Genomic DNA, 121,896 nt, shown 5'->3' with positions numbered 1-121,896 from the left:
TGGAGCACCAAAGGCTGCTGGGAGATTTTACAAAGCACTGAGGGAGCAGTGTTGCTTAAATAGAAGTATTTTGTTGCATTGACAACAGGGGTGGGGTAGGACCCCTCTTATCCTTCAGACTAGACTGTATAGTTTAAAACGCAGCAATTCTTTAATCAGTATAAAAAAACAAACAAAAAAAAAACATCATGCTGACCAGTGGGGAACTCTGCTGGACAAATGGTGAAAGTGTGCACAAAGGGAGACAATGTGTCTACTTAAATTAAAAATATTTATTTATAAAGTGATGCTGTTGAAGCAAATACAGTTTACACCATAACACCCATGAGATTGACATGACGGTTGTTATACCGTTTTGAGATGTCTGCTTCAATCTGTGAGAAAAAGAGAGAGACAAAAATGTTCACATGCACTTGTCACATTGTTTCTTGAAAAGTTGTGTTTACTTTGTCTTCATCATCCTGTCAAATAAGACGGTAGAATCTACTTGACTCAAACTAAATGACTCAGACTTCACTCAGCAGTGTCCTCCCTGCAAAACTCTTAGCAGTAAGGTATGGTACCTGTTTCTGTAATTCTTTAGTGCGAGTAGCCAGCAGGTCAATGCGTGGCTCTAGCTTGGCTTGTTCCTCCAGAGCTTTTTGCCTCTGCTCAGCCACAGAGGCACGTTTCAGCACCAAGATATCAGCCTGCTTCAGCTTCTGCCTCAGCATGTCAGATACACGCTCCACATAGCTGAAACAGAGCCAATTTAATCATCTGTGAGGAAGACTTATTGCTGACAATCCAAATTCCAGTTGCAGGGATGCACCACTCTGCACGGTCTTCTCTGCTCTAGCACACCTGATTCCATTCATACGGGGATGGTAATTAGCAAATGAGTTGCCTCAGATGTGTCAGAACTGGGAAAACACTGAACTGTTTAACCACTTGCAGTGGTTCCCCAGGACTGAGCATGGGAACTGATCCCATTTTCCCAGGACTGATATGGGGAAACCACATACTGGATGTCATTATGAGTACTGACATTCAATACATTAATTCAATATGTTATCATCCAAGATCTAACACAGACAAACATGCAGATCTACCAAGATGAGAGAGATGAGTAAATGCATGTATGAGCAGTCACCGTGGCGATGCCTGGATCATGAACAGATGCTGCATGCGAAGCGAGGTCAGCCCTTCCAGGAGGCGGCGCACATCTGCCAGCATGGCCTGCACACGCTGGGTTGTCTGCGCCTGGATGACAGAGGGAGCCAGCTGGAACTGGCTCATGGCCACCATATCCCCCTCCTCACTCATCTCACTCAGCCTCTGGCACAGGAAGAGCTCCAACTAGCCAGCCAAACACAGACAGGAGAGGAGTCAGACTCCAAGACAGACACTAGCATACACAACAGTCTCTACATTTCCAGCAGAGATTAGCCATCATAACAGCTGGGAAACCGATTTAAGGGATTCACAAGAAATATTTTTAACTTCGACCAAGCAATACATCAAAAAAAGCGCCCCCAGTATGACTACTTTGCTCAACACATCAATCCACAGCAAAACAAACAAAAGAGGGTTTATGGGGAAAAAGTGCATAGGAACTATCTTGTTGACGTGGGGGTCTCAAATTTGTTCAAGGGATGATTGTGGTCTTTAACATTATTACACTCCATTAACCACAAATACTTTTCATATATTATTTAACAGCTAGAGCTGAATTACCTCCATCAATTCATCGACAAACTGGCTACGTGTCTTTGGGTACTCGAGCACAGACAGTGCATCCTCACCTCTGGCAACACCTTCAGGGCCTGCAAACCCAAGCTGGGTCATTAGTGGGTCATTAGAGCAGGAAAATGGTGAAGAAAAAAAATCAGCACTATTATGCAAATGTTACGCAGCTACAAAATGAGAATTTTATTACAGATTAAAAAAAAAAAAAAAACATATTTACAGTTGGTGCCTGCATCTACAACTTTTATTTCCACTGCACCAGGTTCAGATTCACCCCAATCAATACCACCAGCACTTGCTTCCTATAGTTCATGAGAAAAAGAAATTTTGAAAAACACCATACATTATCATAAGACTGCTTCAATGACAAAAACACATCTTTGGAAGTTAAGCTGCAGGGGATAAAATATTACTGTTTGTGCACTTACCTCTTTGCCAGACTCAAGAGTGATGCCCCAGTCCACACTGTCCTCAACTGTGATCCCAAAATTCACCTCTTCTGCACCCACCCCAATGCTCAGATCACCCCAGTCAATCTTATGGGACGTAATACACACAAACACATCCAAGCACCCTTACATTTCACATACACAAACAATAATTGAAATAATAGAGCTTTATACTTTTCACACAGTTCACAGGCAAAAAAACAACTGCCAACATTCTTTTTTTACGTCTTTTGATAAAAGCCTATATTAGTCAAATTAGACTAATTATTTTTTAACTGAATGGCAAATATGAAATATTTTTCATATATATATATATATATATATATATATATATATATATATATATATATATATATATATGTTTTTAAATTTTACAAATTTGTGTAACTAACAGTGCAGGCCACTAGTTTTAATTAACCAGCTAAAATTAGAAAGCTAGCTTAACAGCTGTGGTCATTCTGCCAAACAATGTTACAAATCATTAGTTAGCTAACAGTTACTATAAAACCACAGCTATACCTTTGTTGTATAGCCTGTCTGACACTTGTGTTTGGACAAGTTATTGTTTCAGTCAGCCAGCAAACAGGCTAACGAGTTCCTCCAATAATGTTCAGATGCAGACTTACAGTAAAACTGAAACATACAAAGTAAAGAATGCAACTTGTATGGCAGTTACAAGCTTGTCTGTTCTTTAGCTGGGCCTGCTGTAAGTAGCATTATTTACAGTGTGGAAAAGTAATCAGTGCTAGCTGGGAGCCAACATAATGAAAACTGTATAGGGGCCCTAATGCTAAATTAGCATTACTGTCATGATGTTTACCAACTGAGCTTTCTGGCAATGACAGACATGACTATGGACGCCATGCATGTCTGTGATTAGATTTCTCATGTTCATCATCAATAATGTGAACTGAAATCCCTTTTAATACCATTATGGAACAGATGTTTTGTCTTCTTGTCTTCTTAATAAATATTTTAATCACTAATTTTGCTGGCAAGATTAACACTGACCATGGCCTCTAATGCCTAACTCACTGTTTCCTCTGTGACAGTGTCGGGTGGTGCTTCCTCTACCACAGGTCTGTCTATAACCGTTGGGGTGCTTCCTGTCCTCCACTCGTACACTGTTATGTTTCCTTTCCGTTGAACAAATGAGAGCATAGGTAGAACTGGCTCAGACCTGAAGAGACATAACATATAATAATGTATTTAGATGATACTTTATCACAATATAAAACTTTGACTGGTCACTAGGTCCAATATTATTACACTACCCTAGATTAAAATTCATTGTGACAACAAACTTTAAAACCAAGCATTTCATGTATAACAGAAAACACTGAATAACAGGGAGTAACAGTAGATTTTCCTGAAAACAAGTATTAATTTGAGTATTAATCCCCCAAGAGTCTTCAATATGGTACTCACCAATCAGAGACAAAGTTTGTGAAAGCTGTATATAGCTGTATGGCTTGTTCCAGACAGGCAGCCTGTTTGCCTGTATCGTTCAGGACTGCAGGTAAATCCTTAACAAGTGCCTGCAACTCCCTTGCCACATTCTCTCCCTGAAAAAGTCAGTACAGCACAGTACAGTATGGTGATTTGCTTGCTGCAAAACAGATAACTAGAATCAGGTGTATTATGGGCAATCACCAAACTATGCTGTACACTGGCCTCCAAAACCTGAATGTTGTATGACTTCTAATTTTGAAAATAATTTCTGTAAAGATGGGATAGTAAAGTTCTCGGTGACAAATATGACAGAAGAAAATCTGTAAGTATGTATGTCAATTTTGCTTGGTTTCATTATCAGTCCCTTTAAAACCCACTATCTCACAAGCCACAGTGTGCTATCAAGGGTCAACGATCTTAACCTCAAACCGTCAGTGTGGCTGCAGTTTTTTTTTTTTTTTTTTATTCCAATCAAGCAGAAATATAACTGATTCCATTTACTTCACAAATTAATCTGAATCTTCAAAAAACTAGTAAGTTATATGAGGTAAGCTTATGTCTGGTTGTTATGAAAACCTGAAGCCACACCAGCCCCTAGGATAAAACTGGCAACTGCAGTACATGGTGCATCATTTTCACACTGCCTGTGCACCACCATTATAGAAACTGCACTGCTCAGGACAGAAAGGCTCTCCAGCATGAGATCAAAACTACACAGCCCATCTCAGGAGCAGCCTTCCCCTCGCTACAGGACATTTATCACACCAGGTTCAACAAGACAGCCCACAACATAATCAGGGACAATACACACTCCCAGCACAGACTCTTCACACGCCTACCTTCAGGCAGACGAGGACTACAAGACTGATGAACAGTTTCTATTCACAGGCCATCAGACTTATGAACACCTCAATCACTACCTCTTCCTCCCTCCCATTCAGAACCGGTTTAACTTTGGCCAACCTTGCACTGAATAACTTCACCTTACATACACTGTTCTGCTGTTGTCAGAACACTCTGTTACTGGGCAGAACACTACTGTTTACATCTATTACTTACAAAGAACACTACTGTTTACATCTATTACTTACAAAAAACACTACGGTTTACATCTGTTACTTACAAAGAACACTACTGTTTACATCTGTTACTGAGCAGAACACTACGGTTTACATCTGTTACTTACAAAGAACACTACAGTTTACATCTATTACTTACAAAAAACACTACTGTTTACATCTGTTACTTACAAAAAACACTACTGTTTACATCTATTACTTACAAAAAACACTACTGTTTACATCTATTACTTACAAAAAACACTACTGTTTACATCTGTTACTGAGCAGAACACTACGGTTTACGTCCGTTCCTTACAAAGAACACTACTGTTTACGTCCGTTCCTTACAAAGAACACTACTGTTTACGTCCGTTCCTTACAAAGAACACTACTGTTTACATCTGTTACTGAGCAGAACACTACGGTTTACATCTGTTACTTACAAAAAAACACTACTGTTTACATCTATTACTTACAAAAAACACTACTGTTTACATCTGTTACTGAGCAGAACACTACGGTTTACGTCCGTTCCTTACAACGAACACTACTGTTTACATCCGTTCCTTACAACGAACACTACTGTTTACATCCGTTCCTTACAACGAACACTACTGTTTACATCCGTTCCTTACAACGAACACTACTGTTTACATCTATTACTTACAAAAAACACTACTGTTTACATCTGTTACTGAGCAGAACACTACGGTTTACATCTGTTACTTACAAAGAACACTACAGTTTACATCTATTACTTACAAAAAACACTACTGTTTACATCTTTTACTGAGCAGAACACTACGGTTTACATCTGTTACTTACAAAAAACACTACTGTTTACATCTATTACTTACAAAAAACACTACTGTTTACATCTGTTACTGAGCAGAACACTACGGTTTACGTCCGTTCCTTACAAAGAACACTACTGTTTACGTCCGTTCCTTACAAAGAACACTACTGTTTACGTCCGTTCCTTACAAAGAACACTACTGTTTACATCTGTTACTGAGCAGAACACTACGGTTTACATCTGTTACTTACAAAAAAACACTACTGTTTACATCTATTACTTACAAAAAACACTACTGTTTACATCTGTTACTGAGCAGAACACTACGGTTTACATCCGTTACTTACAAAAAACACTACTGTTTACATCTATTACTTACAAAAAACACTACTGTTTACATCTGTTACTGAGCAGAACACTACGGTTTACGTCCGTTCCTTACAACGAACACTACTGTTTACATCCGTTCCTTACAACGAACACTACTGTTTACATCCGTTCCTTACAACGAACACTACTGTTTACATCCGTTCCTTACAACGAACACTACTGTTTACATCCGTTCCTTACAACGAACACTACTGTTTACGTCCGTTCCTTACAACGAACACTACTGTTTACGTCCGTTCCTTACAACGAACACTACTGTTTACGTCCGTTCCTTACAACGAACACTACTGTTTACATCTATTACTTACAAAGAACACTACTGTTTACATCCGTTCCTTACAAAGAACACTACTGTTTACATCTATTACTTACAAAGAACACTACTGTTTACATCTGTTCCTTACAAAGAACACTACTGTTTACATCTATTACTTACAAAGAACACTACTGTTTACATCTATTACTTACAAAGAACACTACTGTTTACATCTATTACTTACAAAGAACACTACTGTTTACATCTATTACTTACAAAGAACACTACTGTTTACATCTTTTACTTACAAAGAACACTACTGTTTACATCCGTTCCTTACAAAGAACACTACTGTTTACATCTATTACTTACAAAGAACACTACTGTTTACATCTATTACTTACAAAGAACACTACTGTTTACATCTATTACTTACAAAGAACACTACTGTTTACATCTATTACTTACAAAGAACACTACTGTTTACATCTTTTACTTACAAAGAACACTACTGTTTACATCTATTACTTACAACGAACACTACTGTTTACATCTATTACTTACAACGAACACTACTGTTTACATCTGTTCCTTACAAAGAACACTACTGTTTACATCTGTTCCTTACAAAGAACACTACTGTTTACATCTATTACTTACAAAGAACACTACTGTTTACATCTGTTCCTTACAAAGAACACTACTGTTTACATCTGTTCCTGGGCAGAACACTACTGTTTACATCTGTTCCTGGGCAGAACACTACTGTTTACATCTGATACTGGGCAGAACACTACTGTTTACATCTGATACTTGCAACATGCACTTTATGAACAGCTGCTCTACATGCACACATAAGTTTAATTTTTCTTTCAACTTTGCACATAAAACAATTGTTTTTAGTGTTATTCTTATATTTTCTATTTTTTTTCTATTTTCCAAGATTATACTAAGATTATATTTGGTGAATGGAGGAACAGCAAAGTAAGAATTTCATTGGACAGTGTAACTGCCTGTTCTGCTGTGCATACGACAATAAAACTCTTGAATCTTGAATTAACAAAATGTTTGCTAGTAATGGTAGAGAGATGCTTGCTACTTTAAGTTTATATGCTTTGTAGCTAGGCCTGGGTGATACGGTTACTTACTACTGATCACTGATTCCCTGTGTCGGGCAAGAAAACTGTCAGAGAATTCATTTTGAGTAGACTTGTTTAATTTTAAACAGCATGCGAAATAACATTTGCGTTCAACGTTTTTCTCTTAATTTTATTACTGGTAAAGTTATTGATTGCTGTAAGGTATTAATAAGTGGTTATGCAAAGCACATGGACATGTTGCTTTCTACTGTTGCTCTAACAGGAGAGCGCTATTAACATGCAAAAGGCCACAAACCCTCACAAGAAGGATCTCATAAATGCATGTGCCCATTTCAATACTTTTTTAACGTGCTCTTGCCCAATTTTACTCACCACTCAGACTTAGCCATGCAAACTTTGCAATGCACTTTTTGAGAAGTTTGAACATAACATTCTTGAAATTGTTTTTTGAAATTTGTGAATAATTGCTTTGTCTGGCTTCACAAACTTTGATGTGGAGCAGTGTTTTAATGCCTTTATTTTTGCTGTTAGCTGTGTAGCCTTTAGCATGCTAGCAGTCATATACAAGAGAGACAGTTTGCAACTTAAAGCCTAGCAAATTGCATGTTTTGCATTTGAAATATTATGCAAGTTTATTGCTACTGCTTATTAACAGCTTTACCATTATTTGCAATAATTTCTGGGTAAATTCTGCTGCTAAACATGCGTCATTTGAGCTAATTAATTAATGGGGCAGCTAATGGGATTTTTTTTAAAACAAGAAAATATTGGGTAATATTTATTTATTTCTTTTCTTCAGATTGCCCAGACCTATTCACGGACACAAACTGCAAATAAAAAACACTGCAAGTACAAACTTAAGCAGGATAATGACTAGGAATAAGTGGATGGAAAGAAAATGAACCTTGTTTGCTTGTAACACATTATGACACAAAAACTATTTAAAAAGCTACATGCTATACAAGATGGCCAATATATACTGTACTATACACTGTGAATCAGAAAACAGACTCTTCTGGTCATTTCATTGCAAAACCAGCAAGTATAAACCACATGGTGTAAATACACAAAAGATCAATTTTCTGATAGTCACTGATTGACTATTGGAAGGAAGCCTCTGCAGCCAGAAGGCTAAAGACAAGCTGAAACTGAAAAAGCTGAAAAAATACTTGCAGTAATGACTATAAAAGCCATTACTCTCCTCTACTCAGCCTCTTAAACTGCATGAGTGGTGAAGCCAATTAGCTCACCATCATTCACGAAACAGATTGCTGATGCAACCTTACATTTTATTTCAAGATGGTGCAATTAAACTGAAAATCCACAAAAGAAATCTGTACTTTTCTGTACTAAATTTACATTTTCTGTTCTGAACAGACATTCACCAACTGTGATAGAAGAAAACTGTTACTGTACATATTTCACAGGCTGTATGGCAAAATGTCAAATAAAAAAAAATATGTACAAATACAGCAGAAAGTCTGTACTGTTTTTGTGCTTACTTGCTGATTTCAGAGAAAAGACAAACCAGTGAAAGCTCACCACGATGCCATACTGCTTGCAGGAAACATAATAACGCTCCCTCATGTCTGCAGCTCCACTCTGGCACTCCAGCTCTTTTCTGCTAAGCTCCTGCTGCAGCTGCTGCACTTTAGCCACTTGCTTCCTCAGAGCAGGACCCTCATAACTCACATTGCGGCTCAACAGACTGGCTAGTTCCGCTGGACACACAGAGCAGCATATCACATCACACGAAAAAGACGGTACATGTCAGTGTTCAGTATGCTTAGAGAGTAGGTCTGTCCTGATCATGAAATTTTAGCCGATGATTAAGTGACATTTAAATATTTGTGACTGACAATCTTTTTTGTTTATTGTACATAACTATAAAAGTATAAGCCTAAAGTGGACAAACTGGATCATGAGCTGTCATGCTTATCTGACACATGCATGTTTATTTTAGCTCAAGGCACAACTTGAACTGGACATTTCACTATTTTTTTGTAAGATCTTTGACATGTTTCAACAATTGTGTTTTCTGCTATTCATTATTTGCATGTTTTTGCCTCAAACCAACAGATGACACACCCAATTCATCCATTCATATTCTATTTATTATGATATAATCACATGAATGTGGAAGTTAACAAATGGGGAAAAACATCTGCAATCAGGCAAATTGCGTAATGACTGCGACAAGCCTAACACAGAGGGTGATTACTTTGATCATCACTTACCTAGGTAAACATTGTCTTTCTCATACAATGATACTATTTCCTGCCAGTCCTGTTGACAATAAACAAAATAAAAATGAGCATACTTTACAAACTAGTTCATGTGTATAGACACATACACTGACAGAGCCATAGAATCACCTTCATCCTTTGTGATGAATATCTGCCAAATATATTTTTAGAAGAGGCTTCTGTTCCTTTCAGTATTTCAACTATCCTTAGACAATGAAAATAGTGGATGTCTGCAATGACAAAAAAACCTTGTCATCATCTGTTATTTCATGAAAACTGATTAAAAATGAAGGTGTTATGCAACAGCAAAAGTGTTTAAGAAGTTACTATAACAGGGATCTATAACTCATGTCCAGGAGGGCTGGACACCAGCACAGTTTGATGGATTTCATTGGTTAATCATCAGGTCAGGTAGTAGCGTTTGCACAGTGAAACTGCCTAATTGTGCTGGACACTGGCTCTCCTGGACTGAAAGTCAAGACCCGTGGGCTAAAGCATAAAAACACAAACTACATGGTGTACCTTTTCTGATTGGCGCAACACACATATGAACCCAGGCATTTCTTAACACTTAGTTCATGGCCTACACACAGGTTGTCCGAAATAACAGATTAAACCATGAAGTTTAACCTGACCTGAGAATTACTCACATGAGCCAGAGAGCAGCTGTTTGATCTCGTCATTCTCAGGCATATCCTGGATAGCAGCATTAATCTTCTCTCTGATGGCCATCACTGCACTCTGCCATTTCAGAGAACAGTGCCTTCTATCCACCAACCAGTCTGAAAGGTTGAAGAGAGAAACACAGTGGAAGCAATTTAAACGCTACGGTTGTGAAAAATACAGTTATTTGACATTTGCTGTACATGACTTACTAAATGACTTACTCACATATTCACTACAAGTTTTTTCACACCTTTAATATAAAAAGAAAGGACGTCTCACCCAAGAGTTTACTGGTCTGAATGTCGATGGGGAGATTCTGAATGTTCTGAAAAGAACAAGAAAGGTGTTTTTCCAAAAATCATGCAAGTTATGTAGCACTGCAGCTTTATGGTGTTTTATAAGGCTCAGTTTACTGAATAAACACAGCCAGTCTCAATAGTTAACTGGCCAGCTGACGCTACCAAACTACCACTCTTGCAAATAAGATTATAACATTTATGGCATTTGGCTGACGCTCTTGTCCAGAGCGACTTACAATTTGATCATTTTACACAGGTAGGCCAAGGCGGTGTTAGGAGTCTTGCCCAAGGACTCTTATTGGTATAGTGTAGGGTGTTTACCCAGGTGGGGATTGAACCCCAGTCTATAGTGTAGAAGGCAGAGGTGTTAACCACTACACTACACCAACCTGGGAACAGCTGGTGTGCATAAACAAAGCTGGAAGGTATGAACCCTAATTACAAATAAAACGTATCTCACCTAGTTTTACTTAGTCAGTCATGCAACGGCCTTTTATCTAGTTTAAACCGAACTAACCGCTACTCAATCCGCTACCTGTGAGCTAAAGTCCTGCATTTACTCCGAAACCAAGTTGGTAACCTAGTAGCTGGTGAAGCTAGCTTGCAAACACAGCTAATGTAGTCTAATAAAGCTAGAGAACATTAAACGTACATACTTGTAGACGTAAATGAACTAAAGTGTGCTATTAGTTTCACTTTACCTCCATGGTATCTCGTTTTTTGTGTTCTATTTTTCATAAACCCGCTGTAAAGTAAGCTACATCTCCACCTCGCTCGGAGACTTCTCCTGCAGTTCTCGCTTACTTTGACACGTAACGCTGACCAGTAACTCAGCTAACCAATCACACCGCCCCAAACACACACAGCACTCTGAAAGCACCAATGAGCAACAGCGATAGTGACGCGGTCTCCGCAGTGAGCAAATCAGAACTCTGGTTTGTTCAGCGAGGGGATCCGCAGACTTGTCAACATAAAAGACGGAAGCTCCTTAGACTTGTCAAAATAAAAGATGCTAGCTTTACGTTAAAAAACGTTACAAAAAAGAACAGGTGTCATTTCCAAATTAAGTCGATCTCACAGTGCATGTTTCTCAAATAAACCTGCGTATTTAGTTTTCCATTGAAACTGTGGAGTTATTCTCACCAACCTTTTTCTGGACAATGCAAACCACGCTAGACTGAAACACATTAATTTGAGTTGAAAACACACTCAAAGTGTAAAGGCTAGTTCAATTTTCTATCCCGCACTCTGATTGGCTATAACTTCCTGTCCAGTAATCTGATTCGCTAGTTCAGTTTTCTTTTTGAGCTCTAATTGGCTAGTTGAATATTCCATTCTTAGCTTTTTAAAAAAAATTGTGCACATTTCTCACTGTGATCTGATTACCTTAGTTCAATTTTCTGTCCTACAATCTCGATGCCCAGTTTAATTTTCCCTGGGTTGTTGAAAATTCCCCTCTCACAATCCACTGACTAGCTTACTGCTAGTTGCATTTGCAATCATGCAATCTTTAGTTCACTCCCTTTCACCTCTTGATTCACAGATGCACAGAGTACACACCAACTATCCAGGCCAAACCCAGGCAAATGTAGCTAACCAATTAGATCACATAAGAGAAAATAATTACCTGCCATTCAGCAAGCAGGTGGAGAAATTCAATTATCCAATGAAATCACAGGACAGAAAATTCAGCTAACCAAAGGGGCTGAAATATGAATATATCTTTCAAAACATATTTAAATTTGGAGGGAAAATTCAACAAGCTGCTCGGGTTGTAGGATGGGAAATAGTGTACTGCTGAGTGCTGATGGAAAAAAATTCAACTAATCAGTCACACTACAGGCCTGCATCTAAAAACAGCCCATCTGATTGCAGGAGGGAAAATTGCATGAGCTAGTCAGAGTACTGCTGGGACCAAATTCAACAGCCCAATCAGATTTATCAAACTGCATACTTAAACTTTCCACAAGGTGGCATTGTCCTCTAAGCATTTACCACAGTGTTACAAGACACAAGGCCGGTTATCATTACAGACTACAGACAGTTCAACAGCGAACTGAGCATTTCCTGAGTATTTCACTGTAGCTCAATAGACCAGTTTTATTTTGTGTTCTGTTTGTACAGTTAATAATGTGTTTCCTCCATGTACCATGTTTATTCTTTCTTTCTTTCTTTCTTTCTTTCTTTCTTTCTTTCTTTCTTTCTTTCTTTCTTTCTTTGGGAGGATCCCATTTGCCAAATATATTTCATTACAAACATTTTCTTCTGTGGAAAATATTTTTGTCAGTACTCCATATTTTGGGCATGTCTGTGCTTGAACATTGCATTGTCTGTATGAATTATAGCTCTGTGCAAGGCTAATGAGCTTAGCGTGGTCAAGAATTCCACCAGGCTTTTAAGTTTGCCGTGCACAGTAGTATCCAATTCCCCCTTTCTTGTTTCCTTATTGTTTTGCTGGACTGAATCTATTTAAATGATGCAGACACACTTACGCTCATGGGAGAGTGTGTAAACTTACATTGCGTCTTTATTATATCAAGTTCACAAAGAGACATTTGGTCTGCTGTATTAGAGCTGCCAGCTTCTTTGTCTGGGTGGTTTTACCAGTACACTATACAACATTCAACATACTGCTTGTATGTAGCTGGAGCTACTGTCAGTAGAGGTCCATTTGGTGGCTTGTCTGAATCTGAACTTGTCGGAATCTCTGAAGAGGTGTTCAGAGTGTCACAACGCCTTTACGGTCATTTCTAGCACATTATGTAGCACATAAATCACGATTTTAATCCTGAAATAATTGAAGTCTTGCTGACTCTTGTGAAGCACAAGGGTTGTAACAGTTAAGAGGAACAACTCCACACATTTCCACACATTTGAACAGGAGGCAAACATTCCCTTCTCAGAGCTGGAGATCTATTATCTGCCTGTGATTTCTCCACATCACGCAAAACACTATGAGTGCCAGCACTACGGTGGCCTTACATAACAAGCGATGGAAGAGACTGAATTATGCATAGGCTAAGACAGAATGGAATGGTGTTTATTATTATCTTTACATCTTAAAAGGGAATTGAATTTCCCAAATATGTCTATATTTCAATGATGTGGATGTAAACAAAGTCATTCAGATTGGTTTGATTCGAAATGATACATAGCAGGGAACTGTATTGACTTATTTTCTTTACAGCAGTGATAGGAACCATGAGCCTTAATATCACAAATGTAGCCTTTTTATTTACTACTGAAAATCACCAGTTAACTGACTGGTATCTTCAGAATTTTGATAATGGTAATATTGTGATAAATCTTTTTAAAAATGTTTATTTTGGGTTATTTTGCCTTATAACACATCACTTGTACCTGGCATGAGTTATGGAAAAAAAAAATTCTGGACAAAAGATTTCTCAAAACTGTCATAAATAATGTATCATATTCATTACCATTTCGTGTGATGACATATGAAGTGTGATGGAGCTTTTAGAGGCATTATCTACTTCAGACCACCACTGTGAACGATCTGATTGGGTAGGTTTATCTAGAACAGAACATTTCACATTAAACCACTCTGAATGACTTTTGTTCACATCGTAACAAGTGAATTATGCAGAATTTTTTCGAAATCAGTCAAATTCCTCTTCAAGTGGTTAGTTGGCATTTTCTTTTCCCCCTTTCTTTCTTCTGTTCTTTCTTTCTCTCAAAGAGGTATGCTTAGTTATAAGATTTACCTTTTAAACGTACAAATTAACCTCATTTGCATAAAAAATATTGAAATATTCTATGATCTTGCTTACAGAATAAGATGGAATGGACAGCATTTGGTCTTCTGTGCCCAGTAAAGGATCACAAATGTTGCTGCATGGTTCTGTAGGAAAAGTCACAGGAAGATCAAGTCATGTGTTTGCAAACATATGCTTTGAAGATTCTTTAACATCTGCGTTACTTTGTGCTTTTCAGAAACAGAGATTTGCACACTGCCACTACCACCAACAAACAGACTAAAGTGGAAAATCATGTTCAAAGAAACTGCTTTTTGTCTTCTGGGCTAAAAGAAAATAATTCTTGAGTGCAAATCCTTAATATGACTTCCAAAGCAGAGTGTAGCTGATGAGAGAGAAATAAATTTTTTTTTTTTTTAGTTATGTCAGGAAAAAACTTAAAAGTGCGTCGTCTTAGTTGAGTACCGTTTTCATTTACTATGCAAATTTTAAATCAACATCACACTCCCACAGGATTGGTTCAGTCTGATGGATGCAGCCCTCCCCCTTTCACTCACATGGCTGTAACATTTACTCAGGTTGCAAAGGGCTGCCCCTAATGTTCAGCTCAGACTGCAGGACATGTGCGAGGCTGCATAGGCAGATCTTGACAACACTTTGACACCAAATGAAAGCATCCAATCCCACTGAGATTTCTTAAGGAAGAAGCAGGGAAAAGTGACAAAGCTTCGAAGTTCTTGACAGAGAAACTTTCACAGGAGAAGGAAAGACATGACAGGAAACAGCTGGTAGGGAATCAGTGCAACTTCCAACTTCTTGTGGACCTTCATCCATCTGAAACAGGATCACCAGTGAATCAGGTAAATCTTAAAATAACTCAAATGACTCTAAGTGACTGCCTAGTGAATTGTAGGCCACTAAAATATCTTCAACAAAAGTGCCAAAAAGACTTCTTTGGACTACTGCCAGAGAAGAGCCACTTTCAATGGATCTTTGTAAAGGACTTTGTAAAAGTGTGAAGAAACCTGTCAAAGTTTTGGAGCTCCATATAATCTAAAGGTTCTGTACTGTTTTCCTAGAACTATATGTTGAAGCCAAGAACCTTTTAGGAAGCTTTAAATGTACATATGTTAATTCCATCTGAAATAAGCTGATGCATGTATGTGTTTATAAGCATTTGTTTGCCCAGTTAAACATACGACTAGAACATCCTATTTTTTTTTTATAAGGAACTCTATTTTAGATCGTATACCTGGTTTTGTATTTTACTTTTTCTGCCTATTGCACTATACCATTTCATTAGAAGTTATGTTGACTAGATGCTCTATTCCTCAGTGGCAGAGAACAATCTTGAACTCAACTTGAAGCCAAAGCATTTATTAAAAGCTTCATTTAAGGAGATTATATTGTTCAAGAGGAGTCAGATGCTATCATCAAATGAAAAGGAGAGGAATGGGACAACAGCCATTGCGGCAAAGTGGTCATGGAAGATCACTTTCCTTCTAAAGTAATGAAACAGCTTAGTCGGAGAAATAGAAACGGAATAGGCCTCTTGTATGAAAGCTCACTGTAACCATGCTACTCTCCGCGCAATTCCCAGGTGAGAGAGAAGTTATGTGGTATGAAAGCCCTGCCCAGCGGGTGAATGGAACACCACCGTAACTGTGCTGCACAGTGCTGCGCCTGGCTGCCCTTGGGCTAACCTTTCCCTTGTTCAAACATTGTTTCACCCAAAGGCTTTGAACTTGGTTATTGATTGTCAAAGTTTACAGAGGCCACGGCGTACCTTCTCTGTGCTCTTTGAGGCTGTTCAGACAAAATAAAATAATTTTGATTCATTACAGGTGGCTAGTGTAGTCATGCCGATGTCCAGCAGAAGTATTATAGGTGAATTAGACAGAACATGGTGTTGTATTACCACATTATATTAATAGTTGTATAACATTATGGTGTTAAAATGACAAATTTGCATGAGGCGATCACTGACCAAAGTCCCTGATTTGTTCTTAAACTGTAATCTACACTGCGTCTTTCTCACGCATTAGTCACTGTTCTTTAGCTGGCTTATGGCACTCTTGCCAAAGTCAGGGACTTACTGCCCTTCTCAGGAATACAAAACCAGTGACTTCTCTATGTGAAAGAAGACTCTCTCCAAGAGATCTGAAGATTAGTGGGTCAGAAATAAGTTCAATTAAGGACAGACAATGGCTGGAAGGTGTTGATTCTAACAGAAACATTGCTTTAGGTAAATGAGCCCAGCCATTATGTAAGTGCAGGAGATCAGTGACATCTATTGTTGTGCGTGTCTTTTACGTAATTTGATTGTCTAATTACAGGGCAATTGGACCTAGCCAGCGTTCAACGGGCAAAATTAAACACTTTGGAAAAGTCTTTAGGTCTTGATGCATTGCCTCAAAACTGAAAATGTATCTCATGTTTATGCATACTCCTGAAGATGCTGTCCAACCTAATGTGAAGCAGAAGCTCTTGTCACACGTTGGTGTATTTTATCATAAAAATATAAAGCATTGTGCAAACCTCAGAGGCCACCTTCCAGGCATTTGATTTCCAATCAAAGTGGCCATTATGTATAAGTTATACATTTTTCATCAGGAAATAAGCATATTTAAGATATTTAAGAGAAAATAACGCAGATGCATTAACACCTAAATCTAATGTCTTTTTTCAGTATTCATTGTTCACCTGTCACCTTTAATACATCTTCCATTGTTTTGAAGAGACTTGCTTTCAGTTTTTCAGAAATCTGCAGGATATTTTTTTTCAAAGTTCAGTCTTAGAAGTTGGTTGCAATTTTTGCTTGTCACAATCCAAGTAATCCCAAACACATTCAATGTTTCTGGAGTCCATTCTGAGATCACCAACAGCTTCTTAGTTTGGTTTGCAGATTTTTTTTCCTTTGCTCAGTAATTTTTTCTTTCAGCTTCACTTTATTTTAGACTATTTTAGAATAGTGTTGAGTTGTCTTCTCACAGTGGAGGGATAAACAAAGGGACCTTTGGATTTGTTCAGATCTGAAGATAAAATAGAGCTCAATTTGAAGCCTCGCTCTCAATGTTGAAAGTTTCAAGTACTGTTTTTGTGACAGTGACAGTTTTTGTGGTCTACCAGGCGTTGCATGGTTGTTGCATAGAGTCCACTTTCTCATTGTCTTTTTAGATTTTTTGGACTCCAGTTTTAGAAACTTATTTTCATTTGACTTTCTTCTTCGTTATCCTTAGAAATTTCTCTTGAAAAATGAAAAACTTAAAATATGAATGGTTGTCTACATTTGGCAACACCATGTGAGATAAGCTGTTGCATGTGTCCATTCATAGGTATTAATTTGCCAAATTGAACATTCTGTAAAAACATGCTGGGATTTTCATTAGGAACCCTTTTTCACTTGGCATACATGGCAATGCAATTTTTCTTTCTATGGCTTTCTTTTTGTTTTATCAGATGTCAGTATTTTGAAGATACTCTGTTCCTCAAAGCCATAAATTTGTATTGAACCCAACTTGCTGTCAAAGCATTGTCACATGTTGCTGCATCATGCAATAAAACAAGCTCACATGGCAGTTCACTCCTTACTGCATAGTAAAAACAGTCTAAACTCCCATATAATAAACCATGCTGACAAACCATGAGGCTGATAATGAATCTATTACTATCCAGTGTATTATGTTATCAGAGAGAAAGTAGTTTAGTGACTCAGGGACACACCCTGATGGCCAGCATTGAGGGAGAAGCAAAACCCTCTCTTTATCAGTCCTCTGCTATTGTTACCATCCAGCGCTTGCGCTTGTGGGTCTGCCATGTTTACACTGGCTATTATTGCACAGATGCATGCATGGAGTCTTGACAATGACGTGACAATGTAATGACCTGCCACACATTTTTAAGATGCATCACTATGACAATGAAGGCTGTGTGTATGTATTTTTGGTACATCTCACATCTCAAAGGAGAGACAGAAGATCCATTGGCGCTGTTCATTAATTCAACAGTCAAGCGGGAGAATCAGGTGTCCTCCTCATGTTCTCTTTTAATCACTGAAAGGAGGATAGAGACAATTGTACCACCTCATACACCTCACATAGGGTGGTCTATTTGAGTCAGGTGGCCATAACAACAGTGTGACCTACTTAAAACTAGTCCACTTCAATGATGTGTTGATTAATTAGCCCCCAAGAACACAGCACATCTCTACATTAGACATGATAACACACTGATTGTATGAAGGTAGCACAAAATGTGTTCTCCTTGAAAGGAAATTTGACTGATTATTCAAAACTTCTCCATAATTATATATCTGAGATCCTTCAGAGTGGCTTGATGTGAAATGGTGCATTGTAGGGATACTTGCTGACTTGGTGGTAGGAAACCAGTTGTGATGTCCACAGTGAAAATAGAGCAATTTGATTAAAAATCCAAAATGATCAGTGAACATACAAGGGTCTTCTGAGTTTTTTAAGTAATATTGATAATGGTAAAACAGTGGAATGTAGTAAATGTGAAAAAAAAAATTTGCGATTATTTTGCCTCACGATGCTCTGCATGTACTACCATGCATGTACACTACATGGCCAAAAGTATGTGAACCACTACTTATTAATTTTGAGTTCAGGTGTTTTAACCATCTACCAACATGTGTATAAAATTAAACAAATTGCCATGCAATCTCTGAAAACAAACACTGGAAATGGAATGGATCATGCTGAGTCAGTTCATAAAATTTATTCCCTGCTAGGTCTGCCCTGGTCAATTGTAAGTGCAATTACTGTGAAATGGAAATGGAAAATAAGAGTTTGAATTGGTAAACCAGACTCACAGAACGAGATAGCTGAATGCTGAAAAAAATGCTTATCCTCTGTCTTATCATTTTAGTATAACTGCTAAACTGCAACATCAACACTTGAACTGTTCATTGAGAGCTTAATGAAATGGGTTTCCACGGCTCAGCTGCTGCTCACAAGACTAAGATCACTGTGGATGTTGTTATAGCCAAAGGGGGAGGGGGCAACTCCATATTAAAGTTCATGGGTTTGGGATGGGAGGTACAACTAGCTCCTATAGGTGCAAGCTCAAAGCTATTTTAAAACAATGTCTCAGGCATCAGAACCATTTAGTGTGGGGATGCCCAATCTTATCCATAAAGGGCTGATGTGGCTACAGGTTTTCATTCCAAACAAACAGATCTGATTCCACTTCTTCAATCAACTCATTTCAGTCATATAAGTATACGATTGGACACCCCTGATTTAAAGTAATAGCTTTACATAAGGTGGATTTTGTTGGACTTTTGGTTCCCATCACTACCACTTTGAAACAGTCTGACCCTAGAAAGGCCCACTTCTAAACCCATAGATGTGTTAACATCATATTTGACACATTTTAAGAAAGTACACTGTATAGGAACACTATCCAATGTGGGTTCAAGAATATGCTGTACTGGATTAAAGGAACAGTTTAACTTATCAGCCAAGGCATGTTTAATATGCAAAGTTTGCTTTTTTAGTTTTACGCTGGAGCTAAAACGCTTGTATAACAAAAGTCTATGCCATCAGATAAAAAATATGGATGATAGACATCTGTTACTTTTTAGCTACATGAATCTCATAGGTCCAGAGGAAACACTAAGTAAGCAAAGTTCTTGGCTGATTTAATTGTTTGGGGTGAGGGGGAAATTTCAGTTCACAGATTTTTCACCTTTAAAGAACACTGATGATGGCATTTCAGCAATCAATGCTCATAGTAAAGCTCAGTTTTATTCAAACCTAAGCCATAAATCATCTCTGTATTGCAGGCCCACGCTGCTCATCTTGCACAGTTGCATGTGTCATGGCTGAACCTGCCTGGTGGAAACTGACCTTCTTGAGGAAGAAGTCTTCCGAGTCCAAGGTCCTGTATGAGATCCCACCTGAATATGGCAGTAACAACGGCAATAAAGAACTGTCCAGCCCTTCTATCTGCACAGATAACATTGACCGTCAGCTAGATTCTAAGCTGGAGAAGATTGTGGACAAGTCTGCCACCAAAGGCCGTCATGTCAAAGTCTCACACTCTGGTCGTTTCAAAGAGAAAAAGCGGATTCGAGCCACTCTTGCTGAAAATCCCACTATTTTCCCTGAGTACAACAGGACTGATGAGAACCATGTGGTAGAGAAGTAGCATACACTCTTATCTTTTAGATACAAACACTCCTATTTGTTAATTAGCATTAAGAGAGAAAGACACACAGGGTTAAATAATGCCTGATATGTTGCTGCAAAGCTTCCCTTTATTTTATGGGGACTAATTTTGATTAAAACATTAGATGATTTCTCAATCTTAAGAATATTTGAAAAGTAATATCTTACTAAATATGGTATTTTTGGTACTTTTAAAGGGGAATTCCACAGAATACTTTTTTTTTAGTTATTATGGTGTAAACAAAGTGGTTAGATGTGAAATGGTGTATTGTAGGGAAACTAATCAAACTAGGGGTTGTGATGTCCACAATGCAAATACAGCCATTTTATTTACTATCCAAAACAACCAGGGAACTTACGTGCCTTGTGACTTTTTATATGTAATGTTGATTATGGTAAAATAGTAGTCAAATATGGAAAAATGCCTTATAATACACTATATGTACAGTGCTGTGCAAAAGTCTTAGGCACCCAAGACACATTTTCAAAATCTATTTATTTGTGTATTATGTGTTTATTTCCTGATTAAAAGTGTTAATATTTGAATAAACAAAATGTATAGAATATTAATTAATAATTATATAAATAATAAACAGTGGTTTTCTGTTAGTGTGTGTTTGTTTAACCATTTTCAAACCTCTCCTCGAGGAAACCCAGTATAATATGTAGTTAAAAAGCTCATGATGTAATTGATGATATTAACAAGTCTGTGGTGGCTGTGAAGGTGTCAAGGAAAAATATGCACCCAAGAAATTCTTATTACTTTTTATTGTTTCTATGTTTATTTGAATTATGAATATGACTTTATTCTAATGTATATTGTGATAAACTCACTGAGGTAAATTGTTAAAAAATTGCTTAGATGCCTAAAACGTTCGCACAGTACTGTACTTCTCTGCCAAGAATGCATTTTAAAATATGCTTAATGCCAAAACTTCAAAACTATCATAAAATAATGTCTCACACAAATTCATAATCATTACGTGAAACAGGTTAAAACGAGGCAGCTTGTAGGGGCAATGAACCTTTTGGATGTCATCACCACTGTGAACCACTGATTGAGTAAGTTTCTCTAGAACACAGCATTTCACATCAAATTGCTCTGGATGACTTTGTTTACATTTTAATGATGCAATTATGCAGAATTTTTGAAAAACCCTCTTTAACTTTAGTTAATGTAGTTGCTTCAGTGTCTAACTGACAATGTCATATGAGTCACCACAGATGATGTGGGAAGGAAAATGCAATAAAGGATAAATATTTTTTTATTAAAAATCAGATAATAGACATGTTTAATGTTTTAATATATAACAAGCAAAATATTGAGTGCAAGTGAAGATAAAAATGTACTTTGTCATTGCCTGTCTTATGTCTAGGACAACCATAAGTGACAAAACCACCACAAAGACAAACAGTACGTACTGATATGTATATATTATCTGACATATCTAACTTCTCTCCTGTTTGCTGAACTGTGAAATTGTAATGTCAATTGGTACAACACTGCCATCTGCTGGCAAGCCCTGAAGAAACACCAAATAAAAATGACACTGGATCGTATGGCGTTGTTTAATGAAATATATTTACTGTGCCATTTGTTTGCATTATATTTCTCTTAAATTCACAAAATGACAGCTTGATACAATTTTAAAGTGCATTTCAACATTAACTGCATCGAAAGGCAATACAACACATATTCTCACTGCCCAAAGCCATTCTGAACACAACAGATAACATATTCCAGTAAGAATAAAGTAAGACAATTAAAAGGCACGCAAATGTGAGAAAGACACAATTTACCAGGATGCAAAAGAGCCACAATGGAAAATACCTTGTTAATCTATAAAGCTACAGCAATAATCATGTGCTTTCACTTTGCTGACACAGCTCAGAATGTCTATGAGGCAGCAATGAAATCTTTCTAATTATTATCCTATGTGAAAACAGACTTTATACTAAAACCAGTTTTAATGGACCATACAGATATCCTCAATTCGGGTAAAACAGGTAAAACTACTTATTTCCCAAAATTTTCACACAGATAAAACTACTACAATGGCTTATCAGAGGTATTTTCTACACAATTTACATCCTTATCAGTTCCATTTAACATCCAAATGACTGACAATTTATGTGTAAGTGATGTCTATATCACCAGTGGTGATTTCTAAGGGTCAGGGTGCTAGTCGGTAGTACACCCAGTCCCCCTTTGCTCGATGCTGCATTTCCTCAAGTTCAGATTCTCCTTCTTTGATCCTTTTGAACACAATGCGATCATGTAACCTATTGGTCTGGCCCTGCCAGAACTCAATCAGGACAGGCTTGACAATGTAGCCTCCCCTACAGAAAGAAACACTAATCAAAACCAATGCAACTGTATCAGACAGCAATAGAAACATTCTCAGCATAACCACTATTCAAGGAATTCCAAACATTCTGTATTCCCAAATTCATCTTGTGAAATGAAAAAGTGCTGGCTCTAAAATGTGATTGGCTGAATCATGTTTGAAGTCATTGTAAAAATTCAATATATGCAAACATACCCAGACGAGTTCTGTATTAATGCACAAATTATTAAAACCATTTTACTGTCCATGGAATAATCTTTGACCCTTACTTGTGCTAATGAACCATGACACTTGGCCAGAGAGTTATTTATTGCAATTAATATGTTTTAACTAAAATATTAGCTGAATAATTATATTCATAATGCCTTTTGTCATCATGTTATAAAAACAATAAGCCACTTAGGGCTGCACGTTACAGTGAAATTCTCATCATAGTTTTAGGAACTTCGCTTCATGGTGTGATGAACAACACCCTTTCCTTGTGGTATGGGCCTGTTGTGGCTTATTGCTTTATCTGATCATTAACAAATGTACAGTTTCGGCCACTCCTTAATAAACTATGCCATTTACCAAAACAATTTTAAGATACTAATCTATTTAACACGTACCAGTAATCTGGCATGGGAACCTCCGAGTCCTTATATTTCTCCTCCAGCTCTGCATTCCTCTGTCTTATGTACTGAACATGGAAAATATTAACAGCCATCAACAGGAGTTATTTTTTTTTCCTCAACAAAACTTCCTCGACAATAATGTAACAAATATTCCAATTTGTTTTTTCAAATTTGCAGTGTGAAAGCTAAAGGTGGTTCACTCACCTCTCTGTCGGGTATCACAGTGCTCTGTCTGCTCACCACTGCCCCAACCTGACTGCTCTTGGGTCTTGAGTGAAAGTACTCACAGGAACTCTGATATGGAATTCTCTCTACAGTGCCTTCAATGCGAACCTGTGGGGACCCAATTTTGAGATTCTCTCATAAGTTCACTTTTGAAAGGGAACAGGCTGCCCCGGAACTTCAGACACTATATGCAGGGATTAAATAGGATTTAGGAGGTGGGAGAGCCCTTCCTCTGTCACGGATGACAACAATGTGGGAGGAATATTGTGCAAAGTATTTTTATTACACTCATTACATGGAGTTCTCAGCACTGATATCACTGAAATGTGATTAAAACTACTTTTCAATATATCTGCGTATCTCTATATACCTATTAAAATGAACCTTTCTGGGTCCAATTGTACATTCTGTGTTTGGCAATTTGGCAATTGCCAGCAGACAATATATTCAACCATCTACCATAATTACCATCTCATTTAATAATAATTAATTCACGTGAAGTAGGCCTACTATATTAAGACATGATTTAGCTCCTTCAGTAGTACAATTGTACCAGGTTATGCAAACTAGGTTTGCTACCTATGTGATAGAATGTTGATCACAAGACCTTTGAGGCAAAAATAAATAAATAAATAAATAAAAAAATTAAAATAATTGCAGCAAATCGAAACACCATAAAACAGGAAGGCTTGAAAACATACACCTACTTTCATGATTGCTAATATTGTCAATATGAAAAAGAGAAGGAAGAGCCACTTTACAAAGTGCAACCCCTCCCCAAAAAACAGGAACACATGATCATATGATCCATGTTACAAATGGAGGGGGGCAGTTGAAGTGTAGCTGTCTAGAGGTCAGTCAGCATGGTTCATCACATCAAATATTCTCAGCTAAATGTTCACAAGAAATTAAGGACATCAGCTCTGCATGCTGTTCGCATAAAACAACAGGTGCGCTCTGGGACAGTTGAGCCCCTGCTTATGTGTTTCATAGCTTCGGGTAAGTGTTCTGAGAGTATCTAACAGAGCAAACCTCACCTGCTTATTCAGTGGTTCCCAGTAAAAGACAAGGCAGGCATGTGGGTTGCTCTCCTACAGAAATGGGTTGGAGATGGCCATGAAAGTCAACATCTGAAAAACCCTCTAGGTAGATTAACAGACATTTAAAAGAGGCTAAAGGCACTGTTTATGACCACTTACCAGATCTTTACCTTTACGGCTTTCATAGTTAGAGAAGAAGCGGAATCCCTCATTGCTGAAGCCTTTCAGCAGCACCATACGAGCTGAAGGCCTTCCATCCCTTATAATAAGTCAAGGTCAATGTTAGGGCAAAAAAAGCTTTGTCAGACACAAAAAAGCATAGTTTGTGAATCTATGATCTTGCCTGTCTGTAAATGATGCCTCATGCATTGTCTGTCAATGTCTTTTCTTTTGATGTGCCTGGCTGCACTCAAATCCCCCTCCCACAACTGGGACAGTCAAGTTTGACACTGACATTGTTTTTTGGCTTCTAAAAGTAAAGGATGAGGCTCTTCCTCTTCTTAATGACTGTAGTTAGAAAGTAAAGGCACTGATAAAGAACAGTACATAACATTCTTACTTGGTTGCTGTTGCAATGCACATGGCATTGGGCTCCCCGATTTCAGGACACTTTGCAGCTTGCTCAAACCACTCGCCAAACTGCTTTATAGGGTCAAGGGAAACAAGCTGATTCTCTTCAAAGCACTACAAGATAAGTTAAATGTGATTAATATCACATTTTAGCCTAAACAGAGTAATACTTTAATTCTACTGCTGATATCTGATATTGCCCGTTTTCATTTCACTTCTAATTTGTCATTATTACATTAGTTCCTGTTTGGGATCATTTCAATCACCTGTATGATGATTCTTGATCATGTTTACTTACAACTATGACCATATCATTTTGATTAAAAAAACGCTTTATTAACCGAGGGTCACATGCACAACAAATTATTGGGATGTAGGGGTGCCAAAACAGCATCTAGGTTACATAATTAAATAATTACATAAATAAAAATCGGTTATTCAATTTAATACAATTGATTGCTTTAAAAATGCTCTGTTATTGAGCAAAGCAGGAAAGTCTACTGAATAACAACAGTGGGAAAGTCACCTCTACCCATATAACATTCAATCATGGTAAACACTAAAACCACACTAAATAACCCACAGCAGAACACAATAAAACACAGCCAATGCATGAACACATCCTAAACTAACAAACAACAACGTTAACATCAAGTACAAAAACAACTGTCCCTTCTGAACAGAGGGGGAGGCGCATATAGGCACAACTTTGCATGCCGCCTGAGCTTGAAACGCGGTGCAAGTGATAGATGCCACAGTATGTTCTCTATGAATTGGCTTAGTAACTGGTCTGCAATTTGAATGACAACCAGAGAATCTGGGATTCACAAGCTGTAGAATCTCTGCAAGGGAGCACTTTTGATTGCATTGTCAAAGAAGAGAAAACCTGCAACAACAGGAACTCACCAATCCACACATTTTGTGGATATAAATGTGTGTGAAATGAATTAAATGTTTGTTACAAAGTGTGTATGTATGCAATAAAAGTGTAGATGAAGTAAAAGGTTTTGTTTGAATAGGTCTAGGCTGAACAGCTTGGCAAACGTTCTAACAGGCTCCTCCAATAACATTCAGAATTTAGGCTTTTAGAGTCACTGCAAAACCGCACACAAATTAAATAATATGCTATATAAATGCTACAAACTTTAAATGTTTAAACAATACTGGTATTAAACCCTGTGTTCAAAGTTTCCACCACTAGCTTGGTGCTAGCAACACATTGAAGCTAGCAGAAATTAGCACTGTCGTAATGTCTGTAATCAGGCTGTGTAAGAAGTTGTGATTTCTGCACTCAACACTTCTTCTTCTTCTTTCGGCTGCTCCCTTTAGGGGTCACCACAGCGGATCATCTGCCTCCATCTTGTCCTATCCATTACCTCCTCTACTTTCACACCAACCATCTCCATGTCCACCTTCACTACATCCATAAACCTTCTCTGAGGTCTACCTCTTCTCCTTCTACCCGGCAGCTCCATCTCCAACATTCTTTGCCCAATATACCCACTATTCCTCCTCAACACATGTCCAAACCATCTCAACCTGGCATCTCTGGCTTTATCTCCAAACTGCTCCACCTTCACTGTCCCTCTGATCTGCTCATTTCTAATCTTGTCCATCCTTGTCACTCCCAACGAAAATCTCAGCATCTTCATCTCCGCCACCTCCAGCTCAGCCTCCTGTCTTTTAGACAGAGCCACAGTCTCCAAACCATACATCATAGCAGGACGCACTACTGTCTTGTAAACCTTCCCTTTCACTCTTGCTGCTATCCTTCTGTCACACATCAGCCCTGACACCCGTCTCCATCCTGCCTGCACCCTCTTCTTCACCTCTTTTTTGCACTGTCCATTGGTTGACCCAAGATATTTGAAGTCATCCACCTTTACGACCTCTACTCCTTGCATCTTCACCTTTCCACCTGCCTCCCTCTCATTCACACACATGTATTCCGTCTTGTCTCTACTGACCTTCATTCCTCTCCTCTCCAGTGCAAAGCTCCACCTCTCCAGATTCTCTTCCACCTGCTCTCTACTCTCTCCACAGATTACAATGTCATCTGCAAACATCATGGTCCATGGAGCCTCCTGCCTGACCTCATCTGTCAACCTGTCCATCACCATTGCAAACGAGAAGGGGCTCAAAGCTGATCCCTGATGTAACCCTACCTTCACCTTGAAACCATTTGTCACTCCAACTGCACACCTCACCACTGTCTCACTATCCTCATACATGTCCTGCACCACCCTAACATACTTTTCAGCTACAACTGACTTCCTCATAGAGTACCACAGTTCCTCTCTTGGCACCCTATCATATGCCTTCTCTAGATCCACAAAGACACAATGTAGCTCCTTCTGACCTTCTCTGTGCTTCTCTACCAACACTCTCAATGCAAAAATTGCATCTGTGGTACTCTTTCTAGGCATGAAACCAAACTGCTGCTCTTTCCCATACCTTCATGGTGTGGCTCATCAACTTTATACCTCTATTTCTGCACTCAACACTGCTATATAATAATATGTCTGGGCATTAATTCATGAAATGACTAATAGCAGCATTAAAGACTTTTCAAAATTACATTAAAAATGATTAAAACGCATTAAGCAGAATAGATTGATACCAGTGAAGTACTGAAACCTTTGAAAGGATCTGCATAATGTCAGTATGTTAACTTCTGTGCACTCAAGCCCATTTTTATGAAGGCCAACGTACAATGCAAAGTTTTGACCTTCAACTTCTGAATCATATTTGCTACTTTAGTAACAGGAACATCAAGCTGCTTTGAGATGGTCTTACAGCCTTTACCTTTAACATGTTTGTCTATAATTTTCTTTCTAATCTAAGACACCGCTCTCCACAGCTTTCTGTGGTCCATGTTCAGTGTAGTACACACCATGATACCAAACAGCACAGTGACTACTTCTCACCCTTTAGATAGGCAGACTGACTGATTACAAGCTTGAAGACACCTGTGGTGCTAATTACAGGACACACCTTAGTTTAACATGTCCCTATAGTCAAATTATTTCAATCTTTTCTAGGAGACCATCATTTTTGTCCAGGCCAGTTTCATTTGTTTGCTTTTTTAAAATTATTCTGTTGAACCACAATTCAAAAGCAAAATGTCTGATTTTCATTATTTAATTTTCAGTAAATTTTTATTTATTATTACTTTGGTCAGTTTCAAGTTATTTCAGTGACCACTGTGGGTTTTTCTTTCTTTAACTGAAGGGTACCAACAATTTTGTGCACGTGTCTATTTGGGTGGTGGATCATTCTCAGCACTGCAGTGACACTGATGTGGTAGTAGTGTGTTAATGTGTGTTTTGATGGTATGAGTAGATCAAACTGCACAGTGCTGTTGGACTTTTTAAAGACCTCAGTGTCACTGTTCTACTGAGAATAGTTCACCAAACAAAAATTTCCAGCCAGCAGCATCCTGTGGCCACTGATGAAGGACGAGAGCACAACTTCAGTCCTGAAGCACAGTTTGATGTTTTACCTATTTGCCAGATTTAATGTGTGTGTTTGAGTAGGGAACCTCTAAACTGTGCTGGACAGGACCAGAGTTGTGCATCCCCCCATCCCCCCAGAGGATGACCACACATCTACAAGGTGGACCAACCATCTTATAGAGAGGACAGTGAGTGGACAGTGTTTAGAAACTCCAGCAGCACTACTCGGTCTAATCCACTCGTATCAGCACAACACACACTAAAACACAAAAACCACCTTAGTGTCACTGCAGTGCTGAGAATGATCCACCACCCAAATAATACCTGCTATGTGGTGGTCCTGTAGGGGATCGGACCATTGTAGAACAGGGTAAAAAGAGTTAGTACACAGAGAAACAGATGGACTACAGTCTGTAATAACAGAGCTACAAAGTGCAGCTATATGGTAAGTGGAGCTCATAAAATGGACAAGGAGTGAAGAAAGGAGGTGGTCTTAATATTGTGGCTGATCGGTGTATGTGCGCTGTGATGTCTGAGAATGAGTGGGAGACTAAAGGGGTCTATCAAAACCTCAATGTTACCTCATCGTCGCCTTTGTATTTCTTTCTCATGTCACTCAGGTCCATAGCTTTGAGGTCACTCGACGACTTCAGGCAAGAAGAAGAGAAAAATACCGCCCGGGAGCAAAGTGACAGTGAAGTTCTAGACGGGAGGTTTTGTTTAATATTGCTGATGCACCTCAACGTGCTGAAGCTCACCACACGTTTCATGCTCACCAAACAACGCAAAGTCCAGCTCCTGACGTCACCACGTCGATACATCATTACGCAATACATCGGAAACAAAATCGGTGAGTTTGTTATGTGGTGCTTTGAATTGGCACACGCGAAACTATATCTCTAACACAGTGGAGTCTGTGGAGCTTTAATGGAGCACATTTAATTAAAAGCATTATACCTGAGTCATTTTCTGTAGACGACCGTTAAATAGAAAGCGATGATTTTAACAACACAGCGCCTTCGTTTCTGATGGCTCATCAGCGGTGCTGCGACAATCCGCAGATTTCCACATCATGCGGTGCAGCAAGTGCTGGAGGAGATGAGTTAAAGATCAGAGAGTCAGTGCAGAAACACAGTCACACCAAACGTCACCTCCGGCAGAAGATGGCAGCGACCTTGTGCGGCAGGATTCTTCCAAGAACTGGTATTACTCTGTTACTTGGTTGAATAAGTTTCATAAACGACCACTGTGTCCGTTTAGTGCTTCTTCTAGCTTACTTTAAAAAAAGGCCTAATATATGGGTGTATTTTGTAGGTTACAGCGGTTGCCTGTGTGGATTTCAGTCCCAGTCCTCCGAAGAGCAGTTTTGTATTTTTTAGCTGTACCGAGCCTGTTTATGTCCTTCTGTTGTATCACACACAGACAGACATATAGCTGTGCAGTGCACGACTGGAGCTGTGAAACACTAAATGAAATATTCTCACATAGAACCCAGTGGTTCCCAGTCCTGGACCTGGAGTAACGTTACCTTGATCTCCATATTTTGATGTTTCACCTGCTTCCAACTCACCTTTCACAACTAGTTAGTTAATCTCTATCCCGTGTTTTAGAAGGAAAACACGAAATAATGCAGGACAAGGTGAACTCGAGAACAAGTGTTGAAAACCTGTGACTGTGTTATCCTGGAACGACATTCATTTAGTGTGGCAGTCGTTTCAGTAACATTCCTAAATCTAGAAAAAGCCTAAGTACAGGTGCAGAAATAAGGCTGAACGGATTGCTTAATGAAGTGGCTTTCAACTCCGGCCCTGTGGACCCACTGCCCAGCGCACTTTCCCTACACACCTTATCTAGCTCATCAGCTAATTCTAAAGCCCCTTATGAGCTGGATCAGGTGTGTTGGGGGCTGAGACTACCTTAAAACGTGCAAGGCTCTGGATTCAGGGACTGCAGTTAAAACTGCAGCAGTTCCCAATCCCAGTCTTGGTGACCCCACACTATGCTTAGTTTTGTGGTTTGTCTCATGTAGCATCACAGTTTCATCCCAGTAACAAGTTAAAAAGCTCCTGCTTGGTTTGCTGAAGTGTGAGTAGGGAAGACACAAAAATATGCAGAGCGTGGGGTCATTATGACCGAGATTGGGAACTCCTGTCGTAGTGTTTCATCCAAATCATACACAAACAAAAAATTCAGGAGTCATTGCTAAGTTTTACATATTCTGTCCTCTATGCAGCACAGATTTTTACACCCTTTGTATGTTTTAGTTTTTGGATTGTATTTGTCTTAAAATGTGTAAAGCTATTCTTTGCTGATGTACATATGTAAAACCTACAGGTTGGGTCCCTTTGGCTCAGAGTGTTCGTCATGGCTCCAAGGCAGTCACTCGGCACAGAAAGCCCATGCACATTCTCAAGCAGAAGTTGATGGCTGTTACTGAGTACATTCCACCTAAACCTACTGCACCTCCTGGTGCTCTTGCTCCACACACCAGGAAGATAGATCAGGTAGGAACTCCGCTAAGGTTAAACTATTGTATAGGCTCTTACACTGATATATAGAGCCAACATAGTACTATCACTATGGATTTTCACTGTTGATTACCAACTCTACAGTTACGCTGCTGGTTAGTTGGATCAAGTAATTGTGACCAACCTACATCACAAAAGTGTCTCTCACCAACAGTTGTTGTTGTAGTGTTATGTGATACACCTAACATTACATTGAAAACTAAACATTATGCAGTAATTATCACTACGTTTCAAAGCTTTTTCAATACAACATCCTATAATAATAGTAAAAGTGCGCTATGTAACTAGGTAATGGAATGTGCATTGCCTGCTGTAATGTACCGCGACCCTATCTGGATTAAGCGGTTAACGACGATGATGATGATGATGTATGTTAACACTTCTTTGGGTATTTAATTGGATGATTCCAACATCATTATAAACAGTCCGTATTCACAAAGTGCTTTGCGATTAGGAGTGCTGATCTAAGATCTTTTTCCAGTCAGTAAGGTCATCATAAATAATGATCCACACTCCTTCTCTAACATGATCTTACTGACTGGAAAAAGATCTTAGATCAGCACTCCTAATCGCACTTTCTGAATACGGACTGTGTTCTTATACACAATGAATAGCAGTGGTAATTTAGGTAATTAGGTAATAATCCTGTAGTAATTATTAGGTGAAAATCCATGATGTGTGAAGAATAGGTTTTATTACCCCTGCTGTACTGAATTTAATGGATATTCATCAATTTGTTTAATTTTGTTACATTTCTTTTCCAATAGGAAAGTGGCTTGGTGAAGCTGTTGAAGAAGAAGGTAGAAACTGTGTTCAGGGAGTGTAAGATGATTGCTGTGGTCCAGAACAACGCCACAAGTGCTGAAGACATGCTGTTGCTGAAGCACAGACTTCATAGATATGATATCACTATCAAATTTTTCCCCAACCAGGTAATGAATAATATACCTTCTTCAGAATAGACCTAGAGCTTTGAAATTATGCAGGATTTTTCCAAATGACTTCTTTGCTTTGCTTTGCAGGTAATAAGATCCTTTCTGCCCAGTAGCCAGTATTGTAACATGCAGCCTCTGTTCATTGGACAGACTGCTATGCTTGTTAGTAAAGAGCCAAAAGTCAAAGAAATGTTACGAGTGTTGAAGAGTAGCCCTCAGATGATACTCCTAGGTAAGTTTTCAATGCTTATTAAAGGAATATTCCAGCGGTTTTCAATCTATTCTGTATCCGTCATATATATTTCATATCACTCGTTACCATAGACAGTAGTTTTGACACTTTTTCCTGTACTTAGTAAAGAGCAAAAAATCTATTAAAGCGGAACTCACTTAGAAAAAATATTTGTAATTGGTTGTAGATAGTTGTAGTTTTTGAATTCCATGAATTAATGTTTTAAATACAAGTATCAAACATTTAAACTACAGCTGATACAGTCAAACAAAATAGGTTTGAAAATGGAGAAGGCAGACAATTAAAAAAATCATGCTTTTATTGCATTTGTTGATTGTCAATGAGAAGCATATGAGCACATTTACACCCTCTGCATATCCTTCAGCATGTACATATCGTCACTGCTGGAACAAACCTTCACATCTTCATTTTTGTCTTGTTGTTTTTTTTTTTCTCCATAGTTTCCAAAACACAAGTTGATCTTTACATTGGGAAAATGTCTTGACGAATGAACCAATATGACCCAGAATTATTTGGGGGACATGAGCATAACAGTAAAGTTGTTAAAACCTAAAACAAACTTCCATGTATCCCAGCATAATAATACTAGTAGGTTACAGTAACAGGAACAAGCACAATAAGCTGTGGTGATTTCATTTTTTTTTTAAAAACAAGAAACTGTTTATAGACTGTAAAATGTGATTTTGCCAAACCAAACCAAAGAAAGTTAGAAGAAAGTTAGCTTAGGAAGTTGTCAAGTTTCTGACCAGAAACATGAGCATGTTTGTTTTCTCTGGTTTAAATAGGCATCTCTTTGGGGGATACCATGTTACTTGCAGTATTGAAACAGGAGAAAAGGTGCCACAAATCCAAGAGGCTCCTCAGTTAACAGTTGCTTCTCAAGCAGAATTTGCACTTTTCTCCTATGCACGGTTTTGTTTAGTTGTATTTTGTTGTCTTGTTTGCCTGACACCACATGCCTCCCATGATACCATCATCAATTGGTGATGGTTAGTGGGTGCAAACAGTCAGTGGTATATTTCACACAATCTCACAAGCCTAGATCTGATCACTGAAAATACATGCTGATGCAAGGCGTGAACAGCCTATATGAAACCCCCACCCATGTCACTATGCTAATAACATGTTACCACAATTTTTTTCTCTGTAAAACTAATCGAATCTTTGAATGAATGAATTATACAGCTTAATTTAAAAATACCTTTGACTGAGGATTTCATGAAAGCATTGTACAAAAATATTTTTATTGTTATGTTTACTGACTTAGCTCAGGAACTACCCAAAGGCTCCTATTATAAGTGACCTTTAAAGATTTTTTTGTTTCTTTTCTAAGTAACTAACTGAAATTATTTACAGTGATAATGAAGTGCAGGAGATTAGGTTGAAAACAGCTTCAGTATTTCTTTAATTGACTATACCTAGTACTACCATATCAACGTAAAGATATTTAGGCTCTTTGTTTCTTCTTTGTTCACTCAGGGGGATGTATAGAGAACACTCTATTATCACGTGAAGGAATACTGAACTACTCCAGGCTGCCCTCTATGACCACTGTCCACGGTGAGCTGGTTGGAGGCTTGACCATGATGACTTCACAGACTGTTTCAGTGCTGCAGAGGCACCCTGCCCACCTCTCAGCTCTCCTTCAGCAGTATATCAAACAGCAGCAGTCTGCAGATGCCCCTGAGTCTGCTGTGCAGAGCTCCCCTAAGACAGAAGAGGCAGCCGTCTAAACTTGTTCATGTCACTGTTTACCGCTGTGATGGACATGAGTTGGTCATCTGTGAAGCTGAAGGAGTTTTATGTCCCTTAGCCTGAATTCCAGGGTTTGGGCTCTGATAAGGACATTGATGCTTTGTCGACATTGCTTATGTCCTGTATTTATGGACTGATTAGTGAAACGTTATGTTTGATATTGCTGTAATTGGCAGGCTCAGTTTATGGCCCTAGTAAAATTCATCCAGCCCTCATTCTCTCATATATTTTACTGACCACATAGACATCAGCAATTTAATGTAATGAGAATACCAAACATCAAATAAAGTCATATCTCTTTCTACTTTGTTTAGTGTTTAGTTTAAAAAAATATGCAGATTTTTTGGAAGAGAAATTGAGGGAGACATTTTGCTCCCATAGAGGTAAATACTAGTTGTATCATGGATGCAGATTAATGTTAATATGTGCATTTGTTCAAGATAAGATGGGTTTCTTAGTCCATCAATGGTAGTTCATGTGTTATTGTAACTTTGAGTTAATTTATTATTTAGACAGAATTGTATGTAATTATTAAACTTAGAATTACAAGTTAATGATTATGATCTTAAACAGAACTCCAGGCCAGATATTGCACTTTTAAGACCAGTGATTAAAATTGAGTTATCAAAGTGCATTTAAAGAGTGAGGACAGAAGCAGAATAGCTGAATAGCTGCATGTGTCTTTCCTTTAGTACATATCAGTCTCTTCAGAGCCATTCCTCCTGCACCTCTAATTCCTATAGCTCCTTAGTCACTAATGCGGATAATGACCTGAACTGTGGTGAGAACTTCAGGTTCAGAGGATGCTAATTCCACTTGCTCTTGCTGGTAGAGGACACTTGTGTAGGAGCTCACAATAATTGTGTTTTCTTTGGAAGCTGTTGATTGGAGATTCTTTTTCAAAAATGGGGAAGCGTAGTGATCGCTTGTGTGGAAATTTGAGTTGTGAAATGTCTCAAAAGGCAGTTATTGATGGGAGTCTCAGGTAAGATACATGGACACGTAGCATAAATGCTCTTGATGAGTACAGTGTGTACGTAGTCATTCTCAATGTGATGTGTAGAAATGTATAGCTATGAAATCTACCTTCTCAGTTCTTGTCAACATTAAGACTCTAAGGTTAATGTCATCTTCAGAACAATGCCATTGGTCAAGTTCTTATACACAGGCTATAATGTTTGTTGACTATTTTTTTAATAAACCCAAATGCAGTGATATAAGTATGAAGAAAGCTCAGAAAACATATACCATACCAGAAAGCGTGACATTTAATTAGTATCTACTTAGGAGTGTTTTGTTTCTGTCGTATCAAAATGTTTAGACTTAAGCGTGTTCCATTCATGGACATATTTCAATCATTGTGACAAAGACGTAAAATTGAAGGAACATTTTTAGAGTGTTACACATTTGGGGGTCCATAAACCGCTAATAACAAAGCTTGGAGATGTTTCACCAATTTGTGGGTCCTATTAATGGTTTCCTCCATATTTCACTAAAATTGACTATTATTACAAAGTCCTCTGGATACATGATATAAGTTACAATGCGTTAATCTGAAAATTCTTGTCACAGCAAAACCTCTCCATTGATTGAGATCACTAGATATCATTGTATCAATGTTTCATGGTAAGTGGACCATCATCAGTTATGACTTCTCATTAACTTGTCATAAAGTTTTGTTAGGACGGTGATGATATGCTATTAATTGTTTGTTATTTATGTACCTGTAGTAAAGTACGCTTCAGTTTGTTGTGCTGCCTAGTCAAGCCTGGAACAGCTTGGTTGTCCTGTGATGACCTCTCTTGCAATCAGTCAAATGCTGGCTGGTGGACAGAACATTATGTAAAACTGTGGGAATGTGGACAAAAATGGGTGGGCCTGGGCATTGTGTGTTTCAAATAAAATGACAGGTCATCTTTCCTCTGTTTCCATGTATTGCACTGATGTCATCTGAAATGATGGCCCAGTATTCTTTATTTTTCAGTGTTGAATAAGCAAAGCCTTGGCTAGTGGTAAAATCTCTTTATCTTGTTTCCACCACGTGCTTCTACAGCTAAGGTCAGTCCCGCCTCAATGATCAAGGTTTATGTAACCCTAACTTGGCACAAAGAGAAGACATAGCTAGACAAGAAGTAAACACCCACAATTTAACACAATTTAGTAGAGTTCTCATCTCTTTATGGATCTTTATTAGTTTGATGTAGCTGTGCGGAATGGTGTGTATAGTCTTGGGTCTTATAGTCAGACATCATGTTTTCTTTGGCTTGTGATCTTGTTAGTCCATGTTCTAGGCCTATCCATGCAACAGGCTGCTAAAAAAAGACTGCTCAAAGCCAATTACCATGATGGCGTTAATCCTCTCACCCAGAACCTGTTCCTGATGCTATAGTAATATCACCATGTGTTATCTTGCTGTAGCTCCCATATTTACATGACAAAGCCTAGAGGACACAATGTGAGTTTTTCTTTGGCAATGAACTAAATCAGAACTTTGTTTTTCTTAGCCATTATTATTATGTCTATTAGTATTACTGGTATTTAGTGCCTTTAAAAAGAGTGTAACCTCCCATGTGTAAATTTATGTGCTATATGGCCATTTAGCACGTATGTCACAAAAGGTCAGGCATATATTTTTAAAAAATGTACATATGTTATGAATGCATATCCTCACTGTCCAAAGAAAAACAAGTATCTCAAAATAGTAACTTTACAGGAGATCGCAAAATGTTCTTAACTTTTAATGTATGTCAATGTAAAGACATTTTCTAAGCACTTTTCTATTGGTCCAGTCATCATGAAATTTTCACACAATATAAAGGACAGCTGCCATGCTCAATGATGCAGAAAAGTAAAAATCAAAAATAATATGTATTTATATGTATATACAAGCACACAAATGTGTCTGTACACACACACATATATACATGGAAACATACATGCTTACAGATAGCGATATATAGCGACTAAAATGACAAAAATAGACTTATAAATATTTAATGCTTAAAATATTTATAAATGGCCAGTTTCAAGGAAGTTGGCATATAAGTCTTATGTCCATATGTGACTAACATAAGTTGACTATATGAGGAAAATCTGTACATGTCAATATACATCTAATGAAATTCATATGGTGCCATATATCAGATTTCTATATGGGTTGACTTGACAAATACAAATACAGCTTTTTATATCATCAAATGGATCATTTCTTAACTGCAAATTGTCCAACTATTCTAGAGACTGAGAGGTATTTTCAGAGGGATGCAGAATGATGTAATAATATCAGTATTGGAGATATTTTGTTAAGCATTTGCCTTCCTATCAAAATAATTGCTATATTTCCCTTCATATTATGTGCTAATATAAATGGGTTGTGTCAAAATGTTGACATTTTATTGATGTTTATTTATCAGCTTTGGCAACTGTTCACATGAAAAACATTGAATATCTCTGCATCAGCCCACATAGTTCCCATATTGTTGGGTCTTTTTTTATTTTATTTTTAATTGACTGTGCATGTTTGGTGTCCAACACATCCACCTTTGTACACTTTGTTTTTGGTGTATCTATGTTATAATGGTGTAATGGTGGACTAGAGGCAGATATTGTCATATATTTTGAAATATATTTTATGCAGACTAACTACTTCTCACACATGATTGCTATGAATCTATTGTGTTTGAGATTAATTCTTGTTTGATCTTGACAATATTTATCACGTTTAATGTCAAAGTCAGTGTATGGTTTTAGTCAAATTTAGTGTATTTTTCTGCTTGCAGTTACATTCAAGAAACAGCTAGATAGGACAAGTGCTTGTTGTCTTTCTCACTAAGCTGTTTGGCTAGAGGACATAAGGTGAAGAGCCAGTGAGATGCAAAAAAGAGTGGCAAGGTAAGTTGCTGCCCAGGCCATGCTGGCTGTAGAAGCTTTCTTGTTAGGTAACAAGATTATATGTTTCTTTTGGGCTCTGCACTGTGTCCATGCACACTTGCTTTCGCTTTTACTGTGAATGTAATCAAAAATGTGCCTTAATGTTGTGGCCAAATATTTGAAAAGATACTATGTCTAAATTATTGTTACAGCTTGTCAATAATACTGTATGGATTAATAGAATGGGTCATTCTTGAACCTGTTTTTTTGAAAATATGTGCTATTTGTCACATCAGTGGAATCTACTAAGCCTGTATAACCAAAAGGTAACCATGTAGCATTGATGCTTTTCAGACCTATAGTGCTATCATCCTGAACATCTAGAAGAGCATACATTTACTCAAAGCTCGACCAAGGCAATTAGAAGAAGAGCGCAGCTTCAACATGGAGCCCTATGGACCCATGCTAGACCACAGCCAATCACAAATGAGTGGACTAGACAGGTCACCTGCTGGATGGCATAAACCTACACACTCCAGGAGCAGCAGCACTGCATCTTCTCGCCACTCTCGACAGGTGCGTTCATTCAGCATCTTTACTTACATCTATGCGTGATTATCAACTGTTTTTTCACTGCGTTTCAGCTACTTTGTAAGAGCAGAAGAGTAAACATGCCTTTACGTTCTGTTTCATGGAGCATAATAAACCTGCTAGACAACTTCTAAATCTCCAATTAAAAAGTCAACAAGTTCCACAAATGCACTTTGCTCTTCATTACCACCCACACATGCTCTAGGGGGGGTTTATCTGTATGATATACAGAACTGATCAACAGAGCTGTACCAAACTGTGAATTAGATTAGATAATAATGTTATGCAGCACACTCCACCTCCTGCTGTGGAAATCCTACAAGGCATACAATAGTTACAAGTGCTTCTTTCTTATGGTCTAACCTTCAGAACATAAAGGACTGGGAGATAATGGATGATCTGCAGGCAGATATGGGTCCCAGTGGAGAGACCATGCAGGATATGAGTCCTCCAGGCATTTGTGAAGGCTACCTAATGAAGAGGAGAAAATGGCCCCTGAAAGGCTGGCACAAGGTTTGTAAAGCTCATGACTTGTATTAGTTAGTCAGTCACTGTAGTTGATGTTTCTAAAACTGTGCTTTCTTTTCCAGAGGTTCTTTGTGCTGGACAAAGGCATCCTTCGATATTCAAGAAATCAATATGATGTAAGTAGAACACTGACAGAACATTATAACAACTGGAACCCTGACACAATGTTGACAACAATTGATATTAAGTTGTGGTAAAATTAACTTCACTTTGCCTAGGGCCCTCAGAAATAGCTCATTTTTTTCTAACGTTGATTTCGTTCAGCTCACCTTATTCTTTGTACTTACTTTATATTATATTCATGCTTGCTTTACAACTCTAGAATTCTAAGGGGAAGTTAAGTGGGTCGATGGATGTCAGTCTTGCAGTGATGTCAGTAAACAGAAAAGCAAGACGTATAGACTTAGATACAGGAGACAATCTCTATCACATCAAGGTAAGTTGTTTGTTTGAATGAAATATGTGCTACAATGCTATTCTAAGCACTGTAAGAAAACTACTCTAATCATGAATGTTTTTTTTTCCCCTGATTCTTATCAAGACAAAGAGCCATGACTTGTTCTACATTTGGGTGACCAAACTGAGTGCCCATCGTATATTTAAGAAGAACGAGGCAGCACATGTTCACAATGGCTTTCTGCATGCTCTGTCTCATGGCAGCAGCGTAGTTCAGAGGAATGGTGCCATGCAAGATGTGGTAAGCCAGTTTGAGACTTATTAACGGCTTTATCTCTCTTGTAAAGACGTGTAGTGCAGTGTTGCTTTTAGTGGTTAGACCTGTAAGCAAGTTTGTGATCTTGAATAGGCACTATGGAAAATTAACTTTGCAGCATCACCTCTCGAACAAAATTTCACATCAAGTCTGTTATAGTAGTAGTATCTGTTACAGTAGATGCTCTGAAAGCAAAGCTAATCACATGGGACCTGAGGTCATAGAGCTTAAAATTGTATTTTTATTTTAAATTGTTAATGAATTACAGTGTTTGTTACCATGTTTGAGTCCAACTGACCCCCCCCCCCCCCCCCCCCCCCCCCCCCCCACACACACACACACACACACACACACATACACATTATCTAAGCTGGGGGTGCTGGAGCCTATCTCAGTGCTCTCTGGGCAGAAGGCCGAAGAAAACACCCTGGACAGGCTGCCAGTCCATCACAGGGCACAACTGGACAATAGTTAATCCAAATGCATACGTACAGTGTGTTTAAACTCAACATTACAATCAATATTCTGAAATATATTATTTTGTGAATACTGAGATAAAATGCTAAATACTGAACTACATAGTAGAAACACTAATGCTTGAGCACTTCTATTTTGTCACATGCTAATTCCATCAAATATGGAAACTTAGCTGCAAATGAGCCGTTTTGAGTTCACTGCTTTTGTAATGTCAAAAAATAAAACCAGTGCATTTACATATATCCAATATATCCACTTATTCAGCCTCAAGCAGTTTAGCTTCACCCAATTTTTATTGACGTTTTAAGGAGTGTTCAGTTAATTACTGGGATCATTGTACATTTCATTTAATAATTTGGTAATCATTGTTGGTTGTTGAAACTTGATGATAGATACAAATGAATAAATGACAATGTTAGCTTGGAAAGTAATAAATGAACAAGCATGAATTGTATTCAGAGAGTGTCCCAAGACAGCACTATGTCTAGTCCTGTAAAACATGAACACTTGAATGAAGTGTCTGTGTAAAATCTGATTTTTCACAGTATCAAAGCATATCTGGCTCGTGCCTGGCTGATATAGCTGCTCAGAGTACAGATCCACCCTCTGCTAATCCTGGTGTCAATGGGAAAGTGTCTGCCTGGCTGCAGCATGCTCAGGACCCAGATAGCTGCACTCAAGGTATTTTTCTCTCAGTAAAAGTTCACAAATGTTTATGTATAGTTTCTGGAACTGTAAATCATTTTGTATTGAAAATACTACAGTTATGCAGTTTAGAGACTGGACAGACAAGGCCATTAGTTTCAGCTGTCTTTTGTTTTCCTTCTTCATCAGACAGAGATGACAGAACTTGAAGATGTATTTCAGTTTAATAACCTGTTGAAAAATGAAGGAGTGTCCAACTGGTTGTACTCCTGGCAGAATGACATGCCTAGAACCTGCTTAAAATCATCTCTGTCACCAGAAAAGCTACAGTCAATGTTACTGCTTTCTTCATGCTACACTTTGGGAAACACATGTGCAGAACTTGGATGAACCCAATATTTTAGTTTTTGATCCCATAAGATTCATAACGCTCACATTAGACCATTGTCCAGTGTCTGTGGTTTGCTCTGACGTTAATGTAGTTACTTTAACACTCTTGAGTGCCATTTCCTTCAAATTACTTGAAGGTTTTTGTCCAATTAGAGAGTGGTAAGTGATCTCACTATAAACTAGCCTTCATTTCTTAAAACCATTACAATGTTGATTATTTTCTTAAATGAGTGGATTGTCCAATTTCTTTTCAGTAATTCACAGAAATTGACAAAACCTGTCTCATACCTTTATGTATAAGCCTACTCTGTGTATTTATTACAAACATGATCTGTCACCTGTTTAGTTCAAAGCATTGATTGGGTTGAGGTCTCGGTTTCAGTTTATCTAAATCTTAGCAGTCACATCATAAATAAACACCTGTAACCCAGTTTCATTGGCAGCCAGGCATGCCAGTGTCATAAAACTACCTCCACCATGTTTGACAGATGATGTGGTTCCAACTATCCAAAGACTCTTGTTCCAGAACTGAGCACACTTTTTAGATTTTTTAGATGTTGTCTAGTAAAGTCTAATCTGGCCTTTTTGTTCTTGAGTTTTGTTGCCAGTGGTTTCCATTTTGAGGTAAATCCTCTGTATTTGCATTCATGAAGGTGTATCGTGGTTGTAGACTTTGACAAGGATATGCCAAATTTTATGATCTATTTGTCTTCTGTGGCCTTACAGGCCTTTTGGTGTTACTGAGCTCACCAGTGCATTCCGTCTTTTTAAGAATGTACCAAATTGTTGATTTGGCCACTCCTAAAGTTTCTGCTATCTTATAGGTTTTGTTTTTTCAGCCTAATGATTTTCTTTGCATATGGCATGTAAAATTGTTGATATGTGGTGGTTCTCCATATTTATTTAATTGGAATCCAAAGTATTGCCAAATTGGTGCACTGGCGCTCTTCATCTGGACAAGCTTGTCTATTTTGCTGTCTGCTGAAGAGGAGATCCCATTTTTTTTGTTGCATTTGCATTGGACAGACTGAAGATCTATTTTATAATCTTTCTGAGTAACTTAGAACATGAGGGTAAAGCTCACTTTGCTGTATTCTCTCTGTTGCTGTCCAGAACTGAACCGCTGTCAGATAGATTTGAATGATCTGAACCGACTAGTGCAGAAGCTGCACTGCCTTGAATCAGGCCAGGCTTTTAGCAATGGAGAACTTCAGAGGATCATCAGCATGCAGGTGAGTGGTGGAAGCACAATTGTCATAGTATTCACAGGCCTGTGGTTTGGTTTTAAATGACAGTGACTATATATGAGTCCTCTGATTGTGTGCTTTATCCACAGAACCTTTCACTTGAAAAGCCTAAGAAGAAATGTGGCAAAATTTGGGGCCACTCTCGTACACTTTCTCGGGTTGAGGCTCTAGGAATGGTGAGCCAGCTCTACGATTGTCTTTTGTTTCTGAATTAATATTAACATTTGCCCAATGGGACACCAATACCATTGGGTTTATGCTGTCATCTCCCTTCATGACATTTGGTTTCAGGTATCTTTGTCTGCCACTTTGTGTTAATTGCTGTAGAAACCATTTTTGTGCTGTTTCAGTTGAGTGTAGAGAAGTAGAACTCTCAGTAATGTAGTGAATTCCTTTTTTACATTAAGCCACTGCGTAGGATTACTAAATCGGTGAGTCAATACATGACACCACTTTGATTCCAACAGCTCAACCTAGACAAATGTTTGTCATTTTTACAGAAATGAATTAGGTATCAACTTGTCCCTTACAATCTAATTTTCTGGATGAATGAAATTCCCTAATCACAAAATCAGCTCCACTGGTTTATGGCCCCTTTTCTCAATTAGTAGGCACATGCTTTTAGAGATCTAGTTTAGCATCTGGTTGCTGCATGGCTTTCTCCATGTACCCCACTTGGAATTGCTCTATATGATGTTTTTTGGGAAGTTAAAGAAAGAAATATTGGTAAAAGTAATTCAGCCTAAAATACAACCTTGCCCCAGATCTATGCTTTATGCTTTACCAATATTTTCCATGTTGTCTTTTCCCCTCCAGTTATCATCCAGCCACTTGAGTGTTTCATCCCACCTGGGCACCTCTGTGCCCTCCATCCCTGATTATGTCTATTCCCAGCTTGCTCCCCCAGCCTACAGCTCTTCTGAGAGCAGGAAGCTCCACCAGGACATCTGTGCTGTGTCCCAAAGAGGTGAGGAACAATAGTACATCAACGAACATACAAAGGACCAGAAATGGCAAAAAATGGCAAAATGTCACTCAGCAGGACCTTATCAATGGTTAGGTCTGTTGTATCCCACTGTTGAAAAGTGAGACAGTACTGTATTTAATTACAGATTGATCTTTATCATGTCTCCTGCAAAAGTTTCTATAAAGCTATCACACGCCCTGACTAATGCAATACATTTAGCCCATAAAAAGACTGCAGGTAATCCCTAAACTAAAGGGGTAATAATTAGTTTGTCCTCTTCCTCACAGTGCACGCTTCTCTGAGGTCAGTGCATGAAGCTCTGTCTCAGGAGCGCCAACGGCTTCAAGAATCATGGACCAGTGGAGAGCTTCGCCAGAAAACTTCCACTCAGATCGACAGCCTGTGTTCCACCCTAACTGAGGTGAGACTGCCAGAAGATATCCATAGTCCAAAGCTTTCCAAAGACAAGTTGAGGAATATATTGTTTACAGTGAATGAAGTAAAGGTAATTACCTATACTACTATGTTTTTCAAAGAATAGTAGAGGAAACACTTTCTCAGCATTCTGATTCCAGAAAAGAAAGATACTGCTTTTCTATAATGACTCCATATTTGCAAGTGTCCGAGGAGGATACTTCATTCCATTTTAAATTCGCCATGCCTCATCACCTCCTTTAGGAATAACATTTTCAGACAGTTTTGTTTTAGTTATTTAATATACGTCCAGTGCAAATATTCAGTTAAATTTGTTTTGACTTATAATAAGTTTGGTTGCATGTTTAAGGTCAATGTCTTGTTGAAACCTCATCTTTTGACAAATTTGCCCCAGATTTCTTGACTAATGAGACTAAAATGTCATCAGTGGTACATCATTCCCATTATTTTTCCTTTAATGATGTGTAATAATCCAATACTTTTTGCAGCCCCATATAATGATGCCCCCACCTCCATACTTCACTGTGTGGATGGTGTTCTTGGGATCATACACACAATTCTTTTTTTTCCAATTGTGATGAGCTAAATTATTGCCAAAGAGTTCTGTTTTTGTTTGATCTGATCATAAGTATTGTTCCATAATTATTTGACGTATTAGAGTATTGTTCTTCTATTTTGTGTAAATGCTTGTGTGCAAATTGCAAAATGGAAATGAAAAATGTGATGATATTATCACCCCCTGTAGCTTTTCCATTTGAGTGTTGTTTAATGACGTCTTTAGCATGTAAAGTTATCATTTTGGAGATGCAGGGTTTTGTCCCGTTACATAAAAATAAGTTCTTGACGTTAGTGCTCTAAAAATTTCTATACATGCATATAATGGGAAAATGGGATAATGTAAATCGGGCAACATGCTGTTTATGCAAGGAGTACACTTTTTGTCATTCCTTACCGTGTGGACTATATGTGTATATGTTCAGTTGGATGTGCAGTCCCGTCAAACACAAATCCACACGAGGTCAGAGTGCTCTGGCGCCTCTGAGGAATCCTACCACACTGTGAGACAGAGAAAGGTGTGTTTATAATGAAGCTAATTGTAAGTTTTTGTTTGTGCTTCCCCTCTTGTTCCTGTAACATCTTACAGCTCTTTACAGGTGGCTGGCTTTCATCTGCTTGGGCAGTTAAAATGAACTTCCACATTCAACACTAACTCTTCACTAGCCTTTTTCAAAGTATTTGAGTGACACTCTCACTGACCATGTGTATTTTTGTCCCTGTTCCTCAGTCTGAATCTGGACGGCGTTCCTCTGACCGACCACCCTCAGTAGCAGACTCAATGGCAGAGTATTTTGATGCATGTGATGACATCTGTGCAAGCTCCACTGAGGCATCAGATGAGTCAGGTCTGAGTGATGCCTCTAGTAACTCAGAGCCTGATGAGGGTCATGGTTAGTAATTAGACTTAATGTGATGACTAATTAATGATAATGCTTTCATTTTGTGTCTTGGTCAGGCATGTATTGTTATGTTGTAATTTATGTAACCTGCAGCAACATCAACACGGAAGTACCGGGCCAGCCTTTCCAAGGCGCCTTCAAAGTCCAAACGAGTCCTGCAGAACACAGGCCGCCGCACAACCCTGGCTGCAGTCTGTCCCGATAACAGCCATGTAGGTCTCATGGCCATCCTTTATAACAACATTGGCAAGGACCTGTCACGCGTGTCCATGCCTGCAGCCCTGAATGAGCCTGTCAATCTGCTCCAGAGGCTTTGTGAGGAGCTGGAGTACTCAGAACTACTGGACATAGCAAATCGGACAGATGATCCCTACCAGAGAATGGTAATATTTACTTAAAACTCAGTTATATGACTTATTGTTTTAGGGAAGTTCATGCCATATGGTTTGACATACATGATCAAATCCTGGTCCTATGTGTTCATGGTAGTTTTTAAACAAAATGTTCTGTCTCTGTATAGGTTTACATTGCTGCCTTTGCTATTTCTGGCTATGCCACAGCTCAATACCGTAACCGTTATAAGCCCTTTAACCCAGTTTTGGGGGAGACGTTTGAGTGTGTAAGGGAGGACAGAGGCTTCCGCTACATCAGTGAACAAGTAGGTGATCATTTTAACTGTTCCTGGGGCATAAATCTGTTACTGAGCTGTTTCTTATTCATTTAAATTCTCTTCACAGGTTTGCCACCACCCACCCATATCTGCTTGCCATGCTACCTCTGGTAACTTCTGTTTCTGGCAAGGTAGGTTATGTAACTGACCTGCATGGTTTACACAATAAAATATAGACTACTGAGTAAGAGTCAGAGACCATTCTTTCATTCTTGAACAAGTGATCAGTTCAAGTCACCAACTATGGATGTTATTATACATCCCCAAAGATGTAGACATGGGATAAAGAGTCTTACTTTGCTTCAGTAGCTTATATACCTCCTTGTGCTACTTCTAAAGGTCTCACTTTTAGACTCATCAGTCCATGAAACCTTTCCCCACATCTCAGAGAACCAGTTCCAGTGTTCTAGTGCAAACCTTCCTTTCTTTTTTTTGTCTATTATCTTTTTTTTCTTTTTTCTTTGTGGTGAATTGATCTTTATACTGTACACAGACCAGAGGTGGAAGAATAAATTCTGGGGAAAGTCTTTGGAGATAATGCCAGCTGGAATGATCAATGTTACTCTTTCAAGGTAAGAGGATCCACCTCCCTTAAACATGGACTAAAAGCATCATTTTTCTTAGACTCCTGGAGGAAAGACTCTAATTCTTGATGTACTCTTAGGTATGGCGATCACTACGAGTGGAATAAAGTGGTGACGTGCATTCACAATGTTCTCAGTCAGCAGCGCTATCTAGAGCATTATGGAGAGGTCACCATCCACAACCTCAACAGCTCAGTCTGCACCTGTAAGATCACATTTGTCAAGGTGAGAGCTATTTTTAAATATGATATTTTGTTCTCAAGTAGCTTTGAGAATTTGAGTTTTGATAATTTGGTAGGTAAGTGTAATTTGCATATATTTTGCATATAAATTGTTTACTTTGTGGGTTGATTCATATTTTAGAAAGAAAATCCACCATGTACTCAATTATCACATCACTCTCTCTCTGTCTCTCTCTCTCTCTCTTCAGTCCCGCTACTGGGGCTCAGATGCAAATAAAAATGAGGTTCGAGGTCAAGTACTTGACCAGGGCGGTAATGTTGTGCATCGATTTGGAGGATTTTGGCATGAAGGGATCTTCTGTGATACGCTGCCCAACCCACAGTGTATCTGGAAGCCAAGTAAGTACAGAATGGTTGTGTGATTGTAATAGAGTAATTTCATAATCAGAACAGGCATGAGCTCTGGGGCAGTTTTTTTGTTAAATTGGCACACACATGGGAAATGACATATGATTGGTTGATTCCACTGTCATTTACTAATTATGTTGGTGTCTTTCACTTTAGCACTACTGTTCAGCTCCTGTATTAACCAATGGGAGAGCTCACTTGTCTATATCTGCCTAGACACCGTGGAGAAAAATATCCCAATTGAATAATTTTCCTTTTGGCTGCTAAAAGAATTTTTGAATTTTATGGGTACATTGGTCATAATGATTTATTACTGTGCCTGCTGTCTTGCAGACCCTCAGCCGAAGGACTATATCCTCTACTATGGCTTTTCCAACTTTGCTATGGAAATGAATGAGCTGACCCCTGACCTCAAACCTCTGCTGCCCCCCACAGACTCACGCTTGCGTCCAGATCAGAGGTGAGGCTGTCAAACTATGGTCACTCTAAAGGCCAAAGTATGATGTTAAAACTTTTCTATCTACCTTGACAGACTTCTTTTAGCACGTAGGCACTCTTAGTTGTGGAGGGCACTGCTGTTTATTCTGCTCACATTTGAACTCCATGCTTTATCTTTGTGGTTAGGATGCTGGAGGAAGGCAGAGTGGAAGAAGCAGACAAGAAGAAAGATGAAGTGGAAGAAAAACAAAGAGAGAGGCGGAAAATTCTTTCCAAGAGAGGGGAGGAGCATATCCCCCGCTTCTTCAGGTTAGGCAACTGCTTGCGTTACTTAATTTTTTGATAAAAAGTCAAAACTGAAATGCCAAAGAGTGTTCTCTCTCTTTTGTCCGATGCAGAAAATCTATTGATGCTGCTGGTAGAGACGTATGGGTGACAAATGGAACTTACTGGAATCTCAGAGAGAATCCTGGATTCGCCAACATCAAAAACTTGGAATTGTGGTGAAGTGCAAAGACAGACAGACAGACAGAGAAAGACAAAGAGAGAGACAGAGAGACAGAGAGACTCTTTGGACAATAAAAGAGGCATCATTTCCTTTATTCTAGTAAAACAGACATGGACCCTGGAGCATGGATGAACTGCCCAGAAGTTGCTGAGCAAGGATAGTGCTCATATTTACCAAACTCAGACCAAGCTTTCCCTGTTCTCACTGCTAAAGCACTAAAGCTTTGTCTTCTCTATTCTTAACTGCCCATCTGGTATTGAAGAGTGTGATTTGTATCTCTATCTGCCTTCTCCCTTCAAATATGTGGGTGCCTGTAGCACAAACTGGACACATGAAGCCGTGGAAAGTTCTCTACATCAGGGCCATACCAGGTGGCTGGGGAGAAATTATGATATTATGATACTATTATAATACTACTGCTATGATGCATGTTATGAAATAACTGATGTTTGAGAGGAAAACCGTGCTTGAAACTCCTCCTGCTTCTTATGTAAAGGTATCTTTCTAAAGTTATTTAGGAGGGACGAGTTACCCCACAAAGTTTTGACCTCCCCATCTCCTCCATGTATAAAGCAGTGTAAAGCAGAAGCCCTAAGAACTCCAGCCCAAGTACTCATATTCTTCTCATACTACAACCAGATGTCGATGATGTGGTCTGAACTAGCTGAAGCCTTAACTTTTCTTTCTGATACAGATCAGAAACCATTTGTGTCATATAGGTCAACTGAGTCTCAATAAAGAAGAGACTTAGAGTAGAAGTCTGATATTATGGGACTCCTAAATGGCCCAGTTACTTATGAGAGTTTGAATCCTGTGGCCAGGAGTCCAAGCAAGTACAGAAGGCCCCGCTGCTCTGCAGGGGAGGATGGCTTAGCCTTCCTTTTCTGCCCATCTACAGCACTACAGGCCAATTGTGGCCATCTGAGATTACACTTTGCATTTATTATCCTATAGGCAAAGAAAAACATGGTCTTTGTGCTCACTCTAGCTTGTATGTAGCACTGTGACAGTGATTAAAAATGAATACATAAGGATTATGTGATAGGATCATAACTTTGTTGTCAATATGAAATGCATGCATTTTGTACATGTTTTTTTCTGTTCTCAAAGATAATATCATAGGTTTTCATTAGTTGAACAAGTATTTGCTCACAACAAGAGAGGGGAGTAATATGGAACTATCTGTAGCTTTAATTTTCTCACATGGCTTTATACAGAAATACTTTCATGGTAGATTGTCTTGCATGTGTAAGGACTTTGTTTCTTTTTCAAAGTCATAGCTCACCCAGAGAGACTTCCTCTAATAGGATTAAGTCTAATCTGGTCCCTCACACAGGAACCACACAGTCTGCTCAGAGAGGAACTTCTTTTGTATGTATATATTTCTGTAATCCAAACATCTTACCATGTTAATGTATACTATTGTATTAAATCAAATGTAAAACTGTCATTACAAATAAGCTGCAAATATCAGCACAATGCAGTGTTAGATTGTGTGTGAAGTGTCAAATCGCACTTGAATTGTTTGATTAAAAAAAAAACAGTCCTCCCAGGCTTAGCAGAAACATGTACAAAGCAAGTTTACAATGAATAATCTTAATCAGTGACAAATAACAAATATAATAAACTTAACAAATAAAAGACTTACCATTTTTTGATATTTAAGCGTTTATTACATTTAGAACAAAACAATACAGTCTGTACATTTATTTGCATTATTTTGGAGCTCATTTTTTGCAATGCACAAGCCTCAGTATACTTGGCTTTAACCAGACAGTGGAAAGAATTTATCCTCATCTTGATTTCAGAGTAGATAGTTCCAGTGGAACAGCATATAAATATAACCTAAAAACAGCCTGATTCTGGCTTATGTCCTTGAAAAAGCTTCTAAGAGGCAAGTCATTTTGTTGATGTAAGGGATGGCTTAAGGGAAGATCTCCTCACACATTATGTCTAAATAGGGACTTAAATGTCCACTAGGGGTCACCTAAAACATAGATTGTCATATCCTCACAATATTGTACACCTCTTCTTGGAGTGCAATGTGCGCCAAATATTCGAACAAATATTCAAAAGCTAGAATAATAAAAAAGAAGAATGTTAATGACAAATCTCTTAAATTAATATCACTCTTTTTAATTGCACTTGAAATTAGAAATGGCTCACCAACAGTAACTGTCAGTTAAGATCAAAGCCATCCACTGTTTGCATTTTAACAATTAAAATTCCAAGTGAATCGACTTGAAAGAATAAACAAATCCAAGTTACTTCAAATCATGATTAATTGTCAACATGTTCATCACTTTTCTCATCACTTAACAAGGAGCTGAATAGTCACTGGCACACATTTGTCCTGAGCAGAAGATCTGACACACCTGGTGTATAACCCTGTGTAATTAGCTCATCTTGATTGTCCGTTTGATTATATTGCTAAGATTTCATTTGGTTTAGCACAAACTGCTCTCACGTTAAGATAAGCAAAGCCGAAGTCACTGTTTTGGAGGTCAGTGACGGCAGATTGAAGCTTTTCCATCAGCTGTGTTTCAACACATTACAATTCCTTGGAAAGCTCTATAAAAACACACAGAAGGTTCAGAAGAAAATCCATAAAAAGTAATATTTTAAGCATTTCAATTTTTTTTACAATTGATATACAAACAACAGGTGCAGTCTTATCATGGGGGTAGCTGCAGTTTTCAGTTGTTGATAAAGACTTTGTTCAAAGGAATCTAAAGACACAATTTTTGAAGTCCTTTGTGTGTTTGTGATTATGTATGTGTGTATTTATGCCCAGCTGAACATCATCTGTCCTGCTCTTTGTAAATCCTATCAATTGAATGTACCGAACTAAAGGACATGAAAGACAAATAATATGTCTTTCATATGGCTGCATTGTACTGTTTGCCTTGGCAGTCAGTGTACTAGCATTCTCAGTGCTGTCTCCGGTCTTGCACTGGCACCCTGTCGCCCACTGAGCTGTCGAAGGTCATTCTCACCTTCAGCGCTCTGCAGGCCCTGATAGGCTCAGACTGAGGGCCTATTCTTCCTCTTTGTCATTGAGGTCTGGGTGTGGGGGCAGTGCGTTTGTGTGCTGCTCTGTTGTCTGACTAAAGATGATGTCCAGTCACCATGATGCCCCTGCCAGGTGTCCGTTTTTCCACCCTGTCTGTCTGCATGTTGTCTTTCTCCTCCTACTGTAAGAAGCCCCCAGACTTTGCTGCTGTGGGGTTAAAATGTTCTCTTAAGGCTTAGTAGACTGACATTGCTGTGTTGTGGCCTTGTCTCTACTTAAGTACTATAGTACCTGACCTACACTATAATACGTCTTACATAAAAAGAATTACTTGTTCATTTTTGCCTTTGTAAAGTCCACTGAAATGATGAACAGAGCTTCCACACAGCAGAAATGCATCTAACAGGAACAGAGAAATGTTACATGGCTATGCACACTACTACTGCTGACCTTTATGCCCTCTCTGTCTCGCTCTCTTTGCATAGTACGTCTGAGTGCACATTAAAATGACAGATCAAATGAGGTCAAACTAATGTAAGTTTTATATCAAAAAACTGCTGAACTTGGACTAGATTGCCCAATCAATTTCATCACCCCTGCTCAAAGATAGAATCGCTCTATGAAACAGACAGATTTATGAAATGTTTGAGTAGAAGAGCAGAAAGAGGATCAGTTTTGAGGTTTAGGTCACATTAAAAGGCTCATATCCAACATTGTGTTATATTTTTGGCTAGCGCTTAACTGAAGGCTACATAAGACCTACATAAGTCTTTCATGACAACTGATAAAACCAAGCATCATTTGTCATAAAGGCTGCGTTTCAATGTAATTTCACCCTAGAAGTGTTATGAAACCTGATGCTTGCTAAAACAAACCTTTATAAATATCTTTATAAATTCATGTCAGCTGTCATGAAAGGCCATGTCATGTAACCTTTTGTTTTCTGTACCAGAAACAGTTAGAATTATTTAGCACATAACCAGTAACCTCTTGAAACAGGCTGTTCTTGTTGCTAAACGAACTATGCAAACAATCTGTGATTGGCCGCTCTGTATTGTGCCTCAGTCAAAAAGCAGTCCAGGCTGAAAACTTCAACTTTTGTACACTGAACAGCTGGATATACGGTCATATGCAAAAGTTTGAGCACCCCTGGTCAAAGGATGTGTTTTGTTGATTTTTTCAAGTGAAAATAAGTGAACACATCTCCTACACAAAACTCACTTCTGCACAGTTTAATACACAGTTACTGCTAAAAACAAAACAAAACTGTGGCCAGTGCGAATGTTATGGCACATTTTACATTTATCTTTCATTGCTTTCCCCAATATACTGTGCAGTAAACGTTTACAAAAAAATGCTATATTTCTGTTTGTTCCCTGTAGAGGATGTGTTAACCTATTTCAGTTAGAATATCAAAAGTGTAACTTGTGTGATTTGATGTGTAATTTGACCTGGGGTGTTCCAAACTTTTACATACACATGTAAATACTTTGGTTTTTGTGATGTCAGTTTTCAGTTTCCATATACATGGACTGTATACACTGGGGAGTGAATGGCTGGCTCATCTAGAAACTTTATGAATGGTTACACGTTACAAAGACTTATTTTTTTAAATACATGCAGAGAAATGTGGTTTTCAGTTATATGAGCCCTTTGATATAATTTTAAAAAAAGGCTGATCTTTTTTTTCTTAGTATAAAATGCTTTATACACATAAGCCCAAGACTCCAAATTCTCCTCACTGGTTACTGCCATTCTCTGCAATACCTAATGATTTGTAGTGTGTTGTCTGAGTGGCCAGGGTTTCGATGTGCTTATTGATCGTGGTCTTTAGCTATGTGGGATGCAGGCATTTTAGGATTGATTTGGAACTCAAATTTAGGCCTCTGTTTTAGACAATTTCAAGTGATGTATTTATCAGTTGAGGCCTTTAAATGATGTTCTAGATCATAACATAAGTGAATTCGTCTTCTGAATGTATTATAAAATATTTACTGTATGGTGGTAGAAATCTAATGAGGTATGTTCAAAAACATAAAATTACAGTAACATGATTTAGTACAGAGGGAGAGTGAAAGGTCAATGGGAAGTGAGGAGACAGGCTGAGTGAAACAAGTGCTGACATCTCAGGGCAGATACTGGCAAATCTATTGTTTCCCCTAATAGCTCTTACAGCATATGACTTTATGTGCCCCCTATACCTCATTTACACTAATGAAGATATGAATGAAGTGCAATTGAAAAGCACTCTATAATGAGCTGTGAATTTGAAAATGTGGTGTAGTTTTGTGCATGTAAGTGTGTATATGTGTTTGCATATGTGATGTGGAGGACTGGACAGGTCCTTTGGGGAAGTGTCAGCAGGTGTATGTGGACTTCAAATCATAAACTGCTGCAGCTTTTGAATTCAGTCTCTAGGCCAGTGTTTCAGTACAGTCACATTGTCTTAACTCCTGAGCTTCTCACCGTTTGACAACGACCTTCAGAGCACCTGCAGCTGACCTTAACATCCATATAGCTACCACAAGGAAGGAACACAACAAAGAACATGAGAAGGCCAGCCAGAACATATGAATGAAGAGCAAAGGACACCAGTGCTACAGGAGAGTCATGTGTCAGTTCTTACTGGCCTTTTATATCACCCCTCCTCAGCCTACCTTCAGCCACCCATGGTCAGGTAGTCCCATACAAAAAAGCAATACTGAAAATATATTACAATATTCTCTATTTATGTTCTGGAATATATTTATAACTTATAACAATCGTTATAACCCTAGTTAAGCTTATTGTATAACAACATTGTCGCTGTAGTGAAAAAAAACTCATAACTCCATTTTCTTTTACTTTTTATTATTACTTTTTTTTAAATGCTCGCTGCCCTTTATTTTGCATGAACATTTTGCAACAATAAAAATGGTCCAAAAATTACTTGGAAAAACAGTACATTGGTAGATAAAAGATATTCTTTACTTTTCTTTTTCAGAAAATGAGATTTGTCCAGGACAATTGAGATATTCTCCATATATTAATCTGCAGTACCAGTCAAAATGTTTGAGTACACCCGAAACTTCAGCATATTTATCCTTACTATAAACTAGCATTCTGCATTTTAAGCTTTTGTCAGCAATTTTCATCTAAATTATCAGGCAGCAGTTCATGCTTAGAATAAATATAGGTAGTATAGGTGAGGTACAAGTTTTCTTCTACTACAAAGTTGCCATTTCAGAGATATGAGGTTTTGTTACCACAGCGACTGCAACCATATAATTCGTTTTCACTGGGGACACTGCATCTCAGTGGGTGGGAAACAGACAGCCCAAGTTGGGTGGTGACCAATGGTTCTCAGTGACCATAGAAACCATAGTAGCCTGCATCGCTGCTGCTGTCCTTCTCACAAGCATCGTTTCCACGGTTGGGAGGGGAATTCTCAGTGCTGGAGGCATAGGGTGACACTCGTCTTTTCTTATTCTCTCCGCTCTCAAATAAGCCAGAGTCGGCCGAGTCCACTGATTTGACAGATGGCGTCTCCATCCAGGGGTCGTCCCCGGTCTCCTTGGGCTTGTCCTGGAGTAGTGGAAGCCTCAGGGACTCCAAGAGTGAGGGAGGAGGGTGCAGGCGGGAATTGACGGCTGAAGGTGAGGAGGATGTAGCAGGGGAAGACACAGGGTGGAACCAGCTGAGGCCAGAGGTGGGCTTTGCAGGGTGGGGGTGGTTGAGGTACTGTGGTGATGGCCTCCCTGTGCTCCATGTCCCAGGGCTGCCACTGGACACAGACCCAGAGGTGAAGGGGTTATCGGAGTAATAGCTGAGCGGGTGGTGGGGTGATGTCTGCAGTGGGAAGGGCTTGTACAGGCTATTGGACGAATAGTCCCCCTCATACGTATTGAAGTCCAGGCGATTGGAAGGTACACCTTGCTGGCCGGGGAGGTACCAGCGGCTGTGAGGGCCTGCAGGTGGGTCTTTGGGGCCCTGGTGAGCCATGCTGACGGGCTCATGGCTGTAGAAGCGGCTGTGTTGAAGCGGGCTCACATACTGCTCAGGCAGGTAAGGCTGGTGGGGGTAGCAGCTGCTCGACATGAGCTGCTGGCCCTCTGTGGGGGAGGGTGTGAGACGGTCCGAGTCAGGCGGCGCATAGAGGCTGTGTGGTAACATAAAAGGTCAGATGTCAAATTCAACTGACAAAAGCCCCACAGAGGTGTTAACTGCAAATATTTCAGCGGCAATGTGTGAACCATGTTAATGCTTAAAGAAATAGCATTTGGACCTCTGCTTTATTTCTGAAAAGAGATAATTGAAATTGAAAAACTCAAAACTCTGAAATTGCCAAACTGCCTTTTACACTGTATAAACATATCATGATGACTAACAGAAATGGTCCAAAATTACTTATTTAGCTTTTTTTTTGCCATTTTGGAGATGTGAGGTCTTGGTACAACAGTGAAGATATGTTTCTTGTTTACATGAATGACTGCAAAAATTGAAATATTCTTTTTAAGGATTAAGGGTGTCACGCCTATGGAGAAAACAAACTCTATTTCCCAGAATTCCCAGGGTAATCATGTGTCCACGGCCCTGCTTGCTTCTTCTCAGAACACTCAGGACTCGATCTCCCAGAACACAATGGGAGATCAGCTGACTTTGGATTCTCCTCCTCGCTCCTATCAGCGTTCGCGTTCACCTGACTACTGAGTATTTTCACCTGTGTGTGAATCATGTGATGTTTTTATTCAGTCTAAAAACCTGGGCTTTAGATTCAGTCTTTACGAGGTATTGTTTGTCTATGGCAACTACTGAGTGTTTTTCTGATTGTTTCCCTGTGTATGATCTGTGTTCCTGCTATGTACAATTTTGAGTTTGGTTTTCCCTTTTAGTTTTGTTTGCTTGGACATTTCTGCCCGTGTTACGAACCTCCTGCTTGTACGTCAACTTTGGACTGCCCTTTTGGTTAGTTTGCCCCTGCTCTATTGGGGTATTGACCCGGATGCTGGTTCTGGGATTATAACTTTGGAGGATAACATTAAAACACATGCTTCTTTTCAAGTCTGCGAGTGTCTGAGTACTGTGACTGTGTAACAAATGGCTTCCCTTGGAGCAGTTTTGTTTTCACAAACTTTAGGTTCACACTTCAATTCCTTGCTGTTTTACAGGGAAATTCCACCAAATGTTCCAATTTTCTGCATAATTAAACAAAAGATATGTTCAAAGTAATTCAGAATGGTTTAATGTGGAATTCAGCATTCTAGAGAAACTCAGTTACAAGAGTCCACCAGACATCTGTTTAAAAGCTACATTACAGCTTTTACATTAAATGGTAACAAATCATGTCCAATATGGAAAATAGAAAACTTTCTATTTTACCATTATCATTATTACAAATGGAAACTCAGAAGACATAAATTAGACCGCTGGGATAGGCTCCAGCACCCCCTGTGATCCTGAGGGAGAAGCGCCTTAGAAGATGGATGGATGGAAGACATAAATAAATTTACTGGTCATTTCTGATAGCAAGTAATTTGTATTGGTTCACAGGTATCACATAGCATTGTAAAGAAACTGAAGTCTTGGAGATAACTTTCTCTGAATTATGCAGAAATTGTGAAAAATCAGTGGAATTCCACATAACTACATAACTTTCATACTTGCTTCATAGTAGCTACTGAATATAAACTGGATAATAAGCCTAATATCTAAATACTGAATATTGTAAATTGTCATTTAAAGTATTAGTCAATTAATTCAATCATTTATTCTGATATACTTACGCGTCATAATTGTCCCGGAAACCTTTTGCAAAGGGGTTATGGTCTATTTTCAGCTGAGTGATCTGAAAATGCAGGAGACAGGACATAGAGAGAGAAGGATGAATTATGTCCATTCTAAATAGCTGATAAATTTTATACCTTAAAAACTATGACAATTTTTGCAAACATGGTGCAAAAATAATGCCATTATCATCAACATCCAGTCTGGTCAGACTGTTTCATTCTATGCTTTGTAGAAGTACCTCATTCCAGGTCTCATCAGTGGTTTGTGTCGTAGGTACAAAGTAATTTAGAGAGAGAACAAAACCCACAGCATGTGTAGGATGGAGGGGTGGGGTGGATGGGGTGACTCATACTCACATCTGCATTCTGGTAGGCCGTGACTGCGATGAACTGCGTCTCAGGGAAGATGAAGGTTTGCGCTTTAGAGCTGAGGAAGGGATCTTCCGTTCCATCTTCCTTCACCTCCACTATGTGCAAGCGTGGCTGGTACTTGTGGAGAGACTGCAGCACTATCATCTGTGTGGGGGACAAAGCAATACACAATGAGATAGAACCGGGAAAAAAGGCATACAGAATCATTCACTTCCAAAGAAATAATATCTCGGCAAGTGCAATCATCTTAAATGTAGTGAATGTATATCAACTATTTCTCATAATGAGATTGTTCTGAGAATATTAAAAGAGTATTGATCTTATTTCTGCATATTTTCTACTTGTTTTAAGGAAATGTATCTAATAAAATTACCTTATTCTAATGGAGGAATGTCAACTACAAAGGTTATTATTTAATTAAAGGCCACAAAGGCTGCTAATAAACGGCCCCAACAAACTTGGCATGAGTGATGTTTGGCAAGAGATACCTGTGCCATGTTGTTGGAGCTGCCTTTGTTGTTGGTGAGTTTTAGCTTGCCAAATGAGACTTCCTGCCTCATCCAGTGATTGCCAGTGTTGGGGGAATCAGGGTGCATGTACATCCTGTTGCCTATGTAAAAGAAACAGAAATTTTTTCTCATTTTCACAAAGCAACTGTTTCTCATTTTCATAATTTCACAGTTTCTAAATGTTTCTTGGCTTGGATGAACAGCTCTAGGAAAACCATTAATTTGTATAGAACTTTTACATCATTTGGAGGCTTTTATTCCCTTAAATTCTAAGTCTGTGTCAATTATTGTTATTAACTGACATTAAATGTACAGTACCAAAGTATTGTATTATGTTCTACAACAAGGCAAGTAGGTTGAAAAAGCTCACTGTTTATCTAACTTTCTGGTGTATTAAGGGATATCTGGAGAGTGCTCTTATGATGATCTACATCACAAAGGGCCAATAAGGTTCCAGAGGATGTTTAATGTGGTGTTTAATGTGGCAGCCTATTATACTGTAATTACATGGAAAACAATACAAAGTGCCAGAGTTATATTTAAATTGCAGATTGTTCTTTAAAAGACCACTTATTGAAAGATGGCATTTTGGTATTTTTATTTTCAGGCTCCATGATGAGGCATTACTTTATCTGCATAGTTCACATATTATTTACGTCAAAAATAATTAAGACCTTTTCTTTCTTGATGAAATTTGAAAATTTGAGCTCGGCCTTGAGCAGTGATTGGAATAAGCATGCCTCAAATGCAATGCATCATTACTCTTCAGTCATTCATGGCACACTGTTGCAGCTCGCAGCCACAGCGGCAGATCTCATGCACAAGTTTCTCTGATTGTGGTGTACAGTGACACCAGATATATTCTTCTCACAGCCACAAAAAGACACAGCACTGAGAACTGGGGCTTTTCTTCCTGCAATGCACACTGACACTCACAATGCAAAAACCACGATACAGATAAAAAAGCAACTTTAAGAGCAGAAGCAAGTCGTGTGATCACTGAATACCTGGCATGTTGCCTTCTGCTTTGCCACACTGCACCCACTTGCCACCCTGGTACCTCCAGTGGTGCTGATCAGCTAGAACCACATCCACGTACACGTTGTAGTGAGCAGACGGGTCCAGAGAAGTGATATTAAAGCTGAGAAATGGGAACATCCTCCTGCTCAGAGAAAAGAGCACAGAAGCCAAGCACAGAAGATGTCAGGAGAGCAATATGTTTTTCTATATTCCTGAATTTCAGGAAACATCATTGATAGCAGGACTAAAATTACATGCGATATTATCAGTACCACATCAAAATCTCCATTTTACCCGCCCCCCCCCCTTTTTTTACATGAAACCAGCTGCCATTTACATTGTACAAACTATATACAACAATAGCAGACTGGAATAAATGACAATTACTAGTGCATGCTCTACAATATTTATATTGACATGACTCATTGTATAATGTCTAAGCATAACCTTAATTTGTTTTTTTGTACATGTCCAGGGATGCCAGAATGTGTTGGGTCAACACACTTTCAGAGCACATATTCCCAGAATCTAGGGGTGCTACTGGCCCCCCAGCATCCCCACGTACTGTCTCACAGTGTGTTGGGTGGATGTAGTGTAGAGGCCCTGAGAGATGGAGGTGCGGGCTACGTGTGAATTTTTAATAAGTCAGTTAATAAAAGATGTGTGGAGAAAAGCCCACTGATTGCTGCAGCTTTACTAGTAGACAAGATTTTGATGGTAGAGGATGTCACTGAGAGGAGGTAACAGAGAGGTCAGTGTGTCCCCAGGCAATACAGTGACGGAATGATGGATAAAGTTCATCACACATCACACATACACAGAAACACCCTTAATCTCAACCAATCCAACACACAGCTGTACCTACTTGTCAGGCTTAGTGTGGTTTCCCATCCCTAGTTAAACTTATATATTGTTGCTATCATATCAAAATCTTGCATTTTTTTCAAGCATTTCTGTAGATCAGGAAAAGTTGTTTAAGATCTGAAGCAAGAATGAGCTTGTGTCACTATTAATATTTGATATCACTGTCATATCAAAACTTTATACATTTATTTATTTGTTTATTTATTTATTTACACCATTTGAGCTCATCAGCATCCTTTACATTGTAGGAACATTTCATGATGAATGGACCAACAAAAGCATTCCTTTTTACATTGACTTACATTCAGCTTAAAAACATATCGCTGTTGGAACAAAATGTATCTTGTATTTCCAAAATTATAACTTTACAGGAGAAGGAAAAAACCCACTTTACTTTTAATGTAAGTCAATGATACGAGACTTTTTTCTAGGTAATTTTGGGCCATTTCTGTTGGTCAGTTCAGCTTGAAATTTAGAAATAATGTAAAGGGTAACAGGTATTATAAAATGAAGTCAAAACCTGAAAACATAAAAAATAGACATGCAAGATTTTGTTCCAACAACAGCAATATTTTTTATTCTGTTAAAAGTGACCATTTTGAAAATGCAAGATTTTGTGACAGCACCAATAAGCCAGTTTGAAAGCATTTCCTCGCTGCAAAAAAAATTTCCATTACTTTTTTATGCTTTTGTATCATTGAAGTACAGCTGTTTCCTTTACACTGTGTCAACAGTTCATGATGAGTGGGCCAATAGAAAAACTTGGAATATAACCGTTTTATATTAACTTGCTGTAAAAGTTAAGAACATCTTGCCCTCTCCTGTAAAGTTACCATTTTGGAGATGAGTTGCATTTACTGTTATTCTATGGCTTGCTCATTAGACAGAGAAGCATTATGGCATGTTTAGTGCAAGAATACTATGTGCGATAAACACACAGATAATAAGATAAGATAAGATAAGATAAGATAAGATAAGATAAGATAAGATAAGATAAGATAAGATAAGATAAGATAAGATATGGCTTTATTGTTTTATTGTCGCATCACATGTGGTACATGGGGTTGAATAAAATAGTGTACTCAGGGTCCCAGTTAACTCCCAAAAGTAACAATAAAAAATAAATAGTAAGGTGCAAATAACAGCAGCATGAATTGCTTCAACAATAAGACAACAGTGCAGTTGACATTTGGCATGTTATCTTTCACCCAACTCCGCTCAAGGCTACAGCACTTTCAGTCTAGCAAAAGCATTTCAGAGACATTTCTGTACAAGAGCAGTCTCTATATCACTAGTGCCATGTGGCCACGACTCATTCATTAAGTTGTACTGTAGTAGGCTCTGCTGCCCAAGCACAAACCTCCACTTCATTCTGACACTGCTGCCAGGTGTGAAAATCAGACGGGTCTGGTTAAATTTGTATTTTATTCCATGAAATTACAAGCTCTTTTTTTCACAGAAATTTAAAATTGAAATATTAAAAAGTTTAGGTTTTGAATGTGTTCTAAATGTGGAATGGGAGCTGTGCTCCTCTCTTAAAAATAAAGATTCTTGCCTTAGACATACAGTTCTAGGAGTGACTTCAGTTAGTATAGAACTTTCACATTATGCGGAGGTACCTTAAAGTAAAAACTTACAAATGTAATTTGCCATCAAACCAAAGGTGGTTCTTTTATTGCACCAAAGAACCCTTTTTGACACCTTTATGTATGTTCTAAAATCCTATTTTGTTTATTACAATTGTAGAAAAAAAATGTGATTACTGTAGAACTTTTACATTATGTGGAAGATTGTCAATGCTCTCTTTAAACAACCAGAAATTAATGCAAAAAATGCATATTGATTAAAAAAAAGGCTAAATAGTTAAAGCCATTGCGTTTCATGCACAAAACCAGAAAAACCTACACATCGGGACAGCTTTTTATTAGGTACAGTGAGTTTGCTCTGGACTGCTCTCGAAAGAACCACTGAAAGTGCTTCTTTTATGTCACTGCTGCAAAAAAAACCTTTTTTTATTTTTAAGAGAACACATGATGGTCATTTAAGTTCTCTCTGCTTTATATTTCCTTCATTTAGCAAAATAAATAAAGTAGATGGAGAATTGAGATATTAGAGATGTTTGTTTGGACTAAATATGAGTGAATTGACCTTTAATTTGCTCCTCAATCCATGAGAGTGGAACAGATGTAGGTAAAGTCCTCTCAGGCTTGTTTCTTTGACATTCACCACATCACTGCTGCAGGGTTCTAATCGCCATTCTATATGCAACTGTCATAAGCACTGCCTCCCTGACAATCAAACATCTAATGGGAGACTGCTAACAGGTCAAGAGGCTTTTATTGTCATTCCATCTGTGTACAAGTACACAGTGGAGTGAAATTACGTTCCTCCAGGAACATCACAGTGCAACAAGGAACAAAAAGTACAAAGTGCAAACGTACAAACATAGTGTGCAAACAAAAAAAAAAGCTAGAAACAATATAGTAAATACGATAAATTAAACAGACATTAGACACAGTAAACAGACAGGACAGTACAGCACCGACACAACACACATTTCTGGATATAAACATGTGTTTATACATCCCGAACGTGCAGTTCCAGTCTCTCATATGGCTCGAGAGCGACTAAGCGACAGCGTTGTTTCAGAGGAAGCTATCAATGATCCTGTGTTTGAGCAATAGGACCGGAAGACTGAGATGTTGGGGTGATTTTTTTCTAGGGCTTGAATAAGTTGGAATAAGGTGCTCAAATTCTTGGTCAACTGAGATTTTGCATTTATGTCTTTGTTTATGTATTTACTTGTATTTTATTTTTACAAGAAATTTGGTCCATGTAGTTGCCGCATCTCAAGAACCAATGTTCTATTATATTGCGTATTTTATTCGTGTGGGTATCAGGAGGTATAAGAGGAAGACAAACGCAAATGCAAAAAATTCCCTTTGAACACTTTGAAATTCACAAAGATGATTCCACAGTCTAAATGTCTAAATACACACTTTTTAGTCCAATGTTTTCTGTGTTATTTATTAATTTATGAGCTTTTGTGGTGGGGGATTAGGGGTGTTAATCAACATTTTCTTAACTAATAAGACCATTAGGCAGGGACATCCCTAATATTTTCACTTTTGGATCTAGTGAGCACCAAGTCCTTGGTTTGCTGATGTGCTATTTGTCAGCAGGTGTTAACCTGTCTGATTGCCCACATGCAAGCCACTAATAATCAGTCACTGTTGTCAGGCAGATGCTCGCATTGTAAAGCCAACATTTGAAGGGTTTATTCATCCATATCAGTGATCAATATAAGTGAAAACGGAAACTAAAACAAGGCTTGTCTCTGAACCATTTTACTCTCTCTGCCTCTTCAAGCTGACTGATAACCAGAGAGCATGCTTCTGCCTCTTTCTTCCTCTGACTGAGCTCCATAGGTTGTCATACTTATCTAAAAGAGTCGATTTATAAGAAATCAGTACTTGGCAAGGGGGAAACCTAAGGGTTTACCACAGAGAAATGAGTTTTGCATGAGTAGGAGGCACAGGTTTACTATGACAAAAAATGGTTAACCTATGGAAACTTCTCTATGACTCCTTCACTTAATGATAGAGTAAAGACTCTGCCTGTAGGTGGTTGCCAAACACAGACGTCCCTCCTCTGCTGTCTAGGACTCTTATTTGCGCTCAGAAAAGTAAAGGAGTTTCCATTAGTTTTATCTGATAACTCTCTTCCTCATTCTGTCTTGAAGATGAGGCACGCCTTGAGCAGCACACATCTCTTCAGGGCATGTAAGCATGAAATGAAACTAAAGAGAGATTAAAAAACAACAGAGGAGCATGGTCTGCTAAGAAACTGACCACTTCCTTTAAAAAGCGAGAAAGCGCATGGTGAGTCAGAAGGATGGCAGAGGCAAATAGATAAATAGATAGAGGAGAGAGAATAAAACAAGAGTAAATATAGAGTGAAGTTTACTTCACTTACAGAGAGAGAGAGAGAGAGAGAGAGAGAGAGAGAGAGCGTGAAAAATAGAGAGACAGAAAGGATGAAAAGGAGAGAGAGTGGGAGAGAGACACACAGACAGACAGAGACAAAGAGAGGCAGACACAGAAAGAGAAAGACAGACAGATAAAGAGAGAGAGAGAGAGAGAAAGAGAGAGAGAGAGAGAGAAAGAGAGATAGGCAGAGATGTGAAGCAGAAGATAGCCAAGTGACTGGATATTCAGTGGGGAGAAGACTTTTCTCCTTGAGTGCACTCACTGATTCACCAGGACAGGAGTTCAGGTCCAGTTTATGTCACCGCACGTACGCTTGGTCATCTGTGATGAAAACATGCCAGTCTGCAGCTGCTGGTGGACATGCCCAGGCTTCTCTGAAGAAAGCCCTCTAGTTTGCACTCTGTGTTTTTAATTTGTATTGTTTTTATGGGATAATTAGAATTGATGGGTGCTGCTCTGGTGTGGAATTTATTGTGCAATAGACACACCTTTAAAAAAAAGGTCTTGGTCTTGGACATACAGTTCTGGGAAAAACCTTCAAAATCTCATTTACGCAATGGTTCTTCCATTGAAAGGTTCTTAAGGGAACCAAAAGTGGTTCTTCTATGGCATGGCTCCAAATCACCCTTTCTGTCACCTTTATTTTTAAGAAGTGTTGAATGTTTGTCAGGGATTATACCGATGTGGTGAGTTTAGAAACCACTTAACAAACGCTGATGGTGGAGTGGCGTCACTGTACATGACTCCGGCGGAGCTTTTTCTGTTGAAAAACAGAGAGAGCTCAGCAACCACAGTCACATCCCTCATAACAGACAATCCCTTTGATCTTGATGTTGTTTTACTGAACTGCATCTATCTCATGTAATCTGCATCTATCAATGCCATGCTTCTGGATTCTCCTAGAGCTTGCACCTAGCAGCTCGGTAGTGAGCAAGTGCCACAAGTCCACCAGCTACTGGGTACTTTACTGCTGAGGCCTGGCTGCTTGCAGCAACACTCTGCTATACTCTATGCTACCATCAACAGCTGAACAGGAAATGACATGTTCGATGAAAAAAAAAGAGAGAGAGAGAGCAAATGCAAACATCTAAAATAGACAGAAATATCCTCTCGCCCTTGCAGCACAAGACATAAAAAGGGCGTACAAGTGGTATGAGGAAAAAGAAGTCTTGGTAGTGTTCTGCACTATCTAATACACAAATATACAATATGATATAAAGTATAAATAACAGATGAAATGGGGAAAGCATGAGGCCAACGAGCTGCCTTGACATTTAGTCATGACTACTAAAGATTAATGCTATATATTCAAGCTTCGGAAATGTGGTGTTTCATTTCATGCAATATCAAGACAAGTAATCTTTGAACAGACATGCAATTAATACATGCAACGGCCTACAATATTTTCACTTACAGCATCAACACTGCACATAAACTCTATAATTATATTTCGGATCAAGGTACACCACTCTCATCTGGGGAATTTGACTATTTGCATTATTAAAGTAATCATGCCATAAACAACTGCCTGGAAATTTTCAACAGCGCTACATGCTCCTTTAGACGCTGAATTTCCAGATGTGAATTCGCTGAAGCAGAAAAGGTGTTTTATTTTCACTTTGAGCAGAGACCCATGATTCCTCTGAGTGTGGACTTCGCAGAAGACAGAATGGTAAGATCTACAAAGAAGCTGCTGAATCACATCTCCATGAAGAGTGCTCAGAACTGGACCTGAACCAAACTCTCATTTGAACGCTTATACAAAGAACACCATTTCTCTGGCCACAAACATCATATCATCACTGTAGTAGACGCACTGTAGTAAATCTACAGTAGACGGTAAAAATGGTCTTAACTTAAAATGTAGAGATACGGCAGGTTACTTTGGAGTGAATTTGTTCATCATGAGGGTTTTACACAATGCAGGTGCTGCTCATGGGCAGCTGCTATTCTCAAATGATAATAAAAACTAATATTTAAAAAATGAAGATACATGGTTTGATATGATATGAGATATAACTGTGATAATATGATACATAACATATACATGTATATGAAAGTATATGCTACATATACACTACATATCACTGTTGTCAGAAGAAAACCTTATATCTCCAAAAAGATAACGTTACAGGAGAAGGAAAAAAACGACTTTACTTTTAAAGAGACATAAGTAATTTTGGGTCATTTCTTTTGGTCCATTCAGCAAGAAATTTACAGGAGATGTAGAGGGTAACACATTTTCAAATTATGTCAAAAATTGAAAAACATCAAAAATGGAGATCTGAGGTTTTCTGACAACAGCAATATATTACTATATATTTATTTATATAATATATTAGAGATTCTCAGAGATTCCATGTCATGAAGTGCATAATTAATGAAATTCTTTAATGTTGTATACTGATACAGTAAATAACCTCAAAAGCTTGACTCTGGATTTTTAGTATTTCTTTATTCATTTGGTATTTTACTGTCTATTACATTTCTATTTAAAACTGTTAATGATGTCACACAAACTCATGGTCATTTAACTGGTCATTTGATTTTTTGATGAATTTGTATCAATGCACACATGCTTCCTTCAGCATTTTTGGAAAGTGACTGATGTGAGTCGGTTACTCTTGAGCCCACACAGAGCATGTTTAATGGAATACGCAAGGGCTAGTGGCGGAGCCGATACTGGAGAAACTGGAGGCAGTTTTAGAGGAGAACTTGAAAAGGGTTGAGGACCTCTGCTCTTGTCTCAGACTCTGGGCCTTACAGCGAATTTCAAAGCCTCAGCTCGGACTGCATCTCACCACACTTCTGAGGAAACTTGCCTCGCTGCACAGACTACCAGACCAGAGGAGAGAGAGTGAAGAAAGAGCAAGACAGAGCGCGAGAAAGAGGAAAAAAAATCACCTTCCTTCATTTCCTGCACTTCAAAGCTACCTCCACTGATGTGTATGGCCATCCGAGTTTCAGCCCCCACCTGCACACGAACCCCCCTTCACCCAAAGCCTTGCCACCCCCTCCCTACTCTTCCTGCTCCTAGGGCTGAATGAACTGAGCTGGGCCACTTGTTGGTACAGAGACCCACCACTTCAAAACCCCATTATATAAAGCTCTCACCTACAGAATACACTGTTGACTTCATTTGTATTTGGCTGAATATTTGGCTGAAAAAATATTGCAGGCAATGCAGAATTTTGTTTTGGAGTGTGATATAGGCTCAATTAATTTTGTAATGTAATTCAAATGTAGATTTAACTAGCCTATAAAAGTATAAAACAAGTGTGCGCTGTATTGTGCTGGCTGTTCTGAAATGAAACAGGCTTTCCTTGAGCTCCCCCAAAGAAGAATTTACTTAGTGTTTCAGAAAAATGGTACTATCACCCTTCATGGCACTGGGGTGGCACTCTAACTGGGAAGTCTTCAGAACCCTAATGATTGTGCCATACTTCATTAGTTAGATTTTTGAAGTTCCATGCATCCTGTCTTGACAATCAAGCTTTTCAATTTATTTATTTATTTTTATTTCATAGAAATTATGAAAAGCTACAAACATGCACCTTTCCACTGGGAAAGTGAACTAATTTAAGGTACATGTCTGGATCTTTGAATATACATTTATATTGTTTGTACCTTGCAGGACAAAAAAATACCATTACGGTACTAATAAATAAATATAAATGACAAAAATCCATTGAAAGAATGTGAGAAGAAAACCCTGCTACTCTCGGTTACGCTGCAACTGAAAGTCTATTTTGCTTTTTTACCTGAGAGTAAAAAAAGAGTGCTGAGAAGTCCAAAAGATGTAGTCTGCTACACACAACATGTGGGTGTCTCAAGGTCTTTTTTTATATAGAATTGTCCTTGTAGAGCTCTAGTGAAGCTTTGTTGCGTGCCTTATGTTAAAGTTGCAGTCAACATTGTGCTACATGCTTGACTTATGAGTGGCTATCGCTGTAACAGAACTGTTTGTCGTAACATCTCTGTGCACAAATTCATTTTTCCCAAGGCGCTGTCTGACCAACAGATTTAGAATGTGTGTGTGTGTGTGTGTGTGTGTGTGTGTGTGTGTGTGTGTGTGTGTGTTGTAGGCGAGATGTATTAATTACTTCAATTATACGAGCAGGGCAACCGTGGCTACAATGTCATTTTCCACAAGGTCTCAAGGCATCTGCCACTACGAGTTACATCAAAAAGTGTGTATTCTCACATACCCCTGCTGCATACGACCACCCTGAACATACACTCTCACACATGCAAGCTTTCACACATACACACATGCAAAAACACATAAAAGCTCTGCTTTTAAATTGGAATCAAATTTGCATCATTATGCTTATAGTAAAGTCACATGAAAATAATCGAATCAAAGCAATTAAATAATAAACTGCTCCTTAAAGGTGGCACAACTCGAATTTTCTAAATGCTAGCAGGCAACACTGCTAAAAACTTCAGCTCTTACATCAATATAGTTTAGTTTATATGAAAAATCCTGTATGTCGATTTACTTGGCGTGATATGACAAACAGACATTCAGAGAGAGATTAAACATCTGCATGATTTGCTTTGTCATCTTTGTCATACAGCAAACGTAGAAGATGTTAAAAGGCCAAAGCCTACATGGAAGATTAAGTTCTTGCTCACTAATGATTTGATTACATGGCATTGATGTCGGTCACCAGAATCTTGGCAGCGCACGACATGCGGCCTACTCAGCAAGACAACTCATCAAAATATCTAGGCCAACTTTCTGTACTTGTTATTAATCTCAGAAAGAAACTTTCAGGTAGGGGGTTGTCTATTCATCTGCCCCACCTGGCACAGTTTCATAACTAGAATATTTTCATACGCAGAAATACCTACATGCAATTTACACAACCGGCTCAAAGTAAAGTAGCTACGGCTATAAATTTATCTAACCTTACCATAAAAAAACAAACAAACAACAACATAAAAAAACACTTGTGATAGGAAGAAAAACTGTACAAAATAAAATTGACTTTGAATTGTAATTGAAGTTATTAGTATGATATTTGTTAGCATGTAAATAATTTAATATATATGACAAAATCAGGTTCATCATGAATCTTATCAACATCAGATGTGAGCATTCAGCAGATTAATCGTCATGTCTGTAGTAGGATGTAATCTGCGGCTCACTGACCTGGTGAGCACATTCTTTCCAAATTATGTAGATCTATAGCTATTTTTCCCACCTACAGCTGTTTGACATCAACTTCTCACCCACAGTACACTACTGTCCTTCCTCGCCCTCTTTCCTCAGACTTCTCTCCTTCTCAAACTCTTCTTCTCAAGCACTGCAGTTGCCTCATCTAACACATTTTATCAGTGTCATTGCCTTTATTTACTATCTTAATACAGGTTCAGACACCAACACAAGAGGTGTTCCAAATCCTGTACAAATTAAGACTAATATTAGCATCTAAACACCTGTTTACCTTCACACGAAAACTCAGAGCAGGTCTTAGTGAAGGAACTCTTGGCCTAAATGACCTCTCTCGCTCCCTCTATATTCATAACTCTCCTAATTAGCCTTCTAAATTTAAGAGGCAGCTCGATTTCATGTCCACCTGCTTCAGCTGGCACTGTGTGCTCTATTCACTGGGCATTTCTTGCTTGCCCCCCTGCATCTCTTACATTACCCTGAATGCGTTGCACTAAGTATAGGCTCTGTAGCCCAGTTCATTAAACTCTTATTCCATCCTCTAGACCAACTTCACTGCTGTCATCCCCTCCTCCCAGGTGCATTCACGCCCTGTAACCCCCCCGAAAAAAAACCAAAAAGCACCCAGTCAGGATGCTCTTTAACCCCCAGATTACCCCCCCCCCAACCTCCCCCGCGCGCGCGCACACACACACACACACACGCACACACTCACCTGCCCTGCTTGGTGATGATCATCTCGGTCTGGTACTTGTGGAACTTGGCCCATAGTGGGAAATTGTTGAGGAGGACCTGCGTCTTGCCGCACACCTGCAGGCCGGGGAGCGCGCACAGCGGCGGCGCGCGCGGGTATCCGTGCTGCAGGTGCGCGGGATGGTGAGGGTGAGGAGCAGGGGGAGGGGGGTGATGATGGTGGTGGGGGTGCTCTGGGTAAGCCGGGTAGCCGTCCGGCGCCGTCCCGTACCCCTGTCCCGTCCCGCCGCGGCCGAAGTGGCAGCTGGCGAGCGGCGCGCCCGCGTAAAAGCGGCTCTGCTCTGGGTGGAAGGTCAGCGGCACGCTCTCGTGCGCGTCAGCCAGCGGCTCGGGCCGGTGGTGCAGCCCCGGCTTCTCGCGGTGCGCCGCGTCCACGTCCTTGGGGAAGCCATGCGCGTCCGCTCCATTCAGCATGTTGGGCTGGAAGTTGCCGCCTATGCCGCCCATGCGCAGCGCCGCTCGGAGCTGAACGCGTGCGGGAGCATAGGCTTTCTCCAGCCGGAGAGAGAACTAGAGCGCGAAAGAATGCACAACAACAAAAACTTTCATGTAAATCTCTCCAAAACCGAAAAAAAAAACTCTTCGGCACAGACTCTGCTGCGTGAAAGAGAGAGAGAGAGAGAGAGAGAGAGAGAGAGGGTTCTGAGAGAATTACGCACACACCGCGAGCAGTCCCATAGCTAAAATGGCTTATCTGCGTTTCTCGGTTTTATTTCACCACGCTGGATGTGTTGCTGCTATAAAACTTTTTTAAAGCTCAGAATGACAGACCCACCGAGTCAAACGCGTGCAGTCTGTGATATATCCATTTGGTGGCTGCTGAGTGGGAGGAGGTGGAGCCGAGGACAGAGCAGGACGCGGATAGGACGCGTGCAGTTTCTTTTCCCACCTGTATTCAGACAAGGCCCGCCCATCTGCACTCGGATTGGCCTGTAGTAACCCGCCTCCTGTAGCGGACTGCGTGTGAGTATGAACTACTAGCCAATGCGAGTGAAAGAGGCGGGAAATGGAACCACGTCCAGCCACTCGAAGAGCACTAGGTCGAAGCTCGTAGGAAAACAGGTGTAGTTAAAGGGCCGTCCCTCATTCTCCTCGCGGGGGTTCAGTTCATCGAGCCTGTGAGTGAAGAGCACCGTTAACATTTAGGTCTATACGCTGTAAAGCGCCCCAGACTCCGTATGCGTGCTGTTACCTTTATCGTGATGGCTCAGGCCTTCACTGCACGTTTAAAGGAACATAAACACGGTCATGATCTTCAGAGAGAGAGAGAGAGAGAGAGAGAGAGAGAGAGAGAGAGAGAGAGAGAGTGGCGAACCAGAATTACAGAGAAGCTACAGATAAACTTCTGTAAACTTCACTTATGCGAACGGGAGCACTTTATGATGAAGGCGATGGGAACTCTTATGTGGAAAAGATAACATCGCCCACACGCTTAAAAGAGATGGTTCTTCTTTAGGAAGAACAATGGTTCTCCATACTTAAAAATTATGGTTAATCGAAGGTTCTTTAGTATAGGCAATGTTTTTTTAGAACTATGAGTTTTGTATAGAATCATTTCATGCTCATTAAATGGTTCTTCATGGAGAATGTACTGTGTGTGGTTCTTATTAGAACCTTTTTGAAAATAGTTCTATATTACACCAAAAAGGCTTCTTTTATTTTTGCAAGCTTGACATTGTAACAAAATAACAGAACACCTTTTGTTTCTATATAGAGCGCTTTTCAAAAAGGTTCTACATAGAACCATCTACAGCACATTCTCCATGAACTTGAAGAACCATGTAACGATTCAAATAGCCCTACAGTAATGCAAAGGGTTCATGGTTCTATAGAGAATCATTTTCATTACTAAAGATCCCTGTGTAACGCTGTGGAGTGATGATGAGGCGGACGCACACGCTGAGTGAAGCGAGATTTATTAAGGGCAAATTCATCATCAGGGTCAAGACAGTCCAGGGTCAATGAGCCAACATGGAGAGAATGAGGGACAGACACAACAAAAAGGAAAACAGGCTAAACACAAAAACAGAGACTAGGAAAAAATAACGGTGGCCGGCAGAACAAACACCAAACACTACACGAGAATACAAAGACCAGCCACAGACTAGGACAAACACAGGGCTTAAATACAACAGGGATAACTAGGGTTAATAAGACACAGGTGGTACAATTAAGGGCAGGGTCGGGAAACAAGGGGGCAGGACTGGGAAAACAAAGGAAGCAAAACAAAGCACGTGGAGGACTGGGAGGGGCCAATCGTGACACCCTGGAAGAACCATCTTTTTAAGTGTGCATATAGAACCATTTTTTTTACTAAAGAACCCTTGAAGAACCATCTTTTTTAAGTGTATATGTAGAACCATTGTCTTTGCTGAAGAACCCTTGAAGAGTCATCATTGTTAAGTGTGTATGTAGAATCATTGTCTTTACTAAAGAACCTTCGGAAGAATCATCTTTTTAAGTGTGTATCTATAAGTGATTGGACAATGATTATAGCATTATTATCAGATGTTTCATAATTTTACATAAATTATTCTACGTTTATGTATATATTTAATAAATGATCAAATGTCTTTGCTGGACCATAATGAATAATGATGCCCCTCATTTGTCAGTTTTTCTAGATTCATCATAATTACTCATTCAACATAGGGGGCTTAGTGATTCAGCCAGATGATTAATAACTTAGCAAACAATAAATAAGCAGACTGTTTACAAGCAAACAAGGGAGAAAGATCTGCTTTAGAAGAAAGTAATTAACAATGAGCTCAACAGACCTGAAATCAGTCAGGCCAAGACCTGTACCAGGCTATACCTGTGTAGGCTATGACAGATCGACAAAGGAAAATAGCAAGCAAGACAAACATATATAGCCTGTAGCCAGACAATAGGGAGTGCAAAAGCATGCACTATGTCCTCAGTTTGAATTTAACACCCTCAGTTGAGCTTTGGGGAAAATGCATTTAGACAGCCTGTTTAATCCCCACATCCTTGAAAATGTAATTCTTCAAGGGTTTTTTAGTAAAGACAGTGGTTATGTATAGAACCGTGAACACTCAAAGAACCACTTAAATGTCTAAATGGTTCTTTCCATGCATCAATGGTTCTTCTCTATAATGTAAAATATGTTGTATATACTTCTTTAAAGAGCTTATTTTTATATAACACTAAAAAGGGTTAAGTAGAAGAGAAAAAAAATGAATTTTGTTCCCATATAGAACCTTTGCTCACAGTATAACCAAGGCAGGTGTTGTAATGTGCAGATAACTTTTAAGTACAGTATGTAAAACATCCCTTACATCCCTTTTCATCTACATAATGGTTAGACATTAAAATCTGAAACAATCATGTGATTGCTGCAGATGGTGCATTGCATCTTCTATCCTCTGGATGTTCGCATTCTCTGGATGTTGGAGAAATGAGCAAGTAGACTCACTATCATGGACTTTTTTTTTTTTAAGAAATAGTACTCAGATATCCTAAAGAGAAACCATACCATTATACTGGGTTATTCTTGTTAAACACCACTTTTCCAAAGCACCCCTAGTGCTTTTCTGTTTGTGGTAATCTTCACAAATTAGCAATTAAAGTGAGCTCTTTCCTAGAGCGCACCCCCATTTCTTTCTGATGTGTATTATTTTTAAGAGTCTAGCACAGCTCCCTTTACTCCACTGATACTTCAGAGTGAGACATTCCACATTTAGAACACATTCAAAACCTAAATGTTTCGACAATTCAGTTTTACCATTTAAGATGCTATGAAAAAAGCCAAGACTTTTGTGTCCAAGCTAAGAACCATTTAGGAAGACTGTACTCATTCTTTTCTATATCATCTTTCATTTGGAATAACCAGAGAGCATCAGATAGCCTTATCAGATAATCGGTAACACTGCCTTTAGGATGACAGTCTTGATTCCTACTGCAAAGGGTGAAGCGAATATCTCCTTCTTCATTAAGGTTATGTTATTGCCTCGGTTAGGTATAGTGACACATTTGTGAAATCTGTCACATAAATAGTTTTAACATAACATATAAAACCATTAAAGGAACTTGTTGAAAATCTGCCACCAGGACCTGAAATTATGAAAGTAATTTTAAAAATTATAATTAATGTCTTGTAACACCAGTTAACTTCAGTGATTTTGTTTTGGAACCAGGCCTGCCTAAATGTAGATTGCTTTATAGATTACCATGTTCATGTATTTTTACTTCATGGTTGTTTTCAGTTTTTCAGTGAGGAAAGGTAAAACAAAACAAAACAAAACAAAAACCCCAAAATATATGAACAACAAAAAAAAACAGTGGAATGTCCCCAAAGATGGAAATTAAGTTCATGGTTTGTAGTGGGCCTACACGTAGTCGAGTTTTTCCACACATAAATGCGTAACAGCACGCAGGAAGAGATAAAGAGTCCCCCCTAGTACAGGTATGACACAGTTCCCTCTCAACACTGTCACTGCTCTAATTCCACTTTCTGTGTCTCTCCTAGCAAGGTGAGCTCACAAGGTCGCACGTTGAACTCATTGGTGTTGACACTCATGGCAGGAGTGACTCGTCCCCAGCGTTAAAGCTGACCAAAAGCCACCAAGAGACCCCCCTCATCCAAAACACATCCCTCTGAGGCTCTGCAGCACCTCTCTGGCTTTAAATCCTGCAGGCCAGTCCAGCGGTGCCCTGAGGAACCCATCTGGCGTCCAACTCAGCTCTCATCTACACAACCTGACTATTACAGCCAGCAGATCACACAGATGAGCAATGCATTTACAGTGACCTCTGTCTCTCTATAGCCCACAGTGTTAAAGCGTTTACTCAGTGGTTTTGAATGTTAGCAGTTCGCACATCTAGTTGTCAAAGTCAACAGCTTTTTTTTCATTACAGAACACAAGACGTGTGAGTTTAGGCCTTTCAGTGAAGTAGTTTCTCTTTCAGTAATTCAGTCAGTCTAGACATGTGAGCGAGTGCAGTAATTTGCAGAAATTACTGTTAAATAAAAGTGCCAGATAGGGTTCTTCAGAGTGATGCCATAGAGAAACCACTTTGATTACCTAAAGAACTTTTCAATAGATGGTTCTTCAAGAACCACATCTTGTAGATGAGATGCAAAGTTGTGAAGAACCATTTTGAAGCTTAAAGAATCTCTATATAATGTTAGGCTTCCTTACAGATTAAAGTTTTTTTTTCAGAACTGTACATCCTAACCAAGAACCAGAAACCTTTAGTTTCTAATGCATATCTTAAAAAGTGGTTCTTTAAGGGTTCTTTAGTTAAAGCAATCTGCCCTGCGATGGACTGGTGACCTGTCCAGGGTGTATCCTGCCTTCCGGCTGATGACCGCTGGGATAGGCTCCAGCACCCCGACCATGACCCTGAGGCAGAAGTGGCTTGGATGGATGGATGGGTGGATAGTTAAAGCAATATAGTTATACATTAAATATAGATATAAATTATATATTGATAAAAAAGTTATTTGCATGGTTCAGTGTTTTTTCTGTATAATGAATATGGTTCTTTAAAGAACATTTTAAAAATGGTTGTTTGTAGAACCAAGAAGGGTTCCATTATAGAACCCTTTATGCTATGAGTGTAGCACAGCTCCTTTTACTTAAAGAAGAGTAATTTTATCATTTTAAATTCTATGGCCATAGTCTATAATTTCATGAACAATGGGCAGTTAAATAAATTTAAAGCTTCTATACCAATTAAAAGTTTATCCGAGACCTTTATGTAAAACAATCAAGGATGTTTTTTATTGATTTATTTATTTAATTTTAACTGTGCTTGTTCTGTTCTACTTAGGAAATATTTCAGCTAAACAGAAGGACCTTAACTGACCTTAAGTACCACGGTCTTGAGGGTGACACTCTTGGTTGGTACTGTAAAGGCTGTAAAGTCAATGTTGCCAGTCTAAAGGTGGTCTTATCACTTTGGTTTAATAGCTACACATTTGTGAATACTGTCACATACATAGTGTTGACATAACATATGAAATCATAGAGAGAACAAGAAAATCTACCTCAGGTTCTGAATGTTAGGAAAGTAATTGTCACAAATTGTAATTAGTGACTTGTAACGCCACTTTTTAGCATTTATATATAAAATTTTGATTAAGTTAAATCACAGCAGGAGGAAAAAAAATATATATATGAATTTGTTGTTATTAGAGAATTCCTAAAAGGCTCAGTTCCACCTGATCTTTCTGCAGTGTGAGATGTGCTATTTATTTATGTGGTGGAGCCATGAACCTTATTGTGTGTAGTACTTCTTCCACAAGCCAATGATTTTCCAGCTTTTTGAAGAGCTGATCAGCAGTAACTATATGCTGGATTGCTGTAATATTATTATTGTTACACCTATCTTGTAACTACACTCACTAGCCATTTTTTCAAATGCGCTTTGTAGGATTACAGTTACATTTTTTGGTCTCTACATAGCAATGCAGGGCTAGCAGAATCACAGGGGCTTTGACTCCCTGCTTTTTTAAAACTCCGAGGCGATGATCCACCACTAAATGATTGAGTTCAGGGTGCTTACATCAAAAGAGAATCTTTCCTTAAACTTAACGGAGCTCATAAGTGACCCCTGGTTCAGTTTTCTCCTGGTGGGAACACATTTTTATGATATTCCGCATCAAAGGAAGGAATTCCAGACAAGATCATGCTTTTTTTATTCTTCTAGCTGCTCATCAGTGCAGTACCGTTTGCATAATCAGCCTGTTTTAATATTTTTTTCTTTACAAATGTTGATGTCATTCTTCACAAGCTGCCAATAATGAGGCAGATTAGCAGTAAGATATGTGTTTAATTTTGTCACATGGATAACAAAACATATTTTGGGTCAAGCATCAGTAACATGATTGGTTTAATTGAAATTGATAAACTAATCGTAACAAAGCAGATATCAAGTGTTATTATTATTGCTTTGCTTGACTTGCAATAGATATAGATGAGAAATGTTTCTATTTTCTATTTATATTTTCCTGGTGCTAAATGTAAAAGTAAGTAAATGTTAAAGTAAGTAAATGATAGAGTAAAACAACACAAAATGTCTGACCAATAAAAAGCAATTCAACCAAATGCAAAAGATAAAATATCACAAAAACCCTCGACTCTGGTTCGGATTTTAGAAAACGAACTGGGTATTAAAACAGCCTGATGTTCTATTTTGCTATCAGTGAAGCACGGAGCCAAAACAAACACTGACCCTGTTCATGAATAGGTTTACATAAGCATGACATAAAAGGTAGTTTTAGTTACTTAGCTAGTGGCCTAGTTGTCATTTTCACTAGGACAGCTCCAAGTTTTGCCTCATCACTCTTGGATGTGTGGTACCACTGCGGCAGTGACACCAACAAGACAGTGCTATGGTAGTAAGTGGGGCAGAAGTGTTATTGGGGTTTCTAAATGTCTGTGTTATTGCTTTGACTATAGTCCATCAATCAAAAATATCTAGCCACAGGTCAGAAACTGACCACTGATGAGTGACTATATAGTAGCTAACAGAAAACTGTGAGGAAGAAGATGAGTCATAGTCAACATCAGAATTGGGTTATATGAGGGCTAGAGACCAGGACACTTTGGTGATTTTCTTCCTCATGCACATCTAATTCAACTCGTCGGTTGATTACCAGGTTTGGTTGGTGTTAGAGCTGGGAAATCACCAAACTGATCTGTACTTTGGCCCACAGATCCCACCCCTGGTCTACAAGTGGTACCAACATGAGATTTGTTTCTACCAAAGTGGCCAGTAAGTATAAAACTAATGTGCTCAAATTCTGTTGTACGCTGTGTTCTGAGTTCTAGTGCTAAGTTGTTCAACTCAGTTATGCCTGGAGGAATGGGAAGAAGTACCCCTGATCCCCAGCCCCCACTGAAACCTGAGCAAGGCCAATGTTTCCATAAACTTAGGACTGAGAGACCAACCCTTTCAGACAGCACTCCATCATTCATATAAAAAAAAAACACTCATGTTGTCATACAAATATCCATTTATTTTTGGAATATCTGCCCAAAACAGTTACTGATTTTTCTATGATCTGCCCTCAACTGTGTCATTTGTATCACAATGTAAATCACAATAAATAAGCAAGTGTATACTGTGGTTCACTCTCATCTGGTGCATAAGATTACTGTGATGTAGCTGCATTTTGCTATACAATTACAGTTATAAGCTGAAATTAAAATACAGTAATCTCCTGTATTTTTATATGACTGTAAATTTTTTTTACATGACCATCTGTAAAAATAATGCATATATACATTTTTTCAAGACCTATAAATGTTATTATTTAATGTAAAAAGTAAAGGATAAGCTAAAATAAAATAAAATCAGTAACAGTAACCATATTTATTCACCATGTTTTGCACAACACATGCACAAGCAATATACAATTCAAATACCCAATTTTAAAAAGCAGCAATAAGAGAACACAGCGCTAACCAACCAAGCTAGCTAACAACATAGATATAACAAAGGAAAATAAGACATACAATGCCCAGGCAAATATTAATGAAATATACTGAATATCAAAAGTAAGAATTTAGAATCTGTGTACACTATTGCATTTGTTAATTGCTAGAACAAAGAAAAGAATATTCAGTAAAAATGGGCTGAAGTCTAAATGACCTTCATTTTTCAATTTACCCTCTACATGTAGGTCCCGGCATGAAAAAGTTTGGAAAAAGTTTTAAGATGCATAACTAAATAATAAGCCCACAGTGTAAGAGGACAATGAACTATGTGGGGGACATGTAACATACTGTGCACATCAGTAGTCCATCAGCAAGGGTTTCATTTTTCAGTGGATAAACTGTGGTAGGCGAAAATAGTTATCCAGTGGAGAGGAAGTGCAGTGAGTTGTTAGGTTCTGCTGGTGTGTATGACAGGGCAGATGTGTGAGTTAAGAGAGAGAGAAGTGGGACAGGTCTCATAATCACTGTGTAAATAGTTCTGATTAGAGAGACTTAGCGGCATATGTTTTTTCCAACCCTGTCCCTGCACTAGGCCTTCCTGTCTGGGTACACAGAGGCACAGGGACCTAATTAACACGACATATGTTTATTTGAATCCCCACGTCGGGTGTGAAAGGAGGCTTTCGGGAGGCGCCACCTACAGGGGCTGTGAACGTAGAGGGGGGCCGTGAGGAGAGGCAGCAGAATTAAGAGGTGTAGGAGAAAGAGAGAGAGAGAGAGAAAGGGAGGAGAGGGGGCAGTGTGAGGAGAGGGGAGAGAGAGAGGGAGAGTGAGAGAGAGAGAGAGAGAGAGAGAGAGAGAGAGAGAGAGAGAAGGTAGCACTTAGTGCTCTGTGGAATTCGCACCCGATATCACATGAACTCTTGGAGAAGTGCAAATGTATTCCATTGCAACCCTAGAAACAAACAAGCTGCCACTTCCTTAGTTTATAATTAGCTGGTAATCAATGCTAAGTCTCTTGGAGAGGGGGGAAGACTTCTGCCATGATATAGTAATGCTCGTTTGTGGCTAGGGAAAGGCATAGTGACCAGGCTAAAGAACAAGATTAGTTTAATGTGGGGAGGTATGGCAATGTAAATACTGGCGGAATATCTCTATGACTGTAGTCTCATCTAAATCCATCATGTCAGTAGCTTTTTTTTTTTTACAAACTGAGAGCTCCTATATCTGTAAAGACTTCTTCTTCTTTCGGCTGCTCCCATTAGGGGCCGCCACAGCGGATCATCTGCCTCCATCTTGCCCTATCCACTGCCTCCTCTACTTTTACACCAACCATCTCCATGTCCACCTTCACTACATCCATAAACCTTCTCTGAGGTACCTCTTCTCCTTCTACCTGGCAGCTCCATCTCCAACATTCTTTGACCAATATATCCACTATTCCTCCTCAACACATGTCCAAACCATCTCAACCTGGCCTCTCTGGCTTTATCTCCAAACTGCTCCACCTTCACTGTCCCTCTGATCTGCTCATTTCTAATCTTGTCCATCCTTGTCACTCCCAACGAAAATCTCAGCATCTTCATCTCCGCCACCTCCAGCTCAGCCTCCTGTCTTTTAGACAGAGCCACAGTCTCCAAACCATACATCATAGCAGGGCGCACTACTGTCTTGTAAACCTTCCCTTTCACTCTTGCTGCTTTCCTTCTGTCACACATCAGCCCTGACACCTGTCTCCACCCACTCCATCCTGCCTGCACCCTCTTCTTCACCTCTTTTCTACACTGTCCATTGCTCTGGATGGTTGACTCAAGATATTTGAAGTCATTCACCTTTACGACCTCTACTCCTTGCATCTTCAATATATCTGTATTAGCACTTATTAAACAACTTATGTATTCTGTGCTGCCCACGTGCTGGCCCACATCAAGAGCACAATGCTAATTTTTGTATACAATTTTGTAATAATTGTGCATTACCAATGTTAATACAGATTGTGAAGTCACTCTAAAATATTTTCTTGTAAAATTACATTAATTACTGGCAGCAGTTTCTCCAATATAGTGCTGTTCATTTACAGCAATGACACTGCAGTTTACAACTAAAGAGCATTGCTGTAGTCAAAAAACACTATTATTATTACTTAATTATTATATCCTTATTCACAAATGTTAACTGTATTGTATTTTTTTGAGTAAATTTTTGTTTTGTATAGTACCATAGCAATATACTTTCAGAGTTCTCCTATTACAGATACAGTGTATGCAAGTGTTTGGGCATCTCTGGGCAAATTACATATTGATTTTTGATGTGAAAAGAAAGAAAAACACAACCTCTGCTATAAATTCTTTTATTTTTTCTGCAGATGTTGTTGCACACTTTATATTTGCTACATTTAAAAACAGGGAAAAAAGTAATTGTGACAGATGTAATAGGTTGGACACCTAGTTGTAAAGTCTCAGAACATGACTCATTAGGCCTTAACTTATTTGTTAGGACTGGGTAGACAGGTCAAGAATTGTCATCAGAAACTGCCAGCTGATGGCAATTCCAGAGCATTATACATTCTTTAAGCCTTGTGGCAATACTCAGCAACATCTATACAGCTGTCTGTGCATCTGAAAATGAATCTAATTGATCCTAAAAAACAGGAGTAGGCCATAAAAGATAAAGTTCCTCCAGCTTGCAATTTTTACTGTCTGAAATGTCATTAAGAAATGACAGTTCACTGTGGAAGGTACAATAAGATCTGGAAAACTAAGAAAACTCTCCGATACAACTTCTTATATGCTAGTCAGAAAGGCAAAATGGCGAAAATGGAGAAAGGCGAAATTCCCATATGACATCAAAGGACCTACAGGAACTTTTATTTGACACAGGAGTTTTGGTGCACCATTCTGCTGTGCAGCATTGCTTGCACAAACATGATCTGCATGGGAGAGTCATTAGACAGAAATCTGCAGTCAGGTCACAAAAGTCAATGTCTGATGTTTGCAAAACAACATCTACATAAACTAGAGGTATTTTTCAAACAAGAGTTATGGTGTGATGAAATAAAAATAAAACTCTTAGTCGACAATGACCAAAAATCTGTTTAAAGAAAAAGAACACTTTGCCAACTGTTAAGCATGAAATTTGATCTATTATGCTTTTGAGTTGTGTCAGCCAGTGGCAAAAGAAACATTGCACAGGTAGATGGAAGAATAGATTCCATTAAAAATAAACAAATTCTGAAACCAAATGTGACACAGTCAAGAAACACACGCTGAAAAGAGACAATGATGCAAAATATACCTCAAAATCCACCACAAACAACTTCAAAAAGCACATGCTAAAAGTTTTAAAAGTCAGTTGATTTGAGCTTTATTAAAATATGTACACAGATCTTAAACATGCTATGCTTGGATGATCACACTACCAGGAACATTCAGCAAGGGTGAGTGGGTGAAAAGAAAGTGTTACTAAGTACTGAATAGGGTGTACAAACTTTTGCATATTGTACAATTAGTATTTTTATTCTGTTTTTTTTTTTTGTTTGTTTACTGATACTTACTTTAAAAAATGAACAAAATGTGACATTTGACCATCGGTGCCCAAATTATTGTGTCTTACTGCAGGCAAAAGTTTGTGGGAAATATTATATTTTGAAGCATTTCAGCAAAATCTATTTAAAACTAACAGTATGACCGTGTTATTAACTATGACAGCATTTTGCTAGTAGATCTAATATACAAGCCATTATAACTCTTACCTGAACTCATAGCAGTCTTTAAAATCACAAAGCTGGTTGAAACATCTGTTTGAGGTAGGAATGTAAAAACAAAATAACTTGTGAAATAAACTGTAGAGGAAAAAAAGAGACAAGTTAACAGAAAATAATATGTTGTTTAATGGCATGTGTAATGCGGAGTGAGGAGGTGGACGCATACGCTGAGATAAGCGACTTTTATTAAGGGCAAATCCATGGTCATGGTCAAAACGGTCCAGGGTCAGACAGCCAATACGGAGAGCAGGAGAGACAGACATGACAAAATGAAAACAGAACTCCAAACAGACCAGAAATAAACAAAACTCTTCAAACAATACATACACTTCAAACAGTCAATCCAACAAACATCAAACAAAGACCAACAAGAAACTCAGGAAAACACAGGGCTTAAATACAAACAGGGATAACAAAGGATAACTGGACGCAGGTGGAAAATAGATGGGAACAATCAGGGGCAGAATTACAAAACAAGGGGCAGGACTAAAAACCAAAACAAAGAAGCACATGGACAGGACTGGGAAGTAAACAACAGGAGCACATGGACAGGACAGGGAGGGGCCAATCATGACAGCATGGCGTTCATGGATTTCCCTTAATCAGTCTCACCCTTTCTGCACTGATGAAAGTTCAGTTGTGTGCATCATTTCCATTTTAATAAAATACATTGAAACAAAGGAATCTTTCAGTTTACTCACTAAATAGTAATAATTATTATGTTGGTGTAATCCTCTCCATGGATCACCACCTTATCGTGGTGGAGGGGTTTGCATGCTTGAATGATCCTAGGAGCTATGTTGTCTGGAGCAAAAGCTCCTGGTAGGGTCTCCCATGGCAAACTGGTACTAGGTGATAGGTCAGACAAAGTGTGATCAATAATAACCCCTGTGAAAAGACGAAAACAGGACTTGTGTACCCTGACCGGAACAGGGTTACCGGGGCCCCACTCTGGAGCCAGGCCTGGAGGAGGGGCTCGACAGCGAGCCCAGCCCGAAGGAGTTACATGAGCATCGACCCACCACCAATGGGAGGGGCAGTAGTAGGGGTTCGGTGCTTTGTGGATCAGGCAGATATAGTCACTATATATATAGTCGGGCAGATATAGGACCCTCTTAGAGTCCTTGGGAAGGGTGCTTGAAAGTGCTCCTCCTGGAGACTCTATTGTCCTACTGGGGGACTTTAACGCTCACGTGGGCAATGACAGTGAGACCTGGAGGGGTGTGATTGGGAGGAATGGCCTCTCTGATCTGAACCCGAGTGGTATTCAGTTTTTAGACTTCTGTGCAAACCACAGTTTGTCCATTACGAACACCATGTTTGAACACAAGGATGTCCATAAGTGCACATGGCACAAGGACACCCTAGTGTCATCGGACTTGTGGCCATGTGTTTTGGACACCCGGGTAAAAAGAGGAGCTGAGCTGTCAACTGATCACCACCTGGTGGTGAGTTGGATCAGATGGTGGGGGAAGATGCTGGTCAGACCAGGCAAGCCAAAACGTATAGTAAAGGTTTGCTGGGAACATCTGGCAGAAGAACCTGTCAGATTGATCTTCAACTCAAACCTCTGTCAGAACTTTGACCAGATATTGGGGGAGGTGGGGGACATTGACTCAGAATGGACCATGTTCCGCTCCTACATTATGAAGCGGCTGACTGTAGCTGTGGCTGTAAGGTAGTTGGTGCCTTTCGGGGTGGTAATCCTCGAACCCGGTGTTGGACACCCCAGGTGAGAGATGCCGTCAAGCTGAAGAAGGAGTCCTACCGGGCATGGTTGGCCTGTGGGACACCAGAGGCAGCTGGCAGGTATCGACAGGCCAAGCGATCTGCGGCTTCAGTCGTTGCCAAAGCAAAATCCCATGTGAGGGAGGAGTTTGGTGAGGCCTTGGAAAGTGACTTTAAGTCGGCTCCAAAAAGATTCTGGCAAACCGTCAGGTGACTCAGAAGGGCAAAGCAGTGTGCCACTAGCACTGTATATAGTGGAGATGGTGTGCTGCTGACTTCAACTGAAGACGTCATTGGGCGGTGGAAGGAATACTTTGAGGACCTTCTCAATCCCACCGACACATTCTCCAGTGAGGAGGCAGAGTCTGGGGACATGGGAATAGGCTTGTCCATTACTGAGGCCGAAGTCGCTAGGGTAGTTAAGAAGCTCCTTGGTGGCAAGGCTCCAGAGGTGGATGAGGTCTGCTCTGAGTTCCTCAAGGTTCTGGATGTTGTGGGCTGTCTTGGCTGACACGCCTTTTCAACATTGCGTGGACATCGGGGGCGGTGCCACTGGATTAGCAGACTGGGGTGGTGGTGCCTCTTTTTAAAAAAGGGGACCGGAGGGTGTGTTCCAACTACAGGGGGATCACACTCCTCAGCCTCCCTGCTAAGGTCTATGCAGGGGTACTGCAGAAGAGAGTCCGGCTTATAGTCGAACCTCGGATCCAGGATGAGCAGTGCGGGTTCCGCCCTGGTCGTGGTACACTGGACCAACTCTTCACCCTCTCCAGGATTCTTTAGGGTTCATGGGAGTTTGCCCAACCAGTCCACATGTGCTTTGTGGATCTGGAGAAGGCATTTGACTGTGTTCCCTAGGGTATTCTCTGGGAGGTGCTTTGGGAGTACGGGGTACATGGTTCTTTGCTACGAGCCATTCAGGCCCTGTACAAACAAAGCTGGAGTTTGGTTCACATAGCCGGCAGTAAGTCAGACTTGTTCCCAGTGAGAGTTGGACTCCGTCATGGCTGCCCTTTGTCACCGATTCTATTCATAATTTTTATGGATAGAATTTCTAGGCACATTCAGGGGATGGAGGGTGTCTGGTTTGGTGACCTCAGGGTGACATCGCTGCTGTTTGCAGAAGATTTGGTCCTATTGGGGACATCAGGCTGCAGGACGTTTCGCTGGAACGGTTTGCAGCCGAGCGTGAAGCGGCCGGGATGAGAATCAGTACTTATAAATCCGAGACCATGGTTCTCAGGCAGAAAATGGCGGAGTGCCTTCTCTTAGTTGGGGATAAGCTCTTGCCTCAAGTGGAGGAGTTCAAGTATCTCGGGGTCTTGTTCACGAGTGATGGTACAAGGGAGCAGGATATTGACAGGCGGATTGGTGCTGGGTCAGCAGTGATGCGGGCTCTTTACCGATCTGTTGTGGTAAAGAAAGAGCTAAGCCATAAGGCAAGGCTCTTAATTTACCGGTCGATCTTGGTTCCCACCATCACCTATGGTCATGAGCTTTGGGTAATGGCCGAAAGAATAAGATCGCTAATACAAGCAGCCAAAATGAGTTTCCTCCGCAGGGTGTTTGGACTCTCCCTTAGAGATAGGGTGAGAAGTTCGGTCATCCGGGAGGGACTCGGAGTAGAGCCGCTGCTTCTTCATGTCGAGAGGAGCCAGCTGAGGTGGTTCGGGCATCTGGTTAGGATGCCTCCTGGACGCCTCCCTCGGGAGATGTCACAGGCAAGTCCACCAGGGAGAAGACTCCATGGAAGACCCAGGACATGCTGACGTGACTATATCGCCCAGCTGGCTTGGGAGCGCCTCGAAATCCCCATTGGAGAGCTAGTGGAAGTGGCTGGGGAAAGGGAGGTCTGGGCCTCATTGTTTAGGATGCTGCCCCCACGACCTGAACCCCGGAGAAGCGGAAGATAATGGATGGATGGATGGATGGATGGATGGATGGATGGATGGATGGATGGATGAATGGATGGATGTTGGTGTAATATATTATATTAATTTGTAACTGACGTACAAAAATGAGTCAAGTAAATTCAGCACATCCATTTCTTCAGTCTATATGTCCTTAAGACATCAGTTGTGTAGACTATGAGATAAAGCTCATGAGGCTTTGTTTTGCCCACTTTCTGAGGAAGCACATTTCATGACCATCCTTTGAACTGTGTGTCACCTCCATGAGCACAATGACTGTGCATAGGCCTGGGGCAGAGGACTACATCTTATCAGACACACAGGAGAGCCTGCACATGACCAGACTGCTGACATGACCTTTAATGCTGTGAATGGAATGAGTAAGAGATGAGAAGCAAATAGTTCACGTTCAAAACAATGTGTAAATGTTTATAAGCATTAAACCTGGAATGATTAGTAAATTAAGTTGATTAGCCACTGATGACATTGATTATAAAATAAAGCTCATGTGTCAATGTTTCATTATACCAAAGTGCTGTATAAAGCTCTGTAAAGTTCACATGATACACAAGGTGATTTTGACAGATTGGAAAACACCACAGGAAGTGTTGGGGTGATGTGGCTCCTACTGTTTTGTTGGGCAATAACAGAAGAAATTGCTTGTCGCATAAACAAAACCTTGAATAGTAGTAGTGCTTTGCTGTGATGGGTAAAGTAAGACGAAGTAGTAGAAGGCAAAACAATTATTTAGTTAAATGTGTCTATTTTTTATGCAATGTCTAATAGACTTAGGTTTATCATACACTGTTAATGAATGAAAGTTGCAGCCTTCATAGATCATGAATTTGTTGACTGTAATCCATTTGTCCACCATGCATTGTCAGGAAACTAATAAGTAAGTCTATTTGGGATTATTTATTCACTGCATGTGGTTTGAAATAAGTATGTATTAATGTAGGCTTGTGGTTTGCTAGTCTAACAAGGCCACATGTGATTCCATAATAAGAATACACGTGTAGGGACAACTCTTGGTTTGCCCAGAGTGAAATCTCTAAAACCTGCTGGAAAATGTTTCCTTAAAAGATTATATGCTCTTTTAACATCCAGAGTAATCAATAACAGAGGCAAAGCAAGCTAGCAAGCCAAAAAATATTATTGGCTAATGGAATTGCTTTTTCTTTGCAATAAGTCATTTTTATTTTTATAGCATGTAATATGTTCTCTGCTTATGTGACACATCTACATGCTTAATTGAAGTTTTTGGGGACCTTTCAGCCATACTAATGTACATTACATCTATGAGCTAACAACAGGCTTGGTGTTCCTTGGACAATGTTGATGAGTATACCATCGCCCCTTACTTTGAGCTCCACCTTTGACGAGTTTGGTCCAGAAACATACAGTTTAGCTGTCCCAGATGTTGTTGTTACGAGATCATGTCTGCCCCCACAAGACATGCTAAAATGGTAGCTCTGGCAGCTCTAAGCTTCTTTGTTTTGGAAGGATGAATTGTATAAATTTGATTTTTAGCTGAACCATTGGCTTGATCTCAGTTAATGCTAAAGAATTCATCTCTAACTAAGGAGGCTATGGCAGTACACCAGGAATGCACTGATGGATGGAGCAGTGCTCAGTGTGGCCGTGTAGAATTGTGGCATGTTGTCTGAGGGGGGTCTAAGAGATGAAATGCTTTGCTGTGCTTGCTGTGTCGCTCAGACAGCGCAGTGCCTGCGTTTGACGGGACAGGGCAGCTGTGCTCTCTTTTGCATTCCTGTGGCTTGCTCCATCGGCCCAAATGATTTCCCCCCCAAAACATGGTCTCCACTGACTTGGCATTGGACCATAATACTTTACCTCTTTTCACTGGCAGTCATTCTCCACAATCACCACTGGAACCTCAACTCAGCTAGGTGTCAGTTGCCAAAACCCATTGGAGTACATTAAGAAATCATCAGTGCTGTCAGGTCCACCGTGGGCCGCCATATGATGTCACACAGGGGTCAGCACAGTACGATGTCAGCGACTTCACTGGCTGGAGAAATGAGTCGCAGACTTGAGCTGCCCCGCTCCGTCTGGTCTGAGCGAAATCATGAATGAGTGAGAGTGTATCTGTGTCTGTATCTGTTGGCCTGTGGCCTGGAAAAAGCACTTGGCTCAGTGTCAAGCCTCATCTGTGTTAGTGAGCCGTGACGGCCGTAAATCACTGCAGAAGGTCTGTTTAAATCCACTTTTGTACATAAGCTGTAGCAAGGCAACATGAGCAGCGGTTTTGTTTTTTAATACACATGGGAGAGAGTCTGAACTGTCATGCCAAAATGTGACAGTACTTATACTGCATTATAAGATTACTGTATTTCTAAATGCACTTCATTACACTATTTACGCCACTGTATGTATAATGTATAGATGTTTCTGAGGGCCCTTAACTTATATGCATATTTTTTATTCATGAATTGAATTCTGTGCTGCAGCAATTATGTCCACTTATGCCATTTAATAAGACTATGAAGGTGGCAGTAACCAGATTTCTCTAAAAAAAACATATAGGATGAACAAAAACATTCTTAACTTTTTAATGTAAGTTTATGTAAAGAGGTTTTATTCCAAGTGAATTTTACAGAATTTCTATTGTTCATTCATTATCAAATTTTCACACAACTTAAAGGACAGCCAGCATGTTTAAATACTGTTAAAAAAAATGTAAATCAACAAAAACAGAGATTTTTTTTGGACAGCAAAAAAGCGTACTCAAATGTGTCTTTGGTGTATAAATAACAGTTGGGGATTAAGTAACAAAAAGCTGATGTGAAATGAACTCTGGATGAAAAAAATAAAAGCAAATGAAGAAAAAATGATGCTACTGTAAAGAAAGCAGGGAAGCTATACCCCTTCACTATTATTCATAGACAGGCTATTTACTGTAAAATCCACTAACTTTTCAATAGTAAGCTTGACCCATATCTCCCAGAATGCACCATGTTTTGCAACAAAATAAAGTAGATTATTGTAGAGTTTCTGCTATGAATGTGCAGCAATTCTTAACAGTGTTGTTTGGGTGACAGTTGGTAGGAAAGTAATCAAACATCAGTGAAAATAGTTTGCTTGCTTGCTAGTTAACTAGCTTGTTACCAGCAAATAAGCAACATTGTTCTAACAGACATTATTCCATTTTTGGTTTTGATTTTTTGCCCATTAAGTCTCAGTTGAAATACATTAGTTGAAATGACATCATTTGGTGTTGTCACATGGTTTGCTGCCAACATTTTGATGGGCTGTTTCTTGAAGTTGTTTAGCAACATTGAGACATACTGTACTGTTGAGACTGGGCTTTAAACACGTTGAAGATGATTTGCAGGAGGCTTTACATTATTCAGCGCAACTGCAAAATAGCTGACTGTAAAGCCAACCTTAAGTACATGGAATCATTAGTTGCTGGAAAAAGGACTCCAACTCAACTGTAAAATTGCTACCAGAGGCATGTGGGCCTAGAAAAACATTATGTACCTGTGTGCTGGGTGGATGCAGTGTTGATTTCTTTTATGAGTCTGTCATCATATTCCCTTGACTGTTCACACCAGGCACTGTTGCCTGCTAAGAAAAGCAGTGACCTGTATTAGTCACTCCACTTGATTCCCTTTAAGTTCATGGCAGGGTTAATTGTTTCTGAAGAGCAGAAATGTCTCAACAAGATTAATCACTAATTGTCTGGCATGTTTTGTTTATATAAAGGAGACATAAATAATGTAAAATCTAATATTGTGCATTTATTTAGAACAGTGAAAACAGCCTGTGATGACAGAACAACACAGATGCAGAGGAACAGTGGAAAATATCTTACTCTTCCAGTTCCAACAGGACAGTAAGAAATCTGTGGCAAAGGTAAGAGAACTCACTTTGTTCGTTTGTTTGTTCCCCGCCCCCCATGTTATGTGAAGCCACCTTGGGTTTGTGAAAGGTGCTATATAAATGTAATTTATTATTTATTATTATTATTATCATTACTTAAGAGTCAACTGTTTGATTATATATAGATTATATATATACATTTCTACACCTGTGGCAAAGGGACTGAATGAAACACCTGAATTCAGTGATTAAAACGTGTGTCTGAATACTTTTGTCCATATAGTGTAACCGTAATGCTTTTGTTATCATTTGTTATCATAAGTTCACTGGGCCTCATTCACCAACCATCCTTAAAAAGAAATTACTTATTGAAACCCATTTATGAAGTTTTGATGAAGATTCTGACTATGGTGGGGGTCGGGGGATCGATTCTTAGATGCATCACGATGCAGACATAGACGATTCTGAATCCATTTTCTTAATTATAATTGATAATATAATGTTGACGGAACGCAAAAGGTGTAACTTCACAAAGTAAGGAATGAGAACCTGACTTCAGTTTCATGTGTTTTTTAGTGTTTGACAGTTTCTCATGGCAGATTAAATGTATCAGGAAACCAGCTGGAGTGATTATAAATGCAAATACAGTAAGTCTGTTTGACTCCAAATTATAGATGTTCATCTCTGCCTTTTCATTAGCTACTACCTAGGTGAGCTAGCCATTATAGGCTACATTAATTCCAGCATTTAAGATCATTTATTGTTGAAACCGTGTTGGAACAATCAGCAGAGCATTATTTTTCTGCAAATGAGGATTAATTTATTTTTACCTAGAAATCTAACTCTGATATGGAGCCTCGACTGGCCAATAAAAGAGCCGCAGGTTGCCGAACCCTGAGCTAACTTAGCGTATGTAAGAACTTTGGCTTCTCTGGAGCATATTATATGCTTCCACCTATTTTCCTCCCGGTTGTAGTTGCTGCCAACCACAGGACCATCGATCAAGCAATATCAGAGCTTCCACCCAAATCGAAAAGGATGAAGTGAATGACAAACTCTATCACAACTTTTAGTGCCAAGGATTTGCAAAGATAATCGTTTTTTAATTGCATCGCAGCCCTCTGAATCACACTCAAATTGAATCGCGAGGTGCCTAGAGATAATTCTGACATTCACCAATGTTTCCTTATTTGGGATCTGATCTACACACATTCAAGAGCACAAAAGTGTGAACAATTCGGCAGTAGACTTTTCTTTGGACCGTTCTCAAGAACAAATTTCATACCAAAATCAGGAAGATATTGGTGAATGAAGCCCATTGGTTTTGAACATCTACATGCTTTTGTTTGTCATTTTGATGACAATGAGTGCTAAGCTCCCAGAAATCTAAATCTGTGTTATGCTCTTCTATGTTCATTAAGCATGGCTTTAGCTGGTTCAATGCTTTGTATGATAGTTCTGATTGTGAGATATTATATTAGCAAATATTTTTTGAAGTCCTAAAATATTAATTCATTTTAAGATTTAGACAAATTTATTAGCAAGCATCATGTATCATGTATGTGCTGACACTAAGAGCCTCTCTTAATCTAATGAATTCACACAGATTAGACTGATATTGGCCTTCATAACATGCATTCATTTTGCTCAGTGAATTCAAATAATAATAGAAATTACTTACAGAAAGAAAATACATTAAGGTTACATCATGTTAGATCTACATGAGTGTAGATCTGACTGTAAATGCATTTAAAATATTCAGGGGTGGAAAATACTTGGGTGATTGTGTTTTGATACTACTATACTATACAAAGTATTATTTTGGAAGCTTTATACTTTACTTTACTAAAAAAAGGAAAAATACATATGTATGTTTGTGCTTTATATTTTTATTTAGACCTTCAAAATACTCACTGCAAATCTTAAAGACTAAGGTCTATATTTATGAAACATCTCAGACTAGGACTGTTCATCTAGGATCAGATTCTTCTCTTATTTACTATGGCTTTTCTATGTCTGTACTGACATATCTCAGATCAGCACTTCTACTTGTTGATGTATCATGAATATTGGTCCAGGAGATATTTTTATTTTTCTCATGAGTTAAATCACCACTAAACAAAGAAAGTTTTATATTTATTCACTGAAACATGTACTGTTTACTTTTATATATTTGAATATATTTAAATGTCAGTATGTTTTTTTTTCACTTAAGTCCATTTCTGGCTCCATACTTCAACTTTTGAGTATGATAATATTCATACTTTCACTTAAAGGGAAATTGCACAAATGTTTAAAAAGTCTGATATGAAATGTTCCACTTTAGAGAAACTCAGAAAAAGTCAGAAATGTTCCCAGTGGTGGTGATGGGAACCAGATGTCCAAAGTATTTAATCCCTCTAAAAGCTCACTCACAAAAAGTCATAACATGACATGGCTGAGACATTGTTTTTTAACAGTTTTGTGATAGATTTGGTCTAAAAGCTTTACCACACTCATGGCGGAGATGTACATGTCGGGTGTTGTGAAGCAAAATAGTCTCAAAAGAAAACTTTTAAAGCTTTCAATAGTTATCACTAATTTACCATGATAAACATTATATACAAAATCTCACAAGGCAATGGGTATAATTGCATTGTAGATGTTGAGAAACCTGGTACTTATCACCACCATTATGCAGATATCTGAGTCAGCAAGTTTCTCTACAAAACAGAATTTTGAATCAAGTCATTCAGAATGATTTAGATGATGATTTCGAAAGAAAAAAAAAACAAAACAAAACACTAGAATGCTGGAAGATCAAGATTAGTTTCTTGGCAGATACAGACAGATTTTGATTTAAAATGTCCCACTATTTCATGGAATCCATGATGTCATGTTCCCTAAAAGGTTCTCAGGGCCTTTGGAGGAAAAACAGCTCACATCACAGACTTACTTAACAGCTGGCATCAGGTTATGTGTAATCATCAGCATCATCTTTAGTGTAGTCATCCTTCTTTTCACACCAAACACATCTTGAGTGTTTGTTGTCAAAAAGCTAATTTTTCATTTTATTTTAATGCTTCAACATATCAAGACAATCATGATTTTAACATTGTGGTAACAGTTTGGGAAAGGCCCTTTTCTATTCCAGCATGACTGTGCCCCAGTGCACAAAGCAAGGTCCATAAGTTGGTGAGACTTGACTGGCCCTCACAGAGCCCTGACCTCAACCCTATCAAACACCTTTGGGAGGAACTAGAATGGAGATTGTGTGCATAGATATATGTGTGTTTGTGTGTATATATATATATATATATATATATATATATATATCTATAGAAATATAAGAAATTAAGAATGTATCTAGAAATATAAGAAATTAAACAATTTTATTCCAAACATCAAAATAAAAAAAATTATAAAATGCGCTAGAAATTTTATTTTCTATGTTAGCAGTACATTGTGTTTAAACATCACCTGCTGATAAAAATTTACTGATGAATGGACCAGTAGAAATAGTCCAGAATTACTTAAATTAAAAGAATGTTTTTGCTTTCTTCTGTAAACTTAGCATTTTGGACATCAGGATTGATAAGGAAATTCTTTTTTTTTATCACTTCCATAAATTCAAACCTACTTATCAGTCCCGCTAAACATGGTTTGACTAATGAACCTGTGGTCAGTATAGAATTTGTTTGCTTGTGTTTTTATGTGTCCTCTCATATCTCTAATTTCAGGATGCTTCTATAACACTGATGCACTGACACACTTGGCACAGGAGCTTTGGCCTGCCACGCTCAGTTCACAGCAGGCACCCACTGTGCTGTGGGAGGTATATTTAGTCCTTGACCAGGAAGGACCACTGTGAGAAAGCACAACCTCACAGAGCAGTGTGGTGCCTTCAGGGGGCCAAGAAGAGGGAAGACATCCTGTAATGATACCTGCCTCTTCTTTTACCCTGTGTACTTCTCACTCATCATCACTCTCTCTTACTTTACCATGTGTACATGTTAATGTTCTACACATTTATCAGCTGCGGTGTACGTTCTCCTGATAAATGTATGGGGTTTTTTTTGTTGTTGTTGTTAATTTAAATTTGAAATGAAAGTTCAGTCATCCTGGAATCTGTTCAATTTTACAAAGTTTGTAGGGGTCCCAAAAGTTTCATACTGGTCAGACCCTAGGTTTTGCATGAGGCCTGTCTATGAGAGGTTTACAAGAGGTTGGTCTGGTCTATGAGAGAAAGATTTTTCTCTTATTACTTTCTGAGGAACTGCAATAAGATCTCTGTGTTAGGTATGCTGTTAAAATCAGTTCACAGCTTCGTCTTCACCCCACTGTCATCAACAAAGATTGCTGTCATAATCTAAATATTATGTTAAAAGTGCTAAAGTGAACTCTATAAGTGGCACGTAGGTGACAAACTTGACAAACTGATGTTTTGATGAACATGTCTAAAGATGCATGTATCAAGAAAATGATGCTGCTTTTGAACCTGCTTTTTAATTGATAATTACTTATATTCATTCTCTATAATGATTATTCACCACCAAAATCCTCTGCTTTACACTTCTTACACACATGTCTGTATTTGATTAAATGTGTGCAACACAGTGACCAGAGAGTTTAGTGCCTCTGAAAGTTCCCTTACAGAAAGTTACTACATGAAATGGTATTGAACGATCATGCCTGATGCCTGAGACATTGTTTTATGATATTTTTGAGAGAAGCTTTTTCTTTAAAAAGGTTTTGAAAATGCCTTAATGTAAGAGCGTGCAGGGTGTTATAAGGCAAAATAGTACCAAAGGAACCTACACTTATTACACGTATCACTATTTACCATTATCAACATATAGAAAAGCTCAGAAGACACATGTAGAATCATTGATTGTTTTGCATATTAAATAAAATGGCTACAATGGTTGTAATGCAGACATCCCATCTCATGGTCTATAATACATCCCCTGCTTCCTGTCACCACCACTGCAACCTAATTCCATATGAAATCACTCTGAATGGCTGTTTACATCTGCTTATATTTTTGAATTATGAAGAAATTTAGTAGAATGCAGAAAATCAGGAATTCACATTTAGTTCTGCATATTTTCATTCTTACAATTCATCACCATCATAAGAAAAACTTTGTAAATTCAAAATGGTAACTTTAACCCCTAAACACTTCTATATCTTCAGTGTAGTCCATGTGATTCATAAATAATAAGCTACAAGTCGAAAGCCTGGATTTTTTAGGTTTTTACTAAAAAACTGTTTAAAGCAATTACAGTGCAGCACATGTAACTTTAATTAGTGATATGTAGAGCTTTTCTTTTCAAAATTTATCTTAGTCCAGTTGTGATATTCAAAAATGTAAATGTCAGCTTTTAAAATAAAGAAAAAAAGTAAAAAAGCAAAAAACTGTGTTAAGAGGTTCTCATGGCAGCGATGATTTTGTACAACTATCTTACCTAGAGGAAGCCTGAAAGTTTCTTTTTACACCATCTTACTTTATTTAGTGTGCTGGGGGGCCTGATTCTACAATCAGTGTAATAAGGTTGCAATTGATTGAATGATTGACAGGTCAAGACATGCATAATGATGAATGACTTGAATTGGGGGACGTAGAACAAATGCAGTGATGGACAAGCACCATTTCGGGCTGTGAAGCCATATAAAGTTTAAAGGCCAGGGCAGATCAGTTTAATGGTGTAGCTCTGAGTGTGAGTGTTTGAGCATGTGTGTGTGAGTGTGTGTGTGTGTGTGTGTGTGTGTGTGTGTGTGTGTGTGTGTGTGTAGGTGTGTGTGTGTGTGTGTCTCGGTTCCCCTTAGGTTCCAGCTCTTCTCACTCATCCTGCTTTTAAGCTGTGGCATGAAGCAGACATTGATGCGTGTGTCTGTGTTTATGCGTATGGTGTGTTTTTGTACTGCTGTTTGAGTGACAGCGGAGAGAAGGGCCTGAGCCTGAGGGTGGTCAGCACCAGCACTAAAGGGGCTGGGGGTGGCGGGTGTCATGGTGGCTTAAAGCGACGTTTCATCTGACAACAGCTTGCCAACCAGCGGTCTTGCCCCAGCCTTATATTTCCCTAATTCATCCAGCTTTATCAGTATCAATCATTCAAATCATTTATTTTTAGTGGGATATGGCCTCTCCAACTGCATCCCCAGGCTCTGGCTCCCAGCAGCCCACTAATGAGTGTCAATCTGCTGGCTTTGGCACTTTTCCAGCAGACACCTCCTCTGACAAACGCAGGGCTGCAGTCAACACGCATTACGCACTCTCACCCAAAGCTGATATGGTGCCATGCTCCTGCAGAAGCTTCAAGGCAGTTTGGATGGGTGTTCTGAGGTTGGAGAGTCGCATCTTCCGACTGCACTTTCTAAAGACTGCGAAACTGATGTTTTTGGAGTTTCTGTTCTGTTTTTTTTTTGTGGTTGATGTACAAAAAGTGTAATATTATTGTGTTTGGTTCAGCCTTTCTAGTCATCTCATTTAGTGCCTTTTTGACCTGTCCTGTCACATTATTAATTTTTTATTATTGACGCACATGTACACAGGTCTGCATTGAATCAAAGTTGCGCAACAAGAAAAGCATCTTGAATCTTGCCCATGTGTCAGTGATACTCTATGTGTCTCAATTTCTCAAATCTCCTTGTTGGTAACAGTGCATTTCATTGGGGTTACATTACATGAGTTCTCTCCCGATTATAGCAACAGTTCACAATCAAGTTGGTGCTGACAGGCTCTAGTCGGCAGGTTTTGAATCAGTTGGAGTCAATGATTGGCACAGAAAACTGAGAAGTGTGAGAAGGGCACACACTCAAAGGTACTGCTTCCAAATCTTGTCTCAGGCCAATGAAAATGTATCAAATTTTTTTTCAGTTGGAATATGAATGTAGTGTATTAGTGTTTGCTGACCTTTTTTTTTCTTTCTTTTTCATTTTACAGCATTTAGCAGACACTCTTATCCAGAGAGACTTACAAGAAATGTTTTGTCTATCTAGAAAAAGTATCTTTGCTAGTTACCAACAGGTTAGAGAGAGCCAGTCCTGAGCTCAGACACTACTAAGAAACAAAATGTCACTGTTTATACCCAGAGAGAAAGGAACACAGTTGAACACAGAACAGTGCAATACAACACAATACATTACATTACATAAGTTCAGTACAATACATTACAATCAATACTTAATTCAGTGCTCATTTAAGTGCTGTATAAAGAGATGAGTCTTTAGTCTGTGTTTGAAGACAGCAAGAGACTCTCCTGTACGGACAGCCAGTGGGAGCTCGTTCTACCACTTGGGTGCCAATACAGAGAACAGTCTCGATGCTTGTTTGCCTTGCACCTTGAAAGATTGTGGGTCAAGCCGAGCTGTACTCAAAGCTCGAAGGGCTCTTGGTACAGTTCAAGATTTCACCATTGCCATCATGTAGGTGGGGGCTGGTCCATTTTTGGCTTTGTAGGCAGTCATTAGGGTTTTAAATCTGATGCAGCTACAGGAAGCCAGTGAGGGGGCGTTGCATTGGGGTGACGTGCCTGAACTTGGGGAGATTGAAGACGACCAGTGACACAAGTCTGAACAGATCCCTTCAAAGGCCAATGAAAAGAAAAAAAAAAAAAAATATATATATATATATATATATATATATGTATGCGTGTGTGTGTGTGTGTGTGTGTGTGTGTGTGTTTGCATGTTTTTTACTGACAGTTTGGTGTGCTCTGTTTTTAAAGGTGGAAAGAGTTTGGTAGTGATCATTTGCTTCAGTGCACGTAAAACTATGAATAAAGGAAATTAGTAGTATGTACATTATTTATGAAAAAACAACATAACTAACATAAGGGTATAAATAAGTTTAATTTCTTTAGAGTACTGTGCAAAAGTCCAACAAATAAAAAAAAAAGATCAACAAATTTTGTAAAATGTACGGTCAAAACAGCCATTAAATACAAGTTGTTCATATTTAAAAAGATATATCTGATTTGATATAGGCTAATCTACTTATATGAAGAGGAAGAATGTCAAAAGAAAATTAAATGAAAAAACAAGAGTTTCTGAAACTGGAGTTGAAAATATAATTAAAAATTTTTTGAGAAAATTTGAGAAATTTGACTCCAAACAGCTGCAAAAGACTTTCAGACCACCATAACCATCACTGTCAGATAAACAGTATTTAAGCTTTCGTCTTTGACAGATAAGAGAAAAACCTACAGCTTCCACAGGTGTTTCTGTCCTTCCTTCTACTTTTAGAAGACAACTCAATGCTATGAGCCTGAAACGATGCGAAACCATTACTGAAAAAAGGAAATGAACAAAAAAACAATTTGCAAATCAAACAAAGAAGCTGCTGGTGCTCTTAGAACAATGAACTGACCACCTCAGAGTCCAGATCTCAACATCCTTGAATGTCAATATCTTGGCCTGATCCTATTTACACATTTCAATGCAATGTATCCCCAGTTTGACCAAATGAACTCTGATTTGACTTTTCCTGTGTAAAAAGCAACACATATGACATCTCCACTCTTCATTTATTTACTTTTTCTCTATTTTGACATGAGCTGAAAAGCCTGGCTCAGACATACTGGCTCGCCCAGAGTGAAAGAGGGGTCTTGGTTGGGGGAAAATCTCCAACTTATATATGTATCCAGCCCCAACTCGAATGTATATTACTGCTAATTGGAATTGTATATGGATATTGAAAAAATGCATTCTGTTTATACTTACATTAAATGTGGCAAAGATTCATCTTTCTGTGCACTGTGTGAAGCACAAAGAGCATTAAACTATGTGAATTATATGATTAGATGATTATGTTGTAGGACTTCCTAGTGTTTCCGTTTCCAATAGATTGGAATCCCTGGTAGGAAACCCCAGTCGTGGGTCCTACCAACACACACAAACAGCTAACAAAAACAAATGTGTAAATAACACCTGAAAACTGTTAAACTAGCAGCACTTTTAGTTATTAAGTAACAATAAGTGATAGATAAGTGTAAACTGGCATTCTCAGTAAATTTCTATCTCCCTCATTACTATAGTCTGGCCCAGGGACAGATCATGGTCTCATAAAGCTCCTGGACACAAGTATCTGCAGAAGCCCCCCACCCCCTCACACTGATGGTAACTCATAAAACAACAAAACGCCAGTTATATGCATGCGTTAGAACACCCCTGACTTGGAAAAAAAATGAAACATCAAATGAGGCCCACGCAAATGTATTGACACATTTTAAAATGCAAAGTTTTTTTATGTCCAACATTATAAACCCTGCAAATAAAATATTTCTCTGCTCCCAAATCTGCAGAAAAATGCAATATTTACATTTGTTCTGTGTAGAGAATGTGTTAATTTTCATTTATGTTCAGCACAATTTTGGTGTTTTAGAGGCTTTCAATTATTTTTGATGTGACGGCAGGATATGCTGGTTCATTTACTGAGTCGTCACATATTCAAGGCCTATTCGTTGAACAAATTATTGCATCTGCAGTAGCCTGTCCCCACTCTTTGAGCCATCTTGGGCCTTGTGTCCCACCACGAGGCCACTGGGCACAGCCCCAACTGGCCTGATCAGTAATTTATCCCTGGTTAGGCCTGCCATTCAGCTGCCTTTCATTTTTTTTAGTATGCATTTCCTCATGTGAGCTGTCCTGATCCCCCCTTTGGTTTTCAGCTTTATTCTGTCATTTCCTCATCTGTTGGACTCTGAGCTGAATTTATTTGTTTGTTTTAAAGAGCAAGTGTGTGAGTGAACTCTTTGTCATTATGCCATGACAGCCTGGTTTTCTTGCAGTCATATGTTCTGCCCGGGTTCAAATCTGCTCTGAAAATATTTATTCTTTGATTCAATTAACTGTAGTATTAACACATACAAGAATTTGTCAACAATATTTTATTACTATTATTCATATATGTGCCCAAATTTTTTATCACATCTGTGAGCCACTGGAAGGATAGGGTCCATAGCATCTGTTCTGCTGCCCACCTGCTACTGATCATTGTTATTATAAATTTAAAGGGGAATTCCTCTGATTTTTCCACCAACGTCTGAAGAGTTTAACATCTCTAAAGGCTCCCTCACATAAACTGATTACACAAAATGGTTATGAATACACCGTCTGATGCCCAAGACGTTACCTGTTTTGATGATTTACTTTAAAGAGTATTTTCTAATCTACTCATGACAGAGAGATACATCCAGATCACTGTAAGGCAAAAAAGTCCCCAAAGAGTTTAATACTATCTGACTATTCTGAACACTCAGAAGTTATGTGGTCATGGTTCACTGGTTCATTTGGGTAGTAAATGTAATGGCTATATTTGTGTTGTAGACAACGTGACCCCTGGTCCCTATCATCACTACTGTAAAGAAAGCTTCTCTAGAATGGTGCCTTTTACATCAAACCACTCTGCATGACTTTGTTTACATCTTAGTGACTGAATTATGCAATCATTTCCCCTTTAATCTATTTACTATTATTCAGCAAGCTGTCTCTGTAAACCATCATGTCTTTGGCCAATTCTTTTCACTTGATCCCACCATTACCCTCTCACAAAATGTGATTTTTCTTTTTCGATGCAATGAAACACTAGAAGTCATGCCACCTTAAATGTGTCCTGTAGTGAAACTGTCTGAATAATCAACTGTATTATATCTGTATTATATCTACATTGTAGAGTACATTTGTTTATTATTAACTGATGTCATATTCTGTTCATAAATGGGAACAATGATGACTAGTTGACTGTGTTGATTAGTTGTTGCAGTCCTGGTGTCTATCAGTTTGTACGGTTATCTGAGGTTTCCACGTGAGTGACCCTGATATCTCTGTCCATGGCAGACACAGTGCAGGCCACAAGGGCGAGAGGATACATTTTGCTAGTTTACCTATCCTTGTTCCCGGGCTTCTTGGGAGAGTTCAATTTTCTAGTAACTCAGCAGACGTCACAGAGCTATTCTGGCCGGTCAGTTGTGACAGCCGGCCGGCAACAGCAACGCCAGAGTAGGAATGTTTCTGAGAGGGGGGGTTTCGGGCACTGATCCTGACAGAGGAAGTGGAGATGGGGGCTCTCTTGTTTCACTGAGAGCGCTGTGCTGCTGGTAGGGGGACATGGACCATGTGGATAAATGAGGAGGAGAGGGGACAGAGACAGGAAGAGGGGTGGGCAAGGTATTTGTGTTTGGTGCCAGCAGAGCCAGGCTTCTGGCATGTTGCATTCCTTGAGATCAACACCACGGTGTTTCCTTTCACTCCCTACCCCCCTTGCTGTCCCTTGCTCCCCCCATACCAGTACCACAGCCCTTTACTTCTCACCGTCTCTCTCTCTCTCTCTCTCTCTCTCTTTCTCTCTCTCTCTCTCCCTCTCTTTCCCCTTTCCCTCTCTTTCTCTCCCTCTCTCCACCTCCTCTCCTGAAATGCCCATCAGGATCATTACAGTACCATACCATACTCACACACATCTTACTGCTCCTGCTCCAAATTAAACACTTATCGAATACCTCACCACCTTTGTGTAATAGAGGGAAAAATGTATATATGTATATATATATATATATATATATATACATATAATGCCAAGCCAAACAGAAAATATTTAATGAACTTTGATATATAAATGATCATTGATATATATTTAATGAAAGCTGCTGTTGAAGAGTTGAGGATGGCCAACAAAAATTGTGCATCAATAAATGGGCATTAACAAACTCCAGGTGGAGATTAAGAGAAGGGATTTCTGATAAAGTGTACAGTATGTATACACAGTGATCCCTTGGACAGAGTGATCTGAGAGTGGCTGATATATAATGTGAAGCCACAGATGGGTGGAGCTTCAATATATACATTTGTATATACAATGTATTATTTGACATGGTGCAGAAGAAGAGTCAGATGAGGCCATAATTTCTGTTAGAAAAATGTTCTTTTATTGAGAGGAAGGGAAAACAATGCCACTTGAAAAGCAACTGAGAATTGAGGTAGGTCACTTCTCGCCCTACTCTTTCTTCTGATGGTCACCAAACACAAACACACTCTCACTAACTCTGAGCTGGACACAAAATAACATAGTAAACATATACACACACTGTAACTGAAGAACAACAACATAACAACATTAAATAACAACATAAACAGTCTGTTTAGCAGGTGGGGGAGGGCCAATGCTACAACACACACAACCCCAAAAGTCCCTCTCTGTCTGAACAAAAATGTTCTATGAATTATATTATCCATTTGTTTCTCAATGTTTACTCCATGTATATCAATGTTTACTCCATGTATATCAATGTTCATTCCATATATATCAAAGTTCATTGCATATTCCCTGTTTGGCTTGCCATAATATATCCATCCATCCATCCATCCATTTTCCAAGCCGCTTCTCCGTCAGGGTCGCGGGGGGGTGCTGGAGCCTATCCCAGCAGTCTTCGGGCGAAAGGCACGATACACCCTGGACAGGTCGCAATATATATATATATATATATATATGCACATTTGTTTTCATCCAGTATGTTAAATTCAGATAAAATGAATTGTAATTAGTTAATTAATTATAAATAATTATTGCAAGTCATTAATAAATGAAAAGTTTGTATAACAGCATTCAGTATTTCAAGAATTTTTATTTACCACTTTTTAGTGTACTTCTAATTATTTGAAACCTGTAAAGCTTAGCAGGGCCAAAACATTTCAATATTACATTGCATATAATATTACAATGATTCAAATCGTTTCAACATTTATTAAAACATGTGCATACTAGTGTAAAAATGTATTAGAAAGCCTCATTATTTAACAGTACTGATTAAATCTCAAATATAATTGAAACTCAAAATTACAAATCGGTAATTGGGTTATATTATTGATTGTGTAATTACTACTTATTTTTAACATGAATGTATATTAAAATGTTGAATTTAAATCTACATTGTATACATTATTATTCTATATACAATTTTAATTGTTAACATGACAAGTGATTCCAGAACTTTTCAATGGTAATTTAGGTCTAAGGGTCTTCAATACAACTACAAGAATTCTTGTTTCTGTTGAGCAAAAGCTCAGTGAAACACTGGGCTTCTAGCTTCTCTGGTAGTGGACGCAAAGTTCAGGAGGTTAAATTGCTTGCAGCCAGCAGACTGTTTGGCAGCGGGTGTAAATTAAGCAGGTCAGGACCCTATGACAAGATCACGGAGTCCAGCAGAGGCCTCCTGCCTTCAACAACTGTAGATGCAAACTAGCTCTGTCTTTGCCCTGTGTTAGCGGAAGGATCATGCACTCATGCACAATTGCTTCCCATCCGAGTGAATGTGAGTTGCATAAGCATTGGATTATCATGCCATGCACTGTAAGGTACCAGAAGGCCAATCAAATACGAACCATCAGGACTTCAGGTTTGTCAGATAATCGTCTTAGACAGGTCATCAACACACACGCAATGTTTCAAGTTATTGCGCAGAACAGGGGGCAAATGACCTTTAAAACAACAACACAAAGCCTGTCCAATGTCTGGTAGCATGCAGATTCTTAGAGAGCGAGAGAGAGTTTCTCAAAGGTTTTGATGTTTTTGAAGTTACATGAACAGATGCTAAGTCGCATTCTAAGAATTTTTTTCTTTGTCATTTTGGAAATTTCAGGTTTTCTTAATTGACAATACGTAATGTGTACACTCATAAGAATAAAGGTGCCAGAAAGGGTTCTTTGGAGAACTGCTTTTGGGGTTCCGTGGGAAAACTACCTTTGGTTCCCCAAACACTGGTTCTCAAACTGGTCCTAAGGGAACACCTAGATGCTCCACATTTTTGCTCTATCCTTATGCAGTGCGAATTGGTTTGGAGCAAAAATATGGACCACCTGGGGTGTCTGAGACCTGCTGTGAAAACCACTACCTTAAAAAACCCTTCAATGTTTGGGGTTTAAGAGAAGTATTTTTGCAAAGAAGATGTAAAGAACCTTTTTAACTTTAAGGAATCTCCATATAATGCAATGATTCTAGGAACAATTTGTAAAATTTTATATTATTTGCTTTAAAAGGCATAAATGCTTCAAAATCTGAATTTTATAATCACTACCAGCATCTTTTTGAGACATTTTTAAATCTGAAATTAAATGGTGAACGTGCTGCTTTCCAAAATATGTCATTGTGGGCAGTGTAAATTAGAAATTAAAGATGATCATTCAGAGAAAGACCATTATGGTATTTTTAAATAATTATTATTATGTTATTTACATTTTGGTACTGTTTATTTTTGTCTGCATTTCGATTAATTATGTTTTACCCCATAAAAATCATAAGGCTTATTTTTCAGTAACTACTTGAACTAAAGGAGTGAATGAGTTGTTCTATAATCCAACAAATATGCACATCGCTACCTCCAAAAGAAAAATCAACACTCCAAACTCCAAATGTCCAACACACACCTGAATTAGATGCTGGCAGCCTGTTTGCAGTCTGCTTACTGTACAGCAACTGTTCACAAGAGAGGTGAAGAGTGACTAAGCTAATTTAAGGGTTGTGGGTTTGCGCATGTGTGCAGCATTGGGATTAACTCTAACATTCAGGCTCATTTCTCATCATAGCTGTCAGGTTTAAAGAAGCTGCAGGTTAGTTCATTTACATTGCTGTGAAAAAGATTTTGTTCCCTGTGATAACTTCCATTTTTGTCACATTGTTTCACAATTTCAAAACAAAAGAAGATAAAAACATTGTTCTTTTAATTATCATTTTATTTATTGAGTGGACAAAGTTGTCCAACATAAACTTGCCCTGTGTGAAAAAGTATTTGGCCCTTTAGTTACTCAGTCAACCAATTAACCGAATTTAGTTGATAATTGGGATCAATGAAACTAGACACAACTGACATCACTCAGAGAAAGACTGGCCATCAGGAGGCAACACAAAGTTACTTACGGTGCTTGAAAGTTTGTGAACTCTTTAGAATTCTCTATATTTCTGCAAACATCTAAAACACCAGATTTTCACACATGTCCAAAAAGCAGATAAAGAGAACCACATTGAACAAATGAGATAAAAATATTAGACTTGGTCATTTATTTATTGAGGAAAATGATCCAATATTGCATATTTGTGAGTGGTAAAAGTATGTGTATGCTTTCAGTATCTGGTATTATGCCTTGTGCAGCAATAACCGCAACTAAATGTTGATTAGTCCTGCACATCGGGTCATTAGCCCAATCCTCTGTACAAAACAGCTTCAACTCTGTTATGTTGGTGCATGTCATCCCATGAACTGCCTGCTTCAGGTCATTCCACAACATTTCTACAGGATTAAGGCCAGGACTTTGACTTTGCCATTCCAAAACATTAACTTTATTCTTCTTTAATCATTCTTTGATAGAACAACTTGTGTGTTTAGGGTCATTGTCTTGCTGCATGACCCACTTTCTCTTGAGTTTCAGCTCATGGGCAGATCTCCTGACATTTCTCTTTAGAATTTACAGGTATAATTCAGAGTTTATTGTTCCATCAATGATGGCAAGATGTCCTAGACTAGATACAGCTAAATAGGCCCAAATCATGATACTACATCCACCGTGTTTAACAGATGGAATAAGGTTTTAATGCTGGACTGCACTGTTTTCCTTTCTCCAAACATAATTCTTCTCATTCAATCCAAAAAGATATATTTTGGTCTCATCTGTCTACAAAACATTGTTCCAGCACCCTTCTGGCTTGTTCATGTCATGTGATCTTTAGCAAACTGAAAATGGGCAGCAATGTTCGTTTGGAGAGCAGTGACATTGTTGTTTAGTGTTCTCCTGATGGTGGACTCATAAACATTAACATTAACCACTGTGAGACAGGCCTTTAGTTGCTTGGAAATTACCGAGAGTTCTTTTGTGATCTTTCACATCTGGATACTATTACATGCCTTACTCTTGGTGTTTTTCATGGTGGACCACTTGTGGGGAGTGTAACAATGTTCTTGAATTTCCCTTATTTGTACACAATCTGTCTGACTTTGGATTGGTGAATGAGCAACAGCAACTCTTCTTCTGAGGTCCTCACAATTCTCCTTCTTTAGTGCCATGATACACTTCTACAAACATGTTTCATAAAGATCAGACTGTGATAAATCTCTGTTCTTCAAATAAAACAATGTGGTCACTTACACCTGATTGCCATCCCAGTGATTAAAAACATCTGTCTCTAAATTCACATTCAAATTATCTGCTCATTCGAAAGGTTCAAATACTTTTGCCAGTCACAAATATTGGATTGGTACTATTGGATCTTTTTCCTCAATAAATGAATGACTAAGTCTACATTTATTTCTCATTTGTTTAATTTGGTTCACTTTATCTACTTGTAGGACTTATGGTACATTTTGATGAAGTTTTATGTCAAATTTATCCAGAAATATAGAAAATTCTAAAAGGTTTACACTTTCAAGTAAATAAGATAAAAAAAAATATGAAGAATTGAAAGTACACAAATTATGGGATATGAGAGTGAGGAACCAGATGGGGTAAGTTAGCCAGTTCGTTCAGTCTACTTGTACATTAAGGATACAGGTGGCCAGCTTAATGTTAATTTACTATGTTACTCACACTAGCTAATCAACATACTAGCTAATTAGCAGTCACTCCACTTCTCAACAAAGCTACGGCATCTTTGACATATTCAAGCTCATGTACTTAAAAAAATATGCATGCACTCACTGAAACTATGATAGCATGATAGCTTTTTCTGGGAGCTGTTTATGGAGGTTGTGTTGGGGATTAGGTCACTGTGGTTGTAGTGGGCTGATGTAGACAAAAGTCCAGGGCTGAATTTGATTCCCAGTCTAGCCCTGATATCATTTAAATTGACTCTTTCCAGCAATGTAAACCAGGCTAGAAGTTCTGAATGAGCCAAGATCACAAGAAAAGCTCTGATACCCCAGCAAACCACAGTATAAGTCATTATCTCTAAATGGAGAACACTTGGAACAGTGATGAATCTTAAGAGAAATGGCTGCCTTACCAAATTTCCTCCCAGATCAAAGCGACAACAGATCAAGGAAGTCACATAAGAACCCACAGTCTAGTATCATATTTGTCAAACAAATTCCTTGATGACCTAGGCACATGGCAGAGACATGAGGGACAAAAACCAGACAAAGGCAAGAACAGGACAAGACAGGTTTTACAGAAGCCCCCCTCTAGTGTATAGCTCCTGATGCCTGAAACAGAGGGAATCAGCCTAGAGGAAAGGCCAGGAACACAAGCACAGAAGCTTTCTGGAGACTGATTGGGGGAAGAAACAGGTGACTGGAAGGGGGAACAGATAGAAGACTGGACAAATGACTGAACAAGAGACTGGACAAGGGAACATACAGGAAATGGAGCATGGGACTGGATAGGGGAGAAGACAGCAAATAGGGTGGAGGACTGGACAAGGACTAGACTGGCAGGTTCAGGAGATAGAACAGGGAACAGGATAGGACTGGGAAAAGGACTGGGGAAGTGTCCAGACAGTAGACAACACAGGCACTGAACTGGCACAAGGACAGGGACTAAATGTTACGGGGACAATGATGGAGATAGTGACTGAGAAAGAGATGTAGATGTTGAGAAAGACAGGCACTGAAGCATAGGTTATTGGGACAAGGACAGGAACAGTGACAGGAACATTAAATAAAGACAGGACAGACCTAGGAAAAGACTGGGTAGGTGATTGAGCAGTGACCCTGGGAACAGGTGCCCCACGATGTTTGCTCTGGTGAGACTGTGCATGTGCCCAAGGACTTGGCTCGAGCTGGTAAGTCACTGGGGACCAGTTGACCTTTGAAGGGGGGCTATGTGGCATCCTGCTACTGGCATCATGAGACTGGAGGGGTGGCTAGGCAGGTGGCCACATGCAAAGGCTCATGGTAAGTGCACACCCTCCGGCAAACAAACACAATTTATGTGTTTATTTTTGTAGTTTGTTAGTCATAGTTATGTGTTACTTGTGTTTTTCTGTGTTGGGGGTGAGGGTTTTGTTTTGGTCAAGGTGAGACATGGGCTACTGGTGACCTCCTCCATGGTTTTGTTGCTCTTTATGTGCCTTTCTTGTTGCGTGCTTAGTAAAGAGCACTTCTCGCAGCAGATCACAGCCACCCCTGTGTTTCTACTTCTGCCAATGTCACAGTGGCTTCATCATTTTGCTCATACTAAATAAAATTAAGAAAATAAACATATAACAAATATTGATGCCAAATGATTCACTAATCTCCAGACAAACCCAGAATAATACACAACACAAAATAAAATAGTACATTGTACAATCTACATTGCAGTTCTATTTTGATAATCAGCCATTTTTGCCGACACCATGGTTACCATGGCAATGTTTTGCACAGCTTCAAGCTGCTGTTGACTGCTAGTAAAGACACACATCAGCACAAACACTGCAGAGCACTCAAGTGTAAATCTGATGCATTCTGCAAATAATGCAAATCTAGTGCATTATGCACAGATTATGGGCCATGTGCATGAAAAAAGCAAATTAAAAATCATGTGAAGCACAGAAGCCTGCCACAGAAAATGTGTGAAGATATTCTGTTCAGTTTACTAATATTTAAGCCAGTTTTATTTGGAGTTTTTCTCCTTCTTTTTAAAATCAGGTTCAAATTAGCGGCAGTGGCTCAAAGACATATTGTTGGGAGACTTGCTTTAACAGTTATAGCATAAACTGTGGCTAGACAGAGACACAAGCCTCAAAGATGCACTGAAAGAACATTTACCAACAGATGTATGCATGTGAGAAGGCCCAGTGCAAAATGTGTGCTGCTGTGTTAGCAATATGTGGGCGCTGCCTATGTTATTGTGTCCCACATTCCATTTTTTAGAGTAGAATTACACTCTTGCAGAATATATCAGTATTATAATATTAACACCAGTGTCTCTTCAATGCTTTGACAGAGGAGCAAGTCAAGCTCCACTCTTCATTCAGACCTGAAAAACTGCTTGTATTGAGATTGGGATTGCTTGTTTTGTGAAAAGCAGAAACGTTTCGTTCAGATTGCTTCATTATAGCAGGAGTTATTACAAAATATTCGGGGCCTCTTTTGAGTGAATCTCCCTATATTATACTTAGTTGTTGAGGCTTCTGCGTAATTTTGTGTTAAGCTACTATTTTCTACTTTATTCCTGATACTGAAATAACTTGCATGTAATGGCTATTTTGACTTAAAAATGAAATAAAAGAAGAGTGAACTTCTGCTTAGTCTATATCAGCAAAAAAAATATGAATGTGAGCAGTGCTACTGGTTGGTATGTGTGTATATGGATGCGCGTGAGTAGCAGACTGAGTGAGTGTGTGGGTGTGAGATCCTGTGTGAATATATGCTTTCCTGTGTGTGTCATGAGTTCCGTTGTGTTTGTTTGTGTGTTCCTGTGTGTGTGTGGGGGGGGGGGTGGTTGTCCAGCTTCATATGTGATACTGTAAAATGTTTTTAGCTGCCACCAGTATGACAAGTGCTCTAAAAATAAAGTTATTATTATTTTTGTTATTATTCATATTAATGTCAGATTGTTTGTTTGTCTGTGTGTTATAGAGCTTCCTGTTTGTGTTAGAGAATGTATGTGTGTGTGCGTATTTGAGTGTATATGGATATGTGTGCATGTGTGTGTGTGTCTGTCGGCTGAGGTTATGCTGACGCAGAGTAGTCTGTCCTCAGGGGCCTATAAACCTGTAGGGCAGTCTCTCTCTCTCATCAGCAGCATTAGGCCCCAGTGCATGATGGGTGCTGACCCCTGGGTGGGCCACGGCTGACCTCTGCTCGCTCTCTGCCAGCAGCGCTCACACCCCGACACCACTCACTCTCCTGTCTCCATGTGTGGAACACACACACGCGCGCTCAGACTCTTTCCACACTCACTCTCATTGCAGGACCCTCTTTAAACCATCTTTACATTCCAAAGCACCTGCAGTGGACGGTACTGGTTGGGTACTAAAAAAGAGATTGAGTGAATGATATGAACTAAAACATTATTGGAGCTGGGACAAATTATCTGCCCAAATATCACAGATAGCCCTTATTGGAATGTCAATGTCTGGATAAACAAGTCACTTTTACAAGACAAGTGCAACACTCAATAACAATAACAACACTCCCCACGGCTGTGCCTGAAACCACTTTTATTTATTAATGGCACCTGTGGCTTGAGGAGGCATGCAGTGACTGGGCCTCTTTATATATATATATATATATATATATATATATATCTTTACCAAAGGCCTACTATTGCTACATGATAAAATGACAACATACAACCATAACTTAATTATACTCAAATAACCATGCTTTTTGTTGTTGTTTTATTTTTTTTAATTTTGCTTAATTTGCATTCCAGTTACCTTTTGCATCATGTTAAAAGTTCATGGTAAACAGAGCAACAGAAATGGTCTGAAATTAATTGGGAAAATCTTATTCCATTAAATTCTGTTAGAGGTTAAGAATGTTTTCCTACAAAGTTAACATTTTAGAGATTTTACAAGCTTTTATTCCTTTTATTTTGGCTTCTACCACTACCATACAGTCATACAGTAAAGCACCAATTAGGTTGAAACAGAGCAGCAGAGATTGAACAAGCAAAATAAACTAATACAGTTTTTATTCATTCAATGTAGGTGTGGTGGCCCTTTCTTGCACATTACATTATTGATTATTCTATACCCCTGACTCATGGGTAGCTACAATATACATTTTTACTAATATTAATTTTATTATTTGAAGTTCAGTTTCTAATGGGGGCCATTTTTTGCACTTAAGCCCCTAAGATCCTAAGGTTTGTGTTGGTTTATGTATAAATATAGTCATGTATTTATCACTTCTTTATGCAAATCATCTCTATTCTGATTGTCTGTGGTCCAGGGTGAAACATTCTTTATAACTTCAACATGAGTGAGCAGAGCTTAACTGCTGTAAGCTGAAGAGGCAAATATACTGGCTGGCCATTTCATTAAGTACACATCTCCTTGTTTCTGCTCTCAATGTCCATTTTATCAGTTCCACTTACCACATAGGTGCACTTTGTAGTTCTAGTAGATAGACCAGTCTATCTGTTTCTCTGCATATGTTGTTAGCCCCATTTTACCTTGTTCTTCTGTGGTCAGGACGTTCAAAGGACCACCACAGAGGAGATATTATTTAGGTGGTGGGTCATTCTCAGCACTGCAGTGACGCTGACTTGGTGGTGGTGTGTCAGTGTTGCACTGAGTAGATTAGACTACACCTCAGTGTCATTGCTGGACTGAGAATAGCCCACCAATCAAAAATATTCAGCCACCAGTGTCCTGTGGGCAGCTTTTTGATGAAGGGCTAGAGGATGACTCACAAACTGTGCAGCAACAGACAAGCTACTGTCTCTGACTTTACATCCCACAACAATGTACGTACGAGGGGACAGTGAGTGGACACAGTGTTTAAAAACCTGTCCATTGCAGAACAGGCTTGAAGGCTAACAAAATGTGCAGAGAAACAGATTGACTACAATCTGTAATAAAAACGCCAAAGTACACCTATATGGTAAGTACAGCTGACAAAATGGACAATAAGTGCTGATACAAAAAGTTATATTTAATGAAATGGCTGGCTGGCTGGTTTATATATAAATGTTTTGGTTTTCATGACATAGAACAGTTAATTTAAAACAGGCTGTTTTTGAAGCTTACTTTGTCGTCTGTATGGACTGGGGTATAATCAGTCTGTTGTGAAACTTTAGCAAAGTTTACATACTTCATTAAAATCTTTCATTTCAAAGAAGTGAGTAAAATTCAAGTACAAGATAGACCTTTTAAATACCTCCAAAAAATTAAAAACAGTAATTCAGCTCAAATGTGGCTTACCTGTTTAACCAATACTGAGTTATGCGTGTAACTTTTCAATGAATGTTCAAACCTATGAGCTATTTTGGAGACGGCAAAAATGATTGGTTGAATATGCTGAAACATTTCTCTTCAACGACAACTGAAAGGACAGTCGAGTATCAGTACCTGAGATGTAGGCTTGTTATGCAGGATGACCCCAGTATTAAAACAACAGTAAAACTGGGCACGTGGAGGGAGGCTGGGAAAATGTGAAGTGACAAAGGGTGCCCTTTGTGTGGGAACTGACGTGGTGCAAGGCTGACACTGTGCTCCCTCTAGGGGTTAACCTCTAGTCAGGAACAACTGATAAAAGTAGGTCAAGAGGAAGAGGGGGGAGGGAAAGATGGAGGGATGAAGGGATACAAGAGGGACACCAGGGGAAAGGGTATGAGAGAGAGAGATGGATAAGGTGGTAGGTTCAACAAAACAATGAGTGTTCAACAAGAAAATGCACACAGGTGGAGCATGAAGAGCAGGTGAGGAGGTGCATTCAGGCTCTCAGAGTGAGTAGGTTATGGAGGAGTGCACCCTAAATATAAAAGTGCCAAAAGGTTCTTGTGATGTTATGAATGAACTACTTTGATCTTCTAAAGAAAATTCTAATTGAGTTATTTAAAGAACCATCTACTGTTTTTTCCAATTAGTCTATGGCATTGCTCCAAAGAACGCTTTTTTAGTACATTTACTTTCATAAAGGTGGAATGGACAGGTGATGGAGCAGCTGAGGTGATGGAGCATCTCCAACAAGATTTTTCTACTGACTGAGGAAATGTGGGAAGACAAAACAGAAAACAAAAAGTGTTGCTATCAATATGTATGCTAACCTCAGCCCAGCTTGTGGGAGGGCACCAGAAGGTACCACAGCTGAGACTCTGCAAATGCACACACAGCTACATGAAAGAGTTGACCAGCATGAGTGAGATGGAAAGGTTATAATGTGCTAGGTGATATTTCAAATGCATTTGATACTAAGATGAATATATGATAAATATTTATGCACTGATTGTTCATCATTTTCATCAGACATTGAAAGTGTTTAGTAAGTCTAAAAGCTGCATCACAGTGACCTATTACTTATTTTGGCAACAAATGTGCCGCCTGATGCCTGAGGTTTGAGATAAGGTTTTGAATCTCTACAGTACCCTCTCAAAAAAGGTGCCACAAATGGGTTCTTTGCGCGAGGCCATAGTAATCTGCGCAATGCCATTTTGGTTCAATGAAATTCTTTCGAGGAATTGTTTTTTGCTGAATGATTTTTGCAAATAAGAAAGTTTTTAAAATTTGAAGTACTGCCCCATAATGATAAATATAATGAATGAACCAATAGAAGCAGTCCAAATGACTTAATTATGGTTACATTTACCAATGGTAATACATTCTTTTCCTTTGTCCTGTAAAGGTACCATTTCAGAAATGAGAACTACTCAACATTCTAAGATTCTACAAACATTCACAAGAGTATTATCTATAGGGTACTGAACCTGTGCAGCACTGATTGAATACCAAACTTTGTGAGTGCAGAGACCTCCCTCTTTCAATGTGTCCTAACAGCAAGTGATAAGAGTGAGTGACAACAAAACCAAAACGTACTATAAGTAATGAAGCAGTCAACACCAGGTGCAAGCAGCAGAGCGAGATGCTGTGCAATGCAACAAAAGAAATCTTTTTTTTTTATTTTCTAAAATCTTTCTATTTTTAACAGGGCATGAAATACCCCTAATCAAAAATTCTACCCGTACATGGATAAGGACAATTGCTTCATTAAGTGGACAAAAGAAGAGATTTATACACCCTTTTCAATACACATAAGAATTTCCATAGAAATTACATAAATTGGAGAGAAATTTCCAGAGTACGGACAGTTGGAAGTAAATGACTATGGTTTGTTTTGTGTCAGTGACTGATAAGATATTTAGCTAGCTGTAGTAGATACAAGTTAGCAGAGAAAACCAAGCGTGATAAAATCACAGTAACGCACTGCCTGTCATGGCTGATTTCTTTTATAAAATATCGGCCAACATAAAATATGTCAAAATAATTAAAGTAATTTAAATTATTCATTCATTATTATTGTAATTATTAACAATAATTAATGTAAACAAGTATTCCAGCAATAACTATAGTTCCTTTAGAGTGTGGTATTGCTCGCAAGCAACCTAGACTGCTGAAATGCGGAGAAATATGAAAAGAACTGTGAGTCATATATATCACAAATCCAATGATGCCCGTCTTACTACACTGAGGTGAATCTCAAATAACTCTTTTGAGGCTGAAACACAGGCATTTGAAGCATGTAAGCCATTCAAGGTACATTCTGCAGTCTTTTATATAGCATAGCTATATATTAGTTAGCTGACCAGCCTATTTCTAGTTAAGAAAATAAATAGTCAGCCCATCAGATTTCCACCAACATCACACAAAACAACTTCATTTATTTTTGCTTCCACTTGTGAGCAACTGCTACAAATGTTGCAGAAAAATATGCATACTTTGCCACCATATCATTAGATTTCTTGTATAAATCAAGTCCCCATTAACCTGTTACATTTTACCTTCATATCACTGAGTTACAAATATTGAAACCAAAACCCTGATATCAAACTGAACAAAAAATAAATAATAATAAAATGATTAATAAATAACTTTTCATGTGTCTCATATCCTGGACACTTGAGTTTAAGGCTATAAACACAAAATAAACTTTCTTCTATCTAAATATAATTTTTAAGATGAAAATTTGGTTTCTGTGATTTTTACAATTCTTAAGTTTTGTGTGTCAGACCAAACTCTGTACAAAGAATTGTTTTTGTAACGTTTGATGCAAGTATTTCTAACGACGCTGACGAGGTTGAAAAGCACAGTGTAAAGAGGCTGTTGAAAGAGAGAGGCAGTTATAGGAGCATCAACATGTCCTAATGTGGCCACTGCAGATTACATGAGTTACTTTTATCAAAAGTAAGCACAGTTTGTGAACATTGATTTTAACTACAAGTACAGTACTGTACCTCCAGCCTTACCTGCTGATTCTGCTCTCCACCGGGGCTAATTTGACTCCCCGCCCCTCAGCTAGCATTTTATCACAGACTGACCCTTACATTTTGTTAATTAAAATTAGCATCCATCCCCTTAGCATTGACTTGTTACGTCAGATAGAATCAACTGTGTGTCAGTGAGCCTGGGGGTCTCCAGCCCTAACGAGCCTGAGATCCTAATTAGACACACAGGGGCCAAGGGGGAGGAGGGGTCGTGTGGGTACGAGTGGGGCACAGAGGGTCCTGCTGGGCTGAGCGTGGCCGCAGGGTCAGCGGTATTTATACTTTACGCACCTATGGCACACATGGTGTGGGTGAGACCAGAATGGTAGTGGACCCAGGCGGCGCCTCATTCTGCAGCCATCACAACCACTATCAGTCCAGAAAAGATAGATAGATAGAGAGAGAGAGAGAGAGAGAGAGAGAGAGAGAGAGAGAGAGCGAGAGAGCGAGAGAGAGAGAGAGAGGTGAAATAGACCAAAGAACCACTGGTACAGAGAGATGAAGAGATTAGCAGTGACACAGAGACAAAGGGCTGGTTTATGCAGCATAGTTTTAAATACTTATCTTAGTCATCATGTAATAATCAAATCCTACAAATAACTACAAATAACTATTAATTTGCACTCTATTTACAATTGATTTATTACAATTAGTTGAGTGTACATTCTGAATTGGCATGTCTGAATATGCATTCTGACATTTTAATTAAAAATGAAATATACATAAACTCATAAACCATATAATCATAAACTCATAAATGTCTCAGCAACTATTAAATTAAACTAATATTCAAGTTATGTAGATGTGAGAGTGCGAGGGTGAGGAATAGACATCTTACCTGCAGACAAGCCATTTAGGTGTAAGAGTTGAACAAACCTGCCAAGAATTTGCAGGTTTGTTGGCTTTCAAGAAGATGTGCACTACTGTGCAGAAGTCAGAGACAACCATTCATTGATGTCCAAAAATATTCCAGCTTAATCTAAAATTACACAGAAACCTCAGCAACTAAACTTGTAAGCACAACAAATTGACTGGCTCAGTTCTGACTAACATTCAGGTGAAACTAACCAGAGATGCTATAATGGAGGAGACAGGTCACTGTTTGAAATATGGATGGTATAGGTCATAACATAATGGCTCTATTTCCATTTTATTAGGCACGCTATAACACTCATAGAGCTTGTCTCGTTACTAATGCTGCAGCAATGACCCTGCAGTTGGATGAAGATTAAGCAAAATACATAAGAATGACCATGACAAAGATGAAAAGACATGTAGACACTTTAGATGAAGTCTTCATTTCTATTCTATTCTATTCTATTCTATTCTATTCTATTCTATTCTATTCTCTGAAGAGTGCAGTCAGTATATGTTGGAAACTAAATTAAGAAGGTGATTTATTTCTTCCTCAAACATATGTTGCATTCACTAGTTGAAAACAATAGTTTTAGATTTTTTTTCTCATTCTGTCTTGTTTATCAGGGGTGTTTATTTTTTACATTGGTTCTAATGACAGCCCACCCCTACTGTCAGTGTGAGCCATGTGCCTGCTTGTGTGCGGTAGCGAGATGGAGGAGGCTAATTTGTTTGTGTCATCTCATCTTTGCGTTGCTGTGCAGGAGAGTGTTAGCACTGCGTTTGTGACAAACCCCTTTTGGCCCAGCTGAATGACGATGGGCTCAGTCACTGACGTGGGTCATGCCAACGTGAGCGGACAGAGGAGGTGCAGGGGAAACGCGGCCAGGCCTGGAACAGACATGTGTCAGTAACACAGGGGGTGACGTGATGAGACACCCTGGCCAAGTGGACGTTAAGTGTTTGTGAAGGTCTGAGCATGGAGGGATGGGGTTGGTGGGAGGGGAGCGAGAGGTCTTTGGGTGATCAGGCTGATAGTGGCAGACATCTCTTGATCTGCTCCTGCTGGTGTTTTCTGACTCATCCAGGCATGAGGCAGTCATGATGAAAACACTGCTATGAGCTCTGTCAGGTTTTAGAGTCAAGTGTGCTGGGGAAGTGAATTGCAGTTGGGGCAACAGCTCACTCACTTGACTTCAATCATTCAAACAAGCAGCATTTCCTTTTCTCACCAAATGTTTTTTCGCACAGTGCGGCTTTACCTTTTTTTGTGTATTACTATAAGGACACAGGAAGAGATCATGAGATGCCCATTCAGGTTCCCTTTTATTCTCAAGCCCTGTCCTCGCTCCTCATCACTTCAGCTCTGCCCCTTGTCATGTCTGGCACCTTTACATAGTTTATAGCTCCTCCCTGTGATCATTGTCTGCACCTATGTCTTGTTTATGTGTTTAAATGGAATTATTTCAAACGGTGGTCCCACAGTACTACATCTTTTATTTTGAACAGGCACTTAAACAGAGGCTGAAAAATACTCAGCCAGGTGTTCTTAAACACAGGGAAGAGGTAACCTGGGAGGATATGACACAAAAAGAGGGTAGTCAAACACATCCTCCTTGGACACAGCTCACCTAAAACAAATCAAACTACACTAACAACACATCATCATCAACAACAACTAATGTCTCTTTTCAACCTGGGAGTGTGGTGCATCTCAAAAGCCATTTTCAATGAATATCTGAATGTATCATGAATAAATAACTATTTAGAGCAGTTAACTCAACATTACAAGGAGCTTTATTTCAGCCAGACCCCTGCATTTTAGAGCAGAATGTGAAACTACATCCTTGTTACTCGTGGCTACATGGTGAATAGTTAGATCCCTTTGTTTTGATGTAACTGTCTCTCAAAGTCTGAAAACCAGTGTGTAACATTACGAATTGTCACTACTGAAAAATATATTTCAATCAAGTAAAGTTAAATATATACTCAAAGTTTACTGAAATTGGTACTACTGAAACATCTGGTAGCTTTATGATTGTGTTTTAGTGACACAATGTTTAATCCTTTGTTTTAATAACATAATTAAGGTTTAAGGTCACTCAAAGAAAAAGGATTTTAGTCTAAAGTCCAAGCCAGTTCAAAGTCCAAAATGCATTTCAAACTCTGACTTCTATCAGTTTGGTAGAATAATCCATATAGTCCCTCATTTTAACTCAAACTGAATATGTCCATATTGTTGCCATGCTTAGAGCAAATGGCAATGAAATGAAACATTTGTAGTGTATCTTTATCCTTTAGTGCAGCGTTTCCTAACTCAGGTCCTGAAAGCCTAATACACTTCATTTTTTAGCATTCTTCCTGCTTTCGACAGACCCAATCCAATTAACTGTTTATTGACTTGAAGTGTAAGTGTTGAAGCAGTGAAAGGACTAGTCTTGCGGAGCCAGATGTGATCTCATAACGAGAACACCTGGGAACAATCATGAGAAATTTTGGGCTAGGCATGGGTGCAAATGCAGACTTATTAAGGTGTGAAATTTCAGAATAAATCCAGCATATTGTGAAGGTGGAGCTCAAAGCAGAAGGTGCTGGTGTACTCATCAACACTGTCTGACTGACAACAGGCCTGTCATTATCCCATTCTATTTTATTCCTAGTCTAGAGGAATTGTTTGCAGGTTTTAGAGGTTGTGTATCCTTATTTGTCAGGGATCTCACTGCAATCTAGCACCAAAGGTTGAACAAAGTGTTTGATTTGGGACAATACAACACCACACAAATCCAGGGTCTGTGTAGTGTATAGACTAAGAAAATAACTCAAATGCTGAAATCAATATGCAGGACTTGTCTTCCCTTCATACTTCATGTAGCATTGTTGTTAGCTTTGCTTGTTCTACCTGATGTACCACTGAAAGCATGGGCAAAGCACATCAATGAAGTGGCAATGGCAAAAATTTCTGCTTTCTAAACTGGATCAGTTGGGGTCTTCAGTCCCCAGACAATAATAAAGTGGTAAACATGCTTCTAAAGCAACATTTTAAACCACATTGCAGGCATCCAATTTGGAATGGACGTATATTTGTAAAAAACAGGTCAAATATCAAATGTTGTGTTTTTGCACCATTATCAGTGACACTATTTTGAGTTTCCTTTTAGATGAAATAAACACTCAACAGACTTTCAGTAACATAACAACATTTGAATGATGAAGCAGCAGTGAATACATTCAGGAGATTGTCAAAAGATTTTAGTTAACTTCATGAACAAAAATTGTTTTACGATCTGCTGAATTGATCTGTTTTTCACTTTATTTGGAGTGTCCAAGTTCATATCTGTATGAACTGACAGGTCATTGACCATGTAACAGGTTTAATACAGACCACCTCAACATCCTTAATAAGCTATTTTAGACATGCTGCTGACACCATTCTGTAGCTGGAGCTTTACTCTCTTAGGTTTTGGGTTGAGGTTAGGGTTAGGATTAAGGTTAGAGTGCGGGTTAGGTTTTGGGTGAGGTTAGGTAAGGTTAGGTTTTGCTCAATGGAAGTAACATACTAAGTCTACACCGTGTAACATATCAACAATAAATCTACTTAATGTAAGTAATGTATAAACAGTACATCTTTAAGATATGTATCTCAATGTATTCAGATGATTCACTACTGCTACTTCACTGATATGTTGTTGATGTGTTACTGATAATCTGTTAATAGTTCATTAATCATCAACAAAGGACCAGTCAATAAAGTGTTATCCTGTTTAATGTAATAAGGGTCAAATAGAATTTATTCATCACTCCTTTCTACTTATGAGAATTTCCTGACTCAGTATAATCTCATTAGCCACCTAGTGCCCTACTAAATGTCTGTCATGTCTTCAAAAAAATTGACTTCACTTTCTCATTTGGGGGTATTGAGTGGAGATTGATGGTAAAACTTGAATTTTGATATATATACATATTTGCACACCAGTTATGGGATTGAGCTCTGGAAATGAATAACAACGCTGTAGTTTAAGGTGTTAAATATGCACAACTTTGGCACAAATATATTACATTATATAATACTTAAATTCCAGTTAGACTCAGTGTTTGAATACAGCTAGGACGCAGCACCAGTATACATTGTGTGTAATATTTACTCAGCTGTGTGTGGGGGATAATTACCCAAATTGTCTTGTTTTCAAGTCATAACTTTTTAAAGTGTGGGAAGGCACTCTTACTTTCAACCCCCTCTCTTTCACTCTATCTCACCTACACACTCAAACTCCTGTTCTTGTTTCACTTTCATTTACCATGCCCTTTCCCCTTTTCCCCCTTTTCACCTGACTCATTTTTATCTCTTTAGTGTTTTTCTCTTTTTTTACAAACTGGTTTTATTTCCACACTTTAAGGAAATGAGAAAGGAAGAGGAAAAGGATAGTTTGGGTATTTCTCAGCTAAACCGTTTTCCTCGGGCATTTGGGATCAACACAACAGTTTAAATTATTAAAATATTGACATTTCTTTTGCAATGTGTAAAATGTGCAAAAGTCAGAGTACATTTAATTTCTAGTTTAAATGGTCATTAAGTACAGGTTATTTACTTTTTATATTCCTCAGAGTGAAGTCAAATGAAAATAATTTTTTTAAACTGCTGAAAATGTATAACAAATTGTAGAGAAATAAGACTCTTAACAACCATGCAAAAGCTGGTAGACCACCAAAACTGTCACCATCAGATAAACAGTATTTAAAGCTTTCATCTTTGAGAGAAAATGCTTGCTGTTGTTTTAGATCTGAAAATAATCCACAGCTGTTTCTGTCCATCCTTCTACTGTGAGAAGGCATTCAATGCTAAGATCTGAAAAAGATGTGTAGCTGTCAAGAGGCTGTTACTGAGAAAAGTAAACTGACAAAAATTTTTTACAAATTATACAAACAAGCTGCTAGTGTTCTCTGAATATTGAAGAGGCCACCCCAGGGTACAGACCTCAATGTCACTGAGTGTGTTTACTTGAATCATGAGAAGGGGAAAATGCAACCAACCAAAATTAAAAACTAAATGAGCCCTCCTGAATGGATTCTATAATTAAGGTAAAGGGCAGATATAGTAAATACCGACAAAAAAAGGCAGCAGGATCACGTTATCCATAAAGGCCCATTGTGGCTGCATGTTTTATTTCTAAACAAGTAGGAACATACCTGATTCCACTTGTTTAATCAATTGGTCATTCCTCAAAAAAATTCTGCGCTCCTGCTTTGTTGGAATATAAACTAGCAGCTGCACTGGCCCTTTATGGATGAGATTGGACATTCTTGCTTAACTATACTATGATTCGGGGACTTGAAGTCCTCTTGACATCTCTCAACCTGGCCCAACTTTTAACTTATTATTTCAGAATTTACAGGGTGATAGCAGTGTGCGCACACACACACACACACACACACACACACACACACACACACACACACACACACACACACACACACACACACACACACACACACACACACCATATTTTAGTGTGTGACTCAGTAATGCCACTTCTTTGAATTTTTCATGTAAAATACATAGTGCAGCTTTAAATATGTTTTCTGCTTTTTTCCTAATGCAGAAAAATGAATGACTTGTACTTAGATGCTAATATAACAGGAAATAAAATAAATGGAGCATGGTCTTTCAAAATAGAATGTTAGTCATCATAGAAAGCATTTACATGTATAGCCTCACCAAGTTTCTTTCAAATGCATCGTATGGCGACATATCTGTGGGCAGGTGTCATTTTTTAAATGTCAGTGCACTTTTAATACAGGGGATCCCCAGTGTAATCCCCAGTCTTAAAGTGTCATTTTGCATTTTCAATGCATTTCAAGTTTATCTAAGACTCTTTTAACCATACTATACTTAAAGTACTGCTTAACATCATGACAGAGACCAAAAGGAAATATAAGTAGAGCCTCTAGGATTACATTTAGTCTTTAAGTCAATGTTAATGTCAATGTCAGCTGTCAGCCACAGAACTGGACTAGTGTTTGCATGCATACATTGTCTTAAAGGCACTTCTCTACTGTCAAATATTTATCTTTGTTTTTTATTATATACAAGTTTGCTAAGAGAATAAAATTCACTGTATGCCTTTATGCCCTGTTTACAATTGCACTATTGCACTTTACCACTCATTTCTGCTGCAGATAATCATGTTCCCGGCAAGACACAGCACTATCCATCCATACCACTGTAATTTATACATTGCGTTATTTCTTGATTAATATATATGCTTGTATATATACTCTTTTGTATTTTTAATGTTATATCTGGCATTCTTAGCGAGGAGCAAAGTAAGCTTTTCATTGTATATAAGGAAACCTGTTTCCTCTGTGCAAATGACAATAAACACTTTGAACTTGAACCGTAACAATTCAGATCTACCTAGCAGAACATAACCACATTACTGATTTTATGGCAAAATGCAGACAAAATGGAACATCATGAAGGTTTGCATGAAACATGTATTAACTCTGCAGGGGATATACAAAATGAGGTAAGTCTGAACTGATGAGGCAAAATATTATGCCCACTCACGGATGAAGCAGATAACATTGATCTTCTTGTAAGAATGTCAGATGTCAAGTTCTGGGATATATAAGACTGTAAGCAAACAGTTGGTTCTTGTAGCCGACATGTTGGACGTGGGAGAAATGGACAGGTGTAAAGACCTGAGTGATGTTGACAAGGGCTAGATGTTATGGCAAGACTTATGGGGTGCTCATGGTTGGCAGTGTGTACCTACCAACAGTGGTCCAAGGAAGGACAAACCACAAACCGGTGCCCAAGGCTCATCAATGTATGAGGGTAACAAGGATTATTCCATTTTGTCTGAACAGACA

At 38.8% G+C, this 121,896-nt stretch overlaps 6 protein-coding genes across 8 annotated transcripts; 3 read left to right on the top strand and 3 right to left on the bottom strand.

The window, feature by feature from the left end:
- Positions 1–252: 252 nt before the first annotated feature.
- On the bottom strand, positions 253–12,003 carry cdk5rap3 (CDK5 regulatory subunit associated protein 3). Of its 2 annotated transcripts, none has more exons than XM_017695933.2 (14): positions 11,830–12,003; positions 10,424–10,469; positions 10,129–10,260; positions 9,608–9,708; positions 9,470–9,518; positions 8,775–8,953; positions 3,606–3,742; positions 3,213–3,357; positions 2,157–2,264; positions 1,949–2,030; positions 1,717–1,805; positions 1,133–1,338; positions 564–735; positions 253–374 (listed from the first exon to the last, which is right to left on the bottom strand). In XM_017695933.2, the coding sequence occupies exons 3-14, from the start codon at positions 10,208–10,210 to the stop codon at positions 309–311; spliced, it is 1,416 nt and encodes a 471-aa protein (XP_017551422.2). In that variant the 5' UTR covers positions 10,211–10,260; positions 10,424–10,469; positions 11,830–12,003; the 3' UTR covers positions 253–308. The 2 variants fall into 2 exon arrangements, with proteins under 2 accessions (XP_017551422.2, XP_017551421.2); XM_017695932.2 differs by lacking the exon at positions 11,830–12,003 and adding an exon at positions 11,145–11,271.
- Positions 12,004–14,734: 2,731 nt separating this feature from the next.
- Positions 14,735–20,841, top strand: prr15lb (proline rich 15 like b). Its single transcript, XM_017695870.2, has 2 exons — positions 14,735–15,019; positions 19,966–20,841. Exon 2 carries the CDS (start codon positions 20,001–20,003, stop codon positions 20,328–20,330), a length of 330 nt encoding a protein of 109 aa, XP_017551359.1. The 5' UTR covers positions 14,735–15,019; positions 19,966–20,000; the 3' UTR covers positions 20,331–20,841.
- A 1,064-nt stretch (positions 20,842–21,905) lies between these two features.
- On the bottom strand, positions 21,906–29,380 carry pnpo (pyridoxamine 5'-phosphate oxidase). Its single transcript, XM_017695931.2, has 7 exons — positions 29,184–29,380; positions 25,137–25,261; positions 24,737–24,836; positions 24,575–24,628; positions 23,517–23,645; positions 23,307–23,377; positions 21,906–22,690 (listed from the first exon to the last, which is right to left on the bottom strand). The coding sequence occupies exons 1-7, from the start codon at positions 29,370–29,372 to the stop codon at positions 22,525–22,527; spliced, it is 834 nt and encodes a 277-aa protein (XP_017551420.1). The 5' UTR covers positions 29,373–29,380; the 3' UTR covers positions 21,906–22,524.
- mrpl10 (mitochondrial ribosomal protein L10) lies at positions 29,311–34,377 on the top strand. The gene is made up of 6 exons (XM_017695929.2): positions 29,311–29,452; positions 29,617–29,805; positions 30,937–31,106; positions 31,898–32,062; positions 32,153–32,297; positions 33,798–34,377. Exons 1-6 carry the CDS (start codon positions 29,335–29,337, stop codon positions 34,049–34,051), a joined length of 1,041 nt encoding a protein of 346 aa, XP_017551418.1. The 5' UTR covers positions 29,311–29,334; the 3' UTR covers positions 34,052–34,377.
- Positions 34,378–34,674: 297 nt separating this feature from the next.
- On the top strand, positions 34,675–49,827 carry osbpl7 (oxysterol binding protein-like 7). Of its 2 annotated transcripts, XM_017695925.2 has the most exons (23): positions 34,675–35,058; positions 37,853–37,964; positions 38,298–38,519; positions 38,904–39,047; positions 39,125–39,178; positions 39,385–39,498; positions 39,604–39,759; positions 40,797–40,932; positions 42,400–42,518; positions 42,623–42,709; positions 42,941–42,964; positions 43,350–43,500; positions 43,788–43,921; positions 45,221–45,383; positions 45,486–45,775; positions 45,913–46,050; positions 46,130–46,193; positions 46,556–46,634; positions 46,727–46,871; positions 47,077–47,227; positions 47,570–47,696; positions 47,861–47,983; positions 48,073–49,827. In XM_017695925.2, exons 3-23 carry the CDS (start codon positions 38,388–38,390, stop codon positions 48,179–48,181), a joined length of 2,640 nt encoding a protein of 879 aa, XP_017551414.1. In that variant the 5' UTR covers positions 34,675–35,058; positions 37,853–37,964; positions 38,298–38,387; the 3' UTR covers positions 48,182–49,827. The 2 variants fall into 2 exon arrangements, with proteins under 2 accessions (XP_017551414.1, XP_017551417.1); XM_017695928.2 differs by lacking the exon at positions 42,941–42,964.
- Positions 49,828–50,297: 470 nt separating this feature from the next.
- Positions 50,298–70,407, bottom strand: tbx21 (T-box transcription factor 21). The gene is made up of 6 exons (XM_017695924.2): positions 69,609–70,407; positions 58,849–59,003; positions 57,821–57,942; positions 57,318–57,476; positions 56,958–57,019; positions 50,298–55,333 (listed from the first exon to the last, which is right to left on the bottom strand). Exons 1-6 carry the CDS (start codon positions 70,091–70,093, stop codon positions 54,538–54,540), a joined length of 1,779 nt encoding a protein of 592 aa, XP_017551413.1. The 5' UTR covers positions 70,094–70,407; the 3' UTR covers positions 50,298–54,537.
- Positions 70,408–121,896: the final 51,489 nt, after the last annotated feature.

This window comes from Pygocentrus nattereri, chromosome 13, assembly GCF_015220715.1.
Source record: "Pygocentrus nattereri isolate fPygNat1 chromosome 13, fPygNat1.pri, whole genome shotgun sequence".
In the NCBI taxonomy this organism is placed as follows: Eukaryota; Metazoa; Chordata; class Actinopteri; order Characiformes; family Serrasalmidae; genus Pygocentrus; species Pygocentrus nattereri.
The sequence above is the reverse complement of the archived record's forward strand: the minus strand, read 5'-3'. Positions and strand labels throughout refer to the sequence as shown.

Bases quoted from the DNA above. Each gene is read 5' to 3' on its own strand.
- cdk5rap3 (XM_017695932.2), bottom strand. The intron at 9,519-9,607 runs GTGATTCTATGG...TATTGTCAACAG, and splicing joins ATTCATCACAAAGGATGAAG to GACTGGCAGGAAATAGTATC. The intron at 375-563 runs GTACCATACCTT...TTTTTCTCACAG, and splicing joins CTAAAGAATTACAGAAACAG to ATTGAAGCAGACATCTCAAA.
- prr15lb (XM_017695870.2), top strand. From the start codon at position 20,001: ATGGCTGAACCTGCCTGGTGGAAACTGACCTTCTTGAGGAAGAAGTCT.
- mrpl10 (XM_017695929.2), top strand. From the start codon at position 29,335: ATGCACCTCAACGTGCTGAAGCTCACCACACGTTTCATGCTCACCAAA. The intron at 29,806-30,936 runs GTATTACTCTGT...TAAAACCTACAG, and splicing joins CAGGATTCTTCCAAGAACTG to GTTGGGTCCCTTTGGCTCAG. The intron at 31,107-31,897 runs GTAGGAACTCCG...CTTTTCCAATAG, and splicing joins ACACCAGGAAGATAGATCAG to GAAAGTGGCTTGGTGAAGCT.
- pnpo (XM_017695931.2), bottom strand. From the start codon at position 29,372: ATGAAACGTGTGGTGAGCTTCAGCACGTTGAGGTGCATCAGCAATATT. The intron at 25,262-29,183 runs GTAACATTGAGG...CTTATCTTGTAG, and splicing joins AATACAAAGGCGACGATGAG to TGCTTTGAAGAGAATCAGCT. The intron at 22,691-23,306 runs GTACGTGTTAAA...TTCTTTCTGTAG, and splicing joins GTTCCCATGCCAGATTACTG to GGGAGGCTACATTGTCAAGC.
- osbpl7 (XM_017695925.2), top strand. From the start codon at position 38,388: ATGGAGCCCTATGGACCCATGCTAGACCACAGCCAATCACAAATGAGT. The intron at 38,520-38,903 runs GTGCGTTCATTC...TCTAACCTTCAG, and splicing joins CTTCTCGCCACTCTCGACAG to AACATAAAGGACTGGGAGAT. The intron at 39,179-39,384 runs GTAAGTAGAACA...TTACAACTCTAG, and splicing joins ATTCAAGAAATCAATATGAT to AATTCTAAGGGGAAGTTAAG.
- tbx21 (XM_017695924.2), bottom strand. From the start codon at position 70,093: ATGGGCGGCATAGGCGGCAACTTCCAGCCCAACATGCTGAATGGAGCG. The intron at 59,004-69,608 runs GTGAGTGTGTGC...TTCTCTGAGCAG, and splicing joins ATCATCACCAAGCAGGGCAG to GAGGATGTTCCCATTTCTCA. The intron at 57,943-58,848 runs GTATTCAGTGAT...TCTTTTACATAG, and splicing joins AGCAGAAGGCAACATGCCAG to GCAACAGGATGTACATGCAC.